Source organism: Sinohyriopsis cumingii, unplaced genomic scaffold (genome assembly GCF_028554795.1).
Source record: "Sinohyriopsis cumingii isolate HCF-2022 unplaced genomic scaffold, ASM2855479v2 utg000721l, whole genome shotgun sequence".
NCBI classification, from domain to species: domain Eukaryota; kingdom Metazoa; phylum Mollusca; class Bivalvia; order Unionida; family Unionidae; genus Sinohyriopsis; species Sinohyriopsis cumingii.
In genome coordinates, this window is record NW_028315926.1 from 121,366 (window position 1) to 265,544 (window position 144,179).

At 36.3% G+C, this 144,179-nt stretch overlaps 1 pseudogene across 1 annotated transcript; it reads right to left on the minus strand.

Annotated features, from left to right (window-relative positions):
• Window positions 1-41,007: 41,007 nt before the first annotated feature.
• On the minus strand, window positions 41,008-113,337 carry LOC149773263 (uncharacterized; annotated as a pseudogene). The gene is made up of 12 exons (XR_016417417.1): window positions 113,046-113,337; window positions 107,205-107,471; window positions 91,791-92,033; window positions 91,466-91,618; window positions 90,541-90,647; window positions 88,975-89,223; window positions 83,445-83,566; window positions 69,940-70,100; window positions 67,933-68,011; window positions 56,220-56,346; window positions 47,609-48,184; window positions 41,008-41,166 (listed from the first exon to the last, which is right to left on the minus strand). The product of XR_016417417.1 is annotated as an uncharacterized LOC149773263 (transcript).
• Window positions 113,338-144,179: the final 30,842 nt, after the last annotated feature.

Genomic DNA, 144,179 nt, shown 5'->3' on the forward strand with positions numbered 1-144,179 from the left:
ATTCCACAATGGAATTTAAAGAAGGTCGACTGGGCCAAGTTTGAAACACTCTGTAAAACTAGGCCGAATGAGGATACACTTTTCAATGTTAACGACCCCATTCAGCATTTTACATCTATTGTAATAGAGATTGCAGAAGAATTCGTTTCCATGTCCTCGCCGTATTGTAAAAGAACCCAAAATCCTTGGGTCACTAAGGAATGTAAGGAAGCCATTAGACCACGCCGAGAAGCATTACAAAAATTTAATAATCATCCGACGCCCGAAAACTTAAATATATATCGCATTGTCCGGGCCAAAGCTCGCTGCACAATCAGATAAAGTAAAAGAGCACCATGGAAGAAATATGTTTCTTCCTTAAACTCTCGTTCCTCTGTTAAGAAAGTTTCGGACACTATACGCAAAATAAAGGGAAAGAGAAAACAAAACTCTCTCCGACTGGTAATGTACCAAAAATCTGGAAAGAAGCAACTGTAATACCAGTCCCCAAACCCCCAAACCCGATAAAGATAGCGAAGACCCTAACAGCTATCGACCAATTGCACTCACAAGCTGTGTGTGCAAAACAATGGAAAGAATGATCAATTCTCGGCTTGTCTGGTACTTGGAAACTACCAATTTAGTATCTCCTTTCAAACGTGGTTTTCGTTATGGGCGGAGCACCAACGATCATCTGGTTAGACTAGAAACATTCATTCGCGATGAATTTATCAAGAAAGAACATTTAGTAACAGTTTTCTTTGATTTAGAAAAGGCCTATGACACAACATGGAAGTACGGGATACTAAGGGCCCGCACGATCTAGGTCTAAAAGGCGGTCTGCCCTCTTTCATATCCAACTTCCTCTCAGACAGTGAATTCAAGGTACGAGTGGGTTCTACTCTCTCAGATCTGCACGAGCAAGAGATGGGTGTGCCCCAGGGCGGTATTATATCTGTGACACTTTTCAATATCAAAATTAATGACATCACCAAGTGTTTGACTCCTGATGTGGATTGCTCACTATATGTTGATTATTTTCTCATATGTTATCGATCAAAGCACACGCATACAATTGAAAGACAACTACAGCAAAATATAAACAAGATTCAAAATTGGGCTGGTACGAACTTCAAATACTCAAAATCAAAAACAGTATGCATGCATTTCTGTCAGTTACGACGACACCACGAAGAACTTCACCTCACGCTGGACGGAACACATATTCCAGCTGTTGAGGAAACAAACTTTTTAGGTATTATTTTTGACAGAAAAATGACTTTTATTCCACACCTAAAGAACTTGAAAGCTAAATGCTTAAAAGCACTTGACCTACTTAAAGTAGTAGCGCACACTGACTGGGGTGCTGATAGAAAAGTCATACTCAGTTTATATAGAACGTTTATACGGTCTAAACTGGACTATGGTTGCGTTGTGTATGGTTCAGCTAGAAAATCATGTTTGAAAATGTTTGACCCAATTCATCATCAGGAAATAAGACTGGCTCAGGGAGCATTTAAAACATCCCCTTGTGAAAGTCTTCTTGCTGAGGCGAACGAACCACCGTTATCGCATCGTAGAGAAGTGCTTTCCGCACAGTATGCTCTCAAACTAAAATCAAACCCTCTGAATCCTGCTTTTCCGGCTGTCTTTCAACACAAATACAAAACTTTATACGAAAATAAACCAAACGCCATACCTTCCTTTGGCATAAGAATATCATCCAGCCTTCACACTACAAATATAGATCTTTCTAAAATTCAGAAAACGTCTATCTCCGAAACACCACCCTGGCTAATTAAACAACCAAAAGTACGTTTTACGCTACACGATGAAAAAAATTCGAAACAAACCCTTCTATCTTCCACAACTGTTACCATGAACTCATCACCGAATTTAAAAACTACACCAGAATTTACACTGATGGATCAAAGGATGAGGAAAAGGCTGCTGCAGCCTTTGTTTGTGAAAATCACACAACGTAAGTTCGCTTACCAAATGGAGCATCAATTTTTACAGCCGAAATCAGAGCAATAGACCTTGCTTTGCAACATATAGAAAAGAAACACATTTTAAACAGCATCATCTTCTCCGACTCCCTATCAGTACTCCAGTCACTACATAATAGAAAACTGGAGAACCCATTGTTGAAAAACATACTCGTCAAAAATACCGAACTGAGTGTCTCCAACAATAAAATATAATGTTGGTTACCTAGCCACATTGGTATTAAAGGTAATGAAAAGCTGATCGCGCTGCTAAAATGGCCCTTACTCAAAAACCATCTAATTTGAAAATACCGTATACTGATTTTAAACCTTGTATCAGAAAGTTCTTTCGTCAGAAGTGGCATTAATCATGGAATCATGCATTGAATAACAAACTTCATGCAATCAAGCCAACTCTAGGAGAATGGACTCCTTCCTGCAGAACCATTTGTAGGATGGAGATAGTCATTGCAAGAATCCGAATTTGTCATACTTACATCACCCACTCCCACATACTAAAAGGTGAAGACCCACCAGAGTGCCTTTCTTGCAATGAACCATTCACTGTCATACACTTTATGATTTAGTGTTTTGACCTGCAACCTACGCGCGATTGTTATTACATTGTGTATGACATGAAAGAACTTTTTGATACTATAAACATCCCTCGTATTATAGAGTTCCTGAAAGCCGTAAATATTTACTCTAAACTCCGACTTGTATGCTATCACCTTGTGCAGTTTTATACAACATATATACCGTCCCATTTTAGTACCTGTTCATCATTTTTCATTAACTTAGAATAATTACATTCCCCGTTGATCGGGAAGCTTTATTTTGCACCGTTACCATCTTGCCGTTTTAATTTCAACTATGTTTATTATATCGCTGGTCGATATTAGACTTTTTATAATTTTTAAAATATTATACAAATAACATTTTGTTTGGCGCTAAATAGCATTACAGTGCTGATGCGCCGTTAAAATAATCAATCAATCAATCAATTAAGCATGTTGCATGTTTCCGCCATCGTTCTTGTCAGTGCAGACGTCAAAATCCAAGGCAGGCATCCCAATGTAAGATAATACAGGAGTGAAGTAAACAAATGAAGACGTTTATTAACACGACTTTCATTGAAATAATCAGCGTAGTACATATATATAGGGTAACGACTAAATGTTGAGTATGTCAGGAAATATTATGTGCGTGATTTATATTTATTATTGTTATTATTATTATTATTATTATTATTATTATTATTATTATTATCATTATTATTATTTAATTAATTTTTTCCTCCTCCCTTTTCTTTCTGTAAAGCAAGTGTAAATATTGTTAAACAATTTTTCCAAGAATGAAGGAAATGTCATTAACCAGGATTAAATGCTTCATACTTGCACAGAAATTTTCAACGCACAGATTGTTTCCTTGCAATTTAAAAAAAAAGTAGAAATGTATGTTGCGACCCTGTTATGGTCATACTCCGTCGCTGTGACCTTAATTTTGTGAAAGTTTTGTTTAAAATTATTTTTAAATGAATATTTTTAATTTATTGGCCGATACGACCGATTTAGAAACAAAATTCTACCTATTATAACCAACATCCAGGATTCTGTCTTTTGTGTGTGTGCAAAACAGGTAGTCTACTGGTTTATTTTATCGTTTTCACTCCAATCCCCCACCCCCTTTTGTGATGATGTCCCTTTTCTGTGCACAATGACTACGTGGATGACAACATTTTCCATATGCCTTTCAAGCAATGGCCCAGGAGATAAGTTATTTAATTTTGATTGCATGTATTAATTTGGATTTTCATACCTAACAAGCCTGTGTTTAGCTGTAAAACCAGGGATCACACTGTTTTCCAAGTTATGACGGAGAGAAAAAGGTGGACCCTGTCATCAAATTATTGTTGCAGCGTGGTGATCTTGATAGCTGTCTGGTTATAACAACTGGTGCTAAGATGTTCTTCCATGTTTGGAGGGCGGGGTAGGTAGGAAATTAAGTTGCAGAGTCAAAGTAAGTTACATGTCTCAATTTGTCATTCCATGCATATTAAGTAGATACATGGTTATAGAGTAATTTCAAGTTAAGTAGCCTGAGGTTAGGAAAGGTGTAATTATTTGTTGTCTGTATATAATACAAAGAAACCTTCTTCAAATGATAGAGGGACGATAGCAGTTTCCACACAGAACCTGTTAGCACACGACTGTTGGTTTCTTCAGTTTACTGAAATACTGTACAGAACTATAATAGTGAGATTACTGGGTCTGTGTGATGTCTGCTGTAAATCTCTTGTAATAATTAAAAATGATGACATCATTACGACGATTGTAATGGTCTGTTATTTAGTATTTAAATTATACATGTATGGTTATAGTATGCATTATTTTAATGTTTATATCACGTAAATGTACTAGTTATTTTGATATAAATATACCTATGCAAATTTAGTAAATATACCACGAAAACCACCGACACTTAAATTTAGAACAATATAATAAGTATAATACATTTAACAGGAATTAATTTTTAAAGTCATAAATATAATTATTTAAATTATTGTTAATGTATTAATACCTACACACTACACATGTACACGTTGTTTCATATTTTAATATAATTATATATGTTTAATATTTTTGTGTAGATGTGTATTCATGTTTATATCACTTTATTTCCACAGCCGACGAGTCCCCCTGCTACATCTCTATTGTAGTCTGCCAAGACAAATAGTCGTCCTAGACAGCGAGATGGATAATACGAGTAATGTCCGGATCTATCGACTCCATGATGGAAAATTCCTAGCATCGTCAGACAGACTGAGTCAGGACCACGTGACATTGTCTGATGGACGCCATGACAATTTGTGTCCTTCATGTCGACGGTCTGATAAAAATGATGTCCTTTAATTCTACAGACATGTCACATTATATTAAAACGACCAAGACTGTAATTATACAGGGAGTAATGGATGAATATCATGGTGTTGTCAGATTAAATGACAGTCTTGTTGTCAGTGGTGTAAGACAGGACACGATGTTCTGGTGTGTTGTGTCACTTGACGACGGACATGTTGACACAATTCACCGGATTTGTGAAGAGGGCAGATGGAGGAGTAGAGTGACAAAAAAAGACAACATCATTTATGTATTGTGTGATGCTGGTGTTAAATCCCTTAATACTGGTGTCTATGGATTCGACATTTTGAATCTCAGTCAATGTAAATATACATACAAACATCAACGTCTTCGATACCCGACATCAATCGTTACAAATGAAGACGGGAATATTTTCGTATGTAACCATGGAATCAGTGATTCCTATATTCATCAACTTACAGCTTCACGTCAACATGTCGATATTTTCACATTGGAAATTCCACGGAATCTCCTTGCCATATTCTGGGACTATGTACGTCTGTATGCCACATGCTTCGGGAGTAGAGTCATTACTCTATTCCAACCGGTGTATCAAGGTAATTCATATTTCTTATATTTTATTGACATTAAAAACCTTTACACTTACAAACTTCATTTTTTGACATTTCTCAAAAATTTCATTTTAAATTTAGAAAACAAAATGTCAACATGACAGTTTCGTCTCGCATATTTGCCATGTTGATATGAAGTTACATCGAAATAAAACAGTATTTTGTTGTTATAAAATTGATATTAAGTTGACTTTGATATTGTTAAGTAATTTACATTTATTTGTACTATTTATTTATAATATATTCATTTATATGTAAATAAAAATAATTCTTATAAACCCTATTTATCAAGAACTAAAGGACGACGACATTTTGTACCGAGTTTATCCACCAGGTGTCGCTTTTATTATAAGCGCGTGCCAATCAGTCTGGTTAAATATAGATTACAAAGATGGTCGTTGGATGTATTAATTTTTTTTTTACACCGTATTTCTTGACACGATTATAGATCAGGTACCAAAAAATATTTATTTTTTACCCATGTCTACAAATGTTCCCTTGCTTAAACAATGACTTTCTATTTATGCAGTTTTTGTAATTGACAATTTCTACCACAATATAACCGTCAATTAAAAATAAAATAAAACAAAATAAAAACTAACGTCGATTGGGGGTATTATCGGTTAAATAAACTGATTTTAAAACCAAAGGAAAGATGTTGAATCAGACAGATGCTTCAAACAACATCCCTTTTTTGAGGAAAAACTTCCAATATTTGCAATACACAGATCTTGACATAATTCCAAATACACGTTATTTTCCTTACTAGTGCGGCCTAATATTTACGTGGACGAGTTTTGCCAGACAGTTGGGGTAATGTTGGTCATTTTAGACAAATAATTCCTTTTATATCCGTAACATTATGAATTATGTAACTTTAGTGTATTTCTATTAACAAACGATGTGATAAATTATAGGATACATACAAGACAACCGTGCTAGAGCCCAGTGATGTCCAGGACAGAGTTTTCTTTTCCCTTCCCCCGCTTTTAGTTTTTGAATTCTGTAGCTGGGTATATAGGGAAATCATCCATGATTTTCGAACTTTTTCATCTTATTACATTTTGTATAAAATATTTGGTTTCTGTGTGCATCGGAAATTGTGCAATAATGATAGGTTACTGCATTTGTATGTGAAAATAGGAACGAGTTTTCGGAATGAATAATGCACGAACTTGTGAGTGCAGTATATCCTTCCGACAAAACGAGTTCATATTTTCCCATACAAATGCAGTAACCTTTTTATTATATGCTCATTTTTAAATTCTACCTAAGGTACAATTATATAAACAAAATACACTACAAGAAACAACGTAAATGAACGAATGTCGTATTCCAAACTAAATACACAAGTGCAGATTTAACTTTACAAAATGACATTATTAATGCGCACATAGCTCCTCCCAGATACATTTGAACTTTAAAGTTTATAGTTTACACATGTCAGATTACTTAAGGAAAGTTGAAGCTTCTAGTTTAAAAAATGAAATATATGTTTCTGAGGTAATTTAGCTTTATGATGCAAACCGTGATATTGTTTAATTTTCAAAAAGAACAAGAATAAATGTTATCACGCTAGATGGAAGCATATTTTAGCCCCATAATTACCAAAAAATTTTGCAGTGGGGTGGCAAAAAAAAAAACTTATCAAGAAAAAGAAGAGAAGGAAGAAAGACAATATTTACCCTATCCACTTTTTACATATTTTTTTACTGACTTGAGTCTGAAAAGGTGGTGAATACATTTATGGAAAAAAAAGAAGAAAAAATACTTTAATGAAATAAGTCTGATTTTTATTTTATTAAGATGATGCTTTTTAACTTATTGATTGAGCCTGGCGGTCAAGACGCTCAATCTATTCCATGAAACACACACACACACACACACACACACACACACACGGTCATTAGGTCAAATATTAAGCCATGCTATTAAGGAAAATCATGTATGTTTGGAATACGCACAGGATAACAGTGCTGGAGCCCACGGGCATTAGTCAGGCTAAGTATTTTAAATTGATGCATCAAATTAGCAATTTGTGTGAATTTTTCTATGACGTTTTGCAATTGATTTTTTATATTTATTTATTTGATTATATCTGTAACGGGGTATATAGGGATATATAGAGAAGAGTAAGTTTTGTACTCTCCCCCAACCAGAAAACTATAATATAAGTTTGCAGTGGGGTGGAAAAAAAGTTATGAAAAAATAAAGAAAGAAAAGAATATCCAGCCCACCCATTTATATAGATTTTATTTTCTGATTTATTAAGTTTGAAATGTAAGGAATAATTTTTTGAAAATAAAACAAACATAATTAAATGAACTATTGTAAAATTAAGTTTGTTTGACGTTAAGTTGATTTTTATTACATGTAGTTGGAGTTGAGCCCAGTAGTCTTAAATCTTGTTCAGCAAGACATTCGAGCTATTTCAAGACACCCCCACCCCACCACATTCCCCTTTTTAATTATAAGATGCTTTCAATACTTAGCAGGTTGAACAAGAAAGAACGGTCTTATCTGGAATTTCTTAAAATTATATTGGCCAGTACAGCCTCTACCCCTCTTGTGAAATCAAATTAATAAATGAAGCAACTTATATTTGTCGAAGGTTATTTCAAGGTAACATTATTGACGTCACTATGTACCGTGATATTATTGATGATCTCCTTGATGACTACAGCGATTAAAGATAAACAATTAAATAAAATGATTGTGCCTAAATGTCATCGTAGACCGGTGCAAGCTCGCGTAGTTAATACGCGGTTACCGATGTATAAATTTACATGGTACAGGATTAGGTGAAACTGTTAAAGGTTTTATTACACGAATTGATCCTAAAGTAGGTCCTATTGCTAATCAGCTATCAATGAAAGCAATGGATTTTGTTCGCGATAAAGCCACCACCGCTGTCAGCGCCGCTGCTAATAGAGCATTTGACGCCGTCAAAGACAGAATATTAAAACTGGTACGACAAAAAAAAAAAGCCATAAAATTACCGAGCACAAATGATTGATTGATTGATTGATTGATTGATTTATTGTTTTTTAACGGCGCATTAGCACTGTTAGGCTATTTAGCGCCAAACAAAGTGTTATTTGTATAATCTTTTAAAACTTATAAAAGGTCCTACATCGACCAGCGATATAAAAGAACAAATGGTTGAAATTAAAAACGGTAAGATGGTAATGGTGCAAAATAAAGCTTCCCGATCAACGGGAGATGTAAAAAAGGTGAATAGGTATTAAAATGGGACGGTATATATATTGCACAAAACTGCACAAGGTGATAGCATACAAGTCGGAGTTTAGAGTAAATATTTACGGCTTTCAGGAACTCTATAATACGAGGGATGTTTATAGTATCAAAAAGTCCTTTCATGTCATGCACAATGTAATAACAATCGCGCGTAGGTTGTAGGTCAAAGCACTCTATCATAAAGTGCTTGACAGTGAATGGTTCATTGCAAGAAACGCACTCTGGTGGGTCTTCACCTTTTAGTATGTGGGAGTGGGTGATGTAAGTATGACCAATTCGAATTCTTCCATTGACTATCTCCTCCCTACGAATGGTTCTGTAGGAAGGAGTCCATTCTCCTAGAGTTGGCTTGATTGCATGAAGTTTGTTATTCATGGCATCATTCCATGATGCCTGCCACTTCTGACGAAAGAACTTTCTGATACAAGGTTTAAAATCAGTATATGGTATTTTAAAATCAGATGGTTCTTGAGTAAGGGCCATTTTAGCAGGGCGATCTGCTTTTTCGTTACCTTTAATGCCAATGTGGCTAGGTAACCAACAGTATATTATATTGTGGGAGACACTCAGCTCGGTATTTTTGAAGAGTATGTTTTTTAATAATGGGTTCTCCAGTTTTCTATTGTGTAGTGACTGGCGTACTGATAGCGAGTCGGAGAAGATGATACTGTTTAAAATATGTTTCTTTTCTATATGTTGCAGAGTAAGTCTATTGCTCTGATTTCGGCTGTAAAAATTGATGCTCCATTTGGTAAGCGAACTTGCGTTGTATGATTTCCACAAACAAAGGCTGCAACAGCCTTTTCCTCATCCTTTGATCCATCAGTATAAATTCTGGTGTAGTTTTTAAATTCGGTGATGAGTTCATGGTAAGAGTTGTGGAAGACAGAAGGGTTTGTTTCGGATTTTTTTCCATCGTGTAGCATAAAAAGAGCTTTTGGTTGTTTAATTAACCAGGGTGGTGTTTCGGAGATGGACGTTTTCTGAATTTTAGAAAGATCTATATTTGTAGTGTCAAGGCTGGATGATATTCTTATGTCAAAGAAAGGTATGACGTTTGGTTTATTTTCGTAAAAAGTTTTGTATTTGGGTTGAAAGACAGCCGAAAAAGCAGGATTCAGAGGGTTTGATTTTAATTTCAGAGCATACTGTGCGGAAAGCATTTCTCTATGATGCGATAACGGTGGTTCATTCACCTCAGCTAGAAGGCTTTCACACGGGGATGTTTTAAATGCTCCCTGAGCCAGTCTTATTCCCTGATGATGAATTGGATCAAGCATTTTAAGATGACTTTCGGGCTGAACCATACACAACGCAACCATAGTCTAGTTTGGAGCGAATAAACGTTCTATATAAATTCAGGATGACTTTTCTATCAGCACCCCAGTCAGTGTGCGCTACTACCTTAAGTAGGTCAAGTGCTTTTAAGCATTTGGCTTTCAAGTTCTTTAGGTGTGGAATAAAAGTCAGTTTTCTGTCAAAGATAATGCCCAAAGATTTTGTTTCCTCAACAACTGGAATAGGTGTTCCGTCCAGCGTGAGGTTAGGTTCTTCGTGGTGTCGTCGTAATTGACAGAAATGCATACATACCGTTTTTGATTTTGAGAATTTGAAGCCGTTCGTACTAGCCCAATTTTGAATCTTGTTGATATTTTGGTGTAATTGTCTTTCAATTGTATGCATGTGCTTTGACCGATAACATATGAGAAAATAATCAACATATAGTAAGGAATCCACACCAGGAGTCAAACACTTGGTGATGTTATTAACTTTGATATTGAAGAGTGTCACAGATAAAATGCTGCCCTGGGGCACACCCATCTCTTGATCGTGCAAATCTGAGAGAGTAGAGCCCACTCGTACCTTGAATTCTCTGTCGGAGAGGGAGTTGGATATGAAAGAGGGCAGACGGCCTTTTAGACCTAGATCGTGCAGGTCTTGTAGTATTCCGTACTTCCATGTTGTGTCATAGGCCTTTTCTAAATCAAAGAAAACCGCTACTAAATGTTCCTTCTTGATAAATGCATCGCGAATGAATGTTTCTAGTCTAACTAGATGATCGTTGGTGCTCCGTCCATAACGAAAGCCACTTTGGAAAGGAGATATTAAATTGTTAGTTTCCAGGTACCATACAAGCCGAGAATTGATCATTCGTTCCATTGTTTTGAACATGCAGCTTGTGAGTGCAATAGGTCGATAGTTGGTAGGATCTTCGCTATCTTTACCGGGTTTGGGAACTGGTATTACTCTTGCTTCTTTCCATATCTTAAGTAGATTACCAGTAATCCATAAATCATTGAAGAGTTTCAAAAGAGATGTTAAAGATGATTCTGGAAGATGTTTTAAAAACTGGTAATGTATTTTGTCAGGCGCAGCGGAAGTATCATGGGCCTTATCTAAAGCCTCCATCAGTTCTGATAGTGAAAACAGTTGATTGTAACTTTCCTAGTTGTTGGATGTGAATTTTAAACGTGAATTTTCTTTTTGAGTTTTCAATTTTTGGAAGGCTTCGGAATAATTAGATGATGAGGAATTTTTAGAGAATGTATCAGCAAGAACATTTGCTATGTCCCGTTTTGAGCTAAAATTGTTATTGTTCAGTTTCATATGTCGGAAAGAATTGTGTTTTCTCTTTCCGTTTATTTTGAGGATCGTGTCCCAATCTTTCTTAATTGAGGAACGAGAGTTTAAAGAGGAAACATATTTCATCCATGATGCTCGTTTACTTTCTTTGATTGTGCAGCAAGCTTTGGCCCGGAGAATACGATATTTACTTAAATTCTCGGGCGTCGGAGGATTGTTAAATTTGTTCAAGGCTTCTCGGCGTTCCCGTATGGCTTCCTTACATTCCTTAGTGAGCCAAGGTTTTAGGGTTCTTTTACAGTTTGTTGAAGACTTGGGGATAGATTCTTCTGCAATGTCTGTTAAAATAGATGTAAAATGCTGAATGGGGTTGTTAACATTGAAAACTGTATCCTCATTCAGCCTAGTTTTACAGAGTGCTTCGAACTTGGCCCAGTCGGCCTTCTTTAAATTCCATTGTGGAATTGCTTCATCAATTGTAGAGTTGGGAAGTGATCGCTGCTGTGAAGGTCATCAGCGACCTTCCATTCATAGTCCAAAAGCAGCGAAGGAGAACAAATTGTCAAATCAATGCATGTGTATGTACCCGTGCCTGGGTGTAAATATGTTGGTGTTTTGGTGTTATATAGACACAGATCGTATCGAGAAATAAAGTCTTCAACTTTGTGACCTCTGTCACTTATATGATTTGATCCCCATAAAATGTTATGGGCATTAAAATCCCCGAGTACAATAAATGGCGGGGGAAGTTGTTGAACAAGGGTGTCTAATTCGTTTGTAACTAGGTTAGTGTTTGGTGGTAAGTAAATAGAGCAAAATGTAATCACTCGATGAAGAGTAACGCTTACAGCAATGGTTTGTAAATTTGTGTTGAAAGGGATAACGCTATGAGGGGCTCTGTTGTTCACAACATCAAAGACTCCTCCTGAGGCCCTGTCAACATTATGAGAGCGGTTGTTAAACAGGGAGTAGTTTTTCTAGTGTGATGTTATCTGTATTTTTCAAAAATGTTTCCTGAAGACAGAGTATTGCAGGATCATGTTCATATAAAAGCAGAAGAATATCATGGTAGTTGGCTTTAAGTCCTCTACAGTTCCATTGTAAACTGGTGTTCTTCATTACAACTTTATATTGAAGATTCTGGAGCTAGGTTAGACCTTTCGCGGAGGCAATCTGTTTGATTATTTATCTGGAGGAAGTACAGGGGTGTATTTTTTGTTGTTAGGTCTGTAGCTACCTTGAGGACATGGAGCAGATTCTTCTGCATCCATGTCCAGCAATTCTCCAAACCTGTTATAGAGTTTGATGGGGTCATCCGACCCCTTTTGTTGTCTGTTTGCATGAGATTTGTTTTTGTTTTTTGGTGATTTCGGTTGTTGGTTATTGCTGAAAGTAGTTTGTGTAGATGCCGTGTTTTTCTGTGATTGGTAATGAGGGGTGTTTGAGCTTGGTGTTGAATCCGGTGCTTCTGTTTGTGTTTGAGCGTCCTTCGTTGTTTTAGGATTACTCTTCACTACAGTAGAGAAGGATGGGCCAGGATGGGCTGTTTTCGCCTGTACAAGTTTTCTGGCTTCTGGATAGGGAATATTATTTGTGTATTTTATCCTCTGAATTTCCTTCTCCCGTTTCCAGGTATCGCAATCCTTGGAATTGGCGTGGTGCTCTTTTCCACAGTTGACACAATGCGGAGTTGCTTTACAATCAGATTCCTGATGAGCATTGTCTCCGCATCGGCCACATATTTGGCTCTTGGAGCAGCGGTCTTCGTGATGGCCGTATTTTTGACACTTGTAACACCGAAGGGGGTTTGGAATGTAAATCTCTACCTTTACTTGCAAAAAGCCAACATTTACCACTTTGGGTACAGTTGGCCTGTTGAAGGTGAGTACAATGGTGTTGGTGTCCTGCAGATTGTTATTACGTTTAATACGTATTCGTCGGACTGCAGTGACACCTTCACCTTTCATTCCTTTGATGATATGACCGCTCCGGTGGCCTAGTGGTCAGAGCGTCCGCCTCGGATGCGGGAGGTCGTGGGTTCGATCCCTGGCCGAGTCATACCAGAGACTTTAAAAATGGTACTAACAGCTGCCTCGCTTGGCGTTCAACATTAAGAGGTTAGTGTTAGGACTGGTTGGCCTGGTGTCAGGATAATGTGACTGGGTGGGACATGATGCTACATGTCTGCGGCATGATGCCCCAGTGCTAGACATCACTATAAACTGCCACATTGCAGACATCGTAGCGATATGACTGAAAAATTGTTAAAGCTACGTTAAAAATCAAAATCACATCGCACGTCCTTCGATGATATCAGCGTCGGTGACTCCAGCCAAGTCACGACAGCGAATCACGCCTTTGGACGTATTCTGTGTGGTGTGAGCGAATGAGGTCACTGGAATATCAAAGAAAGTTTTAAGTTTCCTGATATTGTCCGTCTGACCTCGTCGCTCACATTCCACGAGAAGGCAACCTGATTTCATTTTTTGGACGCTGTTAGGCGTACCAATCAATCCTGTAATTGTTTTCTCTATCACAAACGGAGAGAGTGAAGCAGGGGATTTTGCGGCATCTTTAGACTGTATTACCATGAAGCGTGGAAATGAGTCCACACTACATGGTTCGTTGTCCGAGTCAGATAAAGTTTTCGTACGTTTGTTTTGATTTTTTTTTTGGAAATATCCATTTTGGCTAGATTAAAAATTTAGCACCCGTGCTCCCCGCCCACCAAGGAGCCCAACAAGGGGACACTTTTCAAGTGTCAGGGATACATAGATGCCATACTCAGTTGATAAAATTACCTTTGGTTGACCCTGAAGTCGCGAATTTCTAAGGTCGGTAAAATTACCCCCCAATTGACCGGTTAAGTAACCGCCTTCTAGGAAGTCTTCTAAGACTTGTAAAAGGGAAAGATGAATAGAATATAGGGGCAACGGTGGTATCAAGAGAGATACAAGGAGACAGATAAAGAAAGTGAGAGAGTAAATAAAGACTTCCTAGGGCTCGGCGTGACCAGCCGATTTGTCGGAACCGGGCGCATCCCGACCACCCGTCTAAGAGAAGTAGAGGTCAAAGTAGTGTATTGCATGGAAAGCCTCTGCTCAACTACCAGGATCCTTTCCTCCTCCGACACGTGACGCAACCCACGGCAAACAGGTTGCCTCTACTTAGTCGTCTTTTACGACACGTAGCGAGGCACGTCGGGCCAATTCTAGAACCCCGGACCCGCAGGGGGTCGAGCACAATTGAGATAGCAAATACTAGGATGTATGGAGACGGTCTTCGTTTTAGAAGATAATCTTTTATAATAAAATGTTCTCGCGAATATCTAACGCCGCCATTGACATGAATGAACCAGTAAGCAAAGACGAGTCAATACGAGATTATCAATATTACTCGTATGACGCGATAACACCAAATAGTAGTAGTCGAAATGAGTTACAAGTACAGGATACAACCAAATATTTTTTACCATGTGAGTCGTTTATTGAAGTTGTTGGTGAGATTATAAAAAAATGATAACCCTGCATACGGTGCAAATTTTAAAATCGGATTCGTCAACAACGGCATTATGACGTTATTGAAGAGCGCCACTTACATGACTGATGGAAAATAAATTTAAGCAATTAATGATAACGTCGATGTGGCCAGAACAATTATTGGCCAAGCGAGGTATTCAGATGATTATACCAGATCAGCCGGATCCAGCATGATGTTTGCAAAAGATAATTCTGATAGCGCTGAATCTACTCAATACACAATAGGAACACCAAAGAAAGCTAGTGATGCTAATCAAAATGTTGATGCGGTTCCAGTGGTTATAGGTATTAGTCCTAATTTTAATCTTGGATTTACTGCGCGTAAAAATGTGTTATCAGGTGACCACAGAAGATTTTCATGCGCGATTCTGCTATTACATATTTTTGGATTTTGTAGAAATTTTAGAAAAGTTATTTTTGGAGCTAAGCACACAGTTGTCTTTTATCGAAAAGATGATAGCAACGATGCCATCTGGAGAGAAGCTGGTGCTGGTGTTGGTGATGATGGTAAAGTTGTATTAACCAACCTCACGTTGTGGATGCCGTGGATGACGCCATCAATAAGTGAGGAGCAAAAATTACTTTCTTTTATGGATCAAAGCGGTAAATCGGTGATATCTTGGTTAACAACAGTCACCGACAGTATTCCTAGTAACATCAATGGTAATTTTACTTGGCACATAGCATCACAGCAAGGTGTCTCTGCACCCAGACATATCTTTATAGCTCTTCAACAGACTGTTCGATTAGGTGATCAAACTCGAAGTCATATTATTTTTGATAATTTTAATGCCAGTGAAATTTCATTGAGAATAAATAGACATCAAGAACCGATTGAAGAAATCTCGTTGGGTTTTGATAATAATTATATAGCACGTGGATATCACCGTTTGTTAAGTTACGTGGGACGGGATCAAAATATTGATACCGGATTGCAGATATCTCAATTAGATTTTAATAATTTCTATCCAATCTATTACTTTTCACTGGAACATCTTGATTTATTAAAACAATCCGTCGTTGATATACATTTTAAAGCTAGAATAGTTAACGCAGGTACTGCTCAGTTTAGAGCGGTTGCTATTATATTAAGCGATAGAACCATGCTTCTTGAAGGTGTTAGTGGTATAAAGAAAATGACTTATGCTCAGGTAGAGAAAATGTAATTTAAATCAATCACGTTATTTATAAATGCCATATGAACATGTTAGCGTGACTCTGACTCCAAGCCAGACAAAAAAAACTTCAATTGAGTACCACAAAGGTCTGTGGAGTAAAGTTAACACTAAAAAATAATTAAATTCAAGGTGAAGCAAATAAGTTATCGATAACTAAAACGCAACAAAAACATTTTAATAAAGCTAAATCGTCTAACATTAGAGTCCAAATTGATCTCTATGCGAGCGCCGTCAAGGGTATGATTAAAATAGGTGGATTTGTTCCACTGCTAGCTGCATTACCAGCGTTGATGGCCGCAGCTGCACCAGCCGTAGCAAAAGTTGCTGCGTTAGGTGCTGTTGCAACAGCATCAGGAATGGTATTGAAACAAAGTAATGGGAGGAAAATATAACACAAAAAAGGACGAGGTCTTCGATTACCAGGAACACCTCCATGGTATGGAGAAATCTAAAAACAGAGAGTGTTTTACCGAAGTCTAATTTCGATCTAATTAACGCCGCTAAAAAAAATAAAAATAAAGCTTTTCAGAGGAGTATTTATGCGAGATCGATTACCAGCGTATCCAAATAAATATGAGACCGGAATCATAAATCTCGATAACAGTACCGGATCGGGTACGCATTGGGTTTCTTATGCTATCAATCCGCGTGAAATTATTTACACCGACACATACAGGTTAGCTCCACCGCGTGAATTTTTAAATTATGTGGCGCAATTAAATACTCCAACGTGGTATTCTACGTTACCAACACAAACACTAACTGATCCTCCAAAATGTGGCCGTGAAGCAACGAATGTTCTCGCAGCGATATCTTATTCAAATAAACTGTATCATAAAACAGTCCACGAGTACACCTCAGGTAAATTAAATCAATCAAATATAAATAATGGTTGATATTTATGGTAGATCTCTGATATCACGTATGTTAAAAAATCTACAACAATTGATTTATCTAAATATGTGACGCGAGATGACCTTAATAATCTGTTATCGATAGCAGGAGTAGATCCTAATGAGGTTGCTGTTTTTTAAGATCAACATGAAAAGTTAAAAACGGGTAATATTAAAATAGCTGATATAATCAGACGAGATGAACATAATACTCTTCAGGAAGCTATTAGAAAAACTAATGATAAAGTCACAGTAACCACTACAAGAATCAGCACTGAAATAAATAAAAAAAATGATGAAATAAATAAAAAAATCGATTTTCTTTACAGGAATTGTTGCAATAATTCAAGGAATCATTGATAAAACCAGCTTTATTAAGATTTCACCGGCAGTAACATCATCTATGGTTAATAATATAACATTTATCACAGCAACAGGATCATCAACGTGGATGCCAGAAAATAATACTTTAAAATACACCGCAGCAGTTACTGGTGTGTATCGAGTATATGTTTTTTCTACTGTAAGATTTAGAATAGCGACTAAAAATATGATTGGAGACATCCAAATGATAGAGTTTTTGGTTTTTAAAATCTTTTAATGAATAAAGACGTCGAAGAAGTTTTCACACTAGAACCCGTCGAAAAAATATCACCAATACCATACTGGTGGTACATGGAATTTATTACTGAAACACCTTCAATCATTTAATTGGATACAAAAAGTATAATGAGCGCATCCAAATACAGGCATAATGAAGCACGTGCGTGGCAGACGTCGTTGAAGACCATCATCGACACGTATCAGACAAAAATAAAAAAATATCAACGCAGATTAGTTATCATCGACGTTGTTGTTTACTCTATCTCAGCGGCAGTTGCTGGTGCTGGAATAATATTATCTGCGATGACGATGATGGCGCCGATAACTGTTATCATTGTTGTCTCTGTGACCACTACGCTGGCTGGGGTATTTAACGTTATAACAAAAAAAGAATAGTCTCATGCGCCAATGCAAAATTAATCGAGCACACAGATAAATTAAACACAGCAACGGCAGCATATTCAAAATTATCATCGTTGTTGTCAGACACTCTCAATGACAGTATTATATCTGACGCAGAGTTCTCGTTGATGACCAGGATTTACAATCAAACGATTAAAGTTAATAATATAAATAATGACAGAGTTGCTGCAGCAGATCGCGACGAACACAATTCCACAAAAAAATAACAATGATATCGGCGAGCTCAACTAAGCCTGAGATTCAACCACCACAGCAACCACCACCAGAACCTAAAAGAGATAATTTGAATACTGACATAAAATTTCCTGTTCCTGGTATGAAGGCGGATTATTTTTATTTTTGAATGATTTATAAAATAGAAAACCAAAACATGTTATCATTAGAGGAAAAGATGATATGTTATGGATGGATCTAACTGATTATGAATTAAGTACTATTATCGACTGGTTTAACGAACTTGAACAAAAACATACAGAACAAATGCAACTACTGCGAAATTATTTTCAGGAGTGTATTTTTGATGCATTAAGTTCATGTGATAAAATTATTGATCAAATAGGAAAAATACAGTATATTATATCGATCGTAGAAGATATTAATTTCGTTTTAATTAAGGCAATAACAGATGAAAAGTAAGATAATAAACAAAAATATTTAACCACGTATTCGATAACTGAAGCTGAGTTATCGAATTTTAAATTACAAGGATATAACGGAGATAAATTTAAAAAATATCTCAATGATAACGTTGATGAGTTATTTTCTAAGTTACATGACGCGTGGAGAAAAAAAATTATCATTAGCATCTATTCTTAAACGTGATAACGCTCCCGATGGTACCTGCAGGCATATCTCACCTGAAATAGTAAATATAACTAACGTCGTCGCGGTTAATCTCAATTGTGATATCGTTGAAAACAGTTATAGCGCTGATGCGTCAGTGTCGGATCGATCTCATCAGGGATTTGTTCTCTACTCATTTTCACCAAAAACAGCACCGGAGTTTTTAATCATACAAGAACCAATTAATCCAATTTATCTTCGGTGTCATAATAATTTATTATCGCGAGTAAATTTTTCACTGAAGGATCAATCCGGAAATCTACTCGATCTGCGCGGTGGCACCTTGAACATAAATTTATTAATACGATCATAAGTTGGCATTGGGGGAAGTCCCATAAATATTATTATTTATTAAGGATATGGGACTTCCCCCATGACATAACTGTAAACGTAAAAAATCCCCCACAAAAATAGATTAAAAAATACACAAAAACTGGTAAAAAAATTATTTTTTAAATGTTATTTTACTGATTTTCATTATCTATCAGCTTTCTCAGTTGTCCTGCACGAGTATTTATTATTTTTTTAGACCCGTACTTGTCAGACAGCGCTGATCTAATCTTTTCAACAGCACACGCTAACGGGGTAAAATCCGCTATCTATGTTTCATCAATATTAACAAGTGATCAATACATCGCAGACTGAATTTTCTTTATAAATCTGTACTCGGATGATAGAGTATACCGACCTTTTTGCTTGCTCTGTGCCAGTGTTTCAAAATCTGTAATGATTTTATCAGTATCTAATTCATCTGATAATGGCGTTTCTTTGATTTCTAATACTTCAATGGATTTAATTATGTCGTTGATGTTTTCTTCATTCATTATATGTTAATTATTTATCTAAAAGTAAAATTATTTATCTAATATCAAAGGAAAATAACTGAATTCGATCCAGCAACCAAACCGATATGAAAAAGCTGATTTATGTATTTCATTTGCAATTGTATATATTAAACCTCTATTAATACCAAAATATTTGCTAGCAGCTGTTATTGACTGAAAATATAATTCCTCGTCGGTTTCTTTGTTTACTGATTTAACAGCCCTAGGATAATTAATGTTTTTTACCAGTATTTCCCCGTGATATGATCTCACTGGGTGTGATCGCTTAAAGGTTATTTATACAATTATTTAATTTGTTTCCATCAATATAATGAATTACAAGACCATGTTTGATTGGTCCATGAAAACACTCAAACACAAATCGATGATTAAGATAATGTTTTCTTGGATGACCTCCGGTTTTAAACATAAGATAACCAGTATAATACTACCAAGTGATTTTTTTAGTTTACAGTGTCTGATAACGCCGTCGCTGGATGCTTCATAGTTATCTATGATTGGATGCTTCTTGAATATCGTATCCATATACAATTATATATTTGTTACAATCAAAGTTTGTCTAAAATTCTATTTAAATAATCTTCCTCGCGCCTGATAGTGATATCGCTATCAGAAGATTTTTTTATCATAATGTCTCTTAAGTTCTCGATAGCGTTTTTTTCCACGAATTCCAACGTTACATCTGATACATCTCGTTGGTCCAACACCACCTCGTCGTATGTAAGCTGCATGTATTCCACAAAATTCACCTCGACATGACTTATTACAACAAGCAAACGAACCGATTGATTGATTGATTGATTGATTGATTTTTTAACGGCGCATCAGCACTGTTAGGCTATTTAGCGCCAAAACAAAATGTAATTTGTATACTTTTTAAAAAAATTCAAAAGGTCCTATATCTACCAGCGATATAAAAGAAGAATTGGTTGAAATTAAAAACGTTAAGATGGTAACGGTGCAAAATAAAGCTTCCCGATCAACGGGAGCTGTAAAAAAGATGAATAGGTATTAAATGGGACGGTATATATATTGCATAAAACTGCACAAGGTGATGGCATAAAAGTCAGAGTTTTGAGTAAATATTTACGACTTTCAGGAAGTCTATAATACGAGTGATGTTTATAGTATCAAAAAGTTCTTTCATGTCATGCACAATGTAATAACGATCGCGCGCAGGTTGCAGGTCATAGCACTCTATCATGAAGTGCTTGACAGTGAATGGTTTATTGCAAGAAACGCACTCTGGAGGGTCTTCACCTTTAAGTATGTGGGTGTGGGTGATGTAAGTATGACAAATTCGGATTCTTGCAATGACTATCTCCTCCCTACGAATGGTTCTGTAGGAAGGAGTCCATTCTCCTAGAGTTGGCTTGATTGCATGAAGTTTGTTATTCACGGCATCATTCCATGATGCCTGCCACTTCTGACGAAAGAACTTTCTGATACAAGGTTTAAAATCAGTATATGGTATTTTAAAATCAGATGGTTCTTCAGTAAGGGCCATTTTAGCAGCGCGATCTGCTTTTTCGTTACCTTTAATGCCAATGTGGCTAGGTAACCAACAGTATATTATATTGTGGGAGACACTCAGCTCGGTATGTTTGAAGAGTATGTTTTTAAATAATGCGTTTTCCAGTTTTCTATTGTGTAGTGACTGGAGTACTGATAGCGAGTCAGAGAAGATGATACTGTTTAAAATATGTTTCTTTTCTATATGTTGCAGAGCAAGGTCTATTGCTCTGATTTCGGCTGTAATAATAGATGCTCCATTTGGTAAGCGAACTTGCGTTGTGTGATTTCCACAAACAAAGGCTGCAGCAGCCTTTTCCTCATCCTTTGATCCATCAGTATAAATTCTGGTGCAGTTTTTAAATTCGGTGAGGAGTTCATGGTAAGAGTTGTGGAAGACAGAAGGGTTTGTTTCGAATTTTTTTCCATCGTGTAGCGTAAAAAGAACTTTTGGTTGTTTAATTAGCCAAGGTGGTGTTTCGGAGATGGACGTTTTCTGAATTTTAGAAAGATCTATATTTGTAGTGTCAAGGCTGGCTGATATTCTAATGCCAAAGGAAGGTATGACGTTTGGTTTATTTTCGTATAAAGTTTTGTATTTGGGTTGAAAAACAGCCGAAAAAGCAGGATTCAGAGGGTTTTGATTTTAAGTTGAGAGCATACTGTGCGGAAAGCATTTCTTTACGATGCGATAACGGTGGTTCATCCGCCGCAGCTAGAAGGCTTTCACACGGGGATGTTTTAAATGCTCCCAGAGCCAGTCTTATTCCCTGATGATGAATTGCATCAAGGATTTTAAGATATGACTTTCGGGCTGAACCATACACAACGCAACCATAGTCTAGTTTGGAGCGAATAAACGTTCTATATAAATTCAGGATGACTTTTCTATCAGCACCCCAGTCAGTGTGCGCTACTACTTTAAGTAGGTCAAGTGCTTTTAAGCATTTGGCTTTCAAGTTTTTTAGGTGTGGAATAAAAGTCAGTTTTTTTGTCTAAGATAATACCCAAAGATTTTGTTTCCTCAACAACTGGAATAGATGTTCCGTCCAGCGTGAGTTTAGGTTCTTCGTGGTGTCGTCGTAATTGACAGAAATGCATGCATACCGTTTTTGATTTCGAGAATTTGAAGCCGTTCGTACTAGCCCAATTTTGACTCTTGCTGATATTTTGCTGTAGTTGTTTTTCAATTGTATGCATGTGCTTTGATCGATAAGATATGAGAAAATCATCAACATATAGTGAACAATCCACACCAGGAGTCAAACACTTGGTGATGTTATTAATTTTGATATTGAAAAGTGTCACAAATAAAATACTGCCCTGGGGCACACCCATCTCTTGCTCGTGTAAATCTGAGAGAGTAGAGCCCACTCGTACCTTGAATTCTCTGTCTGAGAGGAAGCTGGATATGAAAGAGGGCAGACGGACTTTTAGACCTAGATCTTGCAGGTCTTTTAGTATCCCGTACTTCCATGTTGTGTCAAATGTCTTTTCTAAATCAAAGAAAACCACTACTAAATGTTCTTTCTTGATAAATGCATCGCGAATGAATGTTTGTAGTCTAACAAGATGATCATAGATGCTCCGTCCATAACGAAAGCCACTTTGGAAAGGAGATATTAAATTGTTAGTTTCCAGGTACCATACAAGCCGAGAATTGATCATTCGTTCCATTGTTTTGCACACACAGCTTGTGAGTGCAATAGGTCGATAGTTGGTAGGATCTTCGCTATCTTTACCGGGTTTGGGAGCTGGTATTACTGTTGCTTCTTTCCATATTTTACGTAGATTACCAGTAATCCATAAATCATTGAAGAGTTTCAAAAGAGATGTTAAAGATGATTCTGGAAGATGTTTTAAAAACTGGTAATGTATTTTGTCAGGCCCAGCAGAAGTATCATGGGCCTTGTCTAAAGCCTCCATAAGTTCTGATAGTGAAAACAGTTGGTTGTAGCTTTCCGAGTTGTTGGATGTGAATTTTAAACGTGACTTTTCTTTTCGAGTTCTCAATTTTTGGAATGTTTCGGAATAATTAGATGATGAGGGATTTTTAGAGAATGGATGAGCAAGAACATTTGCTATGTGACGTTTTGAGCTAAAATTGATATTGTTCAGTTTCAGATGTCGGAAAGAATTGTGTTTTCTCTTTCCGTTTATTTTGCGGATCGTGTCCCAAACTTTCTTAATTAAGGAACGATAGTTTAAAGAGGAAACATATTTAATCCATGATGCTCGTTTACTTTCTGTGATTGTGCTCCGAGCTTTGGCCCGGAGAATACGATATTTACTTAAATTCTCGGGCGTAGGATGATTGTTAAAATTTTTCAAGGCTTCTCGGCGTTGCCGTATGGCTTCCTTACATTCCATAGTGACCCAAGGTTTTAGGGTTCTTTTACAGTTTGTTGAGGATTGTTGATAGATTCTTCTGCAATGTCGGTTAAAATAGATTTAAAATTCTGAATGGGGTCGTTAACATTGAAAACCGTATCCTCATTCAGCCTAGTTTTACAGAGTGTTTCGAACTTGGCCCAGTCGGCCTTCTTTAAATTCCATTGTGGAATTACTTCATCAATTGTAGAGTTATGATTTACAAGAGAGATTGGGAAGTGATCGCTGCTGTGAAGGTCATCAGCGACCTTCCATTCATAGACCAAAAGCAGCGAAGGAGAACAAATTGTCAAATCGATGCATGTGTATGTACCCGTGCCTGGGTTTAAATATGTAGGTGTTTTGGTATTATATAGACACAGATCGTGTCTAGAAATAAAGTCTTCAACTTTGTGACCTCTGTCACTTATATGATTTGATCCCCATAAAATGTTATGGGCATTAAAATCCCCGAGTAAAACAAAGGGTGCGGGAAGCTGTTGAACAAGATTGTCGAGTTTGTTTGGTACTAGGTTAGTGTTTGGTGGTAAATAAATAGAGCAAAGTGTAATCACTCGATGTAGAGTGACGCGTACAGCAATGGCTTGTAAATTGGTGTTTAAATGAATGAAGCTATGAGGAGCTCTGTTGTTCACAATAACATAAACACCTCCTGATGCCCTATCAACATTTGGAGAGCAGGTGTTAAACAGGGAGTAGTTTTTAAATGTGATATTGTCCGTATCTTTCAAGAATGTTTCTTGAAGGCATAGTACCGCAGGATCATGTTCGTTTAAAAGCAGGAGAATATCATTGTAATTTGCTTTAAGTCCTCGACAATTCCATTGTATGATAGTGTTTTTCATTATAAATTTAAATGAAAGATTGTGGAGCTAGATTAGACCTTTCGCAGAGGGAATTTGTTTTGTTATTTCTCTGGAGGAAGTACGGGGGTGAATTTTTTGTTTGTAGGTCTGAGTTCCCTTGGGCGCATGGAGCAGTTTCTTCTGCATCCATGCTCTCGATGTCTCCAAACCTGTTATAAAATTTGATGGGGTCATCTGACCCCCTTTTGTTGTCTGTTTGCATGAGATTTATTTTTGTTTTTTGGTGATTTAGGTTGTTGGCTATTGCTGAAAGTAGTTTGTGTAGATGCCGTGTTTCTCTGTGAATGGTAATGAGGAGTGTTTGATCTTGGTGTTGAATCGGGTGCTTCTGTTTGTGTTTGAGCGTCCTTCGCTGTTTTAGGATTGTTCTTCACTACAGTGGAGAAGGATGGGCCAGGATGGGCTGTTTTTGCCTGTACAAGTTTTCTGGCTTCTGGATAGGGAATATTATTTGTGTATTTTACCCTCTGAATTTCCTTCTCCTGTTTCCAGGTATCGCAATCCTTGGAATTTGCGTGATGCTCTTTCCACAGTTGACACAATGCGGAGTTGCCCTACAGTCAGCTTCCTGATGAGAATTGTCTCCGCATCGGCCACATATTTGGCTTTTAGAGCAGCGGTCTTCGTGATGGCTGTGTTTTTGACACTTATAACATCGAAGGGGGTTGGGAATGTAGATCTCAACCTTCACTTGCAAGAAGCCAAATTTGACCACTTTGGGTAATGTTGGTTTGTTGACGGTGAGAACAATGGTGTTGGTGTCCTGCAGAGTATTATAACGTTTGATGCGTATTCGACGGACAGCAGTGACACCTTCACTTTTCATTCCTTCAATGATATATGCGTCGGTGACTCCAGCCAAGTCACGACAGCGAATCACGCCTTTGGACGTATTGAGTGTGGTGTGAGCGAATGAGGTCACTCGAATATCGAAGAAAGTTTTTATTTTCTTGATATTGTCTGATTGACCTCGTCGTTCACACTCCACAAGAAGGCAACCCGATTTCATCTTTTTTACGCTCTTTGGCGTACCAATCAATCCGGTAATAGTTTTCTCAATTACAAACGGAGAGAGTGAAGCAAGCGATTTTGTAGCATCTTTAGATTGTATTACCATGAAGCGTGGAAATGACTCCACACTACATGGTTCATCGTCCGAGTCAGATAAAGTTTTGGTACGTTTATTTTGATTTTTTTTGTGGAAATATCCATTTTGGCTAGATTAAAAATTCAGCACCCGTGCTCCCCACCCACCAAGGAGCTCAACAAGGGGACACTTTTCAAGTGCCAGGGATACACAGATGCCATACTCAGTTGATAAAATTACCTTTGATTGACCTTGAAGTCGCCAATTTCTAAGGTCGGTAAAATTACCCCCCAATTGACCCATTAAGCCACCGCCTTCTAGGAAGTCTTCAAAGACCTGGAAAATGGAAAGATAAAGGATTAGAATATAGTGGCAACGGTGGTATCAAGAGATATACAAGGAAAAAGATAAAGAAGATGAGAGAGTAAATAAAGACTTCCTAGGGCTCGGCGTGACCAGCCGATTTGTCGGAACCGGGCGCATCCCGACCACCCGTCTAAGAGAAGTAGAAGCCAAAGTAGTGTGTCGCATGGATAGCCTCTGCTCAACTACCAGGATCCTTACCTCCTCCGACACGGGACGCAACCCACGGCAAACAGGTTATCTCTACTTAGTCGCCCTTTACGACACGTAGCGAGGCACGTCGGGCCAATTCTACAACACCGGACCCGCAGGGGGAAGTAAACGAACCGACCAATTAGCCATTTGCATTGATTCATTATTTATTTAAATACTTGTCTAAAATATAATATGAAATTATTTGACCTTGATGACGCTGAATATGATATACCTGAAGTACATCAGGCGAAAAAAGAGTTTTACGACGATGGAGCAGCTCACGTGTGGTCAACGTGGAAAACGACTGGCATTGATAATACCATGAATGATACACGAGCTAAAAAAATAATTAGCTCGCTTGGTGATAATAAATTTATATTTAGAATAAAATTTATTGTAAACAATGAAAATGATGTATGGATCACTCGTGATAAACACGATCCAATAATTGGTGGAAAAAATCTTTCACAGCAAGTAATAATTCTCGACCTGGCCTACTAACCGGCATAGATAAACCATATTATTCACGAGCTTATCCGGTCACAGCAGTTGTTTATGGTATTTATCGATTAAATAAACCAGCCGTTGAGAATCTCGCTAAGATGAAAATGTCGGTAAAAATAAACTGTGTAGCCGAGCGAGTGATGGAGCATTTTATAAATGCGAAACGTGGACATGGTTTAACAGATTTATGAAGAGAAAAAATAAATACCTGGGCTGAATCAGTTGCTGATGGCGCATCAATAAGTGAGGTCGCTGCGTTATCAGCGAAATTAAAATTTCCTATAACGGTGAAAACGCTAATCGGGTGAGATTTTATACTCATCTGCGTATAAATCTAAAGGAGCGCCAATTGAAATAATTGATCATAATTATCATGCGTGGACTAAATCGGTAACAATTTTTCCAAGAGATCGTAATATAAAATTCTATCCCGCCACAGAAAAGTATACTATAAGTTCCAGAGAAATGTTTGATTTTATTTATAAAATAACTGAATCCGGTCCAGTATCTGTTTGGTTATTTTCCAACGATGAGAAATATGATCAATTTGTAAAACCCAACGGAGACATGTATGGAAGTAAATCATTACATGATTCAATGACAGCGATAGCAGGAAAATATTCAACAAACAAAGATTTACTTGATAACTGTTTACTATACCATCTGTTGTTGCACACGCAGCAAGAGAAAACAATTCATGGAAACCGACGTGACGTGAATTTCTTAAAGATATACAACAAAGTTGTATTGAGTACGGCCCCGGCGGATTATGGAATACCGAGTATAATTGCGCTGATATGATATCATTTGATATGATCGCATGCTATCCAGGAAGTGTTTTAGGGATGGGTGAGTGTGCTAAAGATTTTACTCAATTTGGTCATCCCACCGACGAGATGACTCGTGTAGCAATTAATGGTCCATTACCAGAGTTTCCCATGACAGGATTTGCTCGTGTTGTATCGTTTAAACTCGCTAATGATTTACATAAAATCTGTTATGTTTGGTTTGGTAAACACTTTTGAGAACAAAGTGTTACTGAGATACATGTTAGATTCAGCGATGTCAACGTCGTTGACGGTCAGCGAAGCAATTGTATCGTGTAAAAAGCAAACCGCGGTTTGGTTACCAACTGAACACGACGATGCAAAGGATTTAGGTAGAAAAATAATTTGAAAATTTACTCAAGGTGGCGCGTATGATCATCAACAACACCATTGTAGATTAATCATGGACAAAGCCGACTTAGATTTTATAATCGCTGATACAGCTGAGAAAGGTATATTTTGTAACAGAGAAAATATTTATTTATCAGACGGAACAAAATTAGGTACCGTGGTTAGTTATCTTGAAGGAGAATCACCACAATATACTAATTTGAGATCATCGATGTTAGCGTATGCGAGTATAAATTTATTGTCGATGATAAATAAATTTCCCAGCGACGCGGTTACGGTAGCGACCGATTCGTTCTACGTCGACCGAAAACACTTATCTACGTTAGAAAAATTAACAGGCGATGGTTCATGGGGCACATGGAGAGTAAAAGACGAGAGTATTTTATATTACTGTGAAAATGCTGATGTACCAGTTGAAGATAAATACTACTCCGATAGCGTATCAGAGATCTCAACGGCACCATCCGTATACGATCCCGTCGCAAGATATAAAACAGTTTACGAGAACGGACAAGGTGGATCAGCAAAAACGACGCGAATTATAGAATTATTTAAAAACTCTGACGTCGTTGTATTAACGCCAACGCATCGATTAGCACGAGAGATGAGGCAACGTGGAGTTAATTCTAGTACGTATCATAGCTTTTTCAAATATAACGGTGGTGTATGAAATCCTTCGCGGATGGGAGAGAAATATATAAATAAAGTTATTATATGGATGAGATTTGTACTGTCTTCTTTGAAACGTTGAAAATGTTCTTAGATTGGTTATTAACAAAAAATACCGCCGTAATAATGTGTGGTGATCATGGTCAACCAAATCCTATTGATGGAGAATCTCCTCATGAGTGGTTGAAGAATCTTTGTTGACTATTATGAAGAAGTTAATACCGATTACAGATCTCTTGATGGTCGGCTGAGTGAATTTAAAAAAACTAAATCGATTACAGTCAAATAAAATTCAGTGTAGTGTGATGCGCGAAATAATCCCAGAAACATCAATGAAAGATTTTTTATTAACATGGACGCCAAGTGAACTAATAGTTGCTAATACGTAATATGTAATACGTAGCCGTTACTATTGCACATTTTTCCTTTTTTAGAACGCTAATCCCATAGTCTATGATAATATTCCCTGAATTGAAAAGAGCACTATGTCAGTCTGATTCCTTATTCATTTGAGTGGTAAACAGTACAGTTTTGCATAAATCGCAAAATGGCTATTTACATCATCCTGTTCCATCCATGTTGATGTTGCTGCAGTGACAATCTGTTTCCTGTCATCACTTCCTGTGAATTCCAGTGTGATGTGACCTGCTGCATAGAAAACAAAATGATGTCAATTTTAGCAATCGCACCACAACATTCAATTTGAGATAGGAAATTAAAATCTTCAATATAAATATAGCGAATGGCTCTTCAAATGTGAGTGCTGTGTTTATGGTCATATAAACCATGAATATCATTTAACATATGCATGCTGTGTTTAACATAAACGTAACATCAATGAGAGTACCATGAATGGCATATAATACGTATGTGTTGTGTTTAATAGTCCAATGAACCATGAATGGCATATAATACGTATGTGTTGTGTTTAATAGTCCTATGAACCATGAATGGCATATAATACGTATGTGTTGTGTTTAATAGTCATACGAACCAGTTTGAAATAGGATATTACAATATGCAATGTGAGTACCATGAATGGCAATATTAGAGTGTTGTGTTTAATAGTCCTATGAACTACCAATGGCATATAACACATGTTGTACGTAACAGTCCTATGAACATTAATGGCATATAACACATGTTGCACTTAATATTCCTATGAACTATTAATGGCATATAACACATGTTGTACTTAATAGTCCTATGAACTATTAATGGCATGTAAAACATGTTGTACTTAATAGTCCTATGAACTATTAATGGAATATAACACATGTACTTAATAGTCCTATGAACTATTAACGGCATATACCACATGTTGTACTTAATAGTCCTATGAACTATTAATGGCATGTAAAACAGGTTGTACTTAATAGTCCTATGAACATTAATGGCAAATAAAACATGTACTTAATAGTCCTATGAACTGTTAATGACATATAACACATGTACTTAAACGTCTTATGAACTGTTAATGGTAAATAACACATGTTGTACTTAATAGTCCTATGAACTATTAATGGCATATAACACATGTTGTACTTAAAAGTCCTATGAACTATTAATGGCAAATAACACATGTTGTACTTAATAGTCCTATGAACTATTAATGGCATATAACACATGTTGTGCATAATAGTCCAATGAAATATTAATGGCAAATAGCACATGTTGCACTTACTAGTCCTATGAACTATTAATGGCATATAACACATGTTGTACATAATAGTCCTATGAACTATTAATGGCATATAACACTTGTACTTAATAGTCCTATGAACTGTTAATGGTAATTAACAATGTTGTACTTAATAGTCCTATCGACATACATGATGGGAATTTGTGTCTACAATGTGAGTACCATACAAGGCATATAGTAGTCCTACACAATGAATGATAATAAGTATTTTTTTTTCATATGATGGTGGTTATCAAGACACATCTGACATAAATTCATTCTTTACAGCATGCCACAACCAACGATTTTTTTTATTGCAAGTGATGGCAAAGATTTCTTCTACTTCACCGTGGTACCTCTGACAGACAATTAAAGTCATGGTTGTGGACCTATTTTTCAAAATGAGGTGTACAATGTATTTCCATTTTCATGCAATCATGCATTATATATGACGAACCATTAAAATGTACACGAGTTTTAAAAGCTGGCCCATTAAAATGTACTTCCAGATCCATGCAAACACGAGTTTTAGAAGCTGGCCCATTAAAATGTACTTCCAGTTCCATGCAAGCATGATTTTTAGATGATGGCCCATTGAAATGAACTTCCAGATCCATGCAAACACGAGTTTTAGAAGCTGGCCCATTCAAATGTACTTACAGTTCCATGCAGACATGAGTTTTAGATGATGGCCCATTAAAATGTACATGCAATCATGAGTTTTAGATGATGGAACATTAGAACAAACTATGACTTTAATAATGTACTGAACAGCAATTTGTTTTTACTATTTATCATTGTTTTACCAACCACGACAGTGGCTGATACTTGTATTGTCAGACCCTAGATGAAAACTTCTTCAGTCTGAGAATAATAAGGTTTTGTTAATTACAAATTATAATCATTGTCTGTATTTGCCTTACCTTTTTGAGGCATTTCTTGGAATATATTGATTTACAATACTTATATTTAGATTGAAAAATAATTAGACTGAACAGTATTTATAGTTTGACTGATCAGTACTTATATTTAGAGAGAGCCCACAGTGACTGAGTGGTCTAAAGCGCTCACTAATAAGGATCACTGCCATCTCACCTGTGTCTGCGTGGGTTCGAGTCTTGGATTTGGCCTATGTGGGTATGTTAGAAAGCTTATCAGTAGCTTTTGTGGGTCAGTGGTTCTTTCCCGGGTTTCCCCCCACCGTTTATACTGGCTGCCATGTATAGCCTATCTTGTTCTGACAAATGGTATTAAATCCTACAACAACAATAACTTATATTTAGACTTATCAATACTTATATTTAGACTGGACACTAATTTATAATATTTAGACTGATCAGTGCTTATATTTGGACTTATCAATACTTATTTTTAGACTAATCAGTGCTTCTATTTGGACTTTTCAATACTTATCATTAGACTGAACACTACTTACATTTAGACTGATCAGTGCTTATATTTGGACTTTTCAATACATATTTAGACTGAACACTAATTATATTTAGACTGATCAGTGCTTCTATTTAGACTTATCAGTCGTTTTATTTGGAGTGAACAATATTTATATTTAGATTCATCGATACATATATTTTCACCTAACAGGCCTTTTTTCCAGAATTACAAGTTAATGCATTGAAACATTAATCTAGCATGCACAGAAACCACTTTTATTCTTTCAAGAACTGTTACCTTTGTCTTTGCCAAAGACATCTTTAATAGCTCAAGTGAAAATCATCCAATTAACTATTGTGTATATAATTACAGATGATGGAGAACTAAATCACTACCTCAATAATCTAGCCCTAACAAGCTAATTAATAAGGTATTAACAAATCTAAAAGTAGAGTCAGGCAATAATTATATCCCCTTGAATAAAGGAGTTGGTGCCAGATCCAGTTTATGCTTATTACTGCATGCAATTCCATTCATGCTAGGCAGGATGCTCATTTAAGGACCTCACACTATCTTCACCAAGTGGCATGTTCACATTGCTGAGCACACTTGAGGAGTTATTTAAGGACCTCACACTATCTTCACCAAGTGGCATGTTCACATTGTGAGCACACTGGAGGAGTTATCTAAGGACCTCACACTATCTACACCAAGTGGCATGTCCAAATTGCTGAGCAAACTGGAGGATATTCTCACTTATAAAAGTTACACATTTACATTTTTATTTTTCACTTGTTCTGTATGAAACAAAGACTAACAACTTTGTTGTAATGCACATATGATGTGCCATACCTACCCTGCTAATGAAAAGGATGCACTGTTTTGGACGGATTCATTTAAAATGGTCAGTAGTTTTTTTTCTTCAATTTTATTTGCTAATAATCTGTATGCATCAGACAAAGATTTTGCTGGAAAAAGGAAATGCATACATTTACTATTAACACAAAAATACATGCCATACATGCTTGGAGGACCAAATCAAGGATCTCAATGTTCACAATCACGGAGATTGGATCCAAATCAGGAATCATGGAGAACAGCATAATGACCATTCACGTAACTACTGAAAATCAGTTGAACTCTAAATGCAATATGTCATTTTCAGTTGACTAATGAGATGACATTATTCCATTCAGCTCAGTGCACTGCTATGTCAAGCAAGCAAGATCATAGCCATGTCAAGCAAGCAAGATCATAGCCATGTCAAGCAAGCAAGATCATAGCCATGTCAAGCAAGCAAGATCATAGCCATGTCAAGCAAGCAAGATCATAGCCATGTCAAGCAAGCAAGATCATAGCCATGTCAAGCAAGCAAGATCATAGCCATGTCAAGCAAGCAAGATCATAGCCATGTCAAGCAAGCAGCATCATAGCCATGTCAAGCAGTTGGGCCAGAGCGGACGTGTATCTGCGGATGTAACAGAATACATCATTTATTTTTTTTTTACAAACATTGTAATTTGTTTACAAACTGAAAACCACTCTTAAAAGCCAACAAATTTGTAGGATTTTACATTAATGCATATATCAGAGTCTCAAGCCAATAACACTTTTGAAATATTTGGGACATGCAATTACTTGATTCTACCAAACCTATTATACAGATCACAATAAAGCAAAGTATTATTTAATCTGTTATATTTTGCTGCGGGGGTCAAAGTGATCACTCAGAATGCACAGCATATCACAATGCATGCTTGTGAAGTGGCAATAATAAGTAAATGAATAATGGTAGTATTCACTTTTCTGCATGTATGCGAAGAGGTTGTTGTTGTTGTTATTGTTCTAGGGTTTAACGCCATTTTTCAGCACAAGATAGGCTACACATGGCAGTCAGTATTAATGGTGGAGGAAGAACCCTGGAAAACCCAGGGAAGAACCACCGACCAACGAGAAGCTACTGGCAGGCCTTCCCACGTATCCACGCTAGCCGAGCCTTGGACTCGAACCCACGCAGACAGAGGTGAGATGTCAGTGATCTGTAATGGTGAGTGCTTTAGACGACTCGGCCACTCGGGGCCCCATGCGAAGAGGTAACATCATTCCCTGCAGTTGTTTCCTTTTATATATGTGTATACAAGTACATGCAAATAAAAACCCATTGATCACTATTTACACAATTTCATTGTTCTGACTCTTATGCTTCTTATCATCAGGGTTATTATTATCATCAGCTGCCAGAAGAAAACAAAGTGCCACCCACCCTCCCGGTAATTGGCGGTTCTTATCATACTAACTTAAAATTTTGATTGGTATATAATTATTGTTTTCTTTGATAGAAAGAGAGAGAGAGAGAGAGAACCCCATCCCATTCTGGCAATATTCCATATAGAATTACGCCTCATGAATTTTGATTTCTTAAAAAAAATAATACACTCACTCATTACAAAATTTGATTTTCCGTGACAAGGCCTAAGTCTATTTTATCAATTTGCTTTCACCCTTTCCAAAATACACATGCACATCCTAGCTTGCATGATAAAGTTCATGCCGTTTAAACAAATAGAAGTGTCCTTTTGTACCTAAGTCGTCTTCCCCTCTAAGTGAATACGATATTTACACTTTACATGCAAAAAAGATTATTGTATCCTTAAAGAAGCTTCTAAGGCTAATAACAAACCTAATGGAATTTGAAAATTGAAACATTAACATTATTTTGAATTCTTTGCAATTACTCATCCCTTTGACAAAACATTTTACCAACATTTTACTTATTTTTAGTAAAATAAACACCAATTTTTAGCAATTACTAGTATATTTTTTGTGTGGTACTGCATGATTGATCAATGAATAAACTATTGCAAGGACAGACAATAATACAAATGACCCATGGATGAATCAACCATTGGAAGGACTGCCAATGGTACAGCATGACTTATGGATGGATCAACTATTGGAAGGACTGCCAATGGTACAGGATGGATCAACTATTGGAAGAACATACATTGGTACAACATGAATGATGCAGGAATCAAGTACTGGAAAGACAAACATTGGTACGGAATGAATGATAGATGGATACACTATTGGATGGACAGACAATGGTACAGCATTACCCATGGATGAATCAACTATTGGAAGGATATACATTGGCACAACATGAATGATGCAGGAATAGAGTACTGGAAGGACAAACAATGGTTACATTATGACTGATAGATGCATCAACCATTGGAAAGATTGTCAATGGTATAGCATGACTGATAGATGAATCAACTATTGGAAGGACATACATTGGTACAACATGAATGATGCAGGAATCAAGTACTGGAAGGACAAGCAATGGTTACAGTATGACTGACGGACGTATCAACCATTGGAAGGGTTGCCAATGGTACATCATGACTGATAGATGAATCAACCATTGGATGGACAGACAATGGAACGGTATGAATAAAGGATGAATCAACTATTACATGGAGAAACAATGGTACAGCATGACTGAGAGATGAATCAAGTACTGAATGGACATACAATGGTACAACATGACTAATGGATGAATCAAGTACTGAATGGACAGACAATGGTACAACATGACTGATAGATGAATCAAGTACTGGATGGACAGACAATGGTACAGCATGACTAATGTATGCATCAACCATTGGAAGGACTGCCAATGGTACAGCATGACTTATGGATGGATCAACTATTGGAAGGACTGCCAATGGTACAGGATGGATCAACTATTGGAAGAACATACATTGGTACAACATGAATGATGCAGGAATCAAGTACTGGAAAGACAAACATTGGTACGGAATGAATGATAGATGGATCCACTATTGGATGGACAGACAATGGTACAGCATTACCCATGGATGAATCAACTATTGGAAGGATATACATTGGCACAACATGAATGATGCAGGAATCGAGTACTGGAAGGACAAACAATGGTTACATTATGACTGATAGATGCATCAACAATTGGAAGGACTGCCAATGGTACAGCATGACTGATAGATGAATCAGCTATTGGAAGGACATACATTGGTACAACATGAATGATGCAGGAATCAAGTACTGGAAGGACAAGCAATGGTTACAGTATGACTGACGGACGTATCAACAACTGGAAGGGCTGCCAATGGTACATCATGACTGATAGATGAATCAACCATTGGATGGACAGACAATGGAACAGTATGAATAAAGGATGAATCAACTGTTACATGGAGAAACAATGGTACAGCATGACTGAGAGATGAATCAAGTACTGAATGGACATACAATGTTACAACATGACTGATAGATGAATCAAGTACTGGATGGACAAACAATGGTACAGCATGACTAATGTATGAATCAACCATTGGATGGACAGACAATGGTACAGCATGACTAATGGATGAATCGACTATTTGATGGACAGAAAATGGTGCAGCATGACTAATGGATGAATCAACTATTGGATGGACAGAAAATGGTACAGCATGACTGATAGATGAATCAAGTATTGGATGGACATACAATGGTACAACATGACTAATGGATGAATCAAGTACTAAATGGACAGACAATGGTACAACATGACTGAAAGATGAATCAACTATTGGATGGACAGACAATGGTACAGGCTGACTAATGTATGAATCAACCATTGGATGGACAGACAATGGTACAGCATGACTAATGGATGAATCGACTATTTGATGGACAGAAAATGGTGCAGCATGACTAATGGATGAATCAACTATTGGATGGACAGAAAATGGTACAGCATGACTGATAGATGAATCAACCATTGGATGGACAGACAATGGTACAGCATGACTAATGGATGAATCAACCGTTGTAAGGACATATCTTGATACAGAATTACTGATGGTTAAATCAACTACTGAAAGGACAGACATTGGTAAACAATGACAAACCTTGTAACAAAGTACACCTTTGAAATAAGTTATTGCTGACACTTAGGTGATGTACTCGGTTGATTGTCCATGTACATCTCAGAAATAATGTCTAACCTATATAATGGACATAGTTTATGGACTAAGAACATCTTCCAAAAAATGTATTATAGGATTAACAAATCATGGTTGGGTATTTATCAGTTCGTGAATCTGACTTAATCACACACACAGAGTAAATAATGTCTGAAGGACTTTATGTTAACTTTGCGAGTGATTAAGTAGCAATTTACACATCAGTAAATATTAAACAATGATTATTTAATTCTTTTAATTTCAATTGTATTCCTTTCTGTCATCATATCAGAGGATCGCATGAAGAAAGCATTCACTTTTTGTTAGCTCTTAGTTTTCCTTCATTAGCCTCTTCACTGCACAAGAATATATATTCCCGTCTTTGCTAGCCAACAATAGCCGACTCTATACTTTGTACAGTATGATAGGGTAGAGTGTCAGGGCGGGTAATGCCAATGATCCAAAGAACTCTACTTGCATAAACCTTCCTTATCATTTATTAATCAACATTATGGTTGCATATAGCACACGTTCTTTTAGCATTATTTTTTTTTCTTTCTATGCATTTCGATCTTTCAAAGCAAATCCCACTCTTGCTCATTACATGACCTTGAACTTTGATAACAGCTAGTGAAACATATGATCTAAGCAAATGCAATAATTTTTAAAGATTGATTTATAAAGCCTACCACATGCTTTCTGTGGCAAAAGGGTTGAGCATCTGGGGTGCAGAAAGGCCTGTGCAAATATATTGTTTCGACTTCAAATGGGCGAGTTAATTTGGATATTTGAAAAGCTTTATCATAAATCACCAGGATGGGTGAGTCAGGTTTATTGTTGTGTTATTAGTGTAGTGCAAGACATTTGCATTAACAAAGCTTCACATCAAATAACCTAAAACAGTGAACCAAAAGTAGTCTGGAGAATTTACCAGTATGTAAAAGATTCCAGATCAGTATCATGTGACCGTTTGTGTCCAAAGCTTGGTCATTTTATAAACAATTGGAATTAGAACTAGGTACACAAATGAAATGAATTATAATATAAGCTACAAAGATGATGGACATGCTTTATGGACTAGGAACATCTTTGAAAATATTTACAACTAAGTGCATCTTCTAAATGATTTATATGCATGTACACTTTTGAAATGTGTCTAACCTAAACAGATCATGGATACGGTTATGAAGTATATATTTTCGTTTATTTATAAACCAAACCAGCGATAGACATGATTTAGGGACTATGTATATCTATGATATCATCATAACATCAATTTATTTTTCAGGATCAGAAGCACGTTTAAATTGGTTGATATTATATCTAAAGGTGGGACTGCTGTGAGATGTAGGCTCTAGTAATGCGGACATTGAAATGACATTATTTGGTAAGTCAGACATTGAAGAGACATATGAAGGACAGATAATGGTAGGACAGACATATGAAGGACAAACACTGGTAGGAAAGACACATGGCAGGACAGACACTGGTAGGACAGATACTGGTAGGACATACACTGGTAGGACAGACATATGAAGGGCAAACACTGGTAGGACAGACATATGAAGGACATACCCTGGTAGGACAGACATATGAAGGACAGACACTGGTAGGACAGATATATGAAGGACAGACAATGGTAGGACAGACATATGAAGGACAAACACTGGCAGGACAGATACTGGTAGGACATACACTGGTAGGACAGACATATGAAGGACATACACTGGTAGGACAGACATATGAAGGACAAACACTGGTAGGAAAGACACATGAACGACATACACTGGTAAGACAGACATATGAAGGACATACACTGGTAGGACAGACATATGAAGGACAGACAATGGTAGGACAGACATATGAAGGGCAAACACTGGCAGGACAGATACTGGTAGGACATACACTGGTAGGACAGACATATGAAGGACATACACTGGTAGGACAGACATATGAAGGACAAACACTGGTAGGAAAGACACATGAAGGACATACACTGGTAAGACAGACATATGAAGGACATACACTGGTAGGACATACACTGGTAGGACAGACATATGAAGGGCAAACAACGGCAGGACAGACATATGAAGGACATACCCTGGTAGGACAGACACATGAAGGGCAAACACTGGCAGGACAGATACTGGTAGGACATACACTGGTAGGACAGACATATGAAGGACATACACTGGTAGGACAGACATATGAAGGACAAACACTGGTAGGAAAGACACATGAACGACATACACTGGTAAGACAGACATATGAAGGACATACACTGGTAGGACATACACTGGTAGGACAGACATATGAAGGGCAAACAACGGCAGGACAGACATATGAAGGACATACCCTGGTAGGACAGACACATGAAGGACAGACAATGGTAGGACAGACACTTGTATGACATACATGTGAAGGATAGACACTGATATGACAGACATTGGAAGGAGAGACATTGGTAACATATGACTCAGTGATTAATCAGCTATTGGAAGTAAATACATTGGAAAGACAAACATTGGGATGACAGACATTAGATGGACAGTTGTTGGTAAAGAATGGAAATATTAAAGTGTCTTCATTTAAGGAAAAATAAATGTTGGGTATTTTTCTTACCGAACATTAATCCCAAATAGTTCCAAAGTAAATATTCAAAAGAAAAAAATCAATCCCATATCTTCCAATGAATGGCCAAATGCTCGAGTAGTCACAAACAGGACACCGCATTGAAATAATTGAAATAATTAAACGTCTTGGATCAAGATTATGATTAGGTTATTGACACATCATTTCTATATGGCTGACTATTTTTTCTATCATGAATTAAAACTGTTTACATATGTTTCCTTACAAGAACGATCAAATAAAAGGACACTTGTGGATAGAACCACACAGAATGCCTTAAATTTGTTGAACATTTGAGATCTGACAATTATTATTCATTTCAACAATACGCTAAGGTCATGTTAATTAGAAACAAGTACCAAACTTCAGATGTTAATGACAAAACAATAATTTGAACTGTAAATCACAAGGCACCAAGTCAGATAGCTTCGTTTTAGAAATGTATCTTTCCTATGCTGAAAATGACATAGTCAACTGATGCTAATTTTTATAATTGTGTTCAGAAAGTTTTCTTCTGAACATCCAATCAAGATAATTCTTTTTTAGGGAGAGACCATTTAAGTTTCCAAATGGTTATATTATTTGAAAAGTTTATATTTTGATGAACGAAAGGATTTTAAAAATTTGCCCAGTCAGAAAGAACCATGAATTAAATGACTAGTCCCATGCAGTATAAATGCAGTCAGAATTGAACTCAAGTTTGTAGCTGTCTATTAGTATATTCACCCACGTGGCTGGGTCATTACTTTTCAAAGATTAAACATGTTGTTCGCTTTTAAGTGTGCATTCAATGCTATTTTTAAACGGAAGCGGCTGTCATCTCGAATTTGAATGTACGTACCTCAAAGGATTACTTTTCATGTTTAAACAGTAGCATAACTTGGGACTGTTCAAGAGAAGATCAAAAGAGTTCTCGTAAAGTCTGTGCGCACTTTTGTTAACAGTTCTTTGAATAAAGTAAAATCATAAACTTGATTCGTTAATCAGCCTTTTCTAAATAAAAACACTACAGTAGTATTTGTACAGTTTTCGAGGTATTGTGAATATATTAATTCTATCTAAAATTATATTTGGCATCATACATATTACATAGTATTTGTATGAACTGGTACGTATGTAATCATCTAATAATGATGTATATTAACTGGCATCTGTCTCTCATTATCTCTCTCAACTTCTAAAGAACATGCTTGCAGGGGTCATACACATTTGATAGAGATCATGTCCACTCCTTGGTGGTCATCCTCAATGACTCCATGAGGAAGCGCAGTACGCAGAGCAATTCTCCGCAAGCAACCACAGCCACTGTGTCAGGATGCATGGAGAGATGGTGAAGTTTTTTTTCCTTAATCCTCTCCACTCTCTCTCTACACCACCACCACATTGCGTGGGCACCCGAAAATACACATGAGCTCTACTGTAAGACAATTTCGTCATATATTCAGATAAATTACTAACATATATTAATTTACTATCTTGTATGTTGTCCCTGTACCCAAGTGCAATGAACATAACAATTTTCAATACATATATGTCAAATTCTAATGTGCAATATTTTTATCTTGAGAGCAGGTTAAAGCCACTTATTACCTTGATGTGTGAAAATTAGCCATTTTGTTGCTGCAGAAGCATGATTTACCTTCTGTAATAGTGTGACAGATAGTGTCTGAAATCTTTTCTTTATATCTGATGAAAAAAGCTAATCTGTAATCAGTGGTATCCAAAATTCAATTCCACCACAACGAAACATGATCTGTCTCATGTGAATGAAGCGGGCATACAAAAACACTGAATCAGAAGTAATGCTCCAACATGACAGCACTATCTCACATAAGAAGGCATATTCAATAACATCAGCAAGAATATCTAAAGCAAACTCAGAAAACTGCAAGATCCATGCTGAGCGACAAGGAAGACAAAATTCAGTTATGTGCAGGCTTGACTGATATAATGAACTTCTTTGGCGCTTTGAAGACAATAACCTGGATACTGTCATCAGAAACATCTCCAATACTGAGTGCTGAAAGAACCACACTACTGAATGACAAAGAAAAGATCTTACAAAGATGGTCAGCACTATTCTGAATCAATAATCAGATATCAACTGATTCAATGCACTAAGTGGAAATCAGCATCTCTTACTGATCGTGCAATGCTGATAGAAGCTGAGAAGGTAACAAACCAGCTGTCAATAGCCAAAATACATGTATCAGGTTATATGCCATCAAAAGTCAGCAATGCCATAACGCACAGAAACTGATTGAACACTTCAAGTCAATTTGGGTTAGGAAACAATACCCCTGGAATAAAAAGACGTAAAAACTGTCAACTCGAGGAAGCATAAATTAAGTACAGTTTTGTGAGAACAATCAGGCCATGTACTTGCTTTCAATAGTTAAGTTAAATCCTCATCAGAATTCTGCTGATTTGCCTTGTCATGATATCCTGCCTAAGATTCCACGTGACTTTAGAAAAGGGCGAAGGACTACATGCATGGTGCTTGCAGCTTGTCAAATCTAGAATAAATGCCACATGGATAGCTCCAAACTGCACATGTGTTGAACTGACAACATCACATGATACAGTCACTGTTACCTCTGGAAGATCATGTGGTTGTCAATATAAGTTAGTTTTCATGTAAAGTAGTTGCATCATGCATGACAGTGCATGACTGGAAGTTCTTTGAATTCTTCCAGTCACCAATGGAATCATGGGAGTTTGCATGTGAACTCCAATTCTATTTAATATAATGTTTTCTTTCATACACACGGATGTCATTTGCAACTTGGATACTGAAATCAATGTCAGATACCGGACAAGCAAAGATGAAGTTACAGTAAGTGACTGTTCTTGATCTCCTATTTGTTGACAATTGCTCTCTTAATACTAGATCTGAGTCTGCCTGTGTCGGCAAGTTATGGGCTGTATTTTGTCCAACACAATATATATATATATATATATATATATATATATATACGTTATTTGTATGTCTTGCAAATCATCCTTGTTGTAATGACTCATTTGTTTTATGTAATGTTTGTAACAGTTAACTAAACTTATGTTGAACTGTTATTTTAAATCATGCCAACATTGAATAAATCTTATATTATCTTTAATTCTTGATATGACTAATTCACCATCATGTTAGTGATGCAACATTATCAACTACCGATGACCTTTCTGAACCTCGAAATCTACCATATAAATCGATACTGAAACATATATCTGACTTATTGAAGCCTCCATTGTCACAAATCTAATAATTCAAATCCAAATGATGTCTAAACTAAATCCGCATCTTCCATTCTGAAGAGTAGATGATCTGACCCAGTTCCTTTAAATAGCAGAGTATAGATAGATATTAAATGGCAACCTGGTGATGTGATGTAATGGTCATCAGTCTCAGTGTCTGTGGTTTCCAATAAGGTACTAATACTTTTCTGGGAGGAATATTTCCTAACTGAATTATGCAATTTCATACTGCTATTAAGGTGAACCAGAATAATCCAGAACTCTGGGTCACCCTTGCAAAGCCACGGTGGCTTAGTTGTTAGCATGCCATAATCCTACCCTCAGACCTCCCTGGGTTAGCTATATCGTGGTGTGTTTACTTCAACTGCCTTGGTACTAAATAACCTAATTGTGTTCCTGTGTTGTAAAGCACCATGCCAATCAAAACTAAGACATATCCTCATGTGACCCAGGTGCGTGTTTGTCATGAGTGAGTGATCGATCAGTGCACGAGGTGCATGCTATATCTGAATGTTTAGTGTCTTTGTGTTTTTGTTTGTTTCCCCGTTTTTCTTTTGTCTCATATCACTCTCGCTAAATAAATCCCACAACCCGATGGCGTTGTGTTCGTTTCTTCTGTACAACACCCAGCTCACAATGATACCTGATGTGGGGCCATGACAGGATGGAGGATGACGGATAAACAATTAAACCACAAAAATTACAGATGAAGACCAATAACATTCAGATATAACAATTCTCGCAAATTGTATTCACCACCATAGGCGTAGACACAATGAAAAAGGTGTCGTTATTCCAGAGACTATATGAAATGCGCCTGGGGCATTTGGTAAGTGTATGGCAATCGATGTTATCGTCCCCTTCATGCACATTATGCACTGATCGATCACTCACTCATTCACACGCTGTCATGACAAACACGCACCAGGGTCACACAAACTTAGTGCTAAAACATAGATCATTTGAGTGAAGTAAAAAAAATGGTTGCTTGTCTGATACACATACTTGGACTTAAAAAAAATGTTAGTGACACTATGTTAGTGTTACACAGAAATGTTTTGGTTTGGTAGGGCTAAGCTTAAAGTTTTTTGTGTGCAGATGATGTGGCAAGCCTTTTATTTAAAAAGGACCATGTAAGTGCTAATATCATACAATCATCATTTAAAATATCTCAAAATTACTGGGTTTTCAAAATTTAACTCATATAAATTATGTAATGCACAAGGTATGCATATTTTTAATGTGTGTGTGTAATTTTGGATGTATAGCAGTAGACCATTATGCCGCAGACATGTAGCATCATGCCCCACCGAGTCACATTATCATGGCACCAGGACGACCAGTACTAACACTGACCTGTTAATGCTGAACACCTAGTGAGGCAGCTTTACTACCATTATTTAAAGTCTTTGGTGCGAGTCAGCCGGGGTTCGAGCCCGTGACATCCCACATTTGAGGCGGATTCTCTAACCATTAGGCCACCGGAGTAGATGGGTATAAATCAAGGCATAGAAATTTGTTATTTGCTGTAAAATGTTTGCATCATTGATTTTTTCCTGGTTTTAATTTGACCTGGCAATTGCTGATGGTCAACCAGTGATAAAAGCAAGATATATTTATAAAATTCTTTACCCCTAAAATGTACACTGGATACCCAGATGAATATTCGTTACGGGCGACTAAAAGATGGTCCAGATCAAGAACAGATAATCATTATGTAAGTTCTGGCTTACTGCAATATTAACTGAAGGGAAGATAAATCCTGTTCAAGAAAAGATGATAGTTATACAATGTTCATTCACTGCTGGTGAAACAAAAACAGAGATGACCCTGATCAGTACCTCACCTTGATCAGTTCAAGGGAAGCTTCCCTCACATGAAACTGCCAGTGTCCCCATATATTTAAAAAAAATTACCATGTTGTACAATTAACTAATTAATGAGACAAAGGTACACATAATGTGCCCCTCATATCTCCACCAAGGTGTAACACTCATCAAAGAACAGATCATAGTCACTCAAAATTATAGCTTATAACAATCCAAATTTCATACAAGAAAGAAAATGATCCTGATCGAAAGAAGAGTAAAGTCATAAGAATTCCTAATTATTATAAACCAGGGGAGGTCTGAATGATGTTTTTAGGCTTGATATGAAGAGCATATTATGAACCAGGGGAGGTTTGACTGTTGTGGCTGGGCTTATATGAAGAAAGAAACCTATCATAAACAAGGTGAGATCAAAATGCTGTGGTTAGGCTTGATATGCACAGATTTATTATGAACCATAGGCAATCCAAATGGTGTGGTTAGGCCTGATGTGGAAAACTAATTATGAACCATAGGCAATCCAAATGATGTGGTTAGGCCTATGTGGAAAATTAATTATGAATGAAGGAAAGGTCTGATTGGTGTGTTGAGGCTTGGTACGAAAAGGCTTATTAAAAACCAGAGGAAATCAAACTGGTGTGGTGTTGATTATGAGCCGGGGGAAATCCATCTGGTACATTTAGGCTTTATAAGAAGCACTGATTATTAGCTAGGTGAATCCAGCTGGTGTGGTTAGGCTTGATAGGAAGCACTGATTATTAGCCAGGTGAATCCAGCTGGTGTGGTTAGGCTTTATAGGAAGCACTGATTATTAGCCAGGTGAATCCAGCTGGTGTAGTTAGGCTTGATAGGAAGCACTGATTATTAGCCAGGTGAATCCAGCTGGCGTGGTTAGGCTTGATAGGAAGCACTGATTATTAGCCAGGTGAATCCAACTGGCGTGATTAGGCTGTATAGGAAGCACTGATTATTAGCCAGGTGAATCCAACTGGTGTGGTTAGGCTTTATGGGAAGCACCGATTATTAGCCAGGTGAATCCAACTGGTGTGGTTAGGCTTTATGGGAAGCACCGATTATTAGCCAGGTGAATCCAACTGGTGTGGTTAGGCTTTATAGGAAGCACCGATTATTAGCCAGGTGAATCCAACTGGTGTGGTTAGGCTTTATAGGAAGCACAGATTATTAGCCAGGTGAATCCAACTGGTGTGGTTAGGCTTTATAGGAAGCACCGATTATTAGCCAGGTGAATCCAACTGGCGTGATTAGGCTGTATAGGAAGCACTGATTATTAGCCAGGTGAATCCAACTGGTGTGGTTAGGCTTTATGGGAAGCACCGATTATTAGCCAGGTGAATCCAACTGGTGTGGTTAGGCTTTATAGGAAGCACCGATTATTAGCCAGGTGAATCCAACTGGTGTGGTTAGGCTTTATAGGAAGCACCGATTATTAGCCAGGTGAATCCAACTGGTGTGGTTAGGCTTTATAGGAATCACCGATTATTAGCCAGGTGAATCCAACTGGCGTGATTAGGCTGTATAGGAAGCACTGATTATTAGCCAGGTGAATCCAACTGGTGTGGTTAGGCTTTATGGGAAGCACCGATTATTAGCCAGGTGAATCCAACTGGTGTGGTTAGGCTTTATAGGAAGCACCGATTACTAGACAGGTGAATCCAACTGGTGTGGTTAGGCTTTATAGGAAGCACCGATTATTAGCCAGGTGAATCCAACTGGTGTGGTTAGGCTTTATAGGAAGTACCGATTATTAGCCAGGTGAATCCAGCTGGTGTGGTTAGGCTGTATAAGAAGCATTGATTACTAGCCAGGTGAATCCAACTGGTGTGGTTAGGCTGTATAAGAAAAGTACTATTATGACCAATATTAATGTATAATACTTACAAGCATCAATATCGGCAGATTGTTGTTGAAATTAGAACAAATCACATTTTAACTTACCGTTTGTGTCATAGATTTGACATTTGTTGTACTAATATATAAAACTATGACACAATGTGTACTGTCATTGTACATGTTCTGGTATACGTTTGACATCAAACTATGACACAAAATGTGTGGGCAATGTAATCTATATCTTAATTTCGTTTACATTGTGATGATTCAAAATTAAATTCACAATAAAAGATGGTATTTCTGCTCATATATACAAGTTTTGGTATTAAATCCACTCGTGTCTTAGGTATAAATTGGAATTCAGTTTTGATATAAACATTTAAAAATAATGACAAGGGAAAATGAATATCACAATTCAATTGTACATTACATGCCACGAAGTAGATGCTACATGTTTAATTTATTCACAATATGTATTGTCAAACCATTTATACTCATCCAATATGATTGAAACCAATGATGCATATCTTTTTTCTTCCTCTCTTTAAAAAAAATGATTTATATTCTATAGTTTTAAAATTTAAAACGCCTATATCTTGAGGCAGTTTGAAATATATAAGATATGTGAATCAATGTTTGGATAAACACAATTTCTAAACAAACATCCCTGGTGCTTATGGCAAGACCAACAAGACCTTTAAAGACTTATGCCTCCAAATTTCCAAGGGGTAATGATAACAAGATCTTCAAGATGTATATCATGGTGGTCATATTGGACATCATCCCGAAACCATTTCCATTTAAGATTAAATAGAAGACAACTCTTATAGAAAAAACCATCCATTCAAGAAGGCAATCAAAAGCAAGATTTTCAAGATGGTCACATTGATATAATGTCTGAAAAGCAGCATTGACATTTCTGAGCAACTAGACATCACAAGAATTCATTTGATAAAAACAACCATTTTTACACAAACATCCCAGCAGAAAGAACAATAATAATATTTTCAAGATGGTGACTGTGTTGTCGATATTTGATATGCATGTAGCACCATTTTCATTCAAAATCAAAAAGACATGTTAAGAAGTCTTCTGTGAAATTCACTTTGAAATATTAATTTTCATTCATAGTGATAAGAAAAATTTAAGGATGGCCACTGTGGTCATATTGGATATCAGGTCAGCACCATTTTGTATTTACAACCAATCAGACATCACAAGAAATCTTCTAGTGAAAACCTCATGCCAGTATGATTCTTCACTCAGGAAAAGTAGTCATACATTACTTTTCAAATGGCTACTGAGGTGGGAAATCAGACCTCCAGGCACCTCTACTTTCTTTTAGCAGCAACCAGACCACTATGTTAATGTAATTGTAAAGTTTCAGGATATTTACAAAGGGTAATGATACAAATTATGCTAATCAAGGGATAACAACATTTTATAAGTTTATGACTACATGAACTAAAAAAGAAATTTTAAAAAAGATAAATCTGACCATAACAAAACTGGTTTAAGCTAAGAGAGCATAATACATATTTTATAGGGTAAAAGCTTGTAAAACTTTATAGAACATGTTAATTATACTCACCATATTTTCAAACCAAAAGTCCAATAGACGACAGGACTCAATTACGTTGCCATGGAAATCACAGTCTACCTCTGCATTCTCTTTAAGATCGGATACCGGAAAAAGGATGTTGACACTTTCACCATTGTATTCAGGACATTGTATAGAGTTCTCAAAGTTCAGGCTTTGTCCCAGGTTTCCAATTATCTTCTGGAGATTGGTAGTGATGAACTCTCTTGCCTCAATACACAGCTTTGAAGATGGAGTATTTTCCCTTATCCCCATTCTTATGACCTTCACAAAGATCACATGCTCTCTAAAGTGCAAAATCAGTTTGTGACGCCGGTCCAGCAGAAAAACACAACAGCCACAAAATATCTGATTCTCTTGTTTATCTTCTTTCTTCTTTGTAGCTATTGGCCAGTGAGCAACACAGGAAGCAAGAAGTCTGTGGAAGATCGGGGATGGCATAAAACTTTCCTTGAATACATAGCAAAGGACTGATGAACTTCCCATCTGGTCATTTGGTTTTGGACAGATGACCTCTACTGGTGCTTTCTGCTGAAGCATGCATGGGGCAAGGAAGTAATTCTCCTCCTGATAAAGAAAATTACGTATTTGTTAATGGGGGCATTCGCTTTAATTTGAAATAAAAATAAAGATAGTAAACCGAAATAAATATACCTGGGCAATCCACTGAACTCTGTACAAAGATGTTTTATCCACATACCTTTTGCGATCATTGCTTTATTTTATTTTTCTTTTCAAATTTGCAATCGTAGAGGACAGTGGCAAAGACAGTGCCTGTACATGATAACTAACAAAAACTTCCCAAATAGGTCTCCTATCAAACATAAACTTGTGTCACTAAGTTGATAAATATTTACACATCTTGACATCCTTAGAAAGAATAAAGCATGTAGTCATTCCCAGTATTAGTGTAGTTCTGAATATAAATTACACTTATTTCTTCTTTATACAAATCTGCATGGCAATACTATATGCTTGTTATTTATTAACGCTTTCTTGATAACTGACTGCCTTTAGCATAGCAACTTAATCTGTGATACACAGCTGGATCTTCTCTATAGTAACTTAATTCAGTCACAATATGTTATGGACAATGTTTAGGGTTTTTTGGTGACAGACAAACATATTACTATAACTTGGCCTCATAATATAAATTTTCAAATAAAACCAAACATTTCATGATATACAAACGGGTGAAACCGTACGGTGGAATGTCTTTAAGGTGTACATGTTTGTAAGTGAAAGTTTGCTTTGTGTAACAAAATTGATATGATTCTTTGGTCTTAAACTAATAACATTGGGAAAACGCAACAAGTTTAGTAAAGTCAACAAAAACATTAATATTTTTAAGTTAAACAGTGAAAATTTACGATGAATTTACTGTGTTGTAAATTAAAACCCTAATAATTATAAAGGTTCTATCACAAATCCAAAAGTATAGAACGTTTCAAACAAATTCTAATACTTTGAACGTGTTGATGTACCAATAGTTTCAAAAACTGATGTATCAATAGTCTTGATGTATCACAATGATGTAACCCATAATGCTTTTGAATAAATCGACAATAATCCAAAAGTAGTGTTTGTCAAAAATGTTAATGAGCACTTTGTAATCACAATGAATAATTTTAAAATAAAATATTCCTCTCAGATCATATTTGAATAGAACAGTAAATAATTCCGCAGACTGAACATAAAGAAGGAATGAAATAATATTGACAACCTCAACCGTATATAAAAATATAAGATACAAGAAAAAGATCAGGATGTGGATCAAAGTAAACTTCCAGAATATTCAAAGTTTTTAAATAAGGGTAGACCTTGAACACAAATATCAATAAAGAACTATTAAAATGATGATGAAAGTCAGGTAGGCTGGAACTTTGCTACCCCCAATCATATACAAAGGTGCGGCAAATAAAATAAATATACATTACAAAATTCATTAGAAAATACACTATACATTGATTTACTACTCATGGAGTAGATATAGAGTGTATTTGACAAATTAATTTATCTCTGAAAATGTAACAGTGTGCAAAACTGTTTTCTGCTCAGTGACACAAGTTTAAATACAATTAAGATGGGACCATTTTAAGTTGGCAATAATCATCCCGAGCAAGCTTTGACTTGGCACGTTTCAATCAATTTAACATATCAGTCGCAAACGTGTGTCAAAAGTATTTCGAGTGGCACGTCTCAATCAATTTAAAACTAAAAAAGTATCAGTCACAAAGGTGTGTCAAAATGTATTCGGAGTGGCATGTCTCAATCAATTTAAAACTAATAAAGTATCAGTCACAAAGGTGTGTTAAAATGTATTTGGAGTGGCATGTCTCAGTCAATTTAAAACTAATAAAGTATCAGTCACAAAGGTGTGTTAAAATGTATTAGGAGTGGCACGTCTCAATCAATTTAAAACTAATAAAGTATCAGTCACAAAGGTGTGTCAAAATGTATTCGGAGTGGCATGTTTCAATCAATTTAAAACTAATAAAGTATCAGTCACAAAGGTGTGTCAAAATGTATTCGGAGTGGCACGTCTCAATCAATTTAAAACTAATAAAGTATCAGTCACAAAGGTGTGTCAAAATGTATTCGGAGTGGCATGTCTCAATCAATTTAAAACTAATAAAGTATCAGTCACAAACGTGTGTTAAAATGTATTAGGAGTGGCACGTCTCAATCAATTTAAAACTAATAAAGTATCAGTCACAAAGGTGTGTCAAAATGTATTCGGAGTGGAATGTTTCAATCAATTTAAAACTAATAAAGTATCAGTCACAAAGGTGTGTCAAAATGTATTCGGAGTGGCACGTCTCAATCAATTTAAAACTAATAAAGTATCAGTCATAAAAGTGTGTCAAAATGTATTTGGAGAGAATTGAGTTTTTCATCAATTATCTGTTTAGTTTAACAAGAGTTGCAACTTTACTTGTGACATGTACAACAATCTCACTTGTACACTGACACTGAAGTGATGCCCGCAGTAAAGTATTTAATGTTCAAGAGTAAATCATTGCGACCTACTGTCACTGAATAAGAGCACAGTGATGCAATAAACAGAATGATCAAGTGTTATATTGACAGCATACCTAGAGCTGGGAATTTAACAGAAAAAAACAATCTAATGTATATTAACCCGTAACTAACAAATGTATAAGGAATGTATGACAGTTTTTTAAAACTATGCACTGTGCAAGATAAACAACTTCAATCAATACAGCATACGTCATACACCTGGAGATCTGCCAGAGAGAGAGCTGATTTACAATTGGACTAACTTGCAAAAACATTCAGAAATCACTGAAAATAACACACTGACAGAATGTTATAAATATACCATGCCTACAATTAAAAATCACTGAACATAACACAAAGACAGAATGCCATATATAAATATCATGTCTACAATTAGAGCATTGCTGAAGTCTGGGATTTTGTGTAAAGCATTGTGTCACTAAAGCATATCATTTGTAGAGTGGTTCACACAGATCTGATGAACAACTTAACTAAATTCCTCCCCCCACCCATATGTAAAATATGTGTGTTTCCAACTGCACTGGTTTCAAAATTAGAGTATGTAGATTGGGATATTTTTTTTAAACATTAATTACGATAATGATTAGTATATAATTTACTAAACATATCAATTATTAAGCTAAACTAGATGCACAAATTAATTTCCAGGATGTTTTTTCCATTTTTTTTAATCCGGAGGGAAAAAGGTGCAGGGGTCAGCAACAAAAAATAGCGATCGTCGGCTGACTGGAAACACATTTTAATTTGTCTTTCATGAAAATTGAATGCCTCAAGTTGGCTGTAGTAACAATAATAAAAATCATGATAATAAAATCCTATCAGGTGGTCTAAATAGAAAAATGTAAATTGGTAGGAAATCAATTTCTGTTCTGGTCAAATGTAAGCAAGAGTCCCTCGAGGGCTGGAACTCTATTAGAAATTCAAGACAAGACCACCTTTTTGTTAACCATTTACCTCATAGAGCATAGTTACAAAGTGCAGCGCGCTATAAATAGAACACATGCTACCTATTAGACTCCATACGAATAGGCCTGCCTGTGAACTGTTAAGCAATGTAGTGTATGCTACGTTTCACAGCAATTTTAACCATTTTACATTTTTGCTACACAGCTATTATATGTGGAAAAATTTAAGAGTAAAGTCCGATTGTAATAGCTGTGTAATTATTTTTTATGGAAGATTTTTGCATGTGCTTTAAAATCTTGAGAGAACTCGTTCACCGTCATGTCAGTGAGGCCGCATGACCAACTGTAGCTGCCATTTCTCATACTCGAAATTTACAAGTTTTTCTTCTGCGTCTACATCACTAAATCATCTGAATTTGATAATTTATAAACACTAATTGCTGCCTACATCAATATCAGAGCCTTTACCTAAGTTATTGAATCTTTCATAGTTGTGATCATATTCGTGAAAAAATCGTAAGTACTGAATGAAATCCACGACCACCATTTTGGAGAGTGGAGATTAAGACCCAGTTACTTTAAATAGCAGATATCGACCAGTGCATAAACAGTGACCACATGATCTGACATAATTGTCATTTGCAGAAATGAATGTAGTATCTAATTGGGGTTTTCCCCGAAAGTGGCGCTACGAAAACCTGCTCAAAATGGCTGACGTTTACAGCAGGCGTCAAAAGGCACTTCCATGCGAATGGAGTAGAGGCGTCTAAAGATGCTTGCATGAGGTAAAGGGTTAAAGTGTTGAGTGTTCAAACCATCCTTATATTCTTTAGCTATGATCACATTTTCAAACCAGCTGCCATGATACAGATAGGAGACATCAGACTGGCACCATTTTAATTCAGGGCAAAGTTGACATCGTTGGAAGTTTTTGGGTAAAAAATGAGAAAAAAACATGTCATAATAAAAATCCATCCAGGAGTAGTGACTTAGGTGTGTGATTTTGATTTTTTTAAAATGTAGCTTAAACAACTTATTCAGTCATATCACTACGATGTATGCAGTAGGAAAGTTTATAGTGATGTCTAGCAATGGGACGTCATGCCGCAGACATGTAGCATGATGTCCCACCCAGTCACATTATCCTGACACCAGGCCGACCAGTCCTAACACTAACCTCTTAATGCTGAGCGCCAAGCGAGGCAGCTGTTAATACAACTTTTTTAAGTCTTTGATATGACTTTGCCAGGGATCAAACCCAGGACCTAATTAATAAATTGTGTTTGATAATACAACCCCCCCCCCGCTATATTGTGTTCAGTTCATAAGCTTTATACTAAATTTATTGGAATTTCGTAATGGATTTGGCAGTAAGAATAAGAATATCAACAATAACAACAACAACAACACCTTCACATGTCATTTCATCTGATTTTGATACTTTAAACTTAATACAGAATTTTTTAAAATTCTGTAACAGATTTGTCAATAAGAAAAACAACAACAACTACATCAACAACAACAACAACAAATACCTCTATGACTGTTTTAAATAGCAATTGGTAGTTGCAAGTTTCTTACAAAGTACATTGTGAGAGGCTAATTGGGAATACTGAAGGGGAATTATTATAAATTATTATAATGGCTACAGCAGAGCTACACCTACCTCTTTAATCGATATGCCTTTACCACAGTCTGTTCATTGGCGACTCTTGTCACCATTGTTGCCTATTGATGCGAGGCAGAGAAAACTCATGGACGTAAACAGTAATATCCAGTTCCTAGTGACCTCGACTCCGTGCAAGGCCAATAGATTTGATGGAAAAGCACGTGCATTTGGGGGCAGGTCCGATGATACGAGGTTCGAAACTATAAAGGAGGGTGCGCCTGAGAAATTGAGGTCCGACAGTTACAATCGAACCATGTATCCAGTATCCATAAGAGAAAGATCAGTTGGGAGCCGCAGTGAGATAAAAAGATGGAAAATAGATGTCAGGCTCACATGTGATCATTTCTCCGAGATTATAAATTGGTTGGGTACAGGACAGATATTCAAACAAGTTGAGATACAAAAGCCATGCAGTTAGAATCATATTAATCTGCACCCATCGGCAGTGTAAATAGTGTGATTCCAGTGAATTAATTGTGTGATGTCATTTCTATTTTTTTGTATGTTCTTATGGATAAGTTGTATTATTCAAAGTGTGCAGTCTTAATTCAGAATGGTTTTAGAAGTAGTTTGCTGCCTGAATCCAGAGTTTTGTTAATTGGACCTATTTGTTTAGGTTGGGCTTGGAGTGAAGCAGAGCTAAACTGAGAACAAAAGGTGGTGGCATTATGTATGATTGTTTAGAGGTTAGTGCACTGTTTGTTTTTCCCTGTAGAGTTAGTACTCGTGGTGAACTGTGACTGAGTCAGTGTCATGTCTAGCGTTGGTCTGTGGATGATAATGTGTGTCACGCCAGTTGTGCGTTGAAGTCATGGTTGACTTGTGTTTGAGATTCATGCGAAAGAATTAGAATCCATCACTACTATATGCCTATCCATCACTACTATATGCCTATCCATCAACACTATAAGCCTATCCATCAACAATATATGCCTATCCATGAACAATATATGCCTATCCATCAACAATATAAGCCTATCCATCAACACTATATGCCCATCCATCAGCACTATATGCCTATCCATCAACAATATATGCCTATCCATCAACAATATAAGCCTATCCATCAGCACTATAAGCATATTCATCAACAAAATAAGCATATTCATCAACACTATATGTCCATCCATCGACACTGTATACCTATCCATCAGCATTATATGCATATCCATCAACACTATATGCCTATCCAATCAACACTTAGCCGATCCATCAATACTATATGCCTATCTATCAACAATATTATCATATCCATCAGTACTATATACATATCCATCAACACTATATGCCTATCCAATTAACACTTAGCCTATCCATCAGCATTATATGCCTATCCATCAGCGCTATATCCATATCCATCAGCCTATCCATTAACTCTATATGCCTATACATCAACACTATATGCCTATCCATCAACACTATATGACAATCCAATCAACACTTAGCCTATCCATCAGCACTATAACCCTGTCCATCAACACTATATGCCTCTCCATCAACACTATATGTCTATCCATCAACACTATATGGCAATCCATGAACACTATATGTCTATCCATAAGCACTATATGCCAATTCATCAACACTATAAGCCTATATATCACTAATATGTGCCTATCCATCAACACTATATGCCTATCCATCAGCACTATATGTCTATCAATCAACACTATTATCATATCCATCTGCACTATATGCATATGCATCAACAGTATGTGCCTATCCGACAACACTATGTGCATATCTATCAACACTATCTGCCTATCCATCAACACCATATGCCTATCCATCAACACCATATGCCTATCCATCATTATGTTTATCCATCAACACTATATGCCTATCCATCAAAACTATATGCCTATCCATCAACACTATTATCATATCCATCAGCACTAGATGCCTATCCAATCAACACTATATGCCTATCCATCAACACTATATGTCTACCCATCAACACTATATGGCAATCCATGAACACTATATGTCTATCCATAAGCACTATATGCCAATTCATCAACACTATAAGCCCATCTATCACTAATATGTGCCTATCCATCAAACTATAAGCCTATATATCACTAATATGTGCCTATCCATCAACACTATATGCCTATCCATCAACATTATGTGCCTATCCATCAACACTATATGCCTATCCATCAACATGATATGCCTATCCATCAACATTATATGCCTATCCATCACTACTATATGCCTATCCATCAACACTATATGGCTATCCATCAACACTATATGCCTATCCATCAACACTATTATCATATCCATCAGCACTATATGCCTATCCATCAACACTATATGCCTATCCATCAACACTATATGCTTAACCAATCAACACTTAGCCTATTCATCAACACTATATGCCTATCCATCAGCACAATAACCGTATCCATCAGCATTACAAGCCTATCCATCAACACTATATGCCTATCTATCAGCACTATATGCATATCCATCAACATTATATGCCTATCCACCAACACTATATGCCTATCCATGAACACTATATGCCTATCCATCAACACTATATACCTATCCATCAACACTATATGCCTATCCATCAACACTATATGCCTATCCATCAGTATAGCATGATATGCTTATCCATCAACATAATATTTAAACTACATGCCTTTCTGTTTACACAATATGCCTATCCATCAACATGAAGTGCCTATCCATCAACATGAAGTGCCTATCCATCAGTACTCTATACCTGTTCACCAACACTATATGCCTATTTCACAGAATACAGTCATAATCCATCAACACTGTCTGCTAATTCAACTAAATCAAATCACTATCCATCAACACCACATGCCTATTTAACAGAATATAGTAGGGTCAATACATGTGGAATGTCAATACAACATAATATATTACAGTCAATAAAACAGAACATAGTAGGATCAATACAGAACATGGTAGTGCAGCACTAAAATTTCAGAATTTCTATTTAACATACCTTGGCCTCATTTCCTTCTTCAGTGAATGACCTTGGCCTTGCAATGATATTTAATTTCTCCATTAGGAGCAAGAGATGGTCCTTGTTGTCATGGAACTCCTGGTGGTTTTCCTCTGTCCAGATGCATCTAGAAATGAAGAACATGACATCAGAAAAAGTCATTTTTAGGTAGTACTATACATATCATGTAGATGTACTATCATTAGCTAAGTTTTTGTTGGCTCACAATTTAACAGAAAAACCTGCTACATGTACAAGTATGTCTATATACTTCATGACTGTCAGTGATACAATACAAAAACTTGTTACATGTACAAGTATGTGTATGTACTTCATGACTGTCAGTGATACAATACAAAACCTGTTACATGTACAAGTATGTGTATGTACTTCATGACTGTCAGTGATGCAATAAAAAAAGTTACATGATTGTACATTAATGGGTGCATATTCATGATTGTCAGTGTCACAAAAAATGGCTGTACTTTCAATGTCAAATATTTTACTCACAGAATTTTCAATTGTTTCTAGTCTGAAGCTAAAATTATGTAATATATACAAACTTCAGTCACTCAAACTATGACCACCTGAATACTTGGCATCACTCAAATGACTTACCTGTGGAGAAAAATTCAAACCAAACATTTAGTCGCGGTCATATTGAAGTTCCACAACATGCTCATCTGATGCATTATCAGTACTGAGGTTACCCATTACATTAAAAAGTAAGATAACGATAATTTTAAAATCAGATAATGTGGGGTAAATTTTGGTTAATTTAAATTGTATTATTATCGAACAGATATGCCTGATAATTTTCTTTGGGCATATATACAGTCTAGTACAATTCTAGTTTACTTCTTTTAATAAAATATGTTGACTCACTGCGGATACATGCAACTTTTTACATCATTAAAGCAATGTATTAGAACAGAGCATGTGGAGAACAAAACAATCACACGGTTCAATATAAAATCAAAACTGTCAATAACAGTTACACACAGAAACATGCCAGATGGCTTCTGTAAACAAGAGACATGTCAAATCTCTCAACAGCAACTACACAGATGAACATGCCAGACAGGCTTTTGAAAACAAGAGATTTGTCAACTCTGTCAATAGCAACTACACACAGAAACATACAAGACCGGTTTTTGCAAACAAGAGACTTGTCAAATTTCTCAATAGCAGTTACACAGAAACATACAAGACAGGCTTTTGTAAACAAGAGACTGGACAAATCTGTCAATAGCAACTACACACACAAAACAGCCAGATGGGCTTTTGCACCATAAAAAGTCTTTGCACCATAAAAGAAGCCCGGTTTGAAAATGAATTATTCACAATTAAATCCATTTATCTAAGCCATTTAAAAGTTTGTGTTTATCTGCTTATTATCTAATTTTGATTGATACTGTTTCATTGTTTGTGATTGATACTCTTTCACTGTTTGTGATTGATATTGTTTCATTGTTTGTGATCAATACTGTTTCATTGTTTGTGATCAACAGAACATTTTTTCTTGTGGAATGAATATTCTTGGATCCAAAACAATAACCTAATAATTAAGCATCTGTTAACATTGATGACAATCAAACTTCTCAGGGCCCCTGCTGAATTAAACTCATTTACCAAGTTTTACAGAAACTTGATGAGAAATATCAGGCAAATGAAACTTTCTCCAGACATTGGTACAGATCAGCACCCCACCCCCGATGATGTCAATAGGTGGACAACACCAGGTCAAAGGATGGACAAAGGGATGGATTAGGCCCATGGGCAGTAAATTTTCAATGGGTGGAAATAACCAAATTGTGGGCTGGATTAGGCCCATGGGCAGTAAATTTACAATAGGTGGAAACAACCAGGTTGTGGGCTGGATTAGGCTCATGGGCAGTAAATTTACAATAGGTGGAAACAACCAGGTTGTGGGTTGGATTAGGCCCATGGGCAGTACATTTTCAATAGGTGGAAACCACCAGGTCGTGGGCTGGATCAGGCCTATGGGTAGTAAATTGCACATGCCTGCTTTAGATCTTAAGAGGTAACACAATAGATCTGATGCAAGGCATTTGGTTAATATGATCATTTCTTATTTATTATGGAACCTTTCTACAACAATGTCTATGTGGTCCTTAGAGTGGTAACTCTTATTACAGCACCAGTCTACAACAATGATAATATAAGCTTATGAACCAAGGTGAGTACAATTAGAATTTGGAACTTCAAGTGGTAACACTTGTAGTAGTAGTAGTTGTTGTTGTTGTTGTTGTAGGATTTAACGCCATTTTTCAGCATAATATAGGCATACATGGCGGCCAGCATTAATGGTGGAGGAAAACCCCTGGAAAGAACCACCGACCCACGACAAGCTGCTGGCAGGCTTTCTCACTTACCCACATTGGCCGAATCTGAGACTCAAACCCATGCAGACAGAGGTGAGATGGCAGTGATCCGTAACAGGGAGCGCTTTAGACCACTCAGCCACTCGGGGTCCCACTTGTAGTTCTAACCTGTCTATGACAATGATAATATAAGCGTGAATGAAATATGGACTTCTGAGAATTTAATGACATAATCCCATACTCCTTGTGTGCCTCAAGTATGGACTCCTGTATGGTAAGAAGTCATTTTCCATGGATGGACGGCACATGACCCATGTAAGACTATAGCATAAGCTCAAATGGCCTTTACTCAAGATGAGACAAAAAGAAAGCTATTGGCCTTTTTCACGATCTTAATTGGATTCTAAAAGTATGTTTCTAGTATGGATACAACATACAAATGCCTATTATTTGCTTATTGCTTTCAATCACAAATTATTTTCACATCACATTGGAGAATATTCCAATTTATCAAGAATGGAGCATGTGTAAATGATGGTTTTGTTGTACCACTAGACAACCAAAATGACATGCTCTCTGCTTCATGAATCTGGCTTTGCCCAGGATGCTTTGACAACTTTCTGGTAGTTGTTCTTGGAATAAATATGTTGAAAATTAGTTGTCCTCTTTGGGTTTTTCACAAACAGTGGCTTTCATTTATTATTTTCCAATTCATTTACAACAAAAATTGGATATGGGTTTATTGTTGATATCATGTGAATATTGGACCTCTGATGTACTGGGCATTTAGGTTGTGAGATTTGAGTAGACATAGCAAGCAATATAAATGTTGAGTACCAGGTTGAGTTTCATCAACAATGTAGTAATTTCATTTCATCTATGAACTGGGTAAAAACGTAATGTTGATAATACTCGACTACTACTGGAGTGTAAGGAATGCTCTATATGGATGTAATTGTGGGAAGGCTGGGAGGACATGTGTGCATTTAGGATGGGTAATTATTGTTGAAAAACTATTTTGCTAGGAGAATTGGTTTATTCTTTGAAAACGTTGCCCCAATCATAATATCTTGAGAGAATAAGTAAGAGATGGAGGGAGGTACATCCCCTTACCCTGGAGATACCATCACTGATCCCTTTAGGTATAAGAGACATACACCCCTGTTCTTTCTTCAGAAATAACATAGGCATGATCTCCCTCAGCAGATCTTGTTCTGTTACGGTACCACTTCAAACTGGGTCTTGAGCTGATGTGTCTAGACTAGACAGAGGTTTCATGATGAAAGTCTGGTTACCCGTGGAAGGAAGCCTGTTCTTGGCAATGATATAGGATGCAGACATAAGTAAAGTCTGGTTACCCGTGGAAGGAAGCCTCTTCTTGGCAATGATAAAGGATGCAGTCATAAGTCAGACGGACTCATCTTGTCGGGACTGTAATTAATTTGGGTCTGCTGCATGCATTTCAATAATTCTGCCCGAAGTCAATAACACCATGAGGAAGCAGGCCTTGTGTGAAAGGCATTCCAGATATACCCCTGAAAGAGGTTCAAAAGGGGTTTTGTTCAACCAGGTTAATTTCAAACATAGGTTCCACATTGGGCACAGAGCTGAAGTATTTGGCTGTGTATATTGTTACGTATTCCACCTTGATGCAAACAATTCCACTTATGGCGGGTCCCATCTGATATATAACAGTGACAACAGAGGGATGGAGAGACCATTCTGTTTTGTATTAGTTGATTGTTCCAGGACAAAGAATCAGCTAGTATGTTTAGGAATAATGGGATATGGTGAACTTGAACGTCAATTTGTTGTTGACCATAACACTTATGAAAGTCCTAAGTCAGGATGCAAAGGGCTGGGAACTTGGTTCCTCCTTGTCGTTATGTAGGCCTGTTGGACAGAATGAGGACTTACCATTTAAACATTCCTGCTACCAGTGAAAGGCATTCAAAATGACCTTCATCTCCAGAACATTGCTATGCAGATTTCGTTCCTGGGGAAACCATAACAACACTGGCTTCCTGAAAGAATGGTACTAGATGGGCTCCCCGGCCTTCTGTTTTTCAGAGATGCTCCCATGATTTTATTTTAGGGAAGGATTTCCTCCACCCACTCCCCTTGTCAAAGTAATAAGGGAAGGGGAATAGAATAAAGATGATTGGAAGGAGAAAATGACCACAGCTCAACATATACATAACACGTCAATATCCATCTCTTTCTTCCTTATCCACTCTGTAAGACTTCTAATGAAATCAAAATATGTAACAGATGTTGCATCACATTTTATCTGTATTAATAGGCTTTATTGAAGAAGTGCATTCTACTTTTAAACTGTATTTTAATTTTGCTTGTTTTTCTGTTGTTTCCACATTTAATTTCAAAATACATGTACTGCCAAAATGTGGAGCTGATTGGCAAGCTTTCTGTTTTGTTCCATCCATCATCTACATTGGATTCCACTTTAACATCATTTTTGTTGTTGTTCCAAATCACTCACTTGCATCTCTGTTAATACTTTCTGAGTTCCTATATTCTGATATATTTCCCGACTTTAAAAATAAGTTGCCTTCATTACTATCATCAACCAGCATTAGCCAAACTATATTGTCATCTACATATTCAACAACATTGGGTCTTCCAGATAGGCCATATTATAAACGCGCATTTGCAAAACTTTGTTTATGCAAGGTTCAAACCTTGAAACAATGCTTATTACGGGGCCTAATGTGCCAATACAATTTAATTTAACAACAATACATTTCAAACATAAGAAATCACGTGTGAAAATAGTTACGAAAAAGTGTGCATCGTGACAAGCAGTATAATATTTTTTACCATTTACGCATATACTTTGAGGGTGAACGGCTGAATAGAGTTGTATCCTGGGTAAATTTTCATATGCATGACATGAGATTAATATGTGGAAGTTCACAAGCAGTTTCACTTTCCAAGTGTGGGAATTCGTAAACCTTTGTGTGAATCACACACCCTGGGTGCATCTCTGGTAATTGCAACAGTACAAATTGTAATCCCAGGTGGTTGTACTTGCATAGGTATACCACAGCTGAGCCATTTCTATTTGCACCTGGTCTGCAAAAGGTACCTCATTTGTGTGCAGAAGGTGAGGGGTTAGTCTAGTGGGCAGACTTCCATCGTGACAGAAGCTGAGGGATTAGTCTAGTGGGCAGACTTCCATCATGACAGAAGGTGAGGGGTTAATCTAGTGGGCAGACTTCCATCATGACAGAAGGGGAGGGGTTAGTCTATTGGGCAGACTTCCATCATAACAGAAGAATCATTTGCAATGGTGCATAAAAGGGTAATCTAGGACAAAAAGAGATCTGCTGTGTTGAGAAAGTCCAGTAGGCAAAGGAAGTCCCATGCAGTTAGAGTCTTCATCGAAAGTAAAGAACCCACTATGGTTCGGATTTTCAATGCCCAATCATAAGGGAGATATACTATGTTTGCCTGTATATTGAACTTCATACGTGGGTGAAGAAATTAAGCTGGTACTAGGTTGGATTTATCCTTGTTGATGAGAAAGCCTAGAGTTTTAAGCCGTGTAGTCATGTAGTGATTTAAAGTATAAATATGGCTGGTATTTTTGCAAGATGTCATCCAGATAGCATGATTGGCAGCTGTATAAATGGTTCAGACATGCATCATTACATGGTACATGAGATGAGTGAAGACCCAAAGGGCTGTTGTTAAGTCTAAATGGAAGTGCTCTTAATTGGTATGCAATGTCATTGTATGGTGAACCGCAGGAACTTAATCGATTCCTGGTGAATAGTGACATGAAGGTAAGTATCTTTTAAGTGCACACTGATGACAAAGTCTCCCTTTTGGACGGCATTCAACGTATGCCACTGTGTTTCCATTGAGAACCAAGGTGCATGAATAAACTGATTAAAGACGCTGAGGTTGATGACTGAATAGAGAGTGCCATTTACCTCTGGGACCAAGACAAGTTTGGATTAAAGCCCAGGAGAATTTTGAATGGATCGGATTGGAGATCTGTAATTGGTGGGACTATGGAGAGAGGATGAAGTGTGTGAAAAGTGAGGCAGAGTACCCTGGAAATCACTTGTCAAGTCCATAATTTGTCATGGAAAATCTCGTTTCATTTGGCAGCAAAGAATTTGAGCCATTCTCTAACTAGAATGTGTAGAAAAAGCAGAGTGGAGATGACATCATCTTTTGAGGACAGCAAGCTGTTGGGAGAAAAATGTTTATTTGCCTTGGTTTGTGAGGACTGTGGTTTTTGCTGGGTGGAGGTTGAATAGGACACTTTTCCAGAGGTTTGTGTCCTATGTGTGCCTCTTGGATTCTTTTGTTGATTTTCTGTAATATCTATGTATAAATGGTGTGTTTGCAGTGAAGGGATATTGGTCTCCTTGGTTGCTTGTATGCTGACATCTTTGATCTGGCCATTAGCACATTTACCCCTAGCGACGACTTAATGGGGCAGGAGGTAGAAGCCTATGGCCGAACTCTGTGGCATCATGATCAAGCAAGATATACTAAAGTGGGTGGTACTGTATAAAGGAAGACAGATGTGGCTCTACAATGAAAGCAAACAATCTGGAATATCTAGTTGCACTACAAAATACTGATAAAAAACCTCACTTTTTGGACCCAACTTTTTCTACCGAAAATTCGCCCGTGGTCATTATCTGATTTTGTTTCTGGATTTTAGACTTTTTGGTCTCAGATCTATAGCAAACTGGTATGAACTGCAAACAGACAGGTGAGCCTTTGCAAAAAGTAAGATAAGATTTTCATTTGGAATAAAAAGTGGTCTCGATACAAAAATAATGGCTCTGTTTAGCACCAAAAAAAACCCCACAAAAAACAACTCCAACTTTTACCCTTCTGCTCATGCGTGAGTCAAATAACCAATGAAAAACGATGTTTCTAACACAAATAGGCAGTATGTTATTGAAAGATCACTGGGGATTTGGTGTTTTTGGATCTATTCTGAAATAGCTTTCAAAATGTGAGAGAAAACTGAGTCACTTTCCACCACTTGTAAATTTGTAGCTGTTGTTTCAGCATTGGCCAAAGTGTTCAATAATCTGGTCATTCTTGGATGAAGATAAGCCTCCTGTTTGAAGATAGCCAAAGAGAGAAAGTACAGCACAAAACCCACAGCTACAATACTCTGCATTAACTGCTCAGTGTCATCAAAGGCCATCCAATCCTTACACGTGGCGTATCATCCCCATAAGATAAGATATCAAAATCACCTGCTAGGATTTCTAAACAAAAGGTAGTCACTGACATGAATTAAATGGGAGTCGCTTTTGCAAGAAGAAAAGTCGGTTATTGCTTGGATCATGTAGTTGATAATGAAGATAGTTTAGAAATGTCTGAAATCCTCCCAGACTGTGGTATCATATTGTCTAGAACTGATGAAATGACTTGAGAGCAAGCATCAACATTCTTGCTGGTCTGAGGTGAGGCTGAGGTTTCCTGTGATACCTGGCAATTAGCTGGTGAAGAGTGACAAAGTCTGCAGCTCATGAAACTCATAGATCGCCCGAAATATAAACCATGGCTTTGAAATGGTCCCTGTGTAAGGAGTCTCTTCTTATGGCAGAGCGAGAGGGATTTACAAAACAAGATCTGATGAATGTACATAATGCCACAGGTCAGGTTGGACATACTGGAAGCTTTGTTGCTGTTTAGGCACTGACACTGAAATGGAATTAAGCCATCTGTGTATGGCGAGGTGTCATCCGAGTTGTAAGGTTAGGATGGGTTACAGATGTTTGATCCATGTAAATGCTGGTTAGAGGGAACAGTTGGCAGTTTATTTAGCTTTCCCTCGCTGTTATGCGATATAAATGAAGTTGAAACCTGTGGAGGAAAGGACCATAAGAATTGCCAAAAAGGCTGAATCCAGTGGTGGTTACTTGGTTGCTGCAATCGTCTCCGATGCTGAAGGGTGACATGTCAACTTATCTCCCTTGTGTGCCATAAAATCTTGCACCAAACGTCAGCATGCAGACTGATGTAACCATCCATCACTGTACATTTTCGTGCTTTGCCCATGGTTCTAATCTGTAGGACAAATAGAGCAGATTACAACAAACTGGGCAGCCCTGCACCCGTCTTTCGAATGCAATGTTGTTGCAGAGCTGTATGTTAAGTTGACCAAGCAATAGATAACAGCCAGTGTAATAAGGAATGAAGTGCATAGGTAACTATGACAATACCATCTATAGGAACAATACATTATAAGGCTGTATACCTGCACCTGTCTTGCTTGGATATTGTGAGGGTGACGGGCAAAACCAAATGAAGGTTACCTGGAAAACATGTTATGTTCTCTCACTTAAAGAAGAAGTAAACCATCTAACTGTGCTTTCATCACAAAGTTAGAATTTCAGTTTCTCCAAAAGGATTTTATCATCCGCTATTTCAAAAGCTTTCCTGAAATCTACAAATACAGATCCTATTATTCTACCTTGGTTAAGTGCATGAAGCCATTTATCAGTTAGGGAGATCAAGGCAGTCTCACATGAATGGTTCTGTCTAAAGCCTGATTGATTAGAGTGTAACAGCAAGTGTTTGGTTAAATTTGACACGAATGATTCATGGACATGTTTTTCAATCAACTTTGACAAGTTTGGTAGTACTGAGATTGGTCGATAGTTATCAGCAGCGTCCATAGAACCAGATTTGTGAATAGGAGTTGCTTATGAAGTTTTCCATATCTTGGGGAAAATGAGGTTGCAATACTTAAACTGATTATGAATGTTATGCTATCTAAAAGAGCAGAGCCAGAATATTTAATGATCATGGATCAATATGATCAAGTCCTGTGGCTTAAATGGTATCAAGTTCACTGAGACATTGTTTAACAATTAACAACGTTTTTTTTATACTGGTGGAATAGATATAGTTGTATTCAAAACGTTGTATTGCCATGACTTGACTTTAATTTTTGGATTATTTTTACTTTAATTCGCAATACTGTAAGTTCCTTTTTTCCCTCATTTTTCTTTTTGTATTTTAGGGAAAGAAATTATTTGTTAAATTTTACAAAGTTTGTTGTTTTCACACTTGTATGTTACTTATGTTAAAAAAGATAGGCTCGTAACACCTTAAGATCAACTTGTTAAGTCATGCAACACTGTTTACCAAATACAGCAGTTATTCTGAAGTGGTTCTTTGGGGGCACATATACTATGTGGTTGGTTTAGTTTTTCATTCCTTCTATTAATTTAATTATGGTTATCAAAGTTATATACACTGAATAGGAATGACAGGTGTTTACTGATGTAAGTTTCTTTGGTGGGAATGGAGATGCTATTTTGCATGTAGAGACAAATGCACAACAATCACAGTGATCAATCATCGGATTGAAACTAACTGGTGAAAATTTTATTGCTGTGATGTATTTTGTGACTAAGGTATTGTTGTAGTGGTTAAAAAATATTCTGAAATTTATGTCAATAATATTTAAACTTAACATTATAATCAATGAAGAAACAAAACCTTGTAGTGTCATATTATTTCGTCACAACAATATTCATAGGTAATAAAACAGAACATGGTTTCTGTGGATTGCATGCAATATATCTATGTAGGGTTTAGGAGAAATTAAAATCAACATGTATAACGTAACAATTGGGAGTTCTCTGCCCAAATCTGGAGATATGAGATTATGAGAGTTTTTATCTCCCAGCTGAGAGTTGATAGGTATGTGTGGATATCATAATACGTCTGATGAAACCCCATGCCAAATGAATTTCTGTTTCAGAGATATGGCCACATACTTGACGTTAAGATCACAACCATTTTAACTAAAGATCAACATTAAAAACACAAAGGTCTATTAGCGAAATCCCATGACGATATGGCGATTCATTGAAGAGAAGTAGAGTTAACAAGATTTTGTCAAGCTGGCGACTGATACAGCCATATTAGACCCCAGATCAACACCATTTTGATTTATGACCAGGCAGACATCATAAGACCATACATTCGGGAGTAATGATGTTATAGATAGTCACAGTGTGATGACCATATTGGATGTCAGATTTAATCAGACATGGTGATGAGGAAGAAAATGAATTATGAGAAGACCTACAACATATACATATGAAATATATAAATAATTAAAAGTAAACCAATCTAACACACATGCAATTCACAAAATGACAAGGCGAGGAATTATTATAAAACTATTGCAATGCAATTCCTAAACCTTGCCAGCACTGTGTAGTATTCTGATGTCCAATAGTTATTTTCTTTCATACCATTTACAAAGTAATGAGTAACGTATTCGACCCAGAAATGTTGAAGTTGACTCCTGCAGTCATTGGAACAGGGAACTTGTCAACAGAAATTGGCTGGTGCATATTAGGCACACACAATGCAAGAAATGTACATAATATTCACTCACCAGTGTCATGACCGAGGTAAACAATGGAAGTCTTGAAGAACTCACACTTATCTGATTTAGGTCCTTCCTTCCGAAAACTGCTTCGATGCATTGGATATGTTCCTCAATGGTTCTTAAGAAGATCAGGATGTCGTCCAAAATGATTAAACACTCTCTCCAATGTAGGTCACCCTGTATTGTTTCACTCAAAGAAATTAATTTACCTACAGACAAGGCAGTCTTGTGTTTATCTTTTTTACTGAATTTCCACATTCAAGTATCCAGATCTGAGATCAAGCTTGGAAAAAGTCTACCAAACTATCGAGGATATAATCAAACCATCGCAATAAATACGTGTTATGTTTGATACAAGCGTTAAGTTGATATCAGTAGATTGAGAAATGCAGGGACCCATTCTTCTTTCTGATCAAGACTACACTGGATGATAAAGGGAGACTCATATTCTCTAATAACTCCATCCTTTACCATCTCCTTTACGTACTGGCATACCTCCTCATAGAATCACGGTGGAATTCTACGATATGCCTGCTTAAAAGGCGTAGGATCTTCCAACACAGTCTAGTGTACTAACAAGTCCAATACAAGTGTCACTTTTAGACAACACACAAGTCCAACTACCTAGGACCAGTTTCACTCTCAGCACATGGCTTGTGTGAGGTTCTGAGTATCAACATATATCCCTAAATTACCAACTGGGGAGGCTTTTCAGGTAGGAAAAAGATCAGAGGTGATATTATCAACTACATCAACTGTTCTAATCTGGCAAACACTGGACTTGGGATCGAAAAATAGGTTTCCCTCTCATATTACTGAGCCTGACAACAATAACCAGTTCACTGTAATCATGCACTACCTTATTGCCAGATGGATTTATCCTCGTGGAACCTTTAGAAGTAGAAATGTTACCTAAAGAACCTAACGTGGATAATGAAAGTTATGCTCTACCAACTGAACTTCATGAATGAAATCTAGATAAGACTGCAGTGAATCATACTTTATATTGTCTATATGGTCAACTTCAGTAGGAGCTGCAATAAGAAAATTTTCAAGATGGCTGCCATGGTGACCATATTGTAATTCAAAGTGGCACTATTTTTGCATAGGAATAAGCAGACATCGCAAGAAGTCTTTTAGGGAAAACCCCATGGTGGTATGGTCATACATTCAGGTAGAATAGTGATGACAAGATGGTCAATAAGTGACAACCATTTTGGATAACAAATTGGTCCCATGTTCATTTAAGACCAACTAAGCAGCAAAGGAAGTATTTTGGCAAAAACTACATACACTGTTATCAATACAATTTTCTGTTCGGTAAGTCACTGGCAATAATAAGATTTCTAACATGGCTGTCATGGTGGCCATGCTGGACTTCAGAGCGACACCATTTTTATCTTGTTTCAGTCATTAACCTCGACATTTGACCTTTGCCCCCAAAGTCTAAATTTTCGTCCATTCCCCATGTGCAAGACATCAAGAAAGTTTGCTTAAGTTATGTCATGTAGGACTAATGTTATGGTCCATTGTTTTTCTTATGACTTTTTAATCCTACAATTAAAAGGATTGTTCCTTGCTCCAAATGCCAGATGTCCACAATACATGGTAGCTGTAGATGGTGGATAAGTCAAGTTATTTTGCACAAACCCTTCTCCTTCTGTCAGTTTGTGCCCTTGACCTCTAAGTATTTTAACCAAAAATCAATAGGGTTCTTCCTAACCTAAGTGCTAACTATCTGAAAGTTTGGAATCTGCTGATTGTGGAAAACTAAACTTTATTACGTGGAAAAACTGGTACAGACAGATGATGGACAACAATTATTACAGACTGATGGATAGATAACAAGTAATTGGTACCGACAACAAATGGATGGATAACAATACAGACTGATGGATGGATAACAACTAATTGGTACAGACAGATGATGGATAACAATTGCTACAGACTGATGGATGGATAACAACTAATTGGTACAGACAGATGATGAATAACAATTGCTACAAATAGATGGATGGATAACAATTGCTACAGACAAATAGATGGATAACAATTGCTACAGACAAATGGATGGATAACATTTGCTACAGACCGTTGGATGGATAACAATCGCTACAGACAAATGGATGGATAACAATTGATACAGACAAATGGATGGATAACAATTGCTACAGATAGATGGATGGATTACAATTGCTACAGACAGATGTATGGATTACAATTGCTACAGATAGATAGATGGATAACAACAAATAGGTACAAATGGACAGACAACACCTAATTGGTACAGACAGATGGATAACAACTGATAGGTACAAATGGACAGATAACACCTAAATGGTACAGACAGATGGATGAACAATAACTAATTGATACATACAGATGGATTGGCAATAATTGGTACAGATATATAGTTGGACAACTCCTACTTGGTAAAGATATATTGACAATCAATTGGTACAGATGGCCGGAAAACAACTAGTACAGCCATATGTTGGTAGAGGGATTCTAAAATAAATTTTGGTGGTGAATCTTTTAGAATACATCCTTCACATAGCTATGTTAGTAGAGTGAATCTAAAAGGTGGCATCAATCATGACAAGATTGGTTATCAAAGGGCAGACAATCAGCAATACCTGCCTACTGCTTTAAGAAATAGCAAACTTCTAAACCCATACACAAGGATTCACATGTTGATGTAGATTTTGTTAACTAATTATGACTTCATGGAAAAATGGCATGACTTCTGGAATGATTATTACATATCCTGGTGAAAGTCACCCAATGTGTGGAGCAGACAAATTAGATTTTTTTCCAAGGACAAGCAGTTTATCATCAGTAGAGTGACAACATTAATTTGGACTATTAATGGATTTGTAAATAAACATTTTCTTTGGATATGATGCAGAATTAATAGAACAAGGAGACTAGGATTCTTTTAAAAAGGCAAATATGTACAAACCTATCAATTCATGGGTGAGTTTTCCTGTTTCTTTGAATTCATACCACTTGCTAGTGATAGCAGAGTATTTCTTGATGAAAGTTTCAGCTGTGATGAGGGACTTCAGGGCATCAATCAACCACTGTGGATCCAGCACAATCTTCTCTCTCAATGCTTCAACACTGAAAAAATGTAAAAAAAATTATTTGTATCTCAAGAAATCAAACAAGAACTGGGCTGATTTTATCTCAAGAAATCAAGCAATGACAGGGCTGATTTTTTATCTCAAGACTTCAAACAATGACAGCACTGATTTTTTTCCACCCATTCAACAGAGAAATCCAACTGTTTTGCTAACCTTACTTTTCTTATCTCAGTCTAATCATCTCAGACCAATCATCTCAGTCAATGTGTCCAGGTGCTCAGAACAACTTTAAAAAAAGAAACCTTTGTTGTCTTCTGCTGTGCCTGACGTAGTTGTTCTAAAATGGAACAACAACAACAAATATATGATAAAAACATAGCAACTTAAGGTCAGTCTATCTTTTAGAACACACCATACAAAAATATTTTGAGAGAGACAAAGACACACACATATGATGTTGAGCATTATGGTATTATGCTAGCTCATTCCATATAGCATGGTCAATTTTATGCTATATGCAGGCATAGCTCAGTGCATTTTCAGGTCAACATCATCAAATAAAGCTACATAACTAGTTTTAAATACTTTTGTGCAAAACATTATATACTATTAGCTATATTTAGTGATGCCGACCTGAAACATGACTGTGCAAAGATAGGATAAAAATTTCAATGCAGTGTGAAATGAACTATGACAGAAAACACCGATTCATGCACATAGACCATAGACCTATACACTTCATAGCCTCCCAACTCTCTTAACTACAGAAAATTTAGTAATAACTAGACATCTGTATGTCAAACATGCTTTATTCTGATTTTGTTAAGCATCTCCATTGTGCATCAGTTGAATCAAAAATATACCTACAATATTTAATGACAAATAATGTATTTGCCAACCAGAAGGAATCATTTATCCATCAACACATTAATCCATAAGCAAATTTCACTGTAGCTCTTGCCATATTTCCAAGACAGAAAAATACATTTTCAAAGAATCCATGAACTTGAAAGTTTAGCACATAGTTATCTACTAGGATCCGTATTTGAATGGTCTTTTATAAATGGAGGTAATTTTACAATCAATCTTAAGGACAACACAAGTATGTCACAAACAGTTTCAGCTTTTCCAAAGAAAAGGAGTTATATACAATAGTGACACAGATCACTAATTACCCACGAATAATCTAATGCAACATGTTACTCTTTGTTACAAAGTATAACTACAGTAGAACTAAATTCCCAGTATTGTTTCATTATTTACAATAGAACTTTTCAAAATTGGAACTGATGAAAATGAAACAGTTTCTTGTAATAAATATTAATTATTTATTGTTAATTCCATATAACATCCATATATTACACGTGATAATACCTCATTACTATGTGATGTTTTATGTTGTCATTTTTCTTTGCCCAAACGTATAAACTGTGTACTTTGGATGGAATGGTCATACCACAGCCCTCATTGACATATCTGTATTAATGAGACACATGTAAACATGTGCATGTGAACTACATTACACTAGTGAAGAGTTCAGTTTACTTTAAAGGAAAATATTTGGAGAGAAAACTAATCTATGTTGGGGTTTGGACCGAGACAAGGAAATCTTAGTCATGGGGTTACATTATTTGTCTCTCAACGAGGCAAGCCTTGTGGGGAGATAAATAATTTAACCCCTTGATGGGGATTTTTTTTTGTCTCAGTCCAAACCCCAATATAGATTCTATATATCTCAAGACACCAAACAATGACAGGGCTGATTTTATCTCAAACAATGACAGGGCTTGTTGTCTTTGATCAATTTTGTACAGCATACAATCTCTAAGATCTATAACAGTCACAATGATTGTCTGATAACTTACAAATCATTCATGTCGGACAATATGTACATCTTTTTCATCAGAGACAGTAATCATTCTGTGTTTAACAATTTTCAAATTAATTAGCGACACTAATCCTCTTTTGGCCATTCCGTCAACTAACGCATATCAACTAATGTACGGGAAATAAACCTACCATATGGCCTGTCTGTCAACTCATGCATGTCAACCAGTGTACTCGAAACCAACCTACTTGGTGGCCTATCTGTCAACTCATGCATGTCAACCAGTGTACTGGAAATGAACCTACTATTTGGCCAGTCTGTCAGCTCATGCATGTCAACCAGTGTACTGTAGATCAAGCTATGTTTTGGCCAGTCTGTCAACTCATGCATGTCAACCAGTGTACTGTAGATCAACCAACCTTTTGAACAGTCTGTCAACTCATGCATGTCAACCAGTGTACTGTAGATCAACCAACTTTTTGGCCAGTCTGTCATCTCATGCATGTCAACCAGTGTACTGGACATCAAGCTACGTTTTGGCCAGTCTGTCAACTCATCAATGTCAACCAGTGTACTGGAGATCAACCTACTGTTTGGCCTGTCTGTGCAGCTCATGCATGTAAACTAGTGTATTGTAGATCAACCTACTTTTTGGCCTTTCTGTCAAGTCATGCATGTCAACGAGTGTATTGCAGATCAACCTACATTTTGGCCAGCCTGTCAGCTCATGCATGTCAAACATACTACTGGAAATCAACTTACTTTTGGCCAGTCTGTTGGCTCATGCATGTCAACCAGTGTAATGTATATCTACCTACATTCTGGCCAGTCTGTCAGCTCATGCATGTCAACCAGTGTACTGGAAATCAACATACTTTTGGCCAGTCTGTCACCTGATACATGTAAACCAGTGTACTGGAGATCAGCCTACTTTTTGGCCAGTCTGTCAACTCATGCATGCCAAGCAGTCTTCTGTAGATGAACCTACATTTTGGCCTGTCTGTCAGCTCATGCATCTCAACCGTGTATTGTAGATCAACCTACGCTTTCGCCAGTCTGTAAGGTCATGCATGTCAACCAGTGTAGTGGAGATCAACCTATCTTTTTGGCCAGTATGTCAGCTCATGCATGTTAACAAGTGTACTGGAAATTAACCTACTTTTTGGCCAGTCTGTCATCTGATGCATGTCAACCAGTGTACTGTAGATCAACCAACTTTTTGGGCCAGTCTGTCGGCTCATGCATGTCAACCAGTGTACTGGAAATCAACCTACTTTTGGCAGTCTGTCAGCTCATGCATGTCAACCAGTGCACTGTAGATCAACCAACATTCTGGCCGGTCTGTCAGCTCATGCATATCAACCATGGTACTGGAAATCAACCTACTTTTTGGACAGTCTATTGTTGTTGTTGTTGTAGGATTTAATGCCATTTTTCAGCACATGGTAGGCTATACATGGCGGCCAGTATTAATGGTGGAGGAAGAATCCGGGAAAACCCCAGAAAGAACCACCGACCCACAAGAAGCTACTGGCAAGCTTTCTTACATATCCACACTGGCTGAATCCGAGACTCGAACCCACGCAGACAGAGGTGAGATGGCAGTGATCCGTAACGGAGAGAGCTTTAGACCATTCGGCCACTCGGGGTCCCATTGGCCAGTCTGTCAGCTGATGCATGTCAACCAGTGTACTGTAGATCAGCCAACTTTTTGGCCAGTCTGTCAACTCATGAATGCCAAGCAGTCTACTGTAGATCAAGCCTACGCTTTGGCCAGTCTGTCAGGTCATGCATGTCAACTGGTGTACTGGAGATCAACCTACTTTTTGGCCAGTCTGTCAGCTCACGCATGTCAACCAGTGTACTGGAAATTAACCTACTTTTTGGCCAATCCGTCAGCTCATGCATGTCAACCAGTGTACTGTAGATCAACCAACTTTTTGGCTACTCTGTTAGTTCATGCATGTCAACCAGTGTACTGGAAATTGTACTGGAAATTAACTTACTTTTTGCCCAGTCTGTCCGCTAATGCATATCAAATAATGTTCACGTGGGAAAGCCTGCCAGTAGCTTCTCATGGGTAGCTGGTTCTTCCCTGGGTTTTCCAGGGTTCTTCCTCCACCAGTTATACTGGCCATCATGTATAACCTATTTTGTGCTCAAAAATAGCGTTAAACCCTAAAACAACAACAACAACATCAAATAATGTTATACAAATCAACATTGTTTTATTCCATGTCTACAGGCAGGTGTATTATAACCATGGCCTTTGACCTTGAACCTGATGTCATGGATCAAATACTGCTGAATCTGCCTCATATTCTCAAGACCTCCTTGCAGACACATATCATGACACTAGGCCGACCAGTCCCAACACAAGACCTCCTTGCAGACACATATCATGATGTCCCACCCAGCCACACTATCCTGACACCAGGCCGACCAGTCCCAACACAAGACCTCCTTGCAGACACATATCATGATGTCCCACCCAGCCACATTATCATGACACTAGGCCGACCAGTCCCAACACAAGACCTCCTTGCAGACACGTAGCATGATGTCCCACCCAGTCACATTATCCTGACACCAGGCCGACCAGTCCCAACATAAGACCTCCTTGCAGACACATATCATGATGTCCCACCCAGCCACATTATCATGACATTAGGCCGACCAGTCCCAACAAAAGACCTCCTTGCAGACACATATCATGATGCCCCACCCAGCCATATTATCATGACACTAGGCCGACCAGTCCCAACACAAGACCTCCTTGCAGACACGTATCATGATGTCCCACCCAGCCACATTATCCTGACACCAGGCCAACCAGTCCTGACACAAGACCGCCTCGTTTGCTATTTTGATATCTGATGTATATGTTTGAACTGTGTTACTCACGAACCATTATATATGAAAAGATGAAGCCACAGTGCCTAAAATGGCACTCCATCAAGATAATCTTCACATAAATCCAAAACAACGGATTTGACAACAGTCAAAAGCTTTTATAACAAAATCAATGTCAGTGCAAGTCATAAGTTTTTTATAACAAAATCAACTTGTGTGTGTGTGTGTGTGTGTGTGTGTGTGTGATTAGGATTTTTAACGTAGCTTTTAAGAAATTTCAGTCATATCGCTTTGATGTCTCCAGTGTAGCAGCTTATAGTGATATCTAGCACTGAGGCATCATGCAGCAGACACGTAGCATGATGTCCCACTCAGTCACATTATCCTGACACCAGGCCGACCAGTCCTAACACTAACCTCTTAATGCTGAGTGCATAGCGAGGTAGCTGTTAGTACCATTTTTGTAAGTCTTTGGTACGACTCGGCTGGGGATCGAACCCACGGCCTCCCGCTTCCAAGGCAGATGTTCTAACCACTAGGCAACCCAAGCAGTCACACTTTTTTGTAGAAATGCAAATAAAAATATATAGTCTGGTAAACATTCATAACATCATTTTCATTAGTAACGAAATTCATGCTGGAAAAAGACCTTCAGTTAAAATTCTACATCAATAAGATAAACCCATTAAATTGAAAAGCAAATATCCCAAATTTTCAAAATATACAAATGCGACGAGAAGTCGATGATACAAGCAAAAGTAAATGAATAGTATAAGTACAAAAGGGATAAGTAATTATTACCCACAATGCTTTTTAACTGTACATTTATATATCACAATGCTGAATGGAATATTCACATAAGTGTGTCTATTAAGCATGAAAATATAACTGGATAGTATCTCCCCTTTCTTATTAATTGTGAGTGGTCACAGAATGAACCCAATTTCTCTTCAGTTGCTTTTACTAGGAAAGATTGTGTGATTATTGGATAAAAAAATATTTATCCTTATATCACACCAATTCAATTCAATAAATGTATCTGTGATCATTGCATTGATCTGTGTGTGTGTATATATATATATATATATATATATATATATATATATATATACACACACATACACACAGTGCAACAACACACCCATAACGCGAATTTGGATATAATGCAGTCGTGGTGTGGCTCCTGACATTTCATATATTCATTTGCACATGAAAAAATATTTTTTGTTCAAAGTACATGAAACAGTGTATAAAAAATGTATTATTATGGGAAGAGATCGCGTACAAATCTAATTTAATATGATCATGGTGTGGTTCCTGAAATTTCAAATAGATGAATGTGTATTTGTCTTGTATCGGGAAAAATATTTGTTTAAGTATGAGAAATAGTTTGTAAAATGTTTATTATTTTTTTGGGGAAGAGTTCGTGTATGAATTTTAATATAATAGAATCGTGGCATAGCTTCTGAAATTTAAAAATATCACTAGGTTCTTGAAGTGTTATGCTAAAATAAACATCGGAAATGTTACTGATTACTGGTCCATGAGCAAAGCCAGTAAGTTGTCTGTAATTGTCTTCAGTTAATTATGTTTATAATCTTTGCTCAAACAATAGCGAACATGTGTTTCTTCCTTAAGTGCATACACAACCATGCAGCAGACAATGTGGTCGTTAATAAAATATTATCACAGTTTAATAAACATCAAAAAATAAAAGCCGCCAGCATGTTTGCTGGGCTTGGCGGTGTTATTATATGCAATCAGTTGACCAGTAAATAATGTCCACTTTACGAGCTGGAAATTGACTGGGTACAAAACTGAACATGTGTTCAGTTTTCAAAAAATGTATAAAAGAGGCTCGTGACCATTGCAGGCCCACTGCTCTTAGTTCCCAGGGTTTACACGTGTATGGGGTTTGCTTATGAACTCGTTATTGATTTCCTATTTTTATATAAAAATATTTTACTGTTATGGAAAGCAAGTTCACAAACGCAATTCTCTCTCTGCACTTTGTGCAAACAAAATTTATTATCATTTTGGGGGGCGTTGATCATGAATGAATTTGAGTATAATACGATATATAATACGATCATGGCATGGTTCCTGAAATTTTAAATACACGTATGAATTTGAGTATAATATGATATATAATACGATCATGGCATGGTTCCTGAAAATTTAAATACACGTATGAATTTGAGTATAATATGATATATAATACGATCATGGTGTGGTTCCGGAAATTTTAAATACATGTACGTGTATTTTTCTTGTACACGGAAAAATACTTTTTTAAAGTAAGAGAAATAGTGTTTAAAACGTTATTATCATTTTCGGGAAGTGTTCAGGTATGAATTCGAATTTAATACGATTGTGGCTTGACTTCTGAAATATAACAATTTCACCAGGTTCTTGAAGTGCTATGCCAAAATAAACATTACCGGAAATGTTACTTATTACTGATCCATGAGTAAAGCCATTAAGTCATCTTTGTGATTGTCTTTAATTAATTCCATATACAATCATTGCTCAGACAATAGCTGACCTGTGTTTCTTCTTTAACTGCATACATAACTAAGCAGCAGACAATGCGGTGGTTGATAGTAGATTCTCACAATTTAATAAACATCAAAAAACAAAAGCTGCCAACGTGTTTGCTGGGCTTGGCAGTGTTATTAGACTCCATCAGTTGACCAGTAAACAATGTCCACTTTATTAGCCGGAAATTGAAGGGGTATGAAATTTTACATGCGTTCAGCTTAAAGTTTTTATATCAAAGTGACTCGTGACCATTAGAAGCCCACGGCACTTAGTTCTCTGGTTTTACATGGGTATGGTGTTTGTTTATGAACTCCTTATTAATTTCCTATATTTTATAAAAATATTTTACTGTTATGGAAAAGCAAGTTCACAAGCGCAAGTCGATCTCTGCACTTTGCGCAATGATTAGTATAGTAGTTTTCACACATTTCTTTCGCTATTCACAAAATCTGAAGTAAAAGTTATATGCAAGCTGAAAGAATGTGTTGATTGTTAATTATTCTTGATGTAGTCGTTTCAACGAATAGGCACACAGGCATTAATTATTGGAAATTTGCAATGGATAAATGTCCACGAAAACTCGAACGAGAAAATTTTAGCAGTACGAAATTTGTGGACTGTTCATAGATCCTGAAACAATAATGAACTTACATGTGCTTCATCTTTCTTAACCTAATTTTGCTGTTAATTTTCCTACTGAATTCAGACACATAATGATGTGTGAAAAAATTATTGAATAGTTTAAATATGTATGCAGTTTTTGCAATGCAATTACATATTTTATGAATTAATTGCAAGCACAGACGGTACGATGTCAGACGGCAAGTAAACGGTGTCGATGCTCTGTTCATGCTGTATATTAGACATTTAATTCAGACGCAATGATCTGGGAAAAAAGTACTGAATATTGCAAATCTGTGTGCAATTTTTCAATGGAATTACATGCATTATAGATGAACAGCATGCCACGACGGCACGATAGTAAACGGTGTTGATACACTATTCATCATACACATTAGACATGAATACACGGTATGTGACAATCAGTTGTTGTCTGAAAAAAGTAAAATTCTGTATAAACCCCATATTAACGCGACCCTGATATGGATGCGATCCAATTTTTTGGACGCCAGTCACATAGCAGTGTTAAAAATAATCCCAGATGCTCGGGGTCTAATTTCGTATCAGGCCTATCCTGTACTCTAAAAGAGGTTCCCATCAGGATTGTCAAAAGTATAATACAATTTGCCAGATCAACTACTGATCTCACTAACGACATGCAAAATGTATTTTCAAGATGTTGTCAAACATGCCATAATAGGGTGTAATCTGTTTAAAAGCAAGATCACCCCTGTCCTGCGTAAAGTGGAGATCTGATTTCAATTAAACTATAACATGGCATGTCATGCTAAAACATGATTTCGTAATACACCAAACTCCAAATTGGTTGTGTTTCAAGAAAACGCAGTTTTATGTAATCTCCAAAAATAAAACAAAAACCACATTCAGTATATGTCGGTTACATGTAGCATGAATAAATGGTAAACAGTCATGATTGGAGCTGATGTAAAACTATCCTTTCGCCAGCTTAACTAGCAACAATTAAAAAGCAAAGAGATAAGGTATAATCATATTTCCCATATTACCTGATTGGCTAACAATAGCTAGTGAGATGTATATCAGACTGCTTATTGTGCCAATTTTCATAGGTACGATTAGATTGTGGAACAACCCAATATAGCTGAATCAAAGATAATCTAGATACGTGTAGGAGAACAAAAGTATTACATATCATTTGTTCTAAATGAGGATTTTACTGCATACAGAAAATGCAAAGCATGATATTTTAAATTGTCAGAATACTGAAAAATAATTCTTGAGCACTGCACAGATACAAATTAGTCATATTTTTCCCTGTACATTCATAACTACAAGCAGGGATAAAAATCAACAGTACAAGCGAAATACCTGAACATCAGACCCTATGTCAAGGTTCACATCTCCACCACCATGACATATTTCCATGAATCTGGGTGACTGGTGGTTATTCAACTTGTTGTTATGATTTACTTTAATCTTGTCTTGAAATAAAATGTGTATAGTATGCACACAAAGGCTGACTATGTCATACTTTTAATCCAGCCTAGTGCATAAGGTGTCTTTAACAAATAAGACATCAGTAGCATCGGGTTGTAGAGTGAAAGAGAAATAAAGTACCTGATCGTCCAAAACATTTGCAATATCATTCTACCAATAAATAAGAGGACTTGTATCTACCTACAGTGCTCCTGTTTCCAACTATAGTTTTATGTTCAATTCAAACAAAACATAAGGTCACTGTGCATGAAACATAGGCAGACCTGCTAACCCTGTCGAGTCCGTCTCTGTAAGGCAGTCAATTTTTTTCCGTAAGACTGACCAGTTTTCAGTAAGGTGTAACAAAATATCAATAACTACTATTCTAAAGCTGGAAAACGCAATTAAAATTTTGATGCAGCAATGATACAAATTATGTTCGACTGAAAAGTTTGTAAGTATGCATCAACTTTATTTACCACTAGTACATTTGCACAAACCTCTAATTCTAAAGCCTATTCAGCTCAATGGCTTGTTGCTATCTCTCAACTTGACATAATTCTTGGAAATTTTTTTAAATTTCACAAGACGACGGTAGTCATATCTCCCGCCAAGAAAAACTACTAAAATTGGCACATGATGTCATATAAACGTAATTGTGTCCTTTCCAGATTTTATTCACAAGAATCTGAATACTCCTTTTTTATTCTTCTGTCTTGATTATTAATACTTTTCTAGAAGCTTATTTCCCCTTACGTCTTAAACATGCATCACCTTCTGGACGTAATTTTTAAAATTGTCATAATCGACAGTTTGATCAAGCAGATGCTTCACATGAACAAATAAGTGCAGTGTAAAGCATCTGGGGTGCTGCTGTAAAGTTAGTCTGGTTTCATAATTTCACTACTTCTATCATGAAACCCAGATCAAAATAAAACACGGATGAACCAATTATCCGTAATTTTTGGCAACGATCATTTTTCCGTAGTTTTTTCTATGAATGTTCATGAACGTTCTTCAAATGTTTGTGATCAGATCATCATTTGAGTTCATGAACAAATGTTCATGAAAGTTCCACAACTAAGTCCATGAACACTTCAAGAATTTTGATGAATCATGTACTTGAAGTTCATGAACACACTGATGAACGTTTATGAACTATTATAATATCTTTGAAGTTCCTGAAATGTCATGAACTTGGTTCATGAACAATTCAAGTACTTTGATGCACAACCAAGATATTTCTAAAAATGTGTATATTAAATATCTATAGCATTATATTTAAAAATGTTCATGAAAATTCATCATACAAACTTCTCACAATATTAGTGAAATTTAAATAAAGGTGAATATTGTTTTCTTTTTTTAAATAATATGATACTGCATAAATGTTCATACAGAACTTTAATTCAATACTTGTGTACCTAACCTGAGTAGTTCTGTATCAATATGGGAAAATATTTTCTGGCCAGCATGAACAAAACGTATTTGCTATATAAAGCTTTCAATGACTTTGTTCTAATGTGGGGTTTTTTCTCCAATACTGTTAAGAACTGCATATTCTATTGACGTAGTTACTAGTTGCCAATTTGCCGTAAAAACTGAAATATGTTAACAACGATTATTCTCACTGGATGACTGTGAAAGAAGACGTGATATGATTGGTTAATATATGCGCGAGGTTTCAACAGTTGAGCATCCTTTTCCCCAGAAATAAAAGAGCATGCAGACGGTTAGGCAAAAACCTTGAACAAAAACCGTGGAATGGACAGATGAGAATATTTTCAATATCATTTTTTTTAAGTAAGTAGAAGTGCAGAGAATCTGACAAATTATTTTGATCAAGTATGCCACGGTTTAGTTTGAATGGAGGCCATGAAAACATCATGTGAAACTAGGAGTGCATTTGACATATAGAGATATTGCACCCGAATCTAATTATTTGGTGTGAGCAAAATTAGGTGGAAAAGCATACCCAGCCTGGATAATCAAAATTACGGTGAGTATCTTTTTCTTGGTCATTCGCGATTATTTCAGTAGTAGCTATATCTATATTTTATTGGTTTTTAAATGTCAGCATATTAATTATAACCAAGCTAATGATACACAAATTTGTTCAGACCTAATTTAAAATTGCTCAACGAAGTTTTCAAAATCACTAAACATCATCATACCCCCTGTTCTAGATACCAGACGCGGTACGACATCTACGATAGGAATTGATATGTTCGAGATCGTTTTCTTTTACATGACATCACTATTTCTATAATCTGCTGTAATTTGGTAATTTTAATTAAAAAAAACAAACACAACAAAATAGTTAATGTGTGAAACTGTACACAATACAGGTGCAAATAACAATGTGATGAAACCGGAAGCAGCTAAATGCAACATGTGGAGTCGGAGTGGATGCATTAGTGACATACTAAGGGCCTATACTACACAAGTCTGATGTTTTATCAATAAAAAATGGCGAAAATATTTGAAAGCACGAAATAACCATTATCTGTAATATATATATATATATATATATATATATATATATATATATATATATATATATATATATATATATATATATATATATATATATATATACACATGCACACAGATAAGGTTATTTAGTGTATCGATGTTGTCAAAAAAATTGTCATATATTATTGATTAAAACATCCGACTCCTGTGACTATACCTATGGCTAGACAGCTTTAGTTAATATAAAACTAGTGACACAATTCTGCAATAATATAAATGCTCAGTAAATATTATGTGTAAGTGATGACATAATTTTTGAGTTGTATCATATTATTCCAGTAAATAAAGTGGGGTATAATGATAATGTGCTAAAAGCTAAAAACAATGTTGATCAGAGATTATCTGTAATTAACTAACTTTACCTCTTTTTTCAGACCAGACTGCAGAAAAGTAAAATTGTTATAGGATGAAGTTTGTAGGTTAAGGATGAAATTTGAAAACTGGAGGATCCTATGGCCAAGATGGAAGATACATTAAATTGTGACTGCTGCAGCAATGTTAAAGATCCAAACAGTAATCGGATGGAACAGCTTAAGTTGCAGATGGAGACATTCAGTAGTGACAATAGGCAGGATTTGATTAAATTATAGGCCATGAACATCTTCACAAAAGAGTTATCAGACAGGTCAGTCTCTGGAAGAAGATTGGTCAGGAGAAACCCCAGCTGAAAGACAGCTCCATGACGATGGAATATGCTTCAACAGTTGATTGCACACAACTGCCCCAATATCTCTTGAATAATTTTCAAAGAAAAATTACACAACTTATAAAAAGTGTTGCTTAGGGTAAAAAAAAAAGAATATCGCTTGTCAGTTTACATGTTCTTTGTTGCATATTAAAATTTATCTGAAATTAAATACAGTTTTTAAGATAATATGTTGCATTTTATACTGTATTAAAACCCCCACATCAAAGGTTATTTTATGATTCAGGATGAAATAGGTATTTGTGACTTTGTCAGGAAATATAAAAAAAATTGATAGGCACTGTTCCTGAAATCATGAATCACTGAGAAACTTTGTTCATCATAGTTTATGAATATGTTCATGCACCTGTTCATGAATGATGATGATCCAATTTATGAACTTTTATGAACTGTTCATGAATTAAGTTAATGAATAGTTCATGAACTGTTCAAGTACACTTTGTGAAGTGTTGGTTCATGAATTCAGTATTTCATGAACTTACCATTTTCAGTTCATGCATATTCATGATAGTTCATGAACCTTTTGATGAACTTTCATGAATGGTTCATGTTCATGAACCGTTCATGCCAGTTCATGAAATATTCATGATCATTTCGTAGGGGGAGCTACACTTAGGGCCCCCTGTATGGTACAGACCACTGAATAATAAACAATCATTATATTACATGATATACAAAAATGGAATAATTTAAGCATGCAATTTAATGCATCATTAACTTAGCAAAGAATGAATTAATAAACATTGCTATTTTACAACTAGGAAAAATAGCTTTAATCTCACATTAAATGACAATTAATAGACATTGCCGATTCAACTGGGAAATATAAGCCTTTCTCTCACCTGAAATAGAGGATTGTGCCCATCTCATGATGGAACCTAAGGAAGAGATCCAGTTCATCTCTGTCCTCAATCCTCACAGATCCCGATCTATTCATATCTTCAATGAAACTGCGTGCTACAACCTGAGGAAAGAAATGTAAAGAGTTATTATAATCCAAGAACCTGACAACAACCTGATGGAAAGAAATGTAAAGCATTATTTAACTTATTACAATCCAACAACCTGACGGAAAGACATGTAAAGAGTTATTACAATCCAACTACCTGATGGAAAGACATGTAAGGAGTTATTATAATAGAACAACCTGATGGATACGGAAAGACATGTAAAGAGTTATTACAATCCAACAACCTGATGGAAACAAATGAAGAGTTATTACAATACAACAACCTGATGGAAAGAAATGAAGAGTTATTACAATACAACAACCTAATGGAATGACATGTAAGGAGTTATTACAATCCAACAACCTGATGGAAACCAAAAGACATGTAAAGAGTTATTACAATCCAACAAACTAATGGAAAGACATGTAAAGAGTTATTAAAACTAAACTACCTGATGGAAAGAAATGAAGAGTTATTACAATCCAACAGCCTGATAAAAATAAAGGTAAAGAGTTATTACATATTCAACAACCTGATGGAACGAAATGTAAAGAGTTCTTACAATCCAACAGCCTGATCAAAAGAAATATAAAGAGTTATTACAATCCAACAACCCGATGGAAAGACATGTAAAGAGTATTACAATACAACAGCCTGATGGAAAGAAATGTAAAGAGTTATTACAATCCTACAGCTTGATGAAAATACAGGTAAAGAGCTATTTCATACCCAAGAACCTGATGGAACAAAATGTAAAGAGTCTTACAATCCAACAGCCTGATGGAAAGACATGTAAAGAGTTGGTACAATCCAACAACCTGATGGAAAGACATGTAAAGAGTTGGTACAATCCAACAACCTGATGGAAAGACATGTAAAGAGGTATTACAATCCAACAACCTGATGGAAAGACATGTAAAGAGTTATAGCCTAATAATAAAAGTGATAGATCCCACTAACTAAAAGTTGTAATATGTGATGAGCACATTCAAGATTGATACATCCTAATCTATATTTTGCATACTTAAGTTCTCATTGCAAACTTTTTGAATAAATGTAGAAAAATCAGACAATTTCAATCTCTCCCTGAGGAATAATATATACAGAATAAAAATACAATACTCCCTATCAAATAACAGGAATCACATTTGAATGCCTATAAACAATTTCCTCTTTCATATGGAGACAATCCCAAGTGAATGATGGATTCAAGTCACATTGTCTTAATGGAGACAATCCCAAGTGAAAGATGGATTCAAGCCACATTGTCTTAATGGAGACAATCCCAAGTGACAGATTGATTCGAGTCACATTGTCTTAATGGAGACAATCCCAAGTGAAAGATTGATTCAAGTCACATTGTCTTAATGGAGACAATTCCAAGTGAAAGATGGATTCAAGCCACATTGTCTTAATGGAGACAATCCCAAGTGAAAGATTGATCTGAGTCACATTGTCTTAATGGAGACAATCCCAAGTGAAAGACAGATTCAAGTCACATTGTCTTAATGGAGATAATCCCAAGTGAAAGATTGATTCAAGTCACATTGTCTTAATGGAGACAATCCCAAGTGAAAGATGGATTCAAGTCACAATGTCTTAATGGAGACAATCCCAAGTGAAAGATGGATTCAAGTCACAGTGTCTTAATGGAGACAATCCCAAGTGAAAGATGGATTCAAGTCACATTGTCTTACTCCCTACTCATTTCTCACTCAATAAAGATCAGTTTTCACAATCACATAGAACTATATTTAAATGCTGTAGATGGCTGCATTTTAATGCTATAGGTTGTAGTTTAATGCTGTAGTTGGCTGTATTTTAATATTGCAGGTTGTATTTTAATGCTCCACTTGGTTGTATGTTAATGCTGTAGGCTGTTATATTTTAATGCTGTGTGTTGTATTTTAATGCTGTAGTTGGCTGTATTGTAATGCTGTATGTTGAATTTTAATGCTGTTGCATTTTAATGCTATAAATGATCATGGTTTAATGCTGTATGCTGTATTTTAAAGCTGTAGTTGGCTGTATTTTACTGGTTTATGTTATGTTTTTAAAGCCGTACTTGGCTGTATTTGTATTATTTGGGCTGTATTTTAATGCTGTATGTTATATTGAAATGCTGTAGTTGGTTGTATTTTAATGCTGCAGTTGGATGTATTTTGCTGCTATATGTTGTATTTTAATGCTGTAGGTTGTGTTTTAATGCTGTAGTTGTTTGTATTTTAATGCTGTAGGTTGTATTTTAATGCTGTAGTTGGCTGTATTTTAATGCTGTATTTTGTATATTAATGCTGTAGTTGGTTGTATTTAATGCTGTAGTTGCCCATGTGTTAATGATGTATGCTGTGTTTTAAGTCTAGCTGGCTGTATTTTAATGTTTTATGTTGTCTTTTTATGTTGTAGTTGGCTTATTTTAATGATTTAGGTTGTATTTTAATGATGTAGTTGGCTCTATTTTAATAATGTAGGCTGTATTTTAATGCTTTAGTTGGCTCTATTTTAATGCTGTAGGTTGTATTTTAATGCTTTAGTTGGCTGTATTTTAATGGTGTAGTTGGCTGTATTTTAATGCTGTAGGTTGTATTTTAATGCTTTAGTTGGCTGTATGCTAATGCTGTAGTTGGCTGTATTTTAATGCTGTAGTTGGTTGTATTCTAATGCTGTTGTTAACATCCTTTAGAGTTCCAATATTCATCACATTACACTTAGTTGAAATCACTTCAACTACATTTGAATGCTAAATTCTACATCTGCATCACATCATATTGATTTCATAGCTGAAATTACGTTTACAATATCACATAACCATCCACTGCACTGACTTGGATGGGATGTCCTATGTAACAAGATGATTTGATGTAAATGAACTAATATAGTAGACTACACTGGCCTAGAATTGTTTCATTCCAAAAGCCATATGGACTGAACCATCCTAAATATTCCAAACAGGTCAACTTTATTCATTAGTTCAAATTATCAAGGCATTTTGTTTTGTTACAGAGTCATCCATGTAGGCACAATCACAGTGATGTTGACAGATGATTAGTAACCAACATGTCTCCATGAGCATGAGCTAAGTAGAAAACTATTTTCTTATTAGGCTCATCTTGACTTGCATTAGACTTACATAACTTGGTACAAGACTTACATAACTTGGTACAAGACTTACATAACTTGGTACTAGACTCACTCACCATGACTTGGTATTAGATTCTTCTTGATTTGGCACAAGACTTAAATAATTTGGTATTAGACTTATCTTGACTTGGTACAAGACTTAAATAACTTGGTATTAGATGTACATGACATGGTATTAAACTTAGATGACTTGGTATCAGAATTAGTTGACTTGGTATTAGACTTACATGACTTGGTATTGTACTTACATGACTTGGTATTAGACTCACCATAAGTTGGTATTAGACTTCCCTTAACTTCATATTAGACTCATTATTTGTTGCTGTTGTAGGATTTATTGCCATTTTTCACACACAATAGGCTATACATGGAGGCCAGTATTAATGGTGGAGAAAGAACCCAGGAAAACTCCGGAAAAACCACCGACCCACGAGAAGCTACTGGCAATCTTTCTCACATACCCACATTAGCCGAATCTGAGACTCGAACCCATGCAGACAGAGGTGAGATGACAGTGATCTAAAACGAAGAGCGCTTTAGACCACTTGGTCACTTGGAGCCCCAGACTCAATATGACTTGGTATTAGACTTACCTTGACTTGGTACAAGACTTACATGACTTGGTATTAGACTTAACTTGACTCGGTACAAGACTTGCATGACTTGGTATTAAAATTACATCACTTGGTATTAAACTTACCTTGACTTGCTAACAGACTTACCTTGACTTGGCACAAGTCTTACATGACTTGGTATTAGACTCACCATGACTTGGTACAAGACTTACATGACTTGGTATTAGACTTGCCATGACTTGCTATTAGACTTGCTTTGACTTATCTAAACATGGTATTAGACTTACATGACTTGGTATTATATTCACCATGACATGGTATTAAGACTTAATTTCACTTGGTACATGACTTACATGACTTGGTATTAGACTTAACTTGATTTGCTATTAGACTCATCTTCACTTGGTACATGACTTACATGACTTGGTATTAGACTTAATGTGACTTGCTATTAGACTTATCTTGACTTGGTACAAGACTCACCATGACTTGGTAATATAATTACCATGACTTGGTATTAGACTTGCCATGACTTGCTATTAGACTTACATTGACTTGCTATTAGACTTACATTGACTTGGAACAGAGTTGCATGACTTGGTATTAGACTTATCTTGATTTGCTATTAGACTTACATTGACTTGGTATTTGACTTACATTGACTTGCTATTAGACTTACCTTGAATTGCTATTTGACTTACTTTGACTTGCTATTAGACTTACATTGACTTGCTATTTGACTTACATTGACTTGCTATTAGACTTACATTGATTTGGTATTATACTTGCCATGACTTGCTATTAGACTAACAATGACTTGCTATTTGACTTACATTGACTTGGTACAAAATAGACTTACCATGACTTAGTACAAGACTTACATGACTTGGTATTAGACTTGCCATGACTTGCTATTAGACTTACCTTGACTTGCTATTAGACTTACATTGACTTGCTATTAGACTTACATTGACTTGGAACAGAGTTACATGACTTGGTATTAGACTTATCTTGATTTGGTATTAGACTCACCATGACTTGGTATTAAGACTTGACTTGCTATTAGACTTATCTTGACTTGGTACATGACTTACAAAATTATGCAAAATTCTTTTTTCTTCCATTTCAGTAACCATGACCTTTAGCCTTTCAACTCCAATAACAGTAGAATTAAACCTTACCAAAAGAGTAAGCCATCTACAATCTTTGTTGAAGATATATGGTTGAAAAATGCCGTTTTTGCACAGAAACTATTTTTTTTTAACCTGCAGAGTCTCTGACCTTAAAATCAATAGGATTCTTCTTTACCCCAAGTACATGACATCAACTAAGTTCGGAACAAGTAGGTCATGTAAAGCAAAGTTATACATTTATTACAGAAATGAGAAATGCAAAATATGGATGAATAGATAAGTTGTATGCAAATGCGTTGACTTTTGGAAGGTGAATAAATGTTTTAAGTTATGGAAGGTGAATGGAAGGTGAATAAATGTTTTAAGTTATGGAAGGTGAATAAATGTTTTAAGTTATGGAAGGTCAATAAATGTTTTAAGTTATGGAAGGTGAATAAATGTTTAAAGTTATGGAAGGTCAATAAATGTTTTAAGTTACGGAAGGTCAATAAATGTTTTAAGTTATGGAAGGTCAATAAATGTTTTAAGTTATGGAAGGTCAATAAATGTCATAAGTTTTCCTGTTAGCTTTACCTTCACACCAGAATCTTTTAGCATCATGATTGCTTGTTCCAAGGGAATCCAGCGGGCAGGTTTTTCCTCCCCCCAATGCGACTGTTCTGATGCTAATTCAAAAATTCTTCTTTTCAGTGTTTCCAGCATGGGATCACTCTGGGTGTTATCAATGACAATATCATCCATCAGGTGGCATATTGTTGGCTTGTCTTTCAAAATGTAGCGGAGGTCCTTAAAGTACTTTTCAATGACATCTTTTCGAGATTTCTGTAAATAAAATGAATTAAACTGTGATCATTGCACATGCATGCAGATTTTTGAGTGTCATTTACATTCTAAATCAAGCATACTAATGACCACTGCTGCTTATTTATTAGCAACATGACATTCTGTGTATCAATCTATCTATTGTATACTTCTCTGTCAGACTGTTTACTTTTAATTGTCTGTCCCTCCACATATGCCTGCACTTCTCTCTATTTCAATCTATCCTAAATATAGCTATCACCTTCATATTAAAACCACCTGTCTCCATAGACAATACATATCAATTATTGTATTATTTCAGTATTCACTCTTTTCATAATTATTTATTCAAATATAGGAATTCAGTAATTCAGTACTAAATAATGCATTTCTACAAGTAATGAATACTGTTATGTTGAGTTTCATTTTCATTTTAATTTCACTATTTCTCCCTTAAAATGTCCTAATCAATGGTCATGGCCAAATGATGTTGTCTTGTCAAGAGCTAATGCCTCTATGAAACCCCTTTAAACTGTGTTTCATGCAGAAGTCTATCAGATTCATATTCCTTGAAAACGAGCAAGTCCAATAGTATTTTGTAGAGAGCTTGGGACCATGAACCTCAAAAATGTTTAACCTCTCTATAAAACATAAATTGTCCATGTTTGTTAATGCTGTCTAATGAGCAACATGATCTCAAACACACTTGACAGGATGCAAAGCCTACTTCAAAACTCTGGTAAGGAGATATAATAATACTAATCTGTGTTGATGTCCATTAAAAAATTCCACACCTACTAATCAGGTGTTCTGGTGTTACTTAGTCTTAGTATATTACCATGACTGACAGTTCGTTCCTCAAATAAATGAAACTAGTATTCAAGTCTATTCTAGAGACAACATTCATGGATGAGGAAGACAAACATATGGAACTAAATATTTGTCCATAGTGATCATAATGAGTCTGGGATATTAAAGCCTGATGATGTGTCCATATTGATCGTAATGATAAAGACATTTTAAAACCTGAATAGGTGTCCATGTTGATCATAATGAATCCGGGATTTTAAATCCTGAGTAATTGTCCAATTTTCATTTCAGAAACTGTTTTAAGATCAGACAATGGGACTTGACTTGATGCTGTCTCTATAGACATCAACAAAATGTAAATCGTATCAATTCAATTTTTATTACTTTCAATAAATCCTTTCAGACTTTCCTCTTCATATCCTCAAATATAAGACAAAAGAGAAAACTATACAATAGGCAAAGCTGTGTATACCAACTTTAAGTAAATATTAATGCAAATTTTAAGAATTACATTCTAACTTAATATACCTCTGAAAGCTTATCCACATGTGTGCCAACCAGAATCACATGAGGAATGTTGGCATGAAGTGATGGTGCACAGGTGTGTATTGAGTTCATCCAAATCTCAACCAGGTCTGAAGAAAACAGAAACTACTTACTATATAACTGTATCAAGTAAATAATGATAATAATAATAATTTTAATTTCTAGATGAATTTCCTTATGGTCCTCCATTAATAACATAAATTACACAAAAACAAATTCAACAATGTTACATCAAGTCTACAAAGATACAATTAAACTTTGGTGAAAAGTTATGTACACAGGACTGTTACACCCATTTTGGGGTTGACTTTCAGTTCTGCAAGCAAATAAGTATGGAAAAATGCAAATATATTATATTTTACAACTTTTATGTGTTATACCAAATATCTGACAGTTTACAATGTACAAAGTAAATATATTCTGATCAAAGATATAACCAGTTTTTGAACTATTTTGATATGTTTTCCACATTTAATGTAAATAACCAACATCCTTTATCAAAATACACATTAACAATTCATGTAAAAATGCCAATATCCTTTATTTGAATACACATTATACATTTAGCATAAATAGCGATATCCTTTATTCCAGTATACATGATACATTTAGTGCAAACAACACTATTCCTTATTCCAGTATACATTATACATGTAGTGTCAATAACCAATACCATTTGTTCCAATACACATTATACATTAGTGCAAATAACAATACCCTTTACTTTCTTATGCCTTTTTAAAACTTGTGTCAATATGTAATTTTAACGTTTTTTCAAAACAGCTCCCTAGAACTACAGTAGTCTTAGTTTATTACATACAAGCTTCAAGAGAAACCTTTCCCTCTAGCTCTCTGTACACTCCCATTCTCTTGGTTTGTTATTCATGGCTAAAAGCATTCTACTTACCATGAACTTTACATGGTTTTATCCCCTCCATATCAAGGAAACATTTGTCATCTTCTATGAGATCTGTGATTTGCTGATTGAGATCTATGACCAGGAGATACAGTGCACGACTCGTTAGAAATGTTTGATGAGTCGTTTAGAAGGCATACTGCCCTGCAAAATCCCATATTGACAATGCTGCATATTTCACTGTATCCTTCTCTAGTTTGTCGGCATGTTCATTTATCAAATGGATGATTTCCATCACTACATCCTTCTTCTTCTCTTTCTCACTGGACTTTGCTTTACTCAGTGGAACAGTTTGTTTGGTCTGAATGTTCCACACCATGTCCACCATCCACCTTGGTAACGGACAATTCTGCTGTCTGGGAGTATTCTAATTTAACTTCTTGGTCTGGTATTGGACTAGTTGATGTATCATTGCTATGAGTTATGTCATCTTCAGAAGCTGGTTCCCTTTGGGAGATATCGTCTCTATGACCTTCTTGTTCCTGGCTGACAGCGGACAGCTGATCTGGTCCAGACAACAGTTTCATCAGCCGTTGAAGTCTGGACAATTGATCAGAATCTTGCAAAAGAGAAAACGTAACATGTCTGTGTCTTAGATATATATATACACACACACTGTCCAAACATTGATCTTACCATATCACCTTGCCTCAAAGGATGTACCAATTTGCCCCTTTCAAATTTGCTTCATAAATGTCACATATATAATGGTTACCTGGCATTAAGCAGTCATTGTGAGTTGGTTGGCTGTTTTGTGCCTCAGCAACATTTCTCTGCAAGATAGGCTATATATATGGTGGCCATTATAGATGGTGGAGGAAGAACCAACAGGAAATTACTGGCAGCTTTCTCACTTAAACCCGCCCAGACAGCTGAGAAGGCAATGAGCAGTAAAGTGAAGCGATACTGACTACTCTGCCAGTGCAATTAAATTGAACTTTTGCTTTACAAGGAAATCATTGTTTTCATAAAGAAAATTCATGTGAATCAATGTGCATTTATTACTACTGAAAATGATCAGTGCAATTAAACTGAACTTTTGCTTTACAAGGAAATCGTTATTTTCATACAGAAAATTCATGTCAATCAATGTGCATTTATTATCTCATACTTATGCCCTCATGTACTTTACCTTCTTATTTAAATCACAGGGTGTGGCATTAGAAATCATTCTTTTGGTCTTTTTATTTGTCTGCTTAAACTGGCATACAACAACATACTGTTTACACAGTTTATGATTGAATAATACACATTAAACAATTTTGTTGATAGTGTAAGTAGAATAATGATATGAGATAAACCTCTGTATAGAGGCCATCTGTGTAATAAGGCCAATTTTGCATTTTCCCATACCATGTCTTGATCTTGTCATGCTGGAAAACAAGTCCAAAAATGAGATTCAATCCTGAGGCAGCAACTGTAAACATTTTGTTCAACTAAAACGTTTATAAAGTTTGAGTGAACCTTAATCACTTTCAGTAATTTCAGAAACTACAGTTCCACTTGATTATTGCTACCTCTCAACCTGATTTAATCTTTAAAACAAAAATAAATTCATGTCGGCTGCTACAACCATAGGGCTCATATCACTGCTTATAATTTGCGAATCATGTGTACGGTGTAACATAATACAGTACATGGATGACTGATATTTAACTTGTAAGCAATGATATTAATCTCTGTGGTGCTGGCAGTGATCATATTTCCCATCATGTGAGGTGAACAAATAAACACATGATATCCAATAGACTTATGGTCAATCTGTACTCAAGCTGTTTCATACCCAGTAGAAATTGGTCGTTTCGTACCCAAGGTGATGGTCATTTCATACCCAAAGTGATGGACAATTCGTACCCATTATTGCACACGGTCAAATATACTATAATGTCATATTTACCACTCCCTCTCTAATTACAAATCTATATTTTCTCAAATAAACTGTTCCTGCCATACTAATTGCACGAGTAAAGCAAATCCACAAAAAAATTGCCCTAGCACTGATAAAAAGTTGTATTCTTTTCACTGAATAGTAGCATCTATCCATCTATCTATCCATCTATATTCACATTGCAAAAAAGGACAAAGCTGACCAGGTTTAAATAATTGAATAAGTCCTTTCCTTTGCAGTAATTCAAATCAACAAACTTTGCCATTTTTGGGGTTTTATTCAGTAATGACTATCATGACTGAAACAATTACAAATGTTTAGCCACCAAAGGCAACTACAAATTTGGTGATCTTTTAATAATGGGCTGAAATCAGATAAAAAGGTGTTGCTTAATTAGGTTTGTCGTTTCCAATGACCAGTACTGGTATTATTGTGCAACTTTTGTCGACTTGTTGCTCAATGGTACTCAAACTGTTGACCTTGGTAAACAATCCTGACTGACAAGAAATTGTTTGTAGACTGCCAGCAACAAAAATTTGAACAATTTCAACAATCACAAGAAGCTCACACATTAGTGCATACATGCCAACTATTACGCTTTTTTACACTACATTATGCCTTATGCGTATCTGTGCTCGGATTATGCGTTTTCGGTATATCCCCCTCCCAAATAAATTAATAATCTGTTTTCTCATGCAAGCGCCTTTGGACGCCTCTACTCCATTCGCATACAAGCGCTTTTTGATGCCTCTACACCATTCTCATGGAAGCACCTTTCGATGCCTTTTATAAGCATCAACCGTATTGAGCAGGTTTTCGTAGCGCCACCTCAGGGAAAACACCTATTAGATATTACATTCAGTGCTGTGAATGACCATTACATCAGATCACGTGGTCGCTGTTATGCTCTGGTCGAAATCTTCTATTTAAAGTAACTGGGTCGTATTCTCCACTCTCACTCACTAAGAATAGTTATGTCGGTCCCGTGAATGCAGAGAATAACCTTTGAGTACAACTTAAATGCTCATATGTATAAAGTAATGGACTAAAAATTATACATGTGCAGACATTTAGATAGCCTTTCCAACATTGTGTCAGTTTACGGAAATTGGATTATACAGGCAAAACAAATGGAACAGTAAAGTTAAAACAAATTCTGTCATCTAATGGATTTGGCTGTATGTTGGTAGTTAAGGACTGGGTGATAGATACACTTTTCTAGCTTTGTTCAGACAATGTCCTCTTGACGGAGACGGGGAAAGTTGGCCACAGGGAATTTTTTTTTTTCAAAGAAAGCCACCACTACCAGTCAGCCCAGCAGTGTACACAACCAGCCCCATAGCCTACCAGCCAGCCTCGCCACCATTTAATACCACCTAACAAAGGTAATCATAGATTAATCAAAAGAGGAATAGTAAGTTTTTTTAACCTTCAGGTACCATTATTCTGTGCCATTTTTCAAATTTCTATTAACTCTACATCAAATCTACTTAATTAACCCATAACTATTTTAAAACATCACCTATTTAACCTTTAAACTTGTAACTTACATTAATATAACGCTATTTACCAAATATTCAATCATTCCTACCAGTTAAGAAAATTGATCTGATAAGTTGAAATAATGTTCAGTTAAAAATGCAACAGGCGCTAGGAACCATGTTAGCACCCACCTGGATGGTATTCTTACATGCTAATAATTATCGTTAACCACGGAGATTTACCGTCATGTGAAATAAAAACAACAATTCAATATCAATATAATCAATTTCAATCGATCATAAAATCTCTTAAATCAATATTAATCAAAATTGAATAACTATTTAAATAAAACACTAATAAGAGTATAATTATCAAACTTAAATCTAACATATAAAGTAAGTTCACTGAACAAAGAACATAAATTTTACTAATCCTGAATAAACTAGATGCACGCACTAGGTTCTCAAGATTACAGATTTGGCATCTTTTTCCAAAACCTCCCCAGGCTATCAGATTAGACAAAGACGTAGGAAGGGATAATTGGCTCAAACAGTTGAATCAACTGATATCGAGATCATAAACACTAGGTACCATACTAACATCCGCCATAGCAGCATTACCTCACGACAATAAAACTATTGTAAACAAAGTGAGTATATCTGCAACGGGCCATTGAAACATATAACTAACTGTAATATATTCAAATAATCCAAATATTACCATACCCTATATTATATTAACTAAACCCAAGTAAAAACAATAAATAAATAACATATAAATACTTTAATGACAAACTAACAAATAAATAACAAAACTAAAAGTAAAAAACTAAACACTCAAACATGTCTAAACCAGAACCAACATATAAAACCTCATTCAGGAACTTTAAGTTGGATAGGAGAAAAAACAACTACTCAAACAAAATGGCCAAAACCCCAACACCAAACAGGACCCCTAATGACCCCTGTCGAAGCCACCAAAAAACTACGCCAAACAATCAACCCATAACATATAGTGGGAGCAGACACCAACCCAACCACCACCACTGACACCCTGGTCAGAACATTAAATTTTGCAGTCACAAGGCTACCACCCCCCACAGACAAACTCACACAGGCTAGCTGCATTTCAAACCACAAGTAGTAGTCCAAACTCAGTTCCTCCCTTTATCTCACATGTCACTTTTCCCAAATTACACCCGAGTACAGGACCAGAAAATATTGACTTAGACGACACACTCCCGATTTTAATTAATGACTCAGCAAGGACAGATATAACACAAGTGAAACCCTCGATAGACGAAATCAACCAAAATCTTTCATTAACACCCACTGGAAAACCATGAATCACAATCAAAATTACCAAAACAAACATGGATAAGGAAACTGATAACCCCCACCCCAACCTACAAAAACCAAAACCCAGGAAAATCATACAGCAATATAATCAATCTCTCAATCAGCAACCTCACAATCTGACACAACTTTAAAACACAACAAAGTAAGGAAACCATTCATTGCAGCCAAACCCCAGGGCCATCAAAAGACACCAAAACCATAGAACAAGAAGAACAAAGGGAAATGGCAGAATTCTTAGATAGTTTAGAAAGTCGATTCGGGAACAAAAAAGTGAAAAAACAAGTGACTAAACAAACATACTTAAGTAGAAGTAAGCTACCCATGAAAGAACTAAAGAAAGAAATGCAACCCATAACAAACCCACTAACACTGACTAACCATGAGCGAAATCAAACCAAAATAACCATAAACAACACTAACGAAAAGGAATTAAACAGGAAAACCCAAAATCAGAAACCACAAAAACCAAACCAATTACCAAAACACCAAACAGATAAACAGGGGACAAATTCAGACACCAAACCAGACCCAAAACCTACCCCAAAAACAAAGAAAAACCCAAGGCATAGGCAAAAATTTCACTCCATCAATCTCACAATCTTTATCTCTAGCAAAAACTCAAAATTCATCAACTTAAACCAAAATAAGATAGCAAGCGCACTTACAAACGCCCACAGACGGCAGTTCTCAATCACAGAGGCCCACGGATGGGAGTTCTCGTTCATCAGACCCAACACAAACTATATAATAATCTGGTGCAGCACAATCCAACAAGTAAATAAGTAAATGGAAATTGAACAAACTGCAAAAATTAGAGTTGCTATAACTAGACATACGGCACTAAAAGGAAACATTGGAAGCAGGAAACCTACACTAACTGCAAACACTAGTACTGAGCTCAATCAAAACACAACCAAAAACAGTACAGCAACAGTATACAAAAAAAGTCCTTAGGCTGCCCAGAGAACAACAACTCAAAACAATCAAACACCTCGAAGAAGACTTTGAATATTACGGGTTTAATATAAACAGGACATACAAACTCAAACTCAAGAATTCCCGAAAACAGGAAACAACAATTGCTATAACCAAATACCCACCCAAAACCAATGGTAAGATTAGGTCCCTATGGAAAGCTATACAAACTGGAAAACTACAAAAACAAACCATGCTTTTGTGGAAACTGCAAAGTGTGGGGCCACTTCACTAGCTCTTGCAAAAACAATTCAAAATGCGACCACTGTGGGGGTACACATAAGAAGCAGTGTAGGAGGAAAGAAATTAAATGTGCTAACTATACAGGACCTCACCACCCTAAATCATATGAATGCCCCCTAAGTGCGTGTGAATTTGCTATAGTACAACATATGGATTTGAACCACACATCATAAAAAGAAGCAAAACTAAATATCATTCAAAATCTGTAAACCCCAACCCCGTCAAAAAACAAATTCAGAACTTAACATTGCCACCAATCAAACAAAACAGACCCAACAAAAAAACACTAGCCAAAATGAGAATAAAGAAACCAGAAAACTAACATAAGCAAAACAGCACCACCCAAACCAAGCACACCCCCTACAATAACTTCTAGTAGGCATTATAATAATAATCATGCACCCAGATATCAAACAAACAAAGTACCCAAATCCACTAGCACACCAGAGCAAAGGAATAATCAAGCCACCAAATCAAATAGGTACTCTACAAATGTTGTCCTTCAGTTCATTAGTGAAATAATAGCATTGTACAAAATACAAAGAATGATCATGTCCCAATCGACATGACTCATCAAGTGCTAACCAAATTAATAACAGATTATTTCCCAATCAAAACTAGAGATCATAATAAACCATACCAACATCATAACAGTAGTAAATATCAATAATCAATATGTATCCCACTCAACATAAATGCTTGATACTGTGGCAGTGGAACTGCTGCGTGATCATTAAGAATATCCCCGAGCTAATCCCAAAAATAAACTCTGACAAATGTAAACCTGACATTATCTGCTTACAAGAAACAAATCCAGTACTGCCTTCACTAACTGATGTTATTATTAATACTGCTCTCTCATCCGGAAATTCATTTTTCAAAACTGCCATTGTAAAGCCTCTGGACTGGACTATTGTAACTGAATTCTGTATGGTTCATCTCAATATCTGCTCCAGAAACTTCAAAAAGTTCAAAACACAGCTGTTTGGATCATACTTAGAGTACCACGATCAGAGCACACCTAACCACTGCTCTGTACCTACACTGGCTATCCATTTGATCCAGAATCAAACACAAAATTTGTTCTCTGTGCTACGTTTCACTGTCGAACTCTAGTCCAACATACCTATCCGACCTCACCCATGTGTACACACCCGCAAGATACTTACGCTCCTCTTCTGACAATCGTATACTCATTATTCCCACTATGAAAACAAAGTCATATGGACAGCATTCTTTTGCATACCAGGTCCCAGCAACGTGGAATGAATTGCCCACTGAACTTAGACACAATGACACAGTGATCACATTCAAGTGTGCACTCAAAACGCACGTATTTTGACTGCAAGAACAAACTTAAAGACCTAATAATGTTTCCTACCTTAAATATTCTCAGCATGTTCTCTTCCCTATGTTTTCTAATTTCATGGTGTTTGTGTTTGTAATCATATCATTATATGTTTTTTATCTTATAGGTGTTGTCTAATGTTGTAAAACGCTTAGAACTTCTAAAGATTAGGCGCTATACAAAGTCCTCATTATTATTATTATTATTAACTCAGGCCTCTAAGACCACCCCAAAATTCCATGATACCCAACCGTATATACTAAAAATAGAACAAATGGTAAATTTAAAGGCAGGCTAACAACTTATATTACTGATTCACTTCAAAACACCTCAGAAGTTACCCCAGATCAAAACCAAGACGTACCTGAACAAATAGAAATTCAAACCATCATGATTAACTCTGGACAGCATACTATAAAACTGTTAAATGTCTATGACCCAGGGGGAGATAATCCAACAGCAATCAATCACTATATGAAAATGACCACTGACAAAGAGGAAAATCTTATCATATACAGGAATTTTAACGCCAATAACATAAGATGAGGAGGAATAACACAAAGCCTAAGAGGAAAACTACTTGAAAAATGGACAAACGAATCCAATCTAGTTATCCTTAACCCTTTACCTCATGCAAGTGTCTTTGGATGCCTCTACACCATTCGCATGGGAGCGCCTTTTGACGCCTCTACTCCAGTCGCATGCAAGCGCCCTTTGACATCGGCTGTAAACATCAGCCATTTTAAGCCGGTTTTCGTAGCGCCACCTTCGGGGAAAACCCTCTATTAGATACTACATTAATTTCTGCGAATGACAATTACGTCATATCACATGGTCACTGTTTATGCACTAATCAATATCTGCTACTTAAAGTAACTGGGTCGTAATCTCCACTCTCCAAAATGGCGGTCGCAGATTTCATTCAGTACTTACGAAGTTTTCACGATTTGAATCACAACAATGAAAGATTCAATAACTTAGGTAAAGGCTCTGATATTGATGTAGGCAGCAATTAGTTTTTATAAGTTATCAAATTCAGATGACTTAGTAATGTAGACGCAGACGAAAAACTTGTAAATTTCAATTATGAGAAATGGCAGCTACAGTTGGTCATGTGGACTCAATGACATGACGGTGAATGAGTTCTCTCAAGATTTTAAAGCATAAAAAAATTCTTCCGTGAAAAATAATTACACAGCTATAACAATCGGACTTTACTCTTAAATTTTTCCACATATAATAGATGTGTACCAAAAATGTAAAATGGTTAAAATTGCTGTTAAATGTAACATACACTACATTGCTTAACAGTTCACAGGCAGGCCTATGCATATGGGGTCGAATAGGTAACAGGTGTTCTATTTATAGCACGCTGCACTTTGTAACTATGCTCTATGAGGTAAAGGGTTATCAATGGAGCAGGAACAAAATTAAACCCCATCAAAGGTGCACTATCAGCAATCGACCTCACCATAGTCACTCCTAAAATAAGTATACCCAGAACAGGAGGACAACAACTTAAACCCACTGTCCCATGTTGGAACAAAAAAAGTAAAGTAGCTCAAAACACTGAAAAAAAGGCCCTTAATCAATTTAAACACATAGGGAACTCCAATGAGTTTAAGATTTACAAAAATAGGGAAAAAGAAATAAAAATAATCCAAAATGCAAAAAAAAAGTCCTTGCAAGCCTTCTGCTCTAACATAAACTTCAAAACCAACGCAAAACAGGTATGGGAGAAGATAAAAGCAATAAAGGGGAAACGCAAGCAACCAACTACCCATTTGACTGGAAATCTAACCAACAAAGAAAAGGCACACTGCTCAGCATCACACTTTGCAAGCATGAGCAGCAACTCCAACCATACCCAAAAATTCCAAGAGCACCACCAAAATGTAGAACAAAAGTATCCAAACCTATTCTCCGACCTAGGATCCCAACAATCTATATTAAACGAGGACTTCACAATAGCAGAATGGACAGCTGCACTTGCTCAGAAAAAGGCAACCTCATCCGGAGAAGACCAACTTGGCTATGAAATATACAAACACATCCCAGAAAACATAACTGAAATCATATTAGATCTACTTAATAATAGCTGTCAGAAGGGCCAACTACCCAAAAGTTGTGAAAAAGCTATCGTCATTCCAATACCCAAACCTGACAAAAACCCAAATGACATCAATGGATATAGATTCATATCTCTAACTGACAACATATGCAAAATAATGGAAACAGTGATTAATGGCAGACTAAAATACCATCTAGAAAACAACAACTACATTGCAGAAACACAAAGCAGCTTTTGCAACAAAACATCCACCCAGGACCAATTGTTCAGACTCAAAGCAAGCATCAAGCTAGCATTTAATGCAAAACGCAAATGCAATAGACATCTAATCGCAGTATTTCTCGATCTAGAAAACCATTCAATTTGGTCTGGACAAAAGGTGTTATTGCAAAACTTAATCTATACAAATTCACTGGCTGCATACATAAATGGATAGCAGACTTCCTAACAGATCGGAAGATATTGACAAAAGTAGGGGATCAATATTCAGATATATATGACCTAGAAAACGGTATGCCACAATGTAGCATGGTTAGCCCCACTTTATTCAACATCATGGTAAATGACCTTGACACTATAATTAACAAATATAAGGTAGATCTATCCCAATTTGCTGACAACAGTGGGATCTGGAAAGCAGCCAATCCAAACAGCAAAACAGTCATAGGGAAAATACAAGATGTGTGCGTGATGTGATTTTGATTTTTAACGTAGCTTTAACAATTTTTCAGCCATATCACTACGATGTCTTCAATGTGGCAGTTCATAGTGATGTCTAGCACTGGGACATCATGCCACAGACATGTAGCATGATGTCCCACCCAGTCACATTATCCTGACACCAGGCCGACCAGTCCTAACACTAACCTCTTAATGCTGAACGCCAAGCAAGGCAGCTGTTAGTACCATTTCTGTAAGTCTCTGATATGACTCGGCCGAGGAGTGAACCCACGACCTCATACATCTGAGGCAGACGCTCAAATACAAGATAGTCTTAACCAAATAGGTCAGTGGGCAGATAAATGGGGTTTTATAATATCCAACACTAAAACAGAAGCCATTATGTTCTCGCCACACAACAGAAATACCATAGAATACCCTAAACTACACATACAAGGGAAAATAATCAAACTTGTCAAAATAGCCAAATTCCTAGGAATGTTCCTTGACGAAAACCTAACATGGAAACACCACATTAAAGAGCTCACCCAAAAATGTAAAACTGATCTAAGTCTATTAAGAAACCTCAAGGGAACTACATGGTGGGTCAACCAAGAAACGCTTTTAACGATATATAAGGCACTTAAAAAGACAAAAATAGATTATGGATGCCAAGTCTATGCATCAGCTAACCAAACATTACTTAGTAAACTAGATTCCATACAATATAAGGCACTAATCATTTGTACCGGAGCACTAAACTCAACCTCCCTAGAAGAGCTCCAAATACTGACAAGAGAACTACCACTGCAACTAAGAAGAAACGAAAGCATATTAAGATATGCCGCGCAAGTTTCGATCCACAAAACAAACCACCCCACCAGGAAAATTATTAAAGAAAGTAATATCCCTTTCATTAAAAAAGACTGAAACCACAACCGCCTGGTGCGAAAGAAATTTATGAACTAACTAAAGATCTTATCCTACCCACTCTACAAGCTGAACAATGCAGTTACCCTGACCCAACACCATGGACGGGAGGTAACCCTAACTGTAACAAAATAGCCCTTACTTATGGCAACAAAAAAGACCAGGTACATGATATAAGCTCAAATATATTAGCCGATACAGAATAAAAATACACAGGGTACACCAAGATATACACTGATGGCTCAAAAAATGACAAAACTGCACAAAACTGCTGCGGCAATAGTAAACCCTGAAACGAACACAGAATTCAGAACTAGATTACCCGACACCTGCTCCATTTACACAGCCAAATTCTGGGCCATTACTGAAACTTTAAAATGGATTCAACTAACAAACACTAGACAAGCAGTTATCATTAACGACTCCCTTAGCATCATCAACTCGACTAAATCAAACCACTCTATCACAAGAAGCAGCTTCCTGAAGGAAACCAACCACTTAATTAAACAAATGCTAAATAACAAACATATAATAGAGTTCATGTGGGTGCCCTCCCATAGCGGACTAGCAGGTAACGATAAAGCAGACCAAGTAGCTAAACAATATCTCCATGAACCCAACTCCATAACATTATACTACAGCATCCAAGAATTGTATAGCATCATCAGAATTAAAATTGACAATAAGTGGCAACAACAATCGGATAGCAGCAAAAAGGGATGCAAGCTATACTCCATACCAAATAAGGTCGCAAGACATACCAACCCAAAAGAACTTGTTATAAGTCAGGATCAAAAACTGATCAATAACATACTAATAGGCAAAACTAAATTAGCCTGCAGCTTTGGGACATATTTGACCATCAACATAAACTCAAATGGCAAATGCACACACTGTCCACTCCAAGAAGATTTAGAACATGTTTTTAACACCTGCCATAAGAATGGAACTGAAAGAATTAGGTTTAGGACTAAACAACATAAAATAGGGTCCCCACTGACCTATCCAGATTTCCTTGAAGAACAAAACTTAAATAAGGATATTACTTACAAAAATATTATAAACTTCCTCACCGACATTGGGAAAAAAGGGGGGATTTAAACAAAACTATATGACCCGCTAAACAATAAATAAATACCATTCAATTAATTACAACTAGGGGACAGGCTAACAATCTAAATATAAGGAACAACAAGACCAGATGTCTTTGACATGTCTTAGCGACCCGAGTATTCGGCAAAGATATCTGTCTTATCAAAATAGAGTTATCCTGAAAATAACATCACATAAATAACTATCCACAAGCCAGGATAATAATCAAAACAAAACGAGTCCCAGCCTACCAAAACTAGTAGACAGGCTAACAAACTTAAAATTAGGGAATAAATAAGAACAAATGTCTTTGAAAAGTCTTAGCGACCCGATTATTCGGCAAAGATATCTGACTTATCAAAATAGATTTAGCCTGAAAATAAAATAACATCACACAAATAAAACAAAATAGAAGCAATTATCATAACTAGTAGACAGGCTAATAAACTTAAATTTAGGAAATAAGTAAGATCAGAGCTTCTTGACATGTCTTAGCAATCCGAGTATTCAGCAAAGATATCAGTCTTAATCAAATAGACTTTGCCTGAAAATACAATAACAACATTCTAATAGCTTCATCCAAAAACCTAAGAAAATAAATCGAACATAAAGATAGATTCGCAAGTACTTAGCCCAACCATAAACCTTTAAAAAAACATAATTAATGATTTATTTTTCTAGGGCACCAAAATCATACAACATGAAATTCAGTACACTAACATCTTTTCCTACCGCAAGGTGACCACAGATTATCTGTAGTATAATAAATGCAACTGCACTAAGGCACAACCTCTCCTCGAGGCACTAAAAACAATTACAACACCTAGATAAGACCTTAAAATACTAGAATATATAAGGTGGTCTACAAAGCCAAAGACCATCAGGTCCAGCTGCACAAGGCGGCAAAGCCTATCAAGACAGGAAAACTTACTATAACCCCAAAATTAATACCTATAAGGTGGTCCAAACCCAAAGGACCATCGGCCCAGCTTGCACAAAGCGGCACACCATCAAGCCTAGGAAAGTTTAAATAACCATACACAAATGGGTGAACCCAAACCAAGAACCACTCCACCCAAATCAGATTCAATCGATAAAGTTTAAATAACCCTACAGACTATTACTAAGCAATCACTAGTGCTGTACTATCATTAAAAAAAAAACAGCACAGAATACATCTCCACAACTCCGTCATGATGGCAATTCATTAACCTTTTGGCAAAGGAGTCAAAAGTTTTTACCCTGGATAAACCAAGGTGCCTTCCTAGTGAGCAGGCTCCTCCCTGACCGAACCTTCCTCCTCACCACCGCCGGACATTAAATTAAGAAACGTGCATAGCACATATTAAATACATGAAGGGAGAGGCAGTTTTTCCTTCTTCATGAACAATTAATTAACCCTCTGCATGGAAATAAAAGCCTAGGTGTCCCAACGTGACCTCATAGTGGCGACCAATCGCTACTGACATCACATACTGCTTGGCTGTCACCTAGCGCAGCTAATGCAGACTGAATTGCTACCTTTAACTCAAGTGTGTGCTGGGTCTATCCCCACTCGAGTATAGCCTTACATTCAGGTCGCTAGTAGGGTCTATGAAGCCAGTCATATTGACCCAAGACCTGATGGCTGAATTAAAATAGTGTCTTTTATGCACTGTAATGATTGGGGGATGTGGCTCTAGTCTGCTTATGGACATTAACCAGACGTACATGCCCGTTTGGGCAAAAACGTCTATAATTTAAATGATCAGTACTTACTCGAGTTTTCACGATTAGAATCACAACTATGAAAGCTTCAATAACTTAGGTATAGGCTCTGATATTGATGTAGGCAGCGCTTAGTTTTTATAAATTATCAAATTCAGATGACTTAGTGATGTAGGCACAAAGAACTTGTAAATTTTGAGTATGAAAAATGGCAGCTACAGTTGGTCACGCGGCTTCACTGACTTGACGTTGAATGAATTCTGTCAAGATTTTAAAACACATAAAAAATTCTTCCATGAAAATCAATTACACAGCTATAACGATTGGACTTTACTCTTAATTTTTTCCATACATAATAGATGTGAAATAAAAATGTAAAATGGTTAAAATTGCCGTTAAAAGTAAAATACACTGCACTGCTTAACAGTTAAGAGGCAAGCCTATATGTATGGAGTCGAATCAGTAACAGGTTTTCTGTTTATAGCACACTGGTGGATGGACAGATGGCGGTGATAATCTTATGTACAGATATTGGTGGATGGACAAATGGAGGTGATAAGCTTATGTACAGATGTTGGTGGATGGACAGATGGCGGTGATAAGCTTATGTACAGATATTGGTTGATGGACAGATGGCGGTGATAAGCTTATGTACAGATATTGGTGGATGGACAGATGGCGGTGATAAGCTTATGTACAGATATTGGTGGATGGACAGATGGCGGTGATAAGCTTATGTACAGATATTGGCGGATGGACAGATGGCGGTGATAAGCTTGTACACTGGCAGAACATATTTATACATCCCCTTGCTATAATGGGAGGGGATGAAAAAGTTGCATTTCAAGTTCTGTCAAAATGTTTAAATTTATGTCAGTAATGCCTTTGGTAGATACACGAGTAATTTTGCATAAATGCATTACCCCAGACACACCAAAAATGTACACAGGACTGTGCTATAAGATTGCTGGCCTTTAGCCATACATGGCTGCAAATACGCCTATTCTATGATCAACTTACTTTTCTAATATGCATTGTCCATATGACACGATAGCTCTTTGAATCAGATTTGGAATATGTCCTGTTTTTTAATAAAATAAGGACTGCAAATAATATCTAAACCACTGAGATGTGCCATGCCATATAAAGTCTTCCTTCTGACAATCAAAGGAACATACCTCAAGGTATCATTAAAATATACTGAAAGTCATCTCTCATACAAGTTTTCCCCCTGATAATCAAAACAACAGTCTTCAAGATATCATTGAAATCTCTCCATTCAGTCTTACACACATCCAAGGTCATTTAGTAACTGTAAAACTGACATTCATAAAATTGGTACACTGAAATGATTAACTAGACTTTCAAGCATTTTCAGGATCTGACTAGGTGTAACATCCCAAAACCAATATATGTCATATGCATCTCAACCATTCCCAAGAAATTTTACCCTGGCATTAACACCCCAACACCAACACTCAATCATTTTCAATATGTGACCCTGGTGTAACATCCCAACACCAATATATGTCATATGCATCTCAACCATTCCCAGCAAATTTTATCCTGGCATTAACACCCCAACACCAACACTCAATCATTTTCAATGTGTCCCTTGTGTAACATCCCAACACCAATAGATTTCATTTGAGTCTCAGCTATTTTTAACGTTTGACCCTGACACAACATCCCAACAAAAATTATATCATATGAATCTCAAGAAATGTCAAGATCTGACTTTAGTGTAACATCCCAACACCAATATATGTCATATGAATAAGACGAAGAACATAGGCTGTTGTATATTTGTTCATGTGATTACACAAAAAGTCCACAAATAGGGATGGTCTACCATCAAGGTGTACATCTGTTTTTAGTGATTACACATAAGGTTATCAGTTAATAATGACCTACCTTCAAGTTGTACTTTTGTTCATAGTACCTACACGTAAGATTTATGGATAAAGATGGCCTACCTCCGTGCTGTGCTATCCATTCCCCAGTGTCCAGAGAGATTTTGCAACAATGTTTATATACATCGATTCCCTCTGTGCTCGTCCTCTTGGAAATATCAACTTGATGTCCAAGGAGGCGCTTTGTTAATGTCGTCTTTCCAACCCCAAACTGACCAACCACCATGACTCTGCAGTTATAAACTTTCTCCTTTCCATCTTGCAGAGCCTTTTTGTACAACATAAGGGATTTATTATCCATGTGAAGGATCTCCACAGGAATAAAAGGGCCTGAAAACAGACATTTTCAACAACATATGGATTAAGTGAAAGAAAAATGGAAAACAATTTTTATTTTCATAAAGTTGTAATAAAATTAAGGGGGAAAAAATGACAAACAATATTCACTTTCTTCTAGGTACATGCACTACCAGTAGTGTTAGAAGAATTAGCATTTTACCTCTTTGTACCTTTTCTTGTATATCCATATACAACTGTGAAACATTTTAGCAACATTGCAGGAATAAAGTTTCATTTTGCTGTCATATAGCATACTATTTGTTTCTATATTGAGAATATGCATTGTATTATTTTGGGGTAGTGGGGAAGGGGGATGCTAGGCTAATTTGAGACTTTGCCATTAATAAATAATGTTCCATGAACGAAAAACATGGGAAGTATTCAAAAGGATGTTTAGACGCTTGCAACTTAAATGTTTCATCCAAACAGCCAACTTTTAATCATTCAGCAATAATAACTATTTTGTCTTTACGGCAGCACTCTACATTCAGTATATACTTCTGAGAGAAGGCCGGGTATAAGTTGTTTGTATTGGCAACGTACACATTGGAGATTGTGACTTTAATTTCCCTACATCTGTGGTCATGCCTTAAAAATGTTACTTCAATTTATTCTGTTAGGGAACCATTATTTCCTAGAAAATATGTTTCTTTGGGAATACTAACCCAATCATAATACTTTCAGAGAACTACTACTACCGCTCAGATCAAGCCCTCCCAGAGACTATGTTTAGCTAAAGGGAACTAAAAATTTTCTGCTGGCCTATGTGACAGTCAGAGAGAGTGATCTCCACTTAGGTATACGACCTGGCGGCAAAGACTGCAAACTTATCTGTTACTACTGAAGCACAAGGCACAGTCTATGGCTGTAACTATGGGGAAGGTGGGAGGGTGTATGTGTATTATCATTGGGTATGTATTCATGAAGAAACATATTTTAACCCTTTAGCTACTAGAGCTGTTGTGCAGTTTCACTACTGCTGTGTGCTATCATATCAGTTACTGAGACTACTGAGGCTGGTTCCATGGCTGAATACTAGAGCATCATCAAGGCTGACTATAGACCAGCAAGTTGTTCTCCAACCTTTTTTTTCTTTGACTGGCGTCTCCGCCGCCAGTCAAAGAAGAAAAAAAAGGTGGAGAACAACTTGCTGGTCTAGGCTGACTACAGAAACTGACAATGAAAACATGCTCACATTTATATTCATTATTTCATTAGTTTTTACTCGATTTCACTGAAATAAAAAACACCTTACCTTGTATAGTGTTTATTATTCATATATTTCCACATTATATTACAGAGTTGAGAGTGGTACCTCTCAAAACAGTCATTATCCATACATAAATGACGATGTATATTCCAAGCTATGCCCACATCTCCGTGATGCAGATTTCATACCATTTCAGCCTCAGGTCTTTCCTTTGGTCCCCCATTTTTCTTGACATAATCGTTTGTTTCTTTCCCAATCTTTTCCACCAGACATTCAGGAAAAAACTCGAGACAAAAACGGTTCTCAATGCTTAGTCCAAGCTTGATTGTTGAACCAACATGAGAATCAAAATCACTGATCTCGAAGACGGCAATGTCATAACTCCATTGTGCAAGTGGGACTATGTCCGCCTCGTCATCCAATTAAACATTACTTGCATCTGGTATTGAAACAAGACTAATATCAATATCCGATCCATTTTCAAAGAATGATCCATTAAACTCTTAGATATCGCGTGCACTGAACACTTTAAAGTTGTTCATATCTGAATCAGAATCCATCTTTGTTTATCTCAACTACACTAGTTTCATAAAGTGCAGAAAATCCCCAACAGTGTGTCTAAATTTAACCAATCAGGTTTCACATTTCTATCAAAATGCTGAGTAAACAGTTCTCTCATTGGCTATGATAATCAAAAATCTGTTAACTCCTGTATTTTCAACCAATCAACTCTTCGTTAACATAGCAGTCCATCCGCATAGATGCGACACTCGGATTTAGAATACTGCTTAACTATACGCACATAAGCAACACTGGGATAGTAAACTAACCTTATCGACGCTGCATATATGCGTCAGTGGGGTTCAGGAGCTATTTACAGATGACGCTAAGATGCAGTAGTCGTAGCTAAAGGGTTAATGGGAAAAATTGGTTTGTTCTCCAGACAAGTTATCCAGTCATAATTCCTTAGGAGAATATGTAAGAGGTGGAAGTAGGTATATCCCCTTACCCATGTGATATTATCCCCAGTCCCCCAAGGTTGAGACAGCTTCTAGATAAACCGGCTGGAAGGGACACCATCTGAAGAGGCACGGTTTCAAAAGGGAAACACCCACCCACCCCAGCAAAATCCAGTGGAAGTAGTCAAGCCGCATCTTAAGAAGTTGTCAATCGATCTAAAAGGGTGAACTGTTGAGCTGGAAATATAGGTCCTACCATTTAGAACTGTGCCCTCTGAGATGTCAAATCTTGACGATAAAAGCCAGAGAGAGAATGGGCACTCTGATCTCCATCCCACAGCCTGAATGATTCAGTTAACAAACAGTTCTGGCTTAAAGCTCACTTGATCGAGGCGTGTTTATTCCACTGACAGATAAGATGAAACGATAATTTTGATGAAATGTGACCTGGTTCTTGCCACTGTCATTACTAGTCACACAACCATGACATCAGGTCCAATAGTCATATGATATCATCAATAAACCCCTTTCCAATGTTTTTGTAGAAAACTTTGAAAATATTAAATAGACATCACATACTGTTTGACAAATTACAAAAGGACACACAATTCTCGACATATTTATTCTGAAAGCAATGACCAGATACCTGTCGATGTTACAACCTGGACAAAGCCAGATTCATCCAGCAGTGAGCTTGTCAAGGTTGTGTCAAAGTAATATTTAGCACAAACACATGTGCTCTACAACATTAGAATGTGGTTTATTGTTGATATCACTTGTCTACTGGTATGCTCAGGAAAAGCTATGTATGGTCAAACTTGTATCTGACACCAGTCATTACTGTGGAAATACAAAAGAAGCAGTTAAGCAAATAGTGGTACTTATTCATGACTGAATAACGTGAACTACAAGTTCATATAAAATGAAGCCTGAAATTAGCTATCACATTAATATCCGTAATGGAGAGCACTTTAAACCACTCGGGGCCCCTAAATATATTGTTGTAACGAAGTTAGTGATGTGGTTATATAGAGAATATCCCTCTGTCTAAAAATTTGACACTCACATGTCAATCTTGGTGCCATATTTGTTCTTGGATGTGTCGATTCGATTGGAAAAAGGGTTTAGTTCATTGATATGTCGACTTGATACTTCAGTGTATTATCTATGAATATTCATGGTAATATTTATTCGGTGCAAATGAAACTGAGACCAATAATATGGTCTAACTTAAGTCACTTCTGCATTAATCTTTTGCTCTCAGATAATGTTTTACAGGGGTTGTTTAAAAGCAGGTTATAAATCTTTCTACTGATATATATATATATATATATATATATATATATATATATATATATATATATATATATATATATATATATATATATATATATATATATATATATATATATATATATATATATATATATATATATATATATAATCGTTTTTAATAAATTGCAATCACAATACTGGAATCTAATTACTTCAATCTGTTAAAATTAATTACTATCACTATCACTGGTCTCAACTACTAACGGACTTTGAAACCAAAAATGTTCTGGTGTAGACGCCCTGCTTGTGCAGTGTTTCTATCATCTACACCACCCTTCACAAGCACAGAAGCTAGAATAAACAAAACTTGGAGACCCCATGACATGGTTCGGATCACCTCTTGTTTTGCAAGAATGGTTTGTCCAATCTGATAAAAGTGAATAGTCTGGTACCTCAGGTGGCTCACCAGAGTATGTGGGCGTGAGTGTACCTGTGGCAATTGATGGAAGAAATGGGGAAGGAGAAACTCTGTTCCTCTCTCTCCTCGATGCCCATGTGTGAAAATAGGGCCAAATGACATGTCATTGCTGAAAATTGACACAGTAAATTATCTGGCAACGAAAATCCCCTTCTCATGTATGCTCCCTAACAGGGTCATGCCAAGATAGTCAACTAAACCAGGGGCAACATTTTTTACTCCTGCTTTCTCACCTCCTCAATTCAACCCCCTAACAGAAATGGAAACCATGGTCTATAGTTGATACAGTTGGCTGGCTATGTGGTTTGTTTGGAAGGATGAATCACAAGCTGGAGCAAACAGAGTAACCTTACAGATCATTTGTATGGTGAGACAGATTAGCCGGCAGTGGAAACAGCATAACAAAAACAATATATGCTTTACAATCTGGCCAGCTAGTGCAATATGTTTTGCATGGTCTGCCCATTTATCGGTACTGTATTGATCAAATTGCAAATCTTCATATCCGGCTTGTTTCCATTAATAATTGTATGCATGTACAAGTTAAAATATTGGAAGTCCTCCTGCCTCATGGGCATGGTGATATATAATTGTCAGTCATCACCCCTCATGCACTAGCAAAGGACACTAGCTTCTCAACATTGGTTACACTCATGACAAGTCAGTGTGAAATTTTCATGTGTATGGTGCAAACTACGATTAATTCTGTCCACGGAAAATAAAACAACAATATTTTTGTCTAAGAGCAAGAAAACTGAACCGTTTGATGTTTTAGAGTCACAATAAATTCAACATTTCATGTTTATTTTTTTCCTTTGTCATCTGGTTGATAGCCAGTAAAAAATTTCCTGAGGTTGGTTATAAACTGTCCTATGCAGCTGAGATATTTTTATAACTATATATACTGCTAGATACACCAAATTTGACCAGTGGACTCGATCAACAAAATGAGCTTTAGCTAGGTCGCCGAACGTGATATCGCCACGAGAATATTCTGGCAATGTGTATCCACTGGATGACAACTCGGTGGAACTGGCATCCAAGGAAATCTTTCCTGCTGAAGCTCAAATAATCCACACCAAAGGAAATGCAAACTATTTTCCTGAATAAAGTATGCACATTATCTCACATTGAGTCCTGTGAGATTGAAGTTTAATTAATGCTTTTAGCTCTCTCTGTGATTCACTGCTGGCCCTGTGATCTATCGACATCTTCTAGTAAACGCCAACACAATCTAGCAGCCATTTATCTGACGATTCTCTTGTAAACGAAGGAGGTTGCCCATGATCTCCTCACATAATACCAGGACCATTAAGACAGTTTTATGTCATGTTATAGGATCATTCACTGATGGCACCACTGACCGTTCTGATAATGTATCATTGCAGTAATATACGCCAAGAGGCTTATAATCTGCAAATTCAGAATAATTATGTATTTTCTCCAAAGATTCCACAAGTAAAATTGCAGTCAATATGCATCACTGGAAGATTTTTTAAAAAATCTAATTTTGATTTACTTATAAAAAATGAATCTGTGGCTACTCTAATATCATCAATGGAAATCAGTTAATCATCGATAACAGGTTTATTGATGTGCATTCTAGCATGGAAGATCTCAATGAGTAAACTGGGGTGGATCACCATCACAGTAACTGATGATGGTGCAGATTGTGATTCCATTTGGTAGGTTTGCATGCTTCCCTATTACAGCGTTTCCCTTTACCCTTATTTGTGCCTCAGGGACCCCCAAAATTTTAATCTGACTCCCAGTTTTGTTACCAAAGTTTATCATTTGTTCAAACTGACCCCCAGTTCTGACACCAAGGGGATTTTTGACTCTCAGACTTTCACCCCCAGGGGACACAATGCTTGTAGCTAACAAACCTTTTGCTGCTGTATATGTGATTATAATACCAAGTTCTGCTTGGTGCATAAACTCGATTGCTTTTACTAATATTATAAACTTACTCAAAAGTATTACCGTGGTAAAATCTAGTAGCTTTTCTTGGCATAAATTTTGTTACACTTGCAGTGCATAGAATATAGCCTGTCAATGCCCATCAGAATTCCTAGTGCAGAATTTTTATCTGCAATGTCGATATGCAACCCATGTGCTTGTGATTTCCGAACATGGACGAGTTTATCCTGGATAATCCATGTCATGCCATCACAATGCCCACCATCATGTTTGACAACAAATTTAATTCTAAATAAATACTTTTTATCACCAACTAAATTATCAATTCATACCCTGTGGACATTCATTGTAGCATCAAAGAAAATACCACCGTGATCTCGGAACACTGACCAATCATGATCTGCACATTTGCGCTTGAACTCATCCATAACCGCTCTGATTTAATCATGTAATTGTAAATCTTATGCTGGGTGATTTTTCTTATTGGCTACACTATCAAAATCAAACCTTGTGGTCAATGGGTTAATGATAGAAAATCTTGCAAATGCTCACACAATTTCTAATGATTTAATCTGATCTCTCAAATTTTCTTTGGCAACCTTTGGTCTCAGAAACTGAACTTTATTTCCAGTTAGCTGAAAATATTTCTACTGCACTAGTTTTGCTACACTCCACTTATTCGTTACATAATTAAGGCAAGGTTTTCTCTATTTAAAGATCAGCCCTGATTATAATAATGTCATGAGCAACAATTTGGTAGTAAGTGGCTTATGAATGGATCAACAATCCCATGTGGCAAACCATGTTGTAACGAGAATTGTGGATATCATTTAGCAAGTGTTTGACGGGGGAGTTTAGGGCCAAAACCATGCATGAAAGGCAGGGTGGGTGTCAGAGGTACAATACTATGATAAACAAAGCGAGGTTGTGGGTGCCACAATAAAAGACACTAAAGATTTTCTCTTGAAAGAAAACCCATTATTAGAAACCAATCATGTATAATTATGAGACAAATAGCCTGGATGTGATTAGACATTGTTGTCTGCGAAGACATCTTGGCTTGAATAATAATGCTAGTTACCTCATGATTGGTGCCAGGAGCACGAATTATCTCTCGCTCAGATTTGTTTATTAGTGTTGTAAGGGTAAAACAAGTTTTGTTATTAACCAATATAGTGATAAAATTGATAATCGTTTAGAAAATCTTCAGGCCATTAAACAAGAGAATAACAAATGGGGGATGTTCAGGCAATACAAAAAGATTGTGTGACAACTTTGTTCTACAAATTTACAGAGACGAAAGAAGAGAATTTCCATCAATATCCGCTGCTGGAGAATATTTGAACTTTCATCCAAATACAGTAAAGTGTAGTTGTTGGTAAATAAAAAAAAAGATTTCAGTATATACAAGATAAAACAGGCATGTAATGTACTGTATTCTTTCAAACAAATGAACCAATACCAGGACCCCATGAACTGATCTACACTGCACTGCTAAAAATAACATGAAATACCAGTGATGTATTTAGTTCAATGACCTGATATAAATGACATGAAATTCCAGTGATGTATTGAGTTTAATGACTTGATATAAATAACATGAAATACCAGTGATGTATTTAGTTCAATGACCTGATAAAAATGACATGAAATTCCAGTGATGTATTGAGTCTAATGACTTGATATAAATGACATGAAATTCCAGTGATGTATTGAGTTCAATGACATAATACACTTCACCAGCACCATTATTGTAATTATTTTCAATAACACTACTGACGCGTGAATATTTATCAAAACGCTGAGCATTTACAAGATACAAGTAATGTACCATTTTTTTACAACCCATGAACCAACGCCAAAACCTTCGCCTGCTGATTTATCTGGCGCTTGCTAAAAATAACAAGGAATTATTAGTGACATATTTAGTTCAATGACCTACTACACTGCTTAAACGTCATTTTTAATAGTGCAGTATATATCATGATGCATTTAGTTAGGTTAAGGCACACAGACCACACCGCAATAATAATTATTTTCATTGATGCTATAGATAAGCGAATATTTATCAAAACTCTAATAAACTACATTTCTAGTTTTAATTAGCACAGGGCCGATTTCATTGAATACAAGTTTATGTATACGCGGCTCTTCTCTATTGACCAATTGAGATAGGCTGATAAGTCTGTAAATCACTGGGAGTCTTAAACCTCAAGACACAGAAATCAGCCTGTGTGTGAAGGCTAACTTGGCAAAGCACATCTTTCCTTGGGGTTTGCTAGCAAATCCAGCAGGAATCCCTCACCCTCACCCCACCCCACAGAAATTAGCTTGTGTGTGCTAATTTGGCAAAGCAAAGCTTTGCTTGCAGGGATCATTCATTGAGGGACACAGAAATTAGCTGGTGTGTCTGTTTTCCCAGGAAAGCTAATATGGCAAAGCAAAGCTTTGCTGGCAGGGATCCCTCATGGGGTGGGTGGGGGGCACAAAAATTAGTTTGAATGTCTACTATCCCAGGAAAGCCAAGTTCAGTATGTTGTTTGCTAGCCATCTCCTGGGATGGGCTTTCAAGAGGGAGGGGGCACTCATTTTATCCCCCATGCAACTTTATATATCAGTTCAGAAATATATCCTTGTAATAAATGTCAGTAATGTAATGGTCAGCTCGGTTGACCACAGCTCCAAACAGTGAAATCTGCCACAGCAGACAACTTATTTCGGGGTTCATATTATATCCATAGACAGAAATGTTTCTTTCTATATACTGAGGAGATGACCCTGCCTGGCTGAGATGATATTAAATACAGTGTTTCCCTTTACACACATTTGTGTGTCAGGGATGCACGCTGGAGAAAAATCAATGCATATGTTATGCTGCCATGCGTTCTTTTTACTCAAAGGATTTATTTAATAGTTATTGTCGAGAACAATAAAAAAAACATCCCAGTCATGCACACGCTCACAGATTCATTGGGAAAACCTATCGTTTGGTCTTTATCCCTGATAGTGGCAATACCTTCCTCTGTCAATTTATCCATTATGTCAGTTCTACCACGTGGAGTTGACTGCATTGGTGGTGGTTTAACCTTGGGTTACTGGGGTGCTGGGTAAGTGGATTGAAGGCTACCAGCAATATCAGCAGATAATGTCTCAAAAGTTGGTTTGACAATATACTTAAATATCTGTTCTGTGTCTTCTACAAATTCCGCTTGGGCTTCCTGATGTTGTAGTTACTATTTGAAAGACTCTTGGATGGGGAGATATTTCTTAATTGACTTCTGTCATTGTCGAGCTAGTTCAATTGTACAAAATTCCATAGCTAGAGCAGAATCACTCATTATTAGTATTATTAAACTACGGCTAATTACATGTCTCCTGTCAGAGATAAACTGAAATGCACATCAAATTCAGAAAACATGTTGATGTGTGCAACCGACAATTTCTTTGGGCACCTGCCAGTGACTGCATCGGAGTGTACTGGGCATTGCTCATGTCACGGGTCATTGTGGCTCTTCAGTTTAAAAAAATGGTTGATCCACCATGGATTTCAAAACATCACCAAGATATTAATAACCAGGTTTACATACAAGGCTCAGAACAGCATTAGGCAATTAAAGACCTCAGCATTTTTCCAAGCCCCGGAGTGTAGACTCGTGGCCTTGTTACCCCCCACTCCTGTCCCAGGTCTGCAGGGTTTGACACTAATGCAGGTACACTGGCCCAAGGCCACCAGATTTTCGGAAGGAGCACCACTTTCCCAAAGATGGGTGGTCTTTCAAGCTAGCTATTTTAAACTGTGGATATTAAACATATATTTATCCCATGTTACAGGATTGTATAAATCTTTCTTTTAATTGTAATTGTCAACCATGATAAAAATCAAAAGGAAAAGGAAGTTAAAAAAATAAAGATCTTGCATATGCCATTTAATCCAAATTATCAATGTCATATGGGCGCTCACTATAAATTGTCATTTGGGTGCTTACTTTGTTAATCATAGAAGACATCAAGCGTTTAGGCAATTGACTTTTTGTTACGAGGTTTTGCGTGTTTGAAAAATGAGGAGATTTATTGATGTCTCTCTCCCCAAAAGACAAGAAACTCAAAATATGTGCGCAAAAAGAATGGATGCCCATTTATCAATTTAGCAATTTATCAGGGCTATTGTCGATATTTGGAAAATCAGAACAGGACCATATCAATTTATAAATGCCAACCATTCAGCTTTATTTCACCAAATAAAGTTTTTTGCAAGACTGCATACAAATTATATTTGTTTGCTACATTTAAAAAAAATAAAGCAATAAAAATTACTTTTGGCATTTTATTATCTCTTAAATTCCACTCATAAATTTGAGAATATTCTTTAAAAAAGTGACTGCTGCATAAGAATAGCATAACAGTAATTTCCAAATTTGCTATTTATAGTAACTGTATATGACCCATATCATAGAAAACAGACTGGTTTCTTCAAAAGTCATTTCTGCCTATCAGATTCATTTTACTGATCACATCGTTTAGTTAGTGAACCAATCTATAAGTGATATGCTTTATGTTGTGAATGTTCGGATGTCATATGGCAAAAATGTTAGAGCAGATGGATCTATTCAAACTTCTAAATATGTCCGATCAGAAAAAGTGACAAATCAACACCAATTTACAAAGTTTAAAAGAAGAATATCAGAGTAATACATCACTGAGCACTTGACCGTGATCATTGCAGAATTCCTGTTCACAATCTTTCAAACGTTACACATGAAGACTAGTTGAAATGACTGCTGAATACAAATACATTTTCAGTATAGTTTGTTTTATTCTGGTTCTAATCGATGTGGATTTTGCCCTTTGTGACAAGAACTTTGACCAGCTGCAGAACCAGGTTAGTCATACAAATGTGTCTTTTTCATACATCCTGTAATTCTGGCATGTAATATAAAGATTAGAAATTGTACACCCAAATTACACTTTTTTCCACTTATAATAGCAATAATTACGCTTATATCTGGGGGCAGGGTATGTATCATTTTCACCCGGCAGTTTTTGTCAGTTATTAGTAACCATAATGCCTCCACGTCTAACAAAGAGGCAGAAATTGTATGTATGCTTTTGAGTGCAAAGTGAAATGTTATTAACTTTCATTTTATACTATTGAATTTAAATCATTAAACCAGGAATTTAAACTATTAAGCCATAAACCTAAATTTAGATCCATTCCATTTATAACGGAAACTTTTAAACCACCAATTTAACTTTAGATCAGTTCTAGTTTATTTAATATTGTTAATTCAGTAATTTAAGATTTCAATAATTTCTTATTAGGTTTAAACTCACTTTACTGGTATAGAAAATGTAGAAAAGTTATACAGTAAAACCATCAGTCATGTTATAGTGAACCTTATGTCAGAATTTTCTGAGAATGAATGGATGAAAATATTTGCTACCAACGGATGGTGCGACAGTGAAGTTGATGCTTCTGATGATTATGCTGATAACAAATACCACACACAAGATCTGTCAACATTACAAAATAAAGCATACAAATCGTTGATGAATTTAATATAAACTATAATAAAATACAATCTTGTACGAGTGTTTTATTTTATTGTATAGATTACACATTTTACAGTAAGTATAACCGTAAACGAGAAGGACCCATTATCAGTCAGAAGGACTGTCAGTTTTCAAAAGCAGGAAGTCATGCGGGTTTAACAACCCTGATATCTCGCGAACCTGCTTATAATGTGGGGACAAGCGTGGATCCCATTTTGTAAACCAGACAATACCCAAAAAGAAATGAAGTCCTATAATTTGTTACATTTTCTCTCCAAACAACATTAATAGTACACCATAATTACTGATATTCAAGGAAATTTCTATCAATGAAAATGTTAGTGGAGGCAGTACATACTTTAATTAATAAATACCAATTAAAAAATTTTTATCAAATGAAATTTAGGTTCTAGTTCTATCTTTCAGTTCCCTTTTAAGAGTAATCATAAATGCAATGTATTCTCTTGTAATTAAACATAAAATATGTCAGTATAAAAGTTATGTCTAGGAGCATTTCTCTGAGAACCTAATTAAGTACTGACCATGTTTTGATATCAGACTAGCAGAAGCATTTGTTGTATTGTTGCACTAAATAAAAAGCTGGCCATCTTTTATATTATCATGACAAGTACGTCTTTTGAATCAAATAAAGGAGGTGGAATAGCAGCAGAGAGGCTGGACAACCTCTAATTGGTTCACTCTCCGTTTCACAAAATAAGCCTTTCTCCTGGAAAATGAAGATTTTTCTCCGTATCCAATATCAGACAACCCAGTCAACGAACTTAACAGACTCAAATTGACTTACAGTCTGTCGCTGATCGCAAAAAATCTCAGGAAAATCAGCAATTGCGTCAGTGTCAAGTTGAGAGCCTAGCCTCTCTGCAGCTATGAATTAAATCATTATTATATCAATAATGGCAAACATCAGAGAGGCATATACCACTAGATTAGCTCAAAAGCGATTGGAGGCAATAAAGAAATATCTTCCCATGCAAGATTCTGTCACACAAAAATTACAAGAACGTCGGGAGTCTCAAGTTGAATTTGCTACAGCAACAGAACAATTGTTGAACCAACTAAAAAGATCGCCGAGGCTATAACAGCATCACAGCAAGTTATCGCTGAATTCCCAAAACAAATTACTGAAGTTATGGAGTCTGCTAACAAAACACGTGCTGAAATCGGGGATGTTAAAAATATTGTCGAGAATTTATCTAAACCAGAATTAAAAACAAGATACTTGACTCAGCAGGGTTATACACAAGTTATAGTTGATCCTGTTTAGGTTGCTGCAGTGGGATATCAAATACGGCATCAGCTTCTAAAGCCAGAACATCATAACACTCCAGAACACGAGTGGACCGCTAGAGTATTTCGTGAGTACAAGGATATTTCACAAATCAGCACAAAAAAATAAGCGCGAATATGAAGAATTTGTTGAGCGAGTTAATGAAATGAAAAAGGGTGTTTCAATGCCAACAAGGCAGTGACTTCGGACATGGAAACAACCATCACCTGACCCGGGGTATGACTAAACTGCAAAAAGTTACGAAAAGTTACGAAAAGTGCAAAAAGTTACGAAAGTGATAAAAGTTATGAAAAGTTGAGAAAAGTCACAAAAAAGAAAAATTACAAAAAGATGAAGAAAAAAAAATAAAAAACATTAAGCTAGGACGAAAAAAGTTGCTTTTAATTTATTATTTAAACTTCTTTGTTCCCAAAAGCTATACTATATCTAAAATTACATTAACTGTTTACAAATGATTTCCTTTATTTGATAATGTTTCCGAAGAAATGTTCTTTTGTTTTAGAAGAAATGTTCTTTCCACAACTGCATCGAAAGGTTAATATCATAACTGAAATCCAATTTTCCATCGCTCAGACTTACAACAAAGTCATTTTCTCTACATTTTTTTAATTAAAACAAGTAAATAATAGCAAAGATTTTCGTTATCTTCATTTGCATCAATGTAAATATATATTCGAAACTGCTATACAATTTACTGCACTTTGCAGTTTGCATTTCGCATTGGCTTATTTAATGGTGTTCTAGACCTTTCTGCCTGCTTTCTTCAAATTTGGTTCGGATTCCGACTGCAGATGGAGTTCTGGTTGCAGTTCTTCTGCCATCTTTTGAGTATATCATTTCTGGATGGTCTTTACCGCAGTCAGTGAGAATTTTTTTTTTCCTTTTATCCCGTTGTTCTTCCATCATTCTGGCCCAGTGATCAATGTCGACAAGGTGGTTTAAATATCTTTCACTGAGACGATAATTACCCATGTTTCTCAGGGAACGACATCTCTCTTCCTGCTCATTGATAACTAATTGATGAAGCAGCTTGACAAACTTTGGTAATTCAGCTAGCTTCCATTTTGTGGCCGATTTTAGGATGTGATTTGCACTCTCGGAGTTGTTGTTTGTCCATGTGCTTTTAATTTTTCTGTTATTGACCGGATCTATGACATGTTCTTTAAGCACTGGATACAATCTTATATCAAAGTAGGTGCGGAACTTTCTTTCGCAGGCATGCGAGTCTTTATCATTGATGATGGAACGTAATAGGTTTAGTCTTTCTTGGTGGGTGTCAACGTCTGTTTTTTGTACAAGACCATTTGAGCCAAACACTAAAACAAGAACTTCCAGGCGATCATTTAATGGAAATCCAATTATATCTTCCATTTGTCTGTTTACGCTTTGCTTTAGATGACGAGTACAAAGAACGTGTGTGCTACCAGGCAAACAGCGTTTTACAGCAGTTTTTAATGCCAATCCCTCATCTGTCAGTAACTGGAGCTGGTTGTCTGTCAAGTTATCAGCGACGTCATGGAGGAATGCAGAATGGTGCTGGAATTGGTATGGATGAAAGTTGGCCGAACACAATTGGATGGTCATCTGTAGATCTCCTTATAATGGATAAGTCTTTGAAAACTGTCAGAGTCACATGAAAATCACCAAGGTTATAGGTCTTGTCCATTCCAAGAATGCTACCGCCTTCAGTACGGCAGAACCTCTTAATGTATGTCATCTGTTGATCGTTGTAAAGAGTCAGGACTGGATGTTGTAAGCCATTCATATGTTTCACAGTTTGGACGAATTTGCTTGTTTTGGTCATTTCTTCCATGCAAACAATATGGTCAACGATGTTCCCTGATTTGGATGGGCTGTGCATTGTTCTTGCTATTGAATGTTTAATATTTCGGAGTTGTTTCTCGTCTCTTGGTTGCTGGTAATCGTCATTTCTTTCAGAATGTACCATTCTCTCTACTTCCTTCACTCCTTTGTACTCTAGTTCGTTTGTTAATCTTTCTCTAATGGAAGGCTTGCTTCTAATGTATATGACTTTTTGCGACGGATGTTTCACGGATGCATGATATGTTTGGGATGAGAATTTTCCAATGTATTCGGCAAGCGCGATGTTGGTTATAATATCAGATAGGAGATTATCAGCTTTCTGGAACAACAAACTGATATAGGCTTTCCAAGAGTTGGACATTCCAGACATTCATCGTGAAAGTCAGGCGAGCACAGTAAAAAGCCTGAATACTGGGATGTTTCTGATTTTTTTCTTTGTTTAGGACAAGTTTGATGCTGCATCTGTAACGGAGTTCTATACTTTTTGATTCGTTGCCAACGAGGTAGGTGGAAAAGGAGCTGAACAGGCAGTCTCCGTCACCAGTACTGTACAAAGCAGTTTTTGAAGACATATGGTAAGCCGCCACGATGGTATTTGAGCCTGGATCCTGTCTGATACCTTCAAAGTTTGTATGGGCTGTGGTGTCTAAATCAGTGCTATTTATAAAGAGATGTTCTCTTTCAGCAGCTACTGTCAAGGACTTTATATGTTCCCTAGCGCTCTGAAAGCAAACAAAATCATATATACTCAACAACATCATCAGCATCATTATTGAAATCATCATCATAGTCATCAGCATCGACCACTCCGATGGCCTCAGTGGTTAGAGCTCAGTTTTCTTGTTCCCATATAATCTGGTGAAATGTGTTACGAATGTAGGACTACCCATTTATAAACATGTATATCGATATTGCTCTCTGTGTAGAAATAAACAATATATCATATATATATATATATATATATATATATATATATATATATATATATATATATATATATTTATCTATGTTTACATAAATGAATTAAATCCTGTGATCTTTTCTTGATGCCATCTTCTGTTTGATTCTAAACAATGATCAATGCGATCTAAATAATGTGGTAATTTCTAACTAAATTGAAATTATCGTGTTTTACCTCTAACTCCGACACCACACCATAGGCAGTGTTTTGGACTTAGACTACCTCTCTTTACACTTTGCAAATGTTGTCCGCATAATTCATTTACGAAGGATTTGCCACATGGAGTTACAGATCCTATAATAAACCATTTGCACCGATTCATTATATATAATATTTTTCATTTAAATACTTGTCTTAATCATAAAATGGAAGAATTTGAGAGATTATCCACAAGCAAGCTTTGGAAAACTTCCAGATTCAATCTTGACAGAATAACCCGATTCGCGGACACGAGCTCTTACGGATCTGATTAATATTATCAGAGATGCGAAAAAAGAATTTTGTGATGATGGAACATCTCATGTAAGGTCGACATTTGAAATTATACGCAACGACGATGTCATTGATGCCACAATGAATGATACATGGGCGAAAATGATTATCGATTACCTCTTTGATATTCATTAAAGTGATCAGAAATATCTTTTCATAATAAAGTTTATTGTGTTATTGGATTCTGAAATGTGGATTATACGCGACAAATGTGACCCTGTCCTTGCTAATGGAAAAACCACTGTGTTAAGTAAAGATTCCAAACCAGGAGCGCTAACTGGAATTGACAGACCATATTATGCTCGAGGATATACTGTGACCGCAGTAAATTTATGGAATTTATCAGCTAAATGATAGATCTAACATTAATGATCTTGCGCCGACGAGATTTTCATCAGAATTGTGTAGCCGAGCGAGTAACAGAACATATTAAAAATGCGAAATGCGGAAATGGTTTCACTGATCTGCGACATGAAAAATAGCTAAGTGGGCTGAACAGGTCAAGCATACAGGAGCTACAATAAATGATGTCGCTGAGTTATCAAGTAAATAAATAATTTCTAATAACTGTAAAAACGTTAGCCGGAGAGGTTTTGTATGAATCAGCGAATAAAGGAAAAGGGACACCAATTGAAATTATTGATCATAACGTACATGCCTGGACTAACGCAGTAACAATACTTCCACGAGATCGTGTTGTGAGATTTTTCTCTGGGGAAATTATGTTTTTTATTAAACAGATAAGTAAAAACAATCCTGTGTCAGTGTGGTTGTTTAAAAGTTCCGAAGATGGAGCATATGATCAATTTGTTCAACCAAACAGTGATTTATATCGTTGAGAATCTCTATACGAGGAAATGTGAAAACTCATAGAGATATTCAGAAAATACTGAGCAATTATTAACTAATTGTTTTACAGTTCCATCAGTTGCTGCCCACGTTGTGAGAGAGAGAAATTCGTAGAAACCAACACGCGCTGAATTTCTCAAAGATGTAAGTTGTATTGAATATGGACATGGTGGTTTGTGGAATACCAAGTATGATTGTGATGAGATGATATCTGTGGACATGGTCGCGTGTTATCTGTGAAGTTTTCTCAGGATGGGTGAATGTAGCGAGTACTTTAAAAGATTCGGACACACCACAAACGAGATGATACGAGTTGCTATAACGGACCATTACCTGATTTTGATCAAACTGGATTTGCTCATGCAGCGTCGTTAGAATTCGCTAAAAATCTTCATCCGTGTTGTTATGTTTGGTTTGGTAGACACCGACGTTTGGTTACCAACACCACAACGTATCAACGTAGATGAGGTTATCAAAGAATACAAACAGGAATGTCCAAATACTCCTATTGATGTCATCGTTGAACTCAGCAACAGTGAAAAAACCACAAAGGATCTCGGTATAAAAATAATCGGTAAATTTACTCAAGATGGAGCATATGATCATAAACGATATCATGCAAGATTGATTATAGATGATGTTGAATTAGGCTTTACAATCGCTGATGCTGCTGCGAGTGACCTGAGAAATGTTTAATTGTCTGACGGGAAAAAGTTAGGCACAATTTTTAGTTACCTCGACGGAGAATCTCCTCAGTATACTCATTTAAGATCTTCAATGCTCACTTATGTTTCTAAAAATTTATTATCGATGATAAATAGATTTCCTCACACTGCAGTTAGAGTTGCAACGGATTCATTTTAAAACGAAAAAAAATATTCAATGTTATTGACTCCTTTTACTGACAAGGTGCATCATGGGATTCATGGAGAATAAAACAAGAAATGTTAGTGATTATGATCCATCCGCAGATATTGCGGTTAAAGCTATTTATTACAGCAATCAGATATCAGAATTAACGTCGGAGCCATCCGTGTATGATTCAGTATCCACACACAAGACGGTTTATCTAAACGGACCGGGATGTTCTGGTAAGACAACTCGGGTGATCGAATTATTTAAATGTCGCCACGATGACATGATTGTGTTAACACCAACACACAGACTCGCACGAGAATTGAAACAACGAGGAGTTAATTCTTGTACTTATCAGAGCTTTTTCAAATACAGCGGCGGTGTGTGGACTCCTGACCGAATGGGAGAGAAATATATTCCCGGGATTATCATTTGGGACGAAGTGTGCACAGTGTCATTAGAAACATTAAAAACATTTCTCGATTGGTTGTTAATGAAAAACACAGCTGTGATAATGTGTGGCGATCACGATCAGTCACCACCTTTTGTTGGACCATCTCCACATGATTGGTTGAAGAATTATTTTGATTATTACTCAGAGATAACTGATGATCATAGATCACTTGATGAAAAATGAAAGGAATTAAAAAAACTAATCAGACTTAAACCAAATAAAATTCAGTGTGAAATAGCACGTAAAATAATTCCAGAAACTTCCCTGAGCGAATTTTGGGATATGTGGAGACCAAAATAATTTGATAGTGGCAAGCAGAAAGATAAAGACACACTTCAACAACAGTTACTTCAGTTACACAAAAAAAAATCCTCAGTGTTGCCAGTGCTGTTATGTTATAGACTAGTTGATACACGACGGCAGAATAGTGACATTGATATACCAGGATCCTTGACAGAGTCAAGGGAGAAACATAATCTTGTATTAAATGATGTTGTTTTAGTCCCTGTCAGTGTTGTCGAGGATGCGCTACACGATGATATATCTCCATGGACGCTAGGATACGCGATGACAATCCACTCATTTCAGGGATTAACTATTACTGATACAATTGTCTGGATCGCTGATGATCATATCGAATGGTCAAACATAGTTTATCTCGCACTGTCTAGAGTCAGAAGAATATCACAATTACGAAAGGTTGTCTTGGATGAGTCAGTGATCAATAACGACCTCGGTGACAACGATATAATCAGAAAAAAATTATCTGGTTATAAACAAAGTGACAAAAAAAAACGTGATTCTGACCTTGATGTTGAATTAATCACCACGCTGAAACAACATAATAATCATTGCGCAAGTAATTGTATAATGTTATGGCAGTACTCGAATATTAATCCAAGACAATTTACCGTGGACAGAAAAGACAGTAGTCGCAGTCATACACGAGAAATTGTGATACTGACATGTCTTGAATGTAATCAATGTAGAGGTACTAGCTAAGTGATCGGGGTGGTAATTGTGTATCCTGGGGAATGACTTGTAATTGTTCAAGTGTAAATCCGTGTTGAGGAGCAGTTGAATCCAATCTGTAGATTGTGGGTCTACCAGTAGATCTAGTTATGTTAGATATTTTGTGTGTCGTAATGCTCCAAATGGGATAAGTTGCTCTTTTTTTTTAATGCCTTCAAGTTCACTGGGTTCATATAAGTATCTAACAGTCACATTATCCAACACTGGCTGTTCTGAAAAATCAGGTTGTTGTATAGTTATATGCGTGCTCGTGATTGCATTAACGGGTTTCAACGCAGTTGTTCGAGTTATTTCATTATTTAACACAGCTATCACACTCGGTAATCTTGCAACCCTTTCACGAGATCTCTTGTCTTGAATGAATTCCTTTGTGTATTGATATCTAAATAACCGCTCAGCAAGTGTTCGATTAAATCGTTCAACGATCACCTGATCACGATGAATTGCAGTATGTCCTCGTCTGATCTGGATGTTGTGTTGCTTCATCAATGATGATACTGCACCCTGAAATTCCTTGCCAGGATCACACTGTAACAGCTTTGGCCATCGCAGACAACCTCTTTGATAAATTCGTTTAAATGCAGAAGCAACTTCAGCAGCTGTCTTTGTTGACAATGCCTCTGCTTCTCTGCATCTACTTGCAACATCAACTATAGTTAACACATATTTATATGTTATGTGACGTCTTTGGATTTTAACGGTGTCATGAGGTAAAAATAAAATATCAGTCTGATGAACTTCATTAGGAACTCCAACATCAAAATGTGCAAAGTGAATTCGTTTAGGTGGTGACAGAAATTTGCCATATTGCTCGTCGTGCTAACCATTTTTCAGCAGTGGCAAGTGTAACTTTTGCTGCTTCGGTGAGTTTACTGATTGCTGTACTACCTTTCCAATATCCTCTTAGATAATAATAAATTGATTCCATTTATAGTTAATTACCAGCACCTAATACAAGCTTACCTTTCATTGCGAGTCTTACTAACCAATTAGCTAATTTTTCCTTGAAAGATTTATTTGGAATGGAATTTAGCGCATGAATTAATTTTACATCTGCAATATGTTGCTGCTGTAGATCCTTACTTTTATAAGCTACATCATGAGCGTGACAATCTTTATCAATTTCATTTATTAACTTTATTCACCGTGTCTTGGTTGATCTTGATTATCAAGTCTGATATGAAGTCTGGTACCAGGTCCGCAGTGATTATATCCTGGGAGATGTTTTTCTCCTGGATATTTAGCCCACGGAGTCATGGGTAACTCTGTTAATTTTGTGGCAATATCAACTACTCGTTTTTTTTATAAATATTATTTGGCTGTGACTATGGCTTATCAACTGACTGTGAGGGAATAAATTTAATTTTTTTTTGTACCGCATCGTTCACACTTACCTGTAACTGCTGATGTTATTTTTTGTTGTAAGAGTTGTTAGATCACCTGTGAGGGCATGTGTCCTGCATTTCACACAATATAGATCCATAGTATTTTATATATTTGTATAAAATGGAAATCACTGACTTTTCTGCAAGAAGGAAACGAGAACCAGTCAAGCATCATGCTGGGCTACCAAACTCTGTTCGTATGATTATTATAGGTCCACCTGGAAGTGGTATGATGCAACTGTTACTTAATTTAATAATGAGTGGATGAAGTGGGATAAATTATATCTGACAGCACCATCAGCTGATGATCAATGATGCTACAATGTACTAAAGGATTTTAATGAAAGTGCAAGATCGTTGAATGAAAACAACGAGGATGTTTTTGAATTTATAACCAATATTGATGAAGCACCATCTGTGGATGATATTGATGGATTCGTTAACAATTTGGTCGTTTATGATGATGTGATGCTGGATAAGCAGTCCAATCCAGCTAGGATATTTTCCAGAGGTAGATGTAAAAACACAGATGTGATTTATGTAACCCAGTGATATACACAAATTCCTAAAGTGATCAGGGATAATTGTAATATTCTTGCTGTGTTAAACAGAGTTGATACACATACACTGAGAAGTATTCATCAGACCTGATATAGTGGTGATAGGATATAAATAAATTTCATGAGCGCAAGCTACTCCACGCGGATTTATAAGAATAAATCTACATGATCCCAGAACAAGATATCATGTGGGTCTTTATAACATTTTAGGATAAATTCATAGCAGCAGAGAGGTTGGGCTCTCAACATGGCACCGACGCGATAACTGATCTTCCTGAGATTTTTTGCGATCAGTGATAGACTGTGCAGGTCAAGTTCGTTGACAGGGTTGTCTCATATTGGATACTGAGAAAAATCACGATTTTCCAGGAGAAAGGCTTATTTTATGAAATGGAGAGTGAACCAATTAGAGGTTGTCCAGCCTCTCTGCTGCTGGAATTAAAATAAAAATGTCAAAAGGTATACAAATCCTGTATGCTTAAGAACAAGCGGCACCAGTCATGTTGGTTTCCTCTTTTCAGTTGATCAATCGAACACTGTTATTAATGTTATTGTCTGGGCCGATGGGGGGGGGGGGGGCAACCAGGAATATATACCCAGGGCCCAGGTCAAACAACACTTAAAAGAAAAATTTTGTTTGAGCAAGACAGGCCCGGGTGTATCTTACTGCATGATCGCTCACTATGGCTCTGGTTATTGGGTAAGTAATCTGAATAAACTTCCTTACAATAACAGACTCATTCATAACTGTGACCAAAGAAAGCAAGGCAAACGACAACCTAATAAAATAACTTTGTTTTACAGGTACGGATCATTGTGGGGAATAGAGTTTCAGAGAATACCAGAATTTGCATGTTGAGATATCTTCAAGGATGATTAAATGTTTCACTGTTATTTGCAATGATATCACAGCATCCTATTTTACTAACTGAGCAATACAAAACTTGAGTTTCAATGTAGATGATTGTCTCAGAAAATAAACATTGCATGTTTTTGATAAAAAGGAATCTTGTTCTGTAGTGGATCAACAGTTAGTCTCATTCCCTGCTTAGTGGACTCCATGTTTTGCACACAAAAAAAATTATACACCACTCCAGGACCCAAACTTCTTAAGAAAACAAAAAGCGGTCACGTTATACACAAAAACATTTGTGTACCATGTTGGTTGCTGAAACCAGGTGGAACCATGTTATTGATTCTTCAGATGATAGATAGACATTCTGAAAATAAACATAATTTATACAGAATAACAATCAGCAAACTACTGTATTATCACTTTACTTTTCATATACTTGTGGCATGCAAAAATTGTTCTTTGGTAAATCAGTATGTCACATAAATGTACCTAATATAGGCAAACCCTTACAATTTTCAATTTGTTCTAAACACTCAATTAAGGATAAAATCCTAAATTCATCAAATCTTATACCTGTAACAACGTCGTGAAGTTAAGGTTACCTTGTTTATCTTCAGAATGCCCAGGGAATGGCATAGATGGAGGCATTTCTGTCTCTACACTTGACTGCCCTTTTTCTACCTAGATGACAAACAAAAGAAATCATTAGCAACCTTGAAGCTTATTATGTTTATCAATGTCATGTGATATGATCCTGTAGAGCGCCAACCTTTCACGTTACATCTGGAACCAATTCTTAAAAAGTACAGATTAGTCCGCTGTCTATCTTGATTATCATTATAACAAATCTGCAAGGCAAAGTTTCAAATTTAATTTAAAAAATCGGCCTTCTTTGAAATGGGTCATATAGAGTTGCTATAAATATAAAATAAGGACAGTATATACAGGTCTAGACACAAGAGTCTGATGTTTTATCAATAAAACAAACAAACAGACAAGGTCATTTTGTGTTGTCACATATTTCATCATATTTTATTGATAAAACATCTGAATGATGGGGCCACCAATGGAAAAAAAATAATTCTTACGTTCTTCTGACACAGCTATCTTTTATTTAAGAATACATGTATTTTCAAATTTATATGATGAGTGGGATTCAAGAGATGATAATACAAGTGACAAACACAACTTGTTATGGCTTTGTTTTTATTTTTATTTTAAATGTACTGGAAATGAACTGTCCATAAACAGGTAAGAGTAAGATGTATTTTGGTGTAAAAAAAGTGGGATAATTTCACCAAAAACATAATGGTTGTCATGTACAAGTCATGTCAAGACAAAGAAAACATGTGTAGACAGTTACAAAAAGAAGTTCTTATAAGTGCTACAATATTTCCACAGGCATGACTTGTGTTGAGACAAGCAGTTTGAAGGTAAATGGCTAAATAGCAATTGCTGTACAGAGTGTATTTTCATATGCACAACTTTAAACTGATTAGCTGAAGTTCTCAGGCATCACTGGTTTCCAAATGTGCAAATTCATACAAATTATCACATGCACTGGCAGCATCTTTCTTTTGTTCCAACAACTATCCCCATATTGAGCCTCAGAATATAACAAATCATTCTAGTGACACTAAAGGGACATAACTCTAAAGTAGACTTGAATTGTGTTCCTAGACGCCTAATTTTAATCCTCATTTTGGATGGTCTTGGTTTACATCAATGATATAAGTTCCATAGGTATTTCATGAATATGCATCATGATGATGATGATGATATATATATATATATATATATATATATATATATATATATATATATATATATATAATATTTATATAAATTATAAAATAAACAACACCAACACGTAGAATGTGTGACATATTTCGCTTTAATGCTTCATCAGACTGAATTCAAACAGAATTCAATTTCACTGCTTACGTCATTAAATATGTTGTTTCTAAGTGATCAATGAAATAAACAGATATTAGATGATACTTTTACCAATTAAGTGTTTCTGCAAAGTAGAATAATATAAAACTAATCTTATCTAATTGTAAACAGGGGACAAAATCAAAAAAAAAAAGATAAAGAAGAAAAATGAAAACAGAATTAATGAATGTCATATAGTGTTTTTGAATTTAGACCTTTTGGATATACCGTATTAATAAGGTGAATCCAATAGGTTTCCTTAGCAGATGTTCCATTTCACATTCAGCTTCAACAATAGGTTGGAAGAAGAAATCTTGCAATGTATGGGAAATTTTGTTAAAATGTGCAGCAACATGAGATGAAAATGATTGATCGATATAATGTTGGACAAACCAGTCAATACATATCTAAACGTATGAACCAACATAGATCAGATATAAACAGTGTTTCCCTTTATGCACATTTGTGCATCCGGGACACACGCTGGAGAAAATTGACGCACACTTTTTGTTGCCGTGCGTTTTTTTGATGCAAAGGATTTTCATAATGTCACCAGGATTTATTTACTACCCAGTGCATTGGACGATGGATGGCATCGTATATACTTCGATCATAGGCATTCGCTGGTTTCCCGCTTTGTTTGCTCCCTGCCTTGCGCTCCTCTATTCGTATAGCAGAGTGACCACAGGGAACATACGAAACAATGAACCAGACTAGCATAGGCAATGTTATGATGGAGTAGCTTCCCCTAATCTTGCGAGCTCTCACACAATTTCCAAGCTGTCACCTAGATGTTTAACCTCAATGCTTGTTGCACGAGAAAGTGATCTCCAGATTAAAACGTGTACTAAAAATCATTAGTGAAGAAAGTGAAAGAAGCAGAACACAAAAGAGTAACAGTGGATCTAACTTTAAGGAAAAATGGAGAAAATAATTCCCTTGACTGGAATACGGCACCTCCATTAGGATTACCAGTGTGACTGCAAAAGTGAATAATCCTTTCGTGACAGGGATTTAGAATTTTAAAAAATCTGACCGCATTCCACACCCATAGTATTTTCGTTGTAATTTCCAAAATCAGAGATGATCAAAACTTGAGTAGGATACATACTCATGGTTAAGACTTTTGGCGAAAGCTAGGTCTGTCTGTGACACCATTACTAAGCCTGCACTGCTCTTAAAAAACAAAAGACATTTAGCTGTTACAGTCATTATATTTGAGAAATGGTAATAATCCTGTAGCAATTTAAAATAGTCATAGCAAGACAAAGGGATTAATTTAAAATAACTACAGTCTTATTAGTAATTCTAACAAAAATTAGCTCCTCAGCAGCACACTTCAGGAAGTCTCAACATGAATATTCTTCATTTATTTCTCAAAACCAAGTAAAATATTGAGCACTTCAATTTATATGACCAATAAAGAAATATATAAATGAAATAAAGCCAAAACATTGCATTGTTTGATAACTGATGCTGCTCAACAGCTTTAAACTTTAAATAATCCCAATAAATTTTACTAAAATATTCTCATGCTTATACTGAATGTCCATTCATATGTGACATATAAAACATTTTAAAAATCTTCAGAAACTTCTAACTTGAAATAATTTTCAGTGGCAACACGGATTTAAAATGTCAGCCATGGTGGCCATATTTGATGTCATCTTGACCTAGTTTTCATGTTGCACTAACTACAAAATGATAATAAGTCTTCTCTTTAAAAACTTATATCAATACAATTTAAGGTTTAGGATGAGTAGCAAGAACAATATTTCATAATAGCTTCATCTGGGCCATACTGGATGACAGAAGAGCACAAGTTTTATTTTAGACCAACTACACAATGCTAGTCTTCTCTTGAAAACCCTATATCAATACAACTTTCTATGTAGCATCAGCAGCAAGAACAATATTTCACAGTATCTGTAATGAGGGCATACTGGATGACATATTATCACCATTTTCACTAGGACCAACAATACATGAAAATGACGTATTTTGTGGAAAACCGCCTGTTGATATAGCTTCTATTAGTGATAGCGATAACAAGATTTTCAAGATGGCCAACATATTGAGGGTCAGACCAGCACCATTTTATTTAGGACCAACTAGAGATCACAATGAGTCTTCTGGTATAAAACCACATGTATATGTCACTTTTCATTTAAAAGAAGTAACAAGAAGATTGTCAAGATTCCACCAAGAACAGCCAATGTTGGATATTCTTCCTAGTTAGCATAATGTGACGTGTTGGAATGTTCTCTCTGCATGATGAATCTTGCTTTTCTACCTTGTTGCGACAGCGGCATATTTGTGGATGTTCTTGGAATAAATATTAATAATTTTGTGTCATGTTATTGTTATTCACAAACATGACTTTTATTTAATATTTTTGATATTTTATCCAAAAAAATTGGAAACGAGGCTTCTGTTGCTATTGCATGAAAATTGGACCTCCGATTTCATAGATGTATAGGCAGCCAGACTCAATTCACCAACAATGAAAACTAGAGTACATGTACTAGGTCAAACCTTGCCAACACGAGTTTTATTTGCAATTTTTGAGAAGATGAATTATCTTCTAATTGATTTTTACCACTATAGCAGAATGTAAGGCCATTTAATTTTGCCAGGCTTATTAGTAAGCAGCTAACAAAAAATGTTGTTTATGTGAATCCCAAGTTTTTGATGGGCAATGCATAACGAATCATAGCCAAACATATGTTAAAAAGAATCTTTGATGCAGTGGGAAAGATCAGAGGAAACAATGACTAGTTGAAATAACTTTCTGTTTAGAAGGAGTACCAAAAAGATTTAGATGGTGGCAGCCAAAATGGATACATGTTATTGGATGCCATTTTAATCTCTGACCAAATTGACAATGCAAGTGTTTTAGTGAAAATCCCATGCTGATATGATCATCTATTCCGAATTTCAAGATGGCAATTGTGGTGGCAACTACGGCTGTACCGACCATTCACTTCGTATTCGCTTCGGAGCCAAATAGCTATTCGGTATAATAGTAGCGGTCGGACCGTTAATGAATAGTGGTCATGTGACACCTGTTTCTGCATATGCGGTTGCTACAGTGAGTGGACTGAAGTAACTCTCTTATTAACATAAAATGTGCTGTGGTTGCAGCCAGGCATTGCCTAATGCCTGGACCGCGCTATTGCAGTGTCAGTAGTCTCATTCTCTGAACAATGTGCCAGTTGTGCAACGCATTTATTTCTCGTAACGGTAGTTCAGCGAAGTCAATCACAACAACTCCACTGAATAACCATTTGTCGTATAAACACCCGGACGAGTACAACCAGGTCATAAACCAGAAAGCTGAACTGTAAGTGACAATTTCTAAGTTTAGTTAAATTAATTCCATTCCTAGTTTACACAGACTGGCAGAAGGATGCAAAAATTACATGCAGTTAACTGTTTACTTTTAGTTTATGTATTAAATTTACTGAACTGAAGCTTTTGCTTACATTTCAAATTCTGAATGTTGTCGGTAGACCTATTTTATACTTTGTATTCGTATTCGGCCGAATAGTTGGTCCAATTATTTGTATTCAGCCGAATAGTGATAATCACCTATTCGGTACAGCCCTAGTGGCAACATTGGATATCCAAGTGGCAATGTTTTCATTTAAGATCAACTAGTCTTGTTCCGTTTATCAGATATAATCAATCATCAGTTGCTGGAGCAAACCAATAAGATAATCGATTGACACTATATAATCGACTGTGTGTGAAGGAAGACTACTTCTTTTAAGTTGTATGCAAAGCACAAAGGCTCATAACACTCCCTGCCAGTAAAGTTGATATGAATTATTAATTCCCTCTACAACTACAAATATAAATAAAACCATCGGATATTCCATAGGTGCAAAATTTCATAATTAGGAACATAATGTCAGGATTACATGATCAAGCTGTTAAATTATTGAGTTAATAAATTTAAACACATTTTGATGATTTGTTTCAGTTTAAATGTAGAATCCTTTGTAGCATTTGTAAACAATGACAAACAAGAAAACCATATCCTTCTATACTCTAACTTTAGACACATCTCATATGGATGAAAGGATTTTGGGGACTGCTATGATATTTCAGTTACATATGACTGATAAGCCATAAAAAGTTGCGTATATTTTACAAAGTTGTAGAACAAAACTAACACAAAATAGAAAAAATGTGAAAATATTATCAGGTTAAAGTATACATGTCATTAAAAGAGATTTCTCCTGTACATGTATTAACATCTGGAACTCTTGATCAAAGATATAACTGTATAACGAACAAAAATTAAAATTTGCTATCAGTAACCAATTATAATTGATTACCAGTTGGTTAAGTGGAACCGATTATCGATTGTGAAGTTCTGTCCGATTCCTATCACTAAGATCAACTATATCTTGGCATGAACATGTCAGTAAATTTTCATGGCAATTCTCTATGAAGTTTAAGAATAGCATCAGATGAGGGCCATCCCATACAATCTTCTAATCTTTAAATATACCAGTAGACTGCTATATAAAATTCGTGCCAACACATTGACCAAATGAAATTCAAGCAAGGTCATTATTTTCCAGCTCCAACTACATGTCTTCATTTACAACCTGTGTTATTTTTAGCAAATGTTCCCTGACTTTTAAATGTTAAGGGAAATAACCTCTCCCCCTAACTTTTCAGTTCTACTGTAGAATAGACACTGATTTAAAAGTAGAAATGCTTGATTGGTAGTAAAGGTGTATCGTAAAAGCATATCATACTTCATAATTTCTGCATTGTGATAGAGCCATACTGGAAGTGAGCAACTAGTACACAGTGTGGTAAACTATATGAAATGCATGTACGAAGCACTTACATTTCCCTGTCCTATCTGTATGGCTGTCTCCTCAATGACAGGATGTATTATTTCATCTCTCAGTAGGACTTCTGAAGCTTTATGACTTCCTACAGCAAAAGAAAATTTGTCCCAGCTAATTAGCAATACAGCAAAACATAGAATTTGAATGAGGTATTTATTAAAATCTGTACAAACTAAAGTTTACAGTAAAATATGTCTGGGAACAATTTAATTTTCATAAGACAGCAGTTGTTCTACAGGCCAAAAGTATTTTAAGAAATTCCAGATAAGACTGTTCTTTCTTGTTCAACCTGCTAAGTACTGAAAGCATCTCAGAATGACCGTGGGGACTGGCGTGGGGTGGGGGTGTCTTGAAATAGCTCGAATGTCTTGCTCAACATGATTTGAGACTACTGGGCTCAACCCCAATTACATGTAATAGAAACCAAATTAACAACGGTCAGACTTAACTTTACAATATTTCATTTAATTATGTTTGTTTTATTTTCATAAACGTATTCCTCACAGCACAATCGTATACAGATGATCAAATTGATATCGATACATAAAATATACAAATCAAGTAAACGTTATTGTTTTGAAATAATGACAGTTTAAACCGATTTGATGTTGGATTTTACAAGCATAAGTTTTCAATTTAAAGGTATCTATTTCAGTGATAAGGAGTCTATAATTAGCACTTCTGTATAATCACGACCATAAAGTAGCTAAAACAACGGAGATAGATCTATCGATGTTCTTCAAGATTTTTCCAGATATCTAATTAACCCATACTGTTTACCTTTTAAATAACAAAACAATTGAACAAACGTAATACCTAAAAATAGACTAGTATCAATATCTTGTTTTTGGAAAATACATTTTACATAAATGATATGTGACAATACACTGAATACCATAAATCATTGGACATGTCATTTCACTGGAAAAATTCCTTTATTTCTGATGTCATGGCCTCTGCTTCCCAACATTTTACCATTGGTTAGCCAATGTTTTGTTATTGTCAAATGAAGCGTACAAACTATTTCTGTAGAACTGTTTTGTATTTTAATTCCATGAATCTCTTTAAAGGCGTGAAATATACGTACCTAACATGATTTTCAAGGTTTCATTCGGTTCTCGGTCAGCATCTAAAATAAAAATAAAACGCATGTGAAACCTATGTTACAGAAGTTCAATATCGTTTACATGCAAATTTTAGAGATTTGTTCCTCTCCTAGTCCCAGTCATATTCTAACCAAAAAATATTTTCCATTTTGGGAAGCGCCTTAGAGTCACAAGAATCTGATCAACTTAATTAGCAGATTAGTGTCTGACCACAATCAGATTTCTCTGTTTGTTTATTATTTACATGGGGAAAAAACTGAATTGTAACTGCATTGTACTGTATTGTTGTACTTTGTTGAACTACACCATTATAGAACAGTGATAGACACTAAGCATAATTGTACAACTTCGAATACATACATACATACATACATACATACATACATACAACACCAATATTGATATACTTCAAGTATGACAATAATCTTATTACTAACAATGTACAGAAAACATGCTTTTCCAAAAATATCTTTATATTTCTTTGCATTTGGTGCAAAAATCAAAGAAACTACATAGCTGTCCCCCCCCCCATACTGTGCAATTCTCAAGTTACCGTTTCTTTTCTCCTTGACATCTTTTGTAAGTTCATCTACTTTTCTATCTGTTTCAGCCATTTTGTCTGTCACAAAATCATGAGACTATAGCATACAAATTTTACCAGATCAAAAATCCAACTAAAACATCACATATCTGTATCCAAGCTTTTTTCCCCAAACAAATACCTTGTTTGATACCAACCATAATGACAATGCGACCAATTACAGTAGTGATCAAGGGAGTTTTTAGAAACAAATAATAATTAACCGTACTATCATCTTGTAAGTTCCTTTCCACCAATTTCTTGACTTCTTCTGCCTCTCTTTTTGCTTCCATAGCAATCTCTCTTGTTTGTGAATCCTCTAAGTCGGATGGCATTTCTTCATTATATATGACTTCCATTTCACTCTCAAAATGTGTCTTTAAACGAATGTCAAATCGCTTTACCACGGCCAGCATATCTGCCCAAATCTGATCAAATACATCCTTTGACATGGACGCTTTTCCCACGTGACGAAACACCAGATTTCTTCCTAAACGTATTCTTTCAATGTCATCTCCTTCAGTTAAATGCTTTTTATCAGGATAGGTCTCGCATCCCCATTGTTTGGAAGGTCGCTGAATTTTTTTCTCCTCCATGGGTAAATTTCTAAGAAGAATATAAAGCAAAGTAATATCAAAATCCACATTTGAGACTACACCACCATCAGGTCTGCGTATTCTCTTGTACTGGTCCTCTGTCATCCTGCCGAGTGTCTCGAGCTTCTGCTTATTTATACGCACTTTATCTGGAAGCTCTTCAGGAAGAATTCGTTTAGTCAATATTTCCCACAACACATCTCTAAGCAATTCCACAAAAAGGCGGGTTAACTTTGCAAAGTTTCGACTCTCAGGTGTTGATGCATACCTGCTTGACATTGTACTCGCCATCTTCAACTGTTGAGCGTCGGTATCTTCTGACTGTAAAATTTACATAATAGTCAATCAGGTTTATCCAGTATGAATGTGTTTTGCCATCAACAATATATAGTTTTGAAATCAAGTATTTGCAGCCAGAAACTCCATTCAGAAAAGTGCGCTATTCAAATGAGGGACTGGACTATTTCGCTGAGTAAATCGGGCGCAAACAATCTTATTTATGTCTGCAAAAGATAATGGACATGTTTAAATTTCATTTTGTGGACACGTATATCGTTCTAGCTGTGTATGTGTCTGTGTGTGTGCATGTTTGTATGGATCCATGGAGATGTGGATGAAAGAATGAATGGTCAATCATTGAATGGGGAATGAATTACAGCAATATACCAAAATAGCATGTGCTTCTGCATTGTTTTTTGTGCAAGTTATGCCGCTATCCATATAATTTCCTAAAAATGAAGAATGTCTGCCTTAGCCGTGAATGAAAGTAAAGCTAATGTTTAACAAAATATGTTATCGCCCTGCATTGGCATTTGTGTTTTGGATGGCATCAGCTCTTTGTGCTCGAACAGTATTTACCAATAATAAAACATTGTGTTGTGTTTATCCGGGTACCATCTGTTCATCCATATGTGTAAGGATGTCCGGTTGTTAAACATGAAATAATTGTCAAAATAATAATTGAAACTGTGCATGTCAGACAGGGCACCCGAAGAATTGGTGGGTGGGGCAGACATGTAGTAGTCAGCTATTTCGTTTTATGGATGTAGGCCAAAATATGTGTATAGGTGAGACCGGGGGGAGGGGGGTAATGTGCCAGAGTTGCAAGGGCAGCAGGGAAGAACAAGAATAAAATCTTTAAGAAAAACATGGAAGACTCTGCAAGAGCTGACAAAAGCAACACTGAGAAGACTCAAAGACAGATTCAGTTGATTTGGATAAGGTGAGGGAGGTTATACAAGAGATAAAGAAACAGATTGCTAATTTAACAGAGTTCTCATGCAAGCTCATGGAAACCAACATACAGCAGGTTTGATAATTGTCACATAAGAAACAAAGTTACACAGATGGATCACAAGGTTAAAGGGAGAGTTACCAGTCATGCAATAAGGTCTGTTTTAGGTCTGTTGATCTTTCTCATTTCAAACGTGAATGTCCAAGAAACCAGAAGAGATATGACAGAAAGCCAACAACAGATAAAACCTCCAAAAACAGCTCCGAATTAAGGGCATCCAGCATGGAAAAATGTTTAAACTAATGGGAAATTGCTCCATTGGCCAAGAGACAGTCGAGCTTTAAAGGAAAATGGCCTTGTTAGTGATCAAATTCAGCAATTGTCCAATGAACAGACATTAATATCTCTGTCAATATAACTGTTTGTAGAGGTATAACAAAGTCAAAAGGCATGCATGTTAAGGGTTTTGTACAAGGAGTCCCAGTTCAGTTACATTTGTAGTAGATATTGGTGATGAGAAAACTGTTCTAGCTGAACATGCATACAAGAAAATAGAGGAGTCTGAAAGACCAGAAATAAGGAGCAAAGGATGTCTTGTACATGCAGCAGGAGAACCACTTCTGGATTATGGGATGTGTAAAGTCACCTTAGAACTAAACACTGTCAAAATGGATGATGTAGCAATTGTTACTAAAATTGAAGATGATGTTTTCCTTGATATTGGTACATTCAAAGGTTCTGATCAGAAAGCTAGGAGATGTTATTTTGAGTGAGAATAAAAATTTCCTTAATGGCAAAGAGATAAAGTGTCAACAGATTGTTAACAATCAAATCAGACGAGTTTGTTAAGCTGATAATTACGTTATGCCTGATTTGAGAGAACATAATGTAGATGTGTTTGTTGATCGCCATAAAACTGATGATCCGAAAGGTGAATGTGATGTTTTGATTGAACCAACACTGCTTTGTGAAAAAAGTTATCCCCTTGTGATGGCTTCCAGTCTTGCTATTCTTAATGCTACTGTTATGTATACTGAATTTAATTGTTTGTATGTTAGTTGCAATATTTGTTTTATTCATTGCTTTTGTAACGAAATATTGTTTGTTTGACTTGACCTTGTCCAAAATTGAGCTCATGAGATCATGCTAGAAACTTATTTTCCATGGAGTAATGGTAACAAATTATGGTTGTTTTTAAAAAATATTAATTTGTGACCTGAGGTCAAACAGAGCTATATTATCTTGTGACTGTCAGGATTTTACCAGTTGTGTTTTAATATCTAGCACTTTAAGTTATATTATGTCATGACCAGTTTGGGCTGAAATTTATTTTCTTCAAATTACTGAATTCAAGTGATTATTTTCTCTGGAAATACAAAAGTGCTCTTACAACATTCTTGGATAAAGACATTCATTGGAATTTAAACTGAATTCAAACCTGGAATAATATTTCTGTGATTCAACAAGAGACTGTTGACACATCAGTACTTCGCATGCTATAAAAACACGTCATCACCTTCAATTTTTAATCTCTTTGGGACTTGAACTGAGTTTCAGTCAGAACATTTTTTTACTAGGACTTGTGTCTTTAATTCTTGGATCATTTTTGGATTTAATTTTCATTACCCTATGTTCTTTTTTACTCATTTTTCACTTTGTGCTCTTTGGAAATAAATTATTTGTACAATTTTACAAAGCTTGTTGTCTTCACTCTTTTCTGTTACTTATTTTAAGAGCATAGATTGGTAACACTACATCTACAATAAAGGTGGGGGTTGTGAATATCAGTCTCTCTGAAAAAAGGAGCTGTGATTGGCATTCCTGAAATTGTGTTAACTCTAGAGGAAGATGAAAATGAGAAAGGGAATGACATTGCCACCAGATGTATCAAGCTAATGGAGAGAAACATTACAAATACAGTGACACCAAGCAAGCTTCCAGATTATATAAAATATACTTGTAAAGAATAGAAACCTCTAACCAGAAAAGCAAAGCAAGCTCAATAAAGTACACAGAAGAAAATCCTAGAAAAACATATACCTGAACATTTGAAAGCCATTTTTATAGAATAATCAAATGGGAAGAAGTTTCTGCAACAGAAATAATCAACAAAACTACTCATTGATTTCCAAGATGTTTTCTCTCAAGATGAGAATGATCCAGGACTAATCTTGAAGAACACATGACTGACACAGGGAATACAAAATCCATAAAGCAGCCCTTCATATGTGTACAACTGGCATTTGTAAATGAAGAGAAAGAAGTTATAGATAAACTGAAAGAACAAGGTGTAATTAGAGATTCAGCTCTCCATGGTCATCTCCAATAGTGTTGGTCAGGAAGAAAAATGGTACTGTACATCCATGGGCAGATTACAGGAAAACTGAATGCTGTGACAAAAGTGGATGCTTTTTATATGCCAAGAGTAAATGAATGCCTTGATGCAGTTAGAAGTCCAAACTTATTTGGTACATTAGATCGTACATCAGGATACTTTCAAGTGCCATTTTAGGGACAAAGATATCTCTAAGACTGTGTTTGTGACTAAGCATGGTTTATTTGAACTTACAGTTATGTCACTGGATTTGACAGACAGTCCTGCAACTTTTCAATGAGTGGTATGGGTTGCACTGAGAGGATTGTAGTATTTTTCCTGTATCATCAATTTAGATGACATCATAGTGTATGGAACTACTTTCTGCGAACACGTGCAAAAACTCAAAGCCCTATTGAAATGTATATGGATGTCCAATTTGAAGCTGAGACCTAATGTTGCAGAAATACTCCAATGAAAGGATCCAGAAAATGTGATTGAGTCTCCATCCGTTCTTGGGTACCTGCTCCTACTAAGATGCTTTATTTGAGATTTCACAAAGATAGCCATGCCATTGTTTGAAATGGAAAAAAAGAGTGCCAAGTAACTTTCATTCGGTTGAAAGGGGTTTTATCAGGTTTGGAAGTAATGGTTTTTCGAAGAGGTGAAGGAAGTTTGATACAGGCTCATGTGATGCTGGAATCTGCAACCTTGTCCCGGATTTAGAATGGCCAAGAAAGTGTCATGACTTACGAAAGTCGGTCACTAAAGAAGTCTGAATAAAACTACTGTGTTACAGGTAAGGAGTTGCTGGCCCTGAGGTAGAAAAGTCTGAATAAAACTCCTGTTTTACAGGTAAGAAGTTGCTTGCCTTGTGGTAGAAAAGAAGTCTGAATAAAACTGCTGTGTTATAGGTAAGGAGTTGCTGGCCTTGCAGTAGAAAAGAAGTCTGAATAAAACTGCTGTGTTACAGGGAAGGAGTTGTGGCCCTGAGGTAGTAAAGTCTGAATAAAACTCCTGTTTTACAGGTAAGAAGTTGCTTGCCTTGCGGTATAAAAGAAGTCTGAATAAAACTGCTGTGTTATAGGTAAGGAGTTGCTGGCCCTGTGGTGGAAAAGAAGTCTGAATAAAACTGCTGTGTTACAGGTAAGGAGTTGCTGGCCTTGCGGTAGAAAATAAGTCAGAATAAAACTGCTGTGTTACAGGTAAGGAATTGCTGGCCTTGCGGTAGAAGAGTGAGTCATGTTCCAACTCTAGCTCAGGGACAACATTATCATCATGTTCAAATAAAATGATGGACAATGTGGGCAATGTCATCACTGGCCTTAGCACAGCAATAGGTGTGGCCGTAAATGCGTTAAGAAATGGGCTACAATATTCACACAAGGTGTCTCGATTAGTGACAGAAGTTCAAAGGAACCAAACAAAAATATTGAATTAAATGAAGGCAACCATTTGGAAGAGTTGTTACAGATCAGAGAGAAATCATGTGAGAGTGACAGAGTGATATATTGGAAGAACCTGTAGATGACAGAGATTCGAAGAGGAGAGATGAAAGGCAACATCATACACATTACATTAACATCACAATATTACATATACAAAGAGAGAAACTGAGAGTGACCTTTTAATGGGTTGTTGTATCATATCGGAGTGGGTCTTATACTAAAATTCAGTGATTTTTTTTTTAAGTATTAGAATTATTATTAATATGGACCGTGTTGAAAATCACAACCCTAATGATTCTGTCATAAATGCTACCAAAGGACATCACAGTATTTGTGATTTGCAAATACAGTGTAATTCTACTTAATTACTCAGTTAAACCAATTACGTTGTAATTGAACCCAAGTCTGCTACACACATACATAATTCTGGTTCCACTGTTCTTGGGAATATATGTTACCTAAAGGTATGCCTGCTGTAAAGGTGTGACAGAGACTGGACTAATGGATATTTATTGGATATCAGTATGTGCATTTCACCATGCAGGAACATGACAAACAAAAGATGCACAGTGATAGTAACGCCAATTTTAAGCACGATATAGGCTACACATGGCAGCCAGTATAAACGGTGGAGGAATAATGAGAG